Source organism: Neodiprion pinetum, chromosome 2, assembly GCF_021155775.2.
Source record: "Neodiprion pinetum isolate iyNeoPine1 chromosome 2, iyNeoPine1.2, whole genome shotgun sequence".
In the NCBI taxonomy this organism is placed as follows: Eukaryota; Metazoa; Arthropoda; class Insecta; order Hymenoptera; family Diprionidae; genus Neodiprion; species Neodiprion pinetum.
The window spans coordinates 23,157,976-23,281,158 of NC_060233.1; the positions used below are offsets into that span (position 1 = coordinate 23,157,976).

Here is a 123,183-nt window from a genome sequence, read left to right on the forward strand (position 1 = left end):
GTGATAAAGTCCAATACAGAAAATAAAAATGCACCAGAAATTCGTAGTGCTGAATTTAATATCGGTTCAATATCCCCAAATCATAGATCACCATCAATAATTATAGAATCAAAAGATCTCAAACACAAAAATGGAAAATTTTTAGTAGATACAGGATCTCAATTAAATTTGATAAGAATAAGTGAATTGAAAAATCCAGAATCGATCGATGCCTCGATTACATACGAACTTAATGGAGTCTCAAAAGTTGACAAACCAATGACATTAGGAAAAATTAAAATCAGGATTAATAATATTCTCGGAGAATTCAATGTAGTTTCACAAGATTTTCCATTAAATTATACAGGTATTATAGGATCAGAATTTATGCATGACAATGACGGAAAGACCGATTATCGAACAAAGTCCGTGACCCTAAACAAGATCAACATACCGTTCTCAGAAACAAAGCGTACTGCTGCTGGCCAGACAGAAAACCGCGATGTTTATTCGAGTCAAGAACACGGAAATTTTAGAGGGTTACGTACCGCGCTTAGATACGCAGGAAGGTATATACATAGGCGAAACCGTTGTTTCAAATAATAATGGAATAGCTTGTTTGTACGCGATTAACACACTGGATGAAGATGTTGAAATGGAAATTCCCGTAATTCCCTTGTACCCTTTCGATACAAGCGTAGACGAGGATAGTAATAGCATAAAATGTGAAACTTTAGAGCACGCGATAACTCGGACGCGAGGAAACCGCGCTAATGAAGTATTCAATTTATTGCGATTAGACCATTTGAACTCAGAAGAGCGTAAAGCAGTTGCTCTCTTAATCGATGAGTATGCTGACCTTTTTCACATCCCCGGAGAACCCCTGCGAGTTACTAACACATGCATGCACCGTATACTAACCACAGACGAGATACCCGTCAACACCAGACAGTACAGGCATCCTCCTTTTCAAAAGCCAGAAATTGAGAAACAGATTACAGATTTATTAAAAATGAATATCATAGAACCATCAAATTCACCGTATAATTCACCACTATGGATTGTACCAAAGAAAGAAGATTCAAAACGAAATAAACGATGGCGGTTAGTTATCGATTATAGAAAATTAAATGAAAAAACGATTGGAGACGCTTATCCATTACCTTTAATATCAGACATACTCGACCAACTAGGTGGAGCAAAATATTTTTCAATATTTGGCTTAGCCTCAGGATTCCATTAAATTGCTATGCATCCAGACGATAAACATAAGACAGCATTTACAACACCCCACGGACATTACGAGTTTAACCGAATGCCTTTTGGACTGAAAAACGCACCAGCAACCTTTCAACGACTTATGGACTTAGTTTTACGGCGCAAACTTGAAGTTACAATCGGACAAGTGCGAATTTCTTAGAACAGAAGTCAAATATCTAGGGCGTATTATATCAGCTGACGGAGTTAAACCAGACCAAAAAAAAATCGAAGCTGTAAAGAAATTTCCTGTTCCGAAAACCACGAAGAATGTTAAAGAATGTTTAGGACTATCCGGATATTATCGTAGATTTATTAAGAACTTTGCTAAAATCGCTAAGCCTTTGTCAAAATTAACTAGCAAAAATAAAAAATTTGAATGGAATTCTAATACGCAATTAGCTTTCGAAATCTTGCGCGATAAACTTTGTGAAGCACCTATACTACAATACCCTGATTTTTCGTCACAATTTGTAGTTACAACAGACGCATCTGGTTTCGCAGTAGGAGCCATTTTATCGCAAGGAAAGCCAGGCGAAGACGCGCCCGTCGCGTATGCTTCTAGAGTTTTGAACTAGCATGAAAGAAATTATTCGACAACTGAGAAGGAAATGGTGGCAATCGTTTATGCAATTAAAACTTTTAGACCATATCTCTATGGTAGACAATTTACATTGTTAACCGATCACAGACCGTTAGTATGGGTAAATTCTACGAATGACTTGCGCCTAAACTGAACATCGAAGTTATAGAAAAAATTATACCTAACAGTGATGTAAACCGTATGCCAGAACCCCGACGTACGACGAGACAGCATAGACCGACATCTAAATACGCATGTTACAAAGGTTTAGGAGGCCACCAAGGCACCCATGCAAGTAAACCTTCAAAACCCAAAGCTGCGAGAAACAAAACTAGCAGTCCAAAAATCAGAAAACAGGCAGTGGAAATTTCGCAGACTCCCAAGACTCCAATTTCACTTGAGAACGTTAACAAAGAATGAAGACGATTTATCTTGACCTTGGAGATTTGTTGATTAATGTTATTCTTGGATATGAAGGTCACAACTCAAAACACTTTTTTATCGTGTTAACGTTTCGGCCCTGGTGGGGGCCCTCCTCAGAACATTTTATTTAAATATCTGTCACGAACAAAAATAAAATAATGTACAACTAGGTTTTAACAAAATTAGACATAGTGGTATAAATAATATACAAGGATGTTTGAGCAAGTATAAAAGAGGAATTACCTAGTATGAGATGACACTTCCAATTACATAGAATGCGTGTTGGTAATTGATGAATAAATAGAAACAATAAAAACAATAAAAACAAAAACCGAAACACACTGCGTTCGCGACACGTAATTCCCACGAATTCATATTTGTTGTTAGTTTGGTATAATGAAATAAAACACACCGCCGTTATAGGTTGAGTCCAGAGCAACATAAGCACAGGTGGAACGTCCAGTGTGTAGTGGGGGGAGGTCGATCTCGATAGTTATCAGAGCAAACGCAGAGTCAACGGGTTAAAAGGAAACCAAAATTTTTGTTAAGGAGGTAAAATCGAGAGCAAGCTCAGTCGGTAATGGACAATTACAATGGTCGTATCACAGAGGTGTAAATATTACTTAGATGTTCTATGTCTTGTTTACGGTTGACAGAATTGGGATGTGCAACAATATTGCACATTTCTAACAGTAGCCTATTGTAATACAACGGTTCGACGTCAATAATGCTGGCTTGAGAATAATTAAAAGAGTTGTCGAAATCGATGGCATGTCTCGTCAATGCAGTATAATTATCCTCGTGTTCATGGATATTGCGTTTATGCTCGGTTATCCTGGTGTGTAGTTGCCTACTAGTTTGGCCTATGTAAGACATGTTGCAATGGTTGCAAGGTATTTTGTAAACTACACCAGAGCGCATACCTAGGGGTAAGGGGTCCTTACCCGAATCAAACATCGAGGATAGATCATGTGCACATTTACCCACAAATTGAATTTTGTACTTATAGAATGTTCTGTTGAGTGACTCAAACAACCCAGCAATGTATGGGATGGAAATATAGCTTTTTTGATTGGTTTGTGTAGTAGTTACATCGATATTATTGTTAGGGCTGGTCGATGACAAGATGGAATCGTATTTAAACTGTATATGTTTGTTGAGCAGGCGAGGTGGATAGTCGTTTTTACTTAGTACCTGCTGAATCAAGGACAAATTTTTTTTGTGATATTCCATACTTGAGAGTCGGATCGCTCTGTCAAGTAAGCAATTAATCGTTCCAATTTTGTATGATCTGGGATGGTGAGAATGGTAATTTAAATACCTTTGTGACCAAGTAACCTTATGAAACCAATCAGTTTTAATGAGCTGGTTATCATTGATGATCAGGACATCTAAAAAGCTAATTCGGTGATTAGACTCTAATTCAGAGGTAAATTGTAGTCTCGGATGGAAACTGTTGAAGACGGAAAGCATTTCTGCAACTTTACCCGAAGGGACATCTGTAATTATGTCGTCTACATATCTGAAAAAGAATGAAGGCTTGAAGTCCAGTTTGTTGAGACAATATTGTTCAAGATCATCCAAAACCAAATCCGACAAAATTGGAGAGAGCGGTGAGCCCATCGGTAAACCATAAGTCTGAGCATATATGTTATGATTAAATTTAAATATGGCAGCTTTAAAACATATGTGCAATGCTTTTAAGAGTTCGTTAAGTGGGACCGAAATTTTGTCCACTAACTGATGCCAGCGCTGTTTAACAGCGTTGATTGCAAGATCTTGTGGAACATTTGTGAACAATGACACAACATCCAGCGAAACTAAAATATGATCAGGTGGGAGACAAAGGTCCCTAATAGCATTCACCAGAGCAAAACCATCTCTTACACGTGACAAGGGAGGTACGATGTTGTTACCTATACATTGACTGAGGAAACGAGCCAGATTGATAGTCGGGCTATCAGTGAAAGAAACTATAATTCGTACCGGTGTATCCGGTTTGTGAATTTTCGGTCGTCCGTAGGCTCTAGGTGGTAGGCAATCAGTTTTTGCAATATGACGTCTAAGTTGATCAGAGATGAGTTTGCTTTTAGACCAATCCGTTGTTAGTTTTTTGACTTCTTGTTGCAAGGTACAGGTGAGATCGTATCTAACAACTTTGTAAGAGTTGTTGTTAGAGAGTTGTTGCAACATTTTATCCTCGTACATTTGTTTGTTCATCACACAGTCGTGTTTCCCTTGTCCGCCTTCAAGAAAAGTAAGTCCTGGTTGTTATTTTGAAAGATCTTAGTTTCTTTAATTTTGTGAAGGATATTCTTGTCAGCGTGAAGGGGAGAAGGGGTGTTGATGAACTTTTTTATAGTGTTGGTAAAATCTTGGCAGGCCGTATTAATTACGTAATTATTTTTGTTCGTGACAGATATTTAAATAAATTGTTCTGAGGAGAGCCCCCACCAGGGCCGAAACGTTAACACGATAAAAAAGTGTTTTGAGTTGTGACCTTCATATCCAAGAATAACATTAGTTAACAAAGAATCTTCGAAAACATATATAACTCCAGATCCTCAGAGCCAACGAAATCCGATATCGATAAATATTTCAAACGCTTTACCAGATCTAGATGCAATAGTAGAACCTAATGATCCACAGAATTTAGAAGATAAATCGATTGAAATAAGTAACCTAGACAACGTATCAGATATCACAGTATCTGATGATTCGCAAGCCTCAGTAGAATTACCAAGACAAGAATCTACTAATTTGATAGAAACTCGAGACAATTTATAAATGAGAAAAGATAATTATCTATGCTTCATTTCCACTAACGGAATAGCGCTAGGCAAGATAGGTAAATTTTTAGATGAAAAAGGATACTTGAAAAACATTAAACCAGTTACAGAATATCAGATAGGACACGTAATTATATTGGGAACACCAAAGAAACGAATAATCGCATTAGTTACTCAAGAACATGAACAAGACACACCTTTGGAAAATAATTATTACGATGCATTTGTACATTTGAAACAGAATATGGAAGATTTGAATATTAAAACAGCAAGCATATCGCAAGGTAAAAGTGGAATCAACGATCTTGGATGGATTAAAATTAAAAATATCATTAGACAGGTATTCGCCGGAACACAAATTATCATAACGATCTGTAAAGACAAAATTATCATTCCACCTCCAGATATTAGACTCAGAATAATACAAGAAAATCACGAATCTCCGATCGCAGGACATAAAGGTATCACGAAAACGTATAACAGAATTCGACAGAAATATTTTTGGGATAATATGAAAAAGCAAATAGAAGATTTTATAAAGCAATGTGTCAGCTGTCAAAAGAAAAAACTAACGCGCATTAAAACTAAACAACCTATGGTTATAACAGACACATCTGCAGACGTATTTGACAAAGTAGCGCTAGATGTAGTCGGACCCTTCGAAACATCCCCAAATGGTTACAAGTATGTATTGACCATGCAAGACAATCTTTCGAAATTCAGTTTAGCAATACCGTTAGTACATGCAACTGCTGAAGATATTGTAGATGCATTTTTGAAACACTTTATCTGTAAATACGGATGTCCAAAAACAACATTAACAGATCAAGGAGCAGCATTCATTGGTCAAGTAATGAGACGAGTTGCAAAAGCATTCAAAATCACACAATTCAAAACTACGGCATTCCATCCTCAGTCAAATGGTTCTTTAGAAAGAAGCCATCAAGTACTTGTAGATTATCTAAAACATTATTTAACGAAGAGAGACTGGGACGAATGGTTGCCTCACACGACATTTTCTTACAATACATACAAGCAGACACGAAGGGACAAACCACACCCCATTCGAGATAGTTTACGGACGGAACGCCCGTATGCCTTCAGAATTCCCACCCCTCGACGAAGTTTTGACCTATGACGATTTATTATGTAAAGAACCTAATGCTTAAAACTATAGAAATTCGAAGTACAGCACGCGAAAATTTAGAAAAAGTTAAAGCCAGATCGAAACAATATTACGACAGAAAAATAAATCCAGTTGATTTCAAAATAGGACAAAGCATTTATCTAGTGAAAAATCAAAAGACAGGAAAGTTAGATGACAATTACAAGGGACCGTACAGAATCACAGAAGTATTTCCAGAAAAGAATGATATAGAAATAGAATTAGAGAAAAACAAACGTAAAATAATTCATTGTGACAGAGCAAAGATAGCTTATTAATCAAATTCAAATTTCAATTACTCGGATTGCTGATGAAGCATAACAATTTTTCAGATAATCATGGACGCGAGCTTACGCAGGTTGCTATTCATCGGAACACTCTTGATATTTGCCATGCGGCCAGGTAATAGCTTTGTAGCTTACGACTGTGGAGCACCATCGATGAACATTACAACATTATCATTAATCAACATCAAAGAATGTAATATTCCGATTTCGAACCCAGTTGCAATAGATACAAATATACAATTACTTCAAGTAGCCGAATTTTCAAGCGTCAAAGTAATCCAATGCAAGGTAGAAATTCATAGATCAGTATTCCATTGCGGTATGCACTCACATACATCAGCTGTCTCATATGGCGACATCGAATACATAGACGAAATATCCCGTGACGCATGCAGAGACCTACACTACGCACGCTGATACCGAACTCATAGACAACTATTCACACAAATACGACTGAACTCAACGACATCGAGACCTATAGTCCTAGCCGGAGATGTAGATAACTCAGGGAATTGCAAAGGAGAACACTTTTCCGATCAATATGGAAGCTGGAACGATGTCGTAGCTTACGGACAAATTTTTATCACATTACAAGATTATGAAGCTACGGTAAATATACAGAGAAACGAAATAATTCTTAGATCCGGCGTACGATGTGAATATTCATCAGGGAACTGTATTGACGTAGAAGGCGGTAATACGTATTGGGATATAATCCAAGCAGACAGATGTAGTTTCGAAAAATATTCAGTTCTATATCAAGGTGCAGCTCAGAAAATTAAAGATAATACGATTGGGAAATATGGTCAAGAAATTTGTTCAGTAACAACAAACGTGTAACTTTTGCCTTATCAGTTCGCGGAACCTATCCTTTATGCGGATATAGATTAATTAAAACAGAACACCCTAAACTTTTCATATTAGATAAAATGACCGGAAACCTTTTTACGAAAATTAACGGCATAACAGTAAGGAATATGGATATCTTTACATACGTAAATTCTAAACTAATTTATCTTGAAAGACACGTCAGAAATCAAATCATTGCTCTATATAACGACGCCATATTGCAACAGTGCGAATTAGAAAATAAAGTACTACACACCGCACTCTCAACAGCCCCACTAGCACCTGCAGAATTTGCATTCCATCTCATGAAACAACCAGGATATATCGCTTACATCGCAGGAGAAGTAGTACGTGTAGCGAAATGCGTACCAGTGGACGTTAGAACGAGGAAAACTAACGAATGCTATCAAGAACTTCCAATTTGTAGAGGCAACGAAAGTTTATTTATGTTAGCAAGAACTCACATCTTAGTAAAATCAGGAAATCAAATCGAATGTAACGTATTTTTATCACCGATGTTCAACATCGACAATGCTTGGTACAGTACCTCACCTAATTTAATACCTGCAATAGCTCCCGATGAAATGTCTACAAATACAAAGAAATCTTGGAAATACGTTACGCCAGAAAACCTCGCAACAGGCGGAATTTACTCAAACGAAGACATAGAAAAATTACGTGCAAATATAATGTTTCCAGTAGAAAAACCAGCCGTGTTAAATACAATAGCCCGAGAAGCAACAGGTCAAATCTCAGCTGATCACGGATTATCTGTTAATTCACTTATAGATAAAGAAGCAATAAAAAGATCTTTGGAAGAAGCTTGGGGAAAAGTTTACAATTTTTTCAATACAGTCGGAACATTGAGTGCAACCTTACTAGGGGCATGGATAACATTTAGAGAAATTAAGTTTTTAATCGACACTCTAGTTCACGGCTACGCGTTACATTTAGTTTACGGATGGAGCTTGTGGCTCATCGGTGCAATTTGGGATTCTGTCACAAATCTATTACTACACTTGAGCAAAAGATCGGGAGAAGTTAGACGAACACGAGAACGAAATTCAGAATTAGAAATGCAAACAATCGAGATTACGAATAATACAAATATCTTAGAAAATCAAAGTAATATTGATGCACTCTCAGAACAGTCATCAAAATCAGAGCTGAACAAAACTTCGGAACAAACTCTACCGACACCAAGTGGCTCAGACGGACGTCACTATATTTAAAACAAATAATAAAACCGTTACCTTGAACTTACCACAAGACCATGAAGACAGGAGTCAATCAGGAATATTAGAACAAAATTCAATATACCAGGACAGAACTGACGAACAACCTTACACATAATAATTCGTTTTCTCTTAAAACTAAGACCTGAAAATAACCTACGAACTAACTTATAGACTATCAGGAAGGAAAATAAGTTCCAACACAAAACACGAATCAGGTATGATAAAGTTAGAAGACTCTTGATTTATTTTTTTTGGAAAAATTTTTTTTGGAGATTTTATTTTTTTAATCGTGGGCGTAGACGGACCACAGCCCCCTGGGTGAACGCCACGCCGCGTGGAACCAATCGTCGTGGGGACTATCTTGGCCCCACCGGCCCTCCATCATCCACCTGATTCCAAAGTAATCTATATAATAATCGCCGTCCCACGGCGATTCCGCCAATCTCTCTATGTATGCCAACTCGGCCCGCAACGCGGCCCTCCGCAGCCGGCGCCTCTTCATTTCCTCGATTTTGATGTATCCAGAAACCTTAAGCTAAAACAATCAAGATAAACCAAACTTAAAACCACACAGTACATCAAAACATTATTCGTAGACTAAACCTACAACACAAACACAAATTTATGTTCAAATCACGAAATCTAAGATTGGTCTAAAACAAGCAAATAATCTAGATCGAAAAACTCGATAATAACAAAACTAAAACACCAAAAACTCGCCTTCAGATCACCCACCGCGACCGACACCTTCGACATTTCAATTGTTTTTTTTTTGCAAATTCTCTCGACGAAACTCAAATCCAAATTTACGATAAATTCCTCAAGACAGACCCTTATATAAGCTCATAGACTAGATCCGACCAACCCCCCAGACGGAAACTGACCAATAATAAAATTTTAACCTTTTCCTACTCTTCAAACAGTGACTCCACCCACGACAGAACCGAAAACACAGAAATTTATACTAGAATCGGAAATATACAAATCTTCAGAAAATTTACTTATATACAAAATAAATCAATCAATCTTATAGAAACGAACAACCTCAGATTACAAAACATCCGAACTTATAGAATAATTCATAGAATATAACATATATATAATGATGATACCAAAATATTACATAGAACTGTAATAATTCATATAATAGCTTATAAAATTAAAATTTTTTTTAATGAATAATCTTAAGTATATTCACTACATATTTCAAACATTATATAATTCATGCCTTAATCATAGAATAATAATTGGCATTTATATCAATATTACTTGCCTTAATCGTATATACTCTTAGAATAATCATAATATCAGATATCAAGCACTACTATATCCACTCTAAGTACATTCACTTGTATTTAATTAATCAATATTCTGTTCACTATACTTCACTATTATTCAAGTAATCATAATTCATTATTAATTAAATGTAAATTTAAGTGATTCACAATTTTTATGTAATATGTTATATGATTTATCACGTTAACCCTTAGAAGTAATCGAATTATGGAAACTTCACGTCGGTATAACAGCACGCGCTTACTTCGAGCGAGGACGCTCAAATCTTAACAGGGGAGGTGTTACGTGCCAGCCGGTATCCACGGCGGCGCCCTCTCTGCGCCCTACCTGACCAGCGTGCAGTTACCATAAGAGAGCCTTGCGTGCTCTTACCGATAATCGTAGATTAATATCAACACACATAGTTATCATCATAACGTCCAAATTCTTATATCGATAGTTCTCATACGCTAGATTAACCGTTATTTCATCAGTCAAATTCATAACATACATGGTATATATATTTTTTCCCATTCAACCGTAATAACCCAAAATAATAAAAACCTGCAACAGTTAAGATAACCACAAAGACTAAAACACCGGAAATGTGGGAAGAGAAATCACGGATAGCTCACAGAGAAAGAAACCCTTATTCTCAGAATTCGGGATAGTGCCCTCATTTTAATGATAATAAGACCAATCAGCGCTTCGCTGCTTGCTTCTCTAAACCAACCACCTCGCGCTAATCCACCACCGAGATCTCACGCACGAACCAGAAACCTTACCCCCAATTATTCCATCATCCTTAACCAATCATCCGAGACCCGCGAGAAACCGCGACTCCTTTTGAACTCCTCCTACTTTCTCTCTAATCCAACCTTTCCAGAAAACAGAATAGAAGAGAAGAACTTCAGACTTCATAGAGAACAGATAGGAACTCTACCGAAATCCTAGAATCAAATCACATCATAATTCATTCAGAACCTCCGAAACTTATTAACAGTTTGTCACTGCGATAGTGATTAACACCGATCTGTACCACAATTGTAAACCTACCATAGAGAACTAGAAGGAGATTGTTAATAAATGTGTAATTAACCCAAGTGTTGTCATAAATAATTATTTCAATCACGCATAGTGATGGTTGCACGAGCCTTACCTAACAAACTCTCAGAATTGTAGGCGAGTTGAACGAGAAGATCTGAGGAGCTGATCAGCGGATTCCAGAGATTAACATATACCAACTACGTAAGTCAGGAGAACAATTTCAATCACGCGGCGAATCAGAATCGACTCGAAACGTTCCTCTCGGAACGTAACAGAGGGTGTCACCGTTAGTGAGGCACACGGTCTTGTTTCCAATCTATCCGCTAGGGGCGTCATTGGCCCGGGGTATGATAGATATAGATATATACCGATAAGATAACCTGCTCATCGAAGTTTTTGACAGTTCATAACTCAGTGTAAAGTGTGTAAACGATGGATCATCTACACAAGATCTGAAACCGTCTCAAAAGTTGTGAGCCCTCGCTTGATGTTTATGGATTTTATTGACTTAAACATTTGAGAATTCCGTTAAAATAAAACAATTCTCATACCTGCCATGCAATGCTAGTAAACATCTCAATCATTTTTTATTCGCATCTTTCTTCATTTTTGAGTGTTATTCAGGATTGTTGATGCCGAAAAATCAGCTGTTCGGACCTGATTTATGATTGGCTCACCCCGAGGGGACAGCGCTGCAGACGGCGAAGACGAGAACCACGGTTTTGCCTCATTATTTGAGTCATTCCCCACCCTACTAGTTTCCAGACCTGTATGTAAGACCGTGTCCAATAGGGACAAGTTTTATTACAGCAGAGATGAGTAGGGAGATCTCCAACCCTCGGTTTTTTGTGTTACCGGCTAGGTTGGAGCGTTGACGTGACACCTAGGTGGCCACGCACCGAAGGTGGCCCACAATCGTCTGCCAGGCATGAAGTTAGGCACGTTCGCAGAGTATATGTAGATATACTCGGTCGATCGAGCTAGTGGTTGCCAATCGCATCCTTGTCCCCGCTCGCACAGATTTTTCCAAGAATGCAAGAATTGGGATTTTTTTTGTTTCAATTATGAATGTCAACGAATAAAAGTATCTCCAGATTTGATAAATTTTGGATTCAATTAGCGGACGCTGAACCAAAATAATTAACCATTCCCAGCCCGAATACTTTTTTTTTATTTTCAATAAATATTATTTTTTTATTGACATGAAAATATGTGACGCCTGGTGTTCTCGAATATTTGTACACGCAGTCTATGGAAAAATATACGAAGCCAGCTCGATAAGATTTGTGCAAAATGTGCAATGGGCAAGTGGTTGGGGGAAATTTTTTTCGCTCGAACTGAATCTTCCAGAGAACCATCAGCGAATTCGAAGCAAGCTTGGAATATATATATACTCGCTATATATATATACATAAGAGCACGCGAGGATTGATCAGTCGAAACATGATTGCGAGAGAGATAACTGAAATTTTTCTCTTCCGGGTTACCAAATAATGAAACAAAAAAAAGAAAAAAGGAAAAAAAATCTACACACTTGTAGAATTGATTTTTTTCATTCCTTTTTTCCCTTCTCGGTTATCAAAAATACAAAAAAGTAAGCGGGATTAAGTAAAAATATGAAATAAAAAAACGTAAGGAAAAAAAATCGGTCCACTCTCACTTTCATTTATTTTCTTTCTTCTGAGTTACCCGAAATAAGAAAGGGGCGGAGATTAAGTAAAAAAAAATGGGTGCGTGTACTTATGTACGCGCGTGAGAAGTTATACTTCTTTGGCATCATTAAAAAACAATAAAACAAATAACGGATGTCTTACATTATATTTAAAAATGAAACAGATAACGGATGTCTTACATTATATTTAAATAATCTATTAAATTTTTGTCACGAACTTTTTATTAAATGTTTTATTAAATTTATTTCTTTATTTTGTAAATATTAAAAAACCAATAATAAATATTCAACATTGATAATTTAATAATATTTAGTATTAATTATATTAAATAATGATATTTTAATTTATATCAATAAATAATACATACGGATAACTAACCTCAATTATATTGGAGCACTTGAAAAAGTATTTTATCACAATTTTTTCACTAATATTCACAAATTTTTCGAGACTTAATGAATTCGGTTGAGTGGGCAACTTCATCCTGTTAATTTTGTGTTACAGTGATGCGCGCGCATCTTGAAATTTCACTCTCATCAGTTTTTCATAACGCGCCTAAAGAAGTATAACTTCAAAAAAACGGGATTGAATTTAAAAGAAAAAAAAAAGATTGAACTGCGAACGAACCCGTGTCCCGCATCACTCCACCCTCATGTGGTATTCACTCAGCCACACTACAGCTACGTCCATGATTGCGCGTTTGCTCGGTATGTTTATGGAGCTTGCTTGGAATTCGCTGATGGTTCTCTGGAAGATTCAGTTCGAGAGAAAAAAATTTCCCCCAACCACTTGCCCATTGCACATTTTGCATAAATGTTATCGAGCTGGCTTCGTATATTTTTCCATAGACTGCGTGTACAAATATTCGAGAACACCAGGCGTCATATATTTTCATATCAATAAAAAAATAATATTTATTAAAAATAAAAAAAAAGTGTTCGGGCTGGGAATGGTTAATTATTTTGGTTCCGCTTCCGCTAATTGAATCCAAAATTTATCAAATCTGGAGATACTTTTATTCGTTGACATTCATAATTGAAACAAAAAAAATCCCAATTCTTGCATTCCTGGAAACATCTGTGCGAGCGGGGACAAGGATGCGATTGGCAACCACTTGCTCGATCGACCGAGTATATCTACATATACTCTGAGACGCGCCTAACTTCATGCCTGGCACACGATTGTGGGTCACCTTCGGTGCATGGCCGCCTAGGTGTCACGTCGACGCTTCAACCTAGCTGGTATCACGAAAAGCCGAGGGCTGGAGATCTCCCTACCACCTACTCATCTCTGTATGCATGATAGGGGAATTTAGAAGCTGGTGCAAAATCAACATAGATCCTTTTGATACACTTGCAATTTCGTTTCAGCTCGATGATTATTATTGACGCTCGGCAACAACCCAGCGGCATTTCGCGATAACTAAAATGATAGCAAGAGTTACCGGGATACAATTCCTCAACCAACTAATTCTCAAAAATTGAGAATTTAGGCCGCGAAATTCACCCTTATGTGCGATGTAACATACATGTGGATGCGTTAGTGTACAACGCAAAACAAATGACTATATCGTTTACTCTTAACCTAGCCAATGCGAATGACGACGGACCGCAATTGTGAATCGACCGTGACGGAGGCAAACAAGCAATAAGTAAATGCGTTACGTGGATAATAGTTGCGTGGTAAGAAGAGGGAATAGTTCGGATTCAGGGATCAGGGTAAATACCGCGTCGTAGACAGTTCGGTTTTGCGCTGACTACTTAATTGATAGACCTGGACGACGACTCACTGCACGACTTGAGGAAGTTTTCAATTGTTGATCGCGCGCTCACAGCTGATTTGCTTCGCTGAACGTCACATCAACATGTCAACATACCAAGAGAATCAGTGCCATTATGTTCATCGTATTAAGCGAGCTGAAGTTTTCGCCTGAGCCTGTTGTCACAGCGTTAAAGTGCAGCATGTAACGATTGTCGTCATTTCGGAACGTTGACAACGAATTACTGGGTGACCTGTGTATTCTCTGGGATCGAAGCGAACGTCCCCGTCCATCTGCTACAGGATCCAGGTGTATATTATCATCATGGCGACAATGGAACGGCAAAAATCTCGGCAGGTAGGTTAGCCGTTGCACGTTTAATATTGCCATTTTCACTTGTGACGCGACGATTAATCGCATTCTCTATCTACTGTTTCTCGATCTGAATGTACCATAGAAATGTTGATAGCAACAATCGTCTTTGATAACTTCGGTGTCAGATGTCACTTACACCCTTCGTTGTTCAAACATTGTTTGTACTGTGTTCAACCACACTATTATGGCCCTACTAAAGTTACTGTTTAACGAGATTAGAAAAAAAATTCGCATTAGGCAACTCGAAGCCGCCAGAAAGGCAACAAACCATTAGTTGTGGTTTAGTAAAGCTAAGTATAATCACTTTGAAATAGCTACTCCTGCAGGCTAATTCCAAAGTTTTGGATGATCGATTCTCTTTTGCAATTATGTGTTATGTTATCGTACTTCGATCTCACATTTAAGAGTCCACTTTGTATGGACCGCTTGGTCATTGTCTCCAGTTAGGAACATCTGTTACTCTTAATATGTCAGTCAACAAAACCTTGACACTGATGGAAGCAATTCAATATTATATCTAAGATAGTTGAAAAAAGTTTAAATATTAATCCAATTATCCAAATCGATCTGATTTTCTTTACAATCACGTGTATGCCACTTAATTTTTCTATTTCAAGACAATTTTCTATTCTTGGTACTGAAAGCAAATGTTATTCCTTGTAATATTTGGCAATATTTTTTATTTGGTTTGTTGTAACATTGCAATATCACTGGCAATGGAATACAGCTGTTAGCACAGTTTTTATCATAATTATTAATTATTCCTGTGCAGTTCACGGTAAATGATTTTCAGAAGCGGAAGAAAGAGCGAAATCGTATTCCCAATTTGCAAACTGTCGTCCCGGATGCCCCGACCCTGGAAGAATTTGAATGTCTACTTGGGGAATCCCCAACAAATTATCCTCGTGTCGAAGGAGTGGAAGATATGGAAAGTGAACTGCACGCAGCTGCTATCGATACTGAGATTTATGAGGGTGTAAATTCGTGTTCAAGAACTATTGAGTCGGATACTGTAACGGAGCAGTACACCTCAGCTGCTCAGGTAAGAGACTTCAATGCTATTACTGATCGCTAATGCTCTTCGTAGCAAAACATTGTAAAATTTGATAAACTTATTGAGAACCTGGACTTTTACTGATAGGATATAAGATATTACTTATAAACAAAATAGAAATGCTTCAAACCAGTACAGATTAACATGGCGTGTTTTGGCCTCTCCCATTTCAGCTTATTGATATGCTTTTTTACTTATTCTAGGAATCCATAGTTATCGATCCAGTGGATACAGTTGATGGAGATATACCAATTCCATCTGTAGTTGCCAATTCGGTGCATGCACTTGATCGAGATGTAACAATTGCATCGGCACCATTGGAAAATGATGAAGAGCAACAAGTTGAAGAATTAAATTCTGTTGTCTCTGAAATGCAGCTCCTGGATGTATCGCCAACTGCTCCAATTATGGACTCGGTGATACAAGTACTTCCGGCTGAATCCAATGCTTCAACATCTGGCGTAATAGAGATTGGATCAGAGAAGCAAGATGTCAAAAACATTGAAAAAGCCTCTACAGAAACACATGAAGAAGGAACAACTGCCTTGAAAGCGATTAAACCATTCACAGACTTACAGTTGGCGGCACTTTACAACAATAAAGAGTTGGCCTTGGCTGAAACATTTGTTGCAGAATTTGTCGATACTCAGTTACGAAGCTCTGCTATTAGACAGCAGCATCGCCTCCACGAACTGCTTGTCAGTTATTTACGTGTCAGAAATCACCTGATAGTCAATTGTCAGGAACTCAATACCTTGAAAACGGATTGTAAAGAAACGCAAAAACAGTTATGGTGCTTGGACAAAGCTTCCATTACGGAATCTGGTGAATGTCAAGATGGAAATCCAGTTAGCGCAACTCACGAGTATCTTGTTGCTCATTTTAATCAGCAAACATTAGCTGCTTTGTCTCGAAATTTGTCAAGCATCAAAGACTTACTGCACAATACTCAAGCCCTGCATTGCTACGAGGCTGAACTACTCAGGCTGCAATTAGAGAACTATATTCAAAGAGTGTGCACCTTGTGTAAGGATTTTGGAAATCTTCCCCATAATGCGTCAGTGAGCCTCAAGCAAGGCCAAATACCATCACGCATAATACCTCAAATGTGCGAGCTCAGGACATGCATTGGAATATTATTTAACTTTCAACGCAGAGTTTTAAAAGACACGAAATTTATATCTGATACGCGAGACTGGCTGTCCCGCTTAGTAGCTGTTCTTCTGAGGGTCGCTACTTGGCAGGACCACTTATTTTTATTGAACCATATATTGAGATGCCCTGGCGGCATTTCTAATTGGGCAATTGGATTTGTTCAAACACCTGTCCAATACTATCCTGCGGGGCAGAGTACTTCACCCCTGAACGATCCACATATCGAGCACATTGTTACTGTGATTGCTACTATTATGTTGCCAGTTAAGGAACGGGACAAATTTTTGGAGAAGGTAATGGCTTTAACAATTATTATATTGATGATTATGTATATTCACTGAATTATAAAAATTGACGCAATATTATCATCCGAGCATTTCTGAGAGAAAACTTCCAAGAGTATCAATTTTCCAAGTAATTTCGGTTTTTCATTCCATTTAGTATTGTTATTACCATTTGTTGTGCAAAATCATCAAAGGATGATAAATTTTGTCAGTTTACGTATTATTTCAATGGAACAAAAGCCGATGCTAATTAAGGAGATACGTGCAAGTAGAAGGATAAAAAGTAGGTCATTTTTAAGAATTTAAATACCCACAACTAATTACTCAACTCGATTGGGGTTTGTTTCATCCAAAAGTATGTAGATCGATGTTCTATTAAATTTTTTTTTCCAACACAATCAATTATCAGAAAGCATTGTTATTGACAATAATGTCGACCATTTCATTTGGTGATAGTTTTACGATACCCGGGATAAATTAATAACTGCTCAAATTTCCAGCTTTAAATTTATTCATGCTGGAAAAAAAGTAAATAAAGCTCAGTCTATATACTTTGAAATAAAACTAACTTCAATCAAATTGAATAATTGGCTGTTGAGAAATGAATACCCAACATTCGGTCAGTTTTTAGCCGTCTACTCGTATATACCCCCTCAATGATGATTTTTTGATTATGATTACCGATTTTTATATTGCACTATGTCATATTTTCCAGGTTCAAATATCTCTCCAGGATGCAGGAAGTACTGCAGCTGATACTGTGTGGGTAATGTTGGATGAAGAAGGGGAAGAAGATGAAGATATTAGAAATGTCGGAGCAAACCTTGGGGAAAGTGACTTGATTGCTATGCTTCATCAGATTCCTTTTGACAAGCTTTTCAAACTGATTCTATTCATCAATCAGGAGGGCAATAATTACAGTCAAGAAAAAAGTCTTGTCACTGAGCACCATATGCTGCGGATTTTTGCCTTTTCCTCGATACTGGTCAGACTGCTCAGGCAAGGCTTGAAAACCTACGATTCTCCAAGATACAGACAACTTGCTAAGAGATTGAGCGCTCTCATTCGAGATATGGTGCAATATGCTAGTGATCAATGGGAGGCATTTGATAGAACTCAGGTAAGGCGGAAGGCTTGAAATCTATGAAATACAATTTAGATAACAACGTTGCAATGTCCACAGTAATATATGAAAACACAAATCAAGGATGAATGGGACCTGCAATCTGAATCAAAAGTTGGGAAAATAGAAAAATCCATAGAAAGAATCTCCAGTTATTTGCACTAATTATAGTGATTAGGATTGAAACAACATCCCCACTATATAACAGAAATAAATCTGAGCGAGTTTGAGTAAGAAAAGTTGACGTTTTAATCTCTTCAGAAACAGTTCTACAAGAAAATGCTTTGAATGATTAAAATTTGGTGTTTTTGATTCGATTGTAATGTTTTTGGGCTTATTATGTTCACTATAAAGATCGTTAGCGATTGCTCGTCAAAAATTTTATACACATTTTTGTTTAGAGTGGATAAAAATAAATTTGTGAGTACGGTAGAACAGATGTTCATGAAGAATTATATTTTCTTATTAAAACTATATCAACATGTAAAATTTCTTGAATGTTTTCCAAGCTATTTGTGGAGACTTGGTTAGTAAGTAAAATGAGCTTGAAAACCTTGGAATAAGGTTAAAAACACTAGAGTTCAATCATTCGGAACGTTCTAATTATCAAACTTTTTCTTTCATCGTAGTCCATATCTCCAGCTGGAAATTGGTTCCAGGTCGAATTAGCTGGATTTTTTAATATTTCATAATGCATATTCCCCAATCAAAAGTTCTCATGGACACAAGTCCCAAAAATCAGTAGTTACCGTGATATAGGCTTGGGAACAAAGGTGTCCAGATTTTTTGATATCTATGGATCTCGTCATTTTCATGAATTATAAAGCTTCAAGGGACTTGAAATCAAACAAATCACTCAAAAAACTGCATGATTAATTCTCAAATATAGGCAGGATGCTATGATTGATTCCCTCCACAAACTTGCTGGTTTACTGGAAGGAGGTGCAACGTCAGATTTCGCGTGAAGAACGAGACCCTCCGACTCTTGCAATAATTGACTTGTCCTATTTTTAACGCGTCTGCGGAGTTTCTGCGAATCGACTGTGCAGTTTTTGAGTGAAATATTTGATTTCGAGTCCCCTTTGAAGCTTTGTGATTCTTAAAAATCTCTTAATCCAGATATATTAAAAAATCCATACACCCTTCCTCTTAAGCCTATATCTTGGAAAATACTGATTTTTGGGATTTGTGTCCATGAGAACTTTTGATCAGCAGAATATATACTATAACATACTGAAAATCCAGCCAATTTGACCGAGACCCAATGTCCATAAGGATTTTGCGGGCTCCATTGCTCAGATTCATTTTCATTACATAGGGGTCTCTTTTGATTAGTGGTCAATATCATTGGTGCTAATGACATTGCTGGAGATTTCATTGACAGGTTTTTTTTTTCTCTTTTCTTAAGTTTTATGGGTAGTGCTTTGTTTACGTTTAGTCGACACACACCATGTTGGGTCTTGGTCTAATTTTAACCCTCTGTGGCACTGTATCTCATATATGAGACACATTTTTTGAATCGGTTATTCACGATTTACAATCAATTTTTGAGACATGCTGTGATTTTTTTGGCTTAATTGAACTTCTAAGATGTCAATGTTGATGTATTAAAAGGGATTATGATGATTCCATGAATATAGTGATCGCTATAAATAAACAAAGTGTTGAAAATGCCTATTTTTACAGAATAATTGTAATTGTGGGAAGGTTATGGGGTCTAGAAAAGTGGTACTCGGTAATCTTAGATTTTCGGGGTTGCTAAAAACCAACGTAAAAACTTCAAAATTGAAAACGGCGGATCCAATATGGCAAACTTAAAATAAAAAATTCATCCGCTTTGCTTTAAATTTGTTACTACAAAGGTTTTCGGGGTTGCTGAAAACGAATCCCATGTCAAAATTAAACAATTCAAAACTGCTGATCCAATATGGTGAACTGAAAATATAAAAAATGACTGTACTCGCTCATATTAGATCCACAATTTTGAATATTGAAAATTTCTCTGATCTGCCTCCATTTTTTAAATCAGCTACCTTAAGAACCCTTATATACTCAGTTTTAAGAAATTTGACTGCAAGGAAAAATGTATGCTTCAAAAAGTTAAACTTTGTCTGAAACAAAAACCTTGAATGTCAAATTAGACTACAAGAACTTTTCTATGTTACTGTGGATAAAATAACTTACAAACACGTTTCAAGAAATACTTTATAACTGTAGGTGGCTGACCAGTCAATGCTCAGTAGACTGCAAACAGAGTATGACAGTTTCTTTCTAAAAGCAAGTCAATGCATATTTTCATCACGGAGACTGGGTGCATGGCAATACCTGGCTGCAATTCCTTACCACATTGTATCCTCTGCGACATTATGGTATATTTTTTACATGTTACACATCACTGACTCGGCTGCTGCTATTTCACCATCTACAAAAATGAGTGAAAACGGTAAATACAAGTAGCGAATCAAATGTACATTCGAGTAAAGTCGATTCCCCCTCCCCCCTCTTGGTTTAGCGGATTAGAATCGACTTTACTCAGGTGTGCAGCGAATGAAAATTCGTGTAGAAAAAAATTAATGTCTTAATAATAGTACGACGTTTGTTTTCACTCTAGAGTCTAAATGCAATTCAAAAATATCTATGACAGTGGAAAAAGTTTGGAAACCGAAATTTATTATTCATATTCGATTATTTTATTATACCGATTAAAGATATAGATATTCTAAGTTTTTGTTTTCGTTTGCAGCGACATACATACATATCATATTATCATCAAGTATTTGATTTTTTATCGTAGAGTATAACAAAGAAGATTTTTTAAAATAGAGATTATATGAGATTATATGATTATATTATATGAACTCTCATCCCTGAGGAATTTGTTGCGGTGCTATCCTTACCGATTCATCTAATGGGAATCTCACTGTACACTGAACAGTTATTTAAAAACGAAAATGTATTTTTACAATTTTTCATAGAATGGGAAGCCGAATTAAATTCACCAAAACTTAGAAAACAATTCGAGGAGAAGCTCTGCGAAATGCCAGGGGACGAATCCTATTTTTTGCTTACAACTTTTGCCAATATGGCTATGGCCAGACATCATGACGATTATCAGTTTGTTCAAGTTGCTACTATCGATTTATTTCAAGTAAGCAGCCAACGATTAGAATTTTCTCTACTCTTTAGAAACCTAATGTATGCAAGCAAAATTGTACAACTTATCGTATATTTTACTGTATTGTAGATTGGATTCCTCAGTGAAAAAACTCAAGAATCGTGTTCAAAAGATGCTCGGTCGTTGCTGTCAAATTTGACAAGCAAGTATCCTTCGCTTCTTTCCGATCTTCTGAAAAAATTAAAAGACAATTTCGTTTTGATCGGAAAGGTGAGTTTTATTGTATTCATTTTTATTAATTATCATAGCAAGTATATCTGTAACATTGTTGGTGTGATTATTGAATCGTAATGAAGAATTCATGAGGTTTATCTCCAGCTTAGTTTATATCTCTTCATGGAACTACGAATTGGAAGATGGATTCCCGAAGAAGAGGATTTTACTATTCTGTCCTGCTGGTTGCATCAGCATCCCTTAAATTCTACTGAAAATCATCTTGCTCGTTTGATACTTTCTCACCTCAACTGGGGACTTGATAGGTATACATCTTAAATATTTCGAAATGTATTTATAGTTAATATAGTTAGTGCAGATAATGCGGTTGCATTGTAAAAATTCTTATTTTTAGCTTTTATAGGAATGTGGCGATACTTTGAATACGTCACTCATGTTAGTTCAATATGAAAACTGGTAGTTGCACTTCGTTTAGTGTCTTAGAATATTGTTCCATGTTAGTTAAAGGATTCCAAGCAAGCGTGATGTAAAAGCTTAAACATTGGTTCTGCAAATTGTGTTAATAATTAGGTAATGTAAGGATTTCATTGTTTCGCGAATATGGATTAAATTTTCAACATTTTTATTGATGCTTATGTCTTCGTGTCCTTAATTTTCTTTTTTTACTGGTTTTCAAAGCTGGCATTTTCGAAACCCTAATGACCTTTTTAAAATGCAACGTCTGTTTTTACCAACTACACTTATTACATTCTAAAAACAACTGCAGCCAGCGGTTTAGGGTTACGTAGTAAGTGCTAATAAGTATATACTGTTACAGCAAAGGCCAATTATGCCTCGGAATTCATTTACACCGTCGTGTAGCACTTCTTGTAGTTGAACTTACAATGAAGTACGTTCCAGATACTCCTGCACAAACAGCTTCCCTTCTGGCCGAAGGTGTCAAGCAAGTGTGTATCTGTTTGAATTTCAGTACTCGTCCAAAGTAAAGCGATGATTATTACAGACATATGATGCAAATATCTTTTTCAGGTATCATCTATGGTCAGACCGCAGAGTAGTGAACATGCCTTTTCCTTATGGGCATGGGAAATGGTTACAAAATTGAGATTACATCAGCTCGATAGGTCGGAGAGTACAGCCCGGCATACAATATCAAATCCAAGTACTTACCTAGTTCAAGTTCCGGATATTGACGCTGATCCGTCACTGGAGATTCTCGCGATTGGTGTCAGAGAAAAACAACCAATTGCTTGTTATGTGGCTGTGCTAATGACAACCTGGGGTCATTCTATTCCATTGATTTTATTGAAAGGATTTAACCAGCTACAAATACTACAGTGTTACTACAAATATGAACAAGTTCTCATTTCGCTTCATCATATAGTTCCATTATTTCTCGAATGTATCGACTCATTGATCAAAACTGAAAAGTTTTCAAATCTGGTCACATCTTTAATTACTGCGGACAGAACGTACATGAAGATGGCCAAGAACTTGATTGTCTCGGATTTTCCTGGTCCGGTACTGAAGCTATTTGCTAACATGATACAAACCCAATTGGAAGATTATCGCAGGTACTCATCGATTTCACCTCGCACTTTTGTTACTTAATTGAAACTGATATAAAAGTTATCCAAGGGTGCAAATCTGAGAAATTCGAATATCGAAATATACCTAAAAACTCAATATAACGTTTTTGGTGCATTAACAAAACCATAGGAATCGCGCAAAAATCATAATAGGAAAGCTTGTAGAAAATAACACAGTTTACTGTACATGATGTGTGATGATGATAATATTTCTTTATACGCAGGTATTGTTTGGAAAGTCCTCAAGTACTTGTTTACCTCTGGCTGAGAGTGCTAGCATTGATACCAGATTGGAACCGAGATCAGAGTGTCATGTATTTGATGGATATAGTTATTAGAGCTGCATATTTTCATTTGAATGCCAGAGCAGAGACTGAGACCATCTTCCACAATTTTTTCGCAGTAAGTTTATCATTGAAATTGTTGTTTAAATCGCAATATTCTTACAAGTATGCAAATTACCTAACATCAAACATGCCTTTTTATCTCAATCGGCCTCTTTTGTCACTAGCTAGCCATTGAGGGAGGCGCAGAGGTAAGTGCTTAGTACTCGAGAATTTTTTTTTGCAACGCTTCATTCTTGCTTACTTACGATTTACTTTTGCAAATTGGGCTACGAAATCTGGTTTAACGATCAGCTAGCGATAAACTGAAATAATTTTTGTTCTGCTTGTTGTAGGACTAATGAAATTTCTATAAATATAGCTGTGGATCTTCATTGTTTCTACGAACGCATTTAATCATTCGATAATCTTGATCAATGATGTGTTTGTATTATTCATGTGCAGTTTCATTTGAAGTTGATCGGTTGAAATCAGTATTGAATTATCATTAAATGTGTGTAACATTTTGCTTGAAAAATGATAACTCTTTCACCAATGATAGTGTTTCAAATAGCAATGGGCACTAAGCTAAAAATAATCAATGCATTGATTAATCGAATTTAAAAAATAATCGATTATACCCGATTAATCCGGAGTGAATAATCGATTATTCTCGGTCATTCCTAAATTCCAAGGTTTCTTTTGTTTAGTTTTAAATTATTACACAGATTAATTTGAAATTTTAATAAGCCGGCGTCTTTATCATTAGATCAATGAACAACTGGAACAATAACTTTTGAAGTCATCTTATTATTATTATCACCATTATCATTATTTGTTACCCCCAGTCTTTACCCACTTTTTACTTCCAATAATTATTTTCACTTGGAAAAATAAAGATGCAATAGAAAATTTCACATATCATGCATTTTCCACCGATATGATTAGTATATCGGGTATGCTTATAGATTTTGTTGGAAGTACTCACTCGAACTGTATGGAATCTGTGCCTATCTATAGTGTAATACGTTTTGTTGGGATTTCATTTATGCTATCAGGATGCAGTGCTTAAATTTTTCTAAATGCAGTTGTTTGACATTAGAATACAATTTTTTTTTTTATGGTAATTATAATTTTATGTGAGGTATGATTGATGCAATACTTGTAGCATGTCATGTTTTGTATTTCACGTGAATGGGATATTGTATTGACTCTTGATTGAGTATAATGTTTTCCTCCTCTTAACAGAACTTGGCATCAGGAAAGAATTCAGGCTCATTCGGATCATTCCTGAGTTGGGCTACAGGTTCCTCCACATTACCCAGTCTTCTCGGAGGACCTGTACAATCTGTGTGGTTGGCTCACCGAATTCTTACAACGGAACAAGAAGACAGAGAGAGAAAAACTGGCCTCTGGCACGAAGTACTACGGGAATTAGCCATGCAGGGGAAAACATCTGTAGACACTGCTCTTAAGGTATTATACATTTAACGTTATACACGTCGTTATAGAAGTTGGTTTTTCAAATTGAAAATGCCTTTTTAACCGTTCAATTTGCGCTTGCAAGCTCAACGTCCCACCCTTTTTTTTAATGCAGATTTTTATTTATTAATTTACTTTTTTGGTTCCACATGGTCCAACATTTCTACGTCTAAAACAAAAATATAAAAGTTATTTATATATTTATTGAAAAAATAGCACATGTCGACAAATGGTCAAAATTCGTACTTTTTCACGAAAAAAACATTTTCTGCTAATCCACCATGAAAATCCCAGTGCCACTTTGTACACAAACTTAATACATACCAGAAAATTTTACAGAATTTTTTCTACAGTTTTTCTTGTTTTTGTTTATTTGCCATATTAGATCTTCCATTTCGAATTTTCAAATCTCGAGTTCTGATTCGTAATCAGTGATCGCAAAAGCCCATTTATGAAAAATTTAGAGTAAATCGCATGTAAGGAAAAATGTATGAGTGAAAGGGTTAACGATAACACTGGTCTGCAACAAAATCCTCCTTCAAAATCTATGTCATAAATATGACGATTTTGATGCTCTGAATCTGTTCCCGATGGCCGATTTTTTCTATCACGTCTCAATTTTTCGATATGAATTTTTTTCCGAAATATTACAAATTTAGGTTTTTTTTTAATTCGTTTTATGCGTTAACATTATAAACAACGTATATACATACTAAATAGGTTTTAGCTAGTCGTAAGAGAAAGGGGGAAATAAAATAGTCAGCAGCAATGCTTGCTGATTTTTGTTGGTCGATTCTGTGAGAAACTTCGATGGAAACGATGAAAAGAACAAAAACTACAAAATAACTTTATTTATATTACCATAATAAGATGAATATACTGATATTTTTATAACTTGTGACTGTAAAATTAGCATTTTTCGCTGTAAAACTTAGACCGTAGTCTTCTTTCACTTTTTTGTAATTGTTGTTACTTTGATAATATCGCTTTATAATTAAATGAACATTGTATTTAAAATCTATGTGCTGTATTCATTTGCATGTTAAATTCCGTGTTTAGAGCACCAAATATGATGTTATCATGCATGAAAACAATGGGGAAAAAAAAAAATTTTTTGCAGACCAGTGTAATTAATCAAAATTTTTATGTTTTATGAATAAAATATGGATAGTTGTAACAATTTCTTCTCTGATACCTTTTCAGAAAGCCTGTGCCACTGTGAAAATACAACCATTTGGAGCTAGCGGTTTGGCTATATATCGATGGTCCCATCAAGCGCTAGATACTCCTATGGACCACCCACTCTTGGCGCTTCTGTGGCAAAACTTCTTCACCTTGTTTTTAGCCAGAGTTCCTACAGTTACTGGGTTAGCCTACATTCATTATTCATCATTTTTCATTTTATGTTGAAAAATTATCACAATCCAAGTAGCAGCAAAATATCGTTTTTCCAAAGCTTGCAAGCAGATAGTTTTTAGATTCTATTTCGCTTTTACCCTCCATCCGAACTGGAGTCACGATTCATAAAGGTTTATTCATTCTGTACACATATAATCCATGTTCACAAATATACTTTACTCCAAAAATGATACAATCAATATTGTATAGAAACCTCGAATCTATGGAATTTGTTAATTATTTCTAGCACTTTGGACAAAGGCGGTGTTGGTGAGAAATTTTTTGAAGGCATGATCAACTTAAGTTACTTCAAAAAGCTGAAGAAACGCCTTCATGATACAACCGAATACTTTCAAGTGAAAGGGGAAAGTGATTTGGACAACGGGTCTCCAATAACTGAGGAAAGAAGAGTGTTTTATTTCAATGCTGCCAAGTAAATATAAAAATTTGATCTTTGAACGGAAGTTCTTAATAACTGTTTCTTGAATAATTATTTCTTACATTATCATTACTGAAAACTTATTCAATTATTTCAGGTTTTATAAAACACTAAGCTTATGGCTTGAAGAACCACGATTACAAGAATCTGGATTGTATCTTCCTGCATTACCGCTGCAGTATATGTCACAAAAGTTGGCATTGTTATTGCAAGGAAATCAGGTGAGTTTGCTACCTCAAACATAGTTTTATCAGACTGAAAAATATATTTTCTCTTGTTTATATCAGCAGTTCCAAAAAAGATCTGTATCTAAAATTTTAGAGAAACTAATTTTAGCAGCGATATGCGGCAACATTCATCGGATTCTATCGTTTGTTTTTTATCAGAATATTTATTGAATAATAATAGTAGCTTTATAATGAAAAACCGTAAACTGTTTTCCATGTTGAGATAATGAAATATTTTTCACTGGTTTGAATACCAACAGGAACCGTGGTTGGAATATGTCGACTATCAATCTGTCAGAAAAAGTCAATTGAAGGCAGTTGCGGAATGGCAAGCCTGTAGTCTAAGAAACCCAGAAAGTCAGTCGCTAAAGACAAATCAGACACCAACGACACCTTTGGAGCCGTTGGATCCTCTGCAGAGGATATTTCGGAGAATAACCACTTATGAGCAACCAATTCCGCCACCTTCGCTAAGCAAAAACAACGCATTTCTGCCTTACGTATCAAAGGAAAGTCTGTATAAGCCTGACGGCATTTTGAACTTGTTGAAACCGCATCTCAAAGCAATAATAGAATATGCCCAGACATATAATCTCATGCTTGACGAACATACAGCGATAGACTGCAATTTCTTGGAACTAGTTCCAACACTCTACAGAGACGTTGAGAGCCGAGTTACTCTTCACGCTCTGTGTGATCCTTCGCCTTCTGGACAAAGACGTTCTAGATCCGGCACACCGCCTATCGTTCATTGCGCTGGAGCTGCAGTTATTAGAATAAAGGTAACCTGCAGATATTTTTCCTGTGTGTCAACAGATTGTTTAACATGATTACTGAATAGTTGGGTGGTCCTTAAAACAGTCATTATTGAATTTCGGCCGACAGGGGGGCCGAACTCTGTTACGAATAATTAAAAAATAATTCCCTTATGTTTTCAAATTTTTATCTTAACTCTAACCTGTGCCGGCAAGAGGGTGGAATTGCCTATTTAATCTCTTCAGGAGCACATTAAATCGGTCGAACGGATTTCGATAAAATCTTGGGTAAAATTTGGTATACGGGGGTTTCTGGGGTCACTGACTACGCATCTGGACTTAAAATTTAAAAATTTAAGACGTTGGATCTAATATGGTGGACCACAATCCAAAAAGTCACTCGCTTTTGGGTAAAATTCAGTACTCAAGGTCTTTTGAGGTCGCTGATTACGAATCTGAACTCAGAATTACAAAATTGAAAATGACAGATCCAACATGGTGGACCAAAATCCCAAAAGTCACTTGATGTTGCCACATCGGAGCCACCATTTTGAATGATTTAATTTCAAGTTTAGATTCGTAATCAGCGCCCCAAGAAGCCTCCCTATACTAAATTTTATTGAAATCCGTTCGGTGGATTGATTGTACTCCTGAAAGGGTTAAATGAGGAAAACCATCTTACGAGCACGGTCGAGTTGAGATAAAAATCTGAAAACATTCGAAAATTATTTACAAATTAATCGGAACCGATTTGGGAGGTGAGCCGGTCGAAATTCAAATACGACCTTTTGAAGGACCACCTTAATGAATACAGAAGAACATTTCTTTTTTTTGCGGAAACAGGTTACATTTCCAATTGAGCTTTCCTTCGTATTACTCACTTTTCTGCGAAGTTTTTTTCCGTGTTTCTGTGATGTATCCTGCTCAATTCAAAAAATTATTACGTCTAGATTTCAGAAGCTCGAGTCAGCGACGGTGTCGACCACATGATTAGTCAAAATAGAGCTGAGTATGAACAGTTATTGGTTCGAGCCAGTCAACCTCCGCCTGCAAAGGTTTCTCAAGCCTGCGTCTTCGTTGATTACCTGATTATGTAAGATTCATACGTTCATCCTGCTTTGACCTGATTTTATAACTTTTGGACCATATCACAGACCACAGTAGTATTAATTTTAGTTTTACAACACTGAGTATTTGCATGCGAATAACTCTGTGATCTGCCAGATTAATACATGCTTACCTCGTTTCTCGGCCAGAATTCCAATTCGATTTAAAATATGACATAAATTACGAACAGGCTTCTGGAACATGAATTAACTATCAGCCGGACCAGCGAGAACTCGACTATTTTAAGCAATGTACAAGAGACTGGGGTCAAATTATTTTACCATCTGGTTGATTTTTACACAGAAGAGGCTGCTCTTTGCCCACCGACTAAGCAGTTTATCACAACATATCTAGAAAAATTGGGCCAGGTAATATGCAGATAATAATTTGAAAAAATAATGATGAAAAGGAAGCTGAAGTTATTTTATTTTATAAATGTGATTTTCATGATATTACAGTCTAGAACAAATAAAGATGTAATTCTTTGCATCCAAGTAGATATTGTACTTGAATCTCAGTTTTTAGAGTTTTGAAACTTCACAACGTTGTCTGTAAAATCTAAAAACCATCTCAAGTCTTAATCAAATATCGTTATTGGTGTTATGTAGGGAATATTTTCATATTGATATCTGTTTTCCAAGTTATTCATCAGCGGAGAGGAAGCTCAGGGACAACCTTTATTGAAAACGATAATGCAACGACCAGGATTAGGAGGCTTACTGGGGCCCCATTTTACACCAGTAGCTGGAGGCGCGTCAACTTTCTTGCCTATGTATCAAACTGTTGTTGACTTAGCTACTGGGCCAAACGCCGACCTGTGTTTCGTTTTACTCTCCAAGGTAAGGTGGATTAAATAATTGGCTTGATTATCAAATCTTCGATATTTTGTTAAAAACACCACAAGTTGTTGGTATTTTGAACACATCTTGCAGTTTGACGTCGGAAGCTGGCTAAATTATAGACGACCCAGACTCAGCGAGAGATCCACGTTCATTGATCTGGTGTCCAAAGCCCTGTGCAATGCTGGATTAACCCCCGAAGACGAAAAACTTATATTACACGAGGTGATTTTTCAAAATTTTCCTGCTAATAAATTTAATCATCATCGTAATCGTTGTTGCATGTTAGAATGTTCAACATCATTTTGTCACTTATATTTCGAGCATGTGAATAGACCAAAACATAGATATATCAAGATGAAAAATTTCTGTTTTCTTTCCTCGTAATTCAATCAGCTTTTCCGTAATCATCTTCGACTCGTACTCCTCCACGAGTTTCCTGAGCATTATGGCGAGGTTTTAAGTGCAATATTAAGAGGCAGCGAGTCACAGAGCCTATCATTGGATGTTTGGCGAGACTTACTAACTGCCCTTAGTGGAAGATCGAAATCCCAGGCTCCTGTACAACCGATAAAAGTCAGAGATGAAATTCGACGTTATGCTACGGAACAGAGATTGCTCTCGCGACAAGAGGTGATTATTCTTTGTCAGTTGGGCTTTATCGACTATGAATTTTCTGCACCGTATGCATTGCGTCCTCTCAAAAATATTCTAGATGCAGGATACCGCTGTTCTTCTGAGCAAACATTTTATGAAAGAACGATTGCAGTATGGATTGTATGGATTGTATCCCAAATATCGAGTATACAATGAACCAATCGCCACATTTCTTGGTATGGTTGGACATGCTCTCGTCGTGCTGACTCTTCATTCTGACAAAGGAACATTAGCCGATCAATGTGAGTCATTCTAACAGATCAATTGTAACATGGTATTAATAGATATTGTCGTGTTTCCAGCTTTGTTAAGGGGTTATACATGAGTATTCAGCTGAAACAAGTGGGTGAATCTTAGGAATTCATAGTTCGACAATCGAGGTTTGTTTTTTTTTTTTGAAAATATGGAGGTCGAGCTTCATTTACGCAGTTTGCTTTATTAGAACCAGTTAATACAAAGCATTGTCATTGACAATCACGTCGTCCATTTTGCTCGGCGAAATATTTTGCATTAGCTATGATTTACGATTTACTGCAAACTTCAAGATAGTATCAACATTTTGTTTACGGCAGAAAAAAAAATTTATTCGTGGCAAAGAAAATAAACTGCCAAAGAATATTGTCTCCAAAGGGCCTAGCCGGGGTTGCATATGAAATATGTCCCTGAACCGATGTGGATTTACTATACACCACATTTTAGAGCTACCTCAAAAACCTGGATCGCCCAAGTTTAAAACCTCTATCTATATTATTACGCTGAAAACTCAGAATAATGTGGATTTTCGTTTTTTCGCGATTACTACGCCATTTTTACTTTAAAAAATATGAAAAAAATTGGAGATCTGGCGGATATCGATGTACATACTCGAGAATTTTTTCGAATTCTTTCAAACCAAATTCGAGCTGTGAAAAATCTTTTGAGGTTTAAATTGTCGATCTCTTATTAAGTTTGAAGAGTGACTAGCTTCTTTTTTTACAGTATGTTCATTGCGTTATTTTTGATTTTCTGTAATTTTTTCAGATTTTTCGGAAAGGTGCGCCATTGTTAAAAAAATCCAAAACTAATTTTTCAATGGTTTTTTGGGGGAAAAGTAACCCAATGTCAACTCAATCATCGGGAGGACACATTTCCGTGATCTAATGATGAACTAACTTGTAACGGAACCAACAAAATGAATGGGAGTGTCAATTCCAAATGAAATATTCTGTTTCTGATGGAAACATTCATGTTTTGCTCAGAAAATATAACAAAAAACAATTTCGTTGCCGTTCGCGCTAATTAGTATACATTGCGATTGCAACATTTTTATTCTTTAAATCAATCATGTTCCTCCAGAATCTTGTATAAATCGTCGGATCGCAGATTTTCTGAAAGGAATTCCAAAATCATTAGATTTCGGAAATGTGTCCCCCCGATGATTGAGTTGACATTGAGTTACTTTTCCCCCAAAAAACCATTGAAAAATTAGTTTTTGATTTTTTTAACAATGGCGCACCTTTCCGAAAAATCTGAAAAAATTACAGAAAATCAAAAATAACGCAATGAACATACTGTAAAAAAAAAGAAGCTAGTCACTCTTCAAACTTAATAAGAGATCGACAATTTAAACCTCAAAAGATTTTTCACAGCTCGAATTTGGTTTGAAAAAATTCTCGAGTATGTACATCGATATCCGCCAGGTCTCCAATTTTTTTCATATCTTTTAAAGTAAAAATGGCGTAGTAATCGCGAAAAAACGGAAATCCACGTTATTCTGAATTTCCAGTGTAATAATATAGATAGAGGTTTTAATCTTGGGCGAACCAGGTTTTTAAGGTAGTTTTAAAATGTGGCGTATAGTAAAACCACATTGGTTCAGTGACATATTTCATATGTAACCCCGGCGAGGTCCTTTGAAGTAACTCGTTCCAATCGTTTTTGAGATATCGCGAGCGCTACAAAACATGTCACCAAGCCAAATAGGTGACATTATTTTCAATAACAGTGCTTCCTATCAATTCATTCGAGGAAAAAAAGTATGTTGGTAAAGCTTTAAAATGAGACTAACCGCAGTCGAATTAAATAATCGGTTGTCAAGCTATAAATTTACCCAGTTTTTCAACTGTTTACTCATACATTACTTTTATTCTTATTTTCTATTTCAGTATGCGAACGCATATGGCCAGTTTTGGGGGACATGTTTGCACCATGGATTATACCATATTGGACGAGGCATCTGCGCGAGCCAACAGCAGCTTGGATTCAGCAATTGACAGACGACAGATCAGTTTTACTGCCATGGATAATAGCTGATGGACCATATGCAAACAGAACTGTTGCGATGTTTGTCGAGTGTATAAGATTCATCATCGATACTATGCCTGCATCAAGCAAAATTCTCTGTTTTCTATGGCAATTTTATGTGACAAATTTTGCTCATACCTCGGTCAAAGATCATATCTTGAACGTTATTCACGGCAATTTTCTATCACTGCCTTGGGACAGATTCAGTCCTGGTATAGGGGATATCGAATTGATGGTTAAAGTCGTTGATCAGTATTTGCCAGATAGTCACTTGTTCCTGGGAAGTGTGTTCACTAGTGTTAATTGGCAAGTCTGGGCGAATGAAATACTGTCTGTTCAGCCGCTGCCGGTCGCTTCCAGAATGCATATATGCTTGCTAAACCTGCTCGTTAAACTTTCAAATGAACCAAATGTTAGACAGGTAAGCATAGTTCATAATTACTTTCATAAAAATGCTTGGCACAAAGTGTACGGTTCTTACCAAGCTAATCTTTATCTGTTACTAACGTATATGCATATCTTCTAGAATGAAAAAGCTGTACAAATAGTTCTGACTGCAGAAAAGTTTGCCTGGCATTTGGTAGATGCTGCTGCGTATGATCAGGTGATTAATTGGTATGTTATGAGCTGTGATCCCAGAGTAATACTTTGCCTCGATTCCAATCAGATTTATTCGATCGATGGAGCTATCAACAAGTAAGTAAGAGCCGATCTTCTAAACTTAATTCAAAGAAATGAAACTTAAAATACATTCTCTGTCCAATCAGTTTTTGTTTTGTTTTTCGTATTGTTGTTTCCCTAAATACCGATATCTCAAGATATTCAATTATAGATGCTTATCTTATGCTAATATTATGATTTTTCAGTTTGTTGAAAATTGCCGCTGCATACGATCCCAATGTGACTCATTTTCATCCTACGACATTGAAAAAGAGACAAATGTACGTTCGGTCTTCAGTTAAATTATTGGTAAATTGCACAACTCGTCACAAGACACTTCTGACGAGTGATCCCAAAGCATTTACCGATGCATTGTCCAAGATGTTGGATGACATGGAGTCTGTTATTACGAATAGTAAATATTTTTGTACCTTTAACGTAACAAAGTATGGTGTCACTATTGAGAATATGTTGGATTTCAATATCTTTTCTAACTTCACAGCCGTAACGCAACCTCAACAAGCTGCAGAAGCTGGTTTGTTAGTCACCGAATTGCTCCATTCTATAAATCAAAGTGGTCCGCTAGTCGAACAACTGCGCACCAGCTGGGCCTCGTGGCTTTCCAGTAGAACATCCAGTAGCCCAACGCTCATGGGTATTCTGCGAGTAATAGGGATAGCAGTCGCGTCGCCATCCGCTCTTGGAGAACTAATGGAAGCTGCTCTTGATGCTTACTTCAAGCATAATGGTTAACTATTTTATTAACAAATAACGTTGAATATTGCATTTCTTGTAGTTTAATCACGCTTAGTGCAGATTTCACTGAATATTTATGAAAATCAAAATTAGTACGTGAAAGTAGCTATACTCGACAGTTTTACAAGTTACATCCACGAGAAGGGATTATGCAATAGGACCGGCAAATTACAACGTGAATATTTCATTACACTCTTCGGACGAGAAAACGTCCTATATTTCTCAGAATTTTTTCATAACTTTCTGGTAATTTATTTTCAATTATCTCATATTTTCTAAATATTTACACCCAATATAAACAGCTAGATATTCAAAGAAATATTACTGTATAAGATTGCGATCGACATTAGACAGGGTTATCTAGACAGAAGTAATTTTTTATTTTTACTTCGAGCAATGTTACTACGAAATAAAAATTGCGCAATCTGTAGGTGGAATATTATAGCCTGCACTGAAATATTTTTATTCATACAGTTTTGGTCCCTCGAAGTTGACCAATATTTGATGATTTTCTGAAATGGCTGGAAAAAACTAGCATTTGCTTTTTTCGGGATGGATTTTTCTTGCGAGAAACTCTAAATACTACTTTTGAGTCCAAATACGCAATTTCAAGAATTACAGAGTCAATGTGATTTAATATACAGTATAACTATAGCTTATATAAGAAAAAATACTCGGTAATTCTTGAAATTGCGTATTTGGACTCAAAAATAATATTATTTAATATTAAAAAAAAAAAAAAACTTCATCCCAAAGAAAGAAGATGATAGTTTGTCCTATGACACCATTTCAGGAAATGATTGAAAATTCGTCAACTTGAGGGGCTCAAAACTGTATGTATGCGCGAAAAACATAACTTTTTATGATCATAATCGAATTCCTTGACCTCAAAAATACCTAAAACCCATGCTTTCAAAAGTAAATATTCACTTGAGACACCGAAAACATTGAATTACTGTATTCGGGATTTTTGGTACTTAAGTGGTTAATATGACTATTATTATCATGTTTAGATGAATTCTGTTTTTTGTGAAATGATACCAGAATTTGATTTACATCCATGTCAGAGTGTATCTGCGAACTAGGCTAAATTAGAATCAAGTTTTAATGTATTTCGGTAACTTCTTAATGACATTGGTTAGATGAATGATTGAACATTTTTTAGATTTAGTTGCCGACGAGGCGTTACCAACTTGGGGTTGGGTACTGACGGTCTTGCAGCCTGTAATACCGCGTCAACCGCCAGTCGAGGGAGTTTTGGTGGCCGAAGGTCGTATCTTGACACTATATGCGCTTTTACTTAAAAGGCTGCCCTCTTGCAGAAATATCAAAGAGGAAGGGCTGTTACTGGTCAATTTGATCGATTGGATTTCTACCATCAAGCCGACGTAAGTGTATTTTCTTAAACCCTGCCATATGGATGTTTGCAATATAAACTCCTGTTCTATAGTATATCGTGTATCAAATCATTTATATCGAGTGCGAGATTACAAACCTATCTTTTCTAACTTTAATCAAAATCAATAAAGTTTTCCATTTCTCAAATAATTATAGGATTGTACTCCCTACGGTAACTTGTTACCATAATTTTTAATCCAATTTTACTTGCAACATTACTACGTTTTTATTATGCAATAAGTATAACTACTTAATACAGCTGAATAATTAGTCCATATGACTTGTTAATCGCTTGGGGATGAGACGCTAGAAAAACGAGAAAATATCAGTTTCCACTCATTTCTTGCCTGGTGTGAAGAATAATCAATAAAAACAGTTTCTCTAATCGATTTCTACTGTAACCACTTTGAAAGTTTTTAATTTGGTTAAGAAAATAATTGAACTGTCGAGCTCAAACTTTACGGAAGTATTTGGCAAATCGTTGAGAAACAAGTAGAACACTGCTCCAAGCTATGATTTGTTCTTCTTCTTTGTAATATAACTTTCAACTCAGTGTTGGTTCAGATAACTAAATGTCTTTGTTTCGCTGAGAGAATAGCGAAAAATCCATTGTTACTTAATTTGTAGATCAATGAAGCTACTAAATTCATTACAGAGAGTTCATAGAGGAAAAGTTACCGTTATTGTGGGGTAAGGCGCTGGAACTAGCGTATAGACAATGTCAGTATAGTGAAAACACAGTGATTGCTGCCAGAGCATTGAAAGGTTTGGCTCGCGCTTTACTCCTTACTGCAGACGATGTGGGACAAGGTTGGGGAATTCTAGGAGCTATCGGCTTGAGAAAAGGATCTCAGTTATCTATAAGGTAATAAAACTTTACTGCATCTAATTTGTATAGTCAGACGCAAGATTTTCTCTCTGCAATCTTAACTCATAATAAGTTTTTGGAGAATATATGTGCGTATTTTAGGTACATGCTCTTAAATTTCGCTAGAGATTTTATATAAAGTTTGAAAGCAATGGATTCTTTGCGAGAATTTATAACATTATACCTGTAGTGAAGATGAAGTCAAAATTTTTTTTGGAGAACTCTGAAAACTTTATTTTGTGACTTCACAATTTGAAAAACTTCTGAGAATTAACTATCTGAAAACTGTTTGAAACGTAATGATAAAGATGATAATTCAAGTATTTTTCATATTATTTAAATTCATTTTTAGTAACGACTGTCGGATTCTCCAGCTGTGAAATTATTGCACAAAAATTATTCGCTCGTTTTATCCACAGGTGTAAATTTCTAAGCAGAACACTCGGTGTGTACTGTTTGGCGCAACTGCCTGAATCGAAATCGGAGCACCAAATAGTACGCTTTACACCTCACTCTCCGGGAGTTGCACCTTCAAGATCCAGTGATTCTGATTTCCAAGATGTAAAGCCAAATGCTGAGGCCATTAAAGCCATGCAAACGTTAGAGGCTTTAGTTACAAACAAACATTATGCCGAACTCAAAGGTGATGTTGAACAAGTCATCCGACTTATTAGAGACTCGGGAAATTCACTTCACAATGCCGTTGCTGTTGTTGGCACGCTCACTGCAGAGCTTTATAATCAACGATATTTGCACGTTTTAATTGAGTAGATATGACGGTGTTCACGTGAAAATAGTCAAACTTTGAGCAGCTAAGCAATTCTGTATCTATTGTCAACATGGAGATTCAGAGCACAGCTTGAGAATAAGCTACGAATCAACAAATTACAGTATTCATGTAACTTGGAATTATGTTTGGAAAACGGACTTTTATTTGCATCAGGTGATTGATTGTGGAGAACTAACTTATAACGGAACCAACAAAATGAATGGGAGTGTCAATTCCAAATGAAATATTCTGTTTCTGATGGAAATATTCATGGTTCGCTCAGAAAATATAACAAAAAACAACTTCGTTGCCATTCGCGCTAATTAGCATACATTGCGATTGTAATTTTTATTCTTTAAATCAATCATGTTCCTTCAGAATCTTGTATAAATCGTTGGAACGCAGGTTTTTTGAAAGGAATTCCAAAATGAAAGAAACAAATATTTTGAAACACATTTCTCAGCTGTATAAACCCTCTGAAAATCCATGTTTCATGGTTTATATAAGACCTTAAGAGTACTTGAGCACTAAAATACAACTTTTTTTGCTCAAAATTAAGTAAGTAAAGTTCTCTAGTCATCGAATGCCTAAAAAATTAGAGCTCAATTTACAGTACATGCCATGCAAGCGATTACGGATAGTAAAAAGAGTTAGAGTCAAATTGGCACTGTATTTCGTAGGTTTCAAATTTTAGCATCTTCATATTCGACAAATATTGCTCTTACGGAAAATTACTACTGGAGTATTGAAGTACTAGAGTATGCACTAATAATGAAAAATACTTGTGGATACTTCATTTTTCGATTGAATCATTCAATTCTGGTTCGACTATTATCAACAAAGCGCGTTATTAAACTTCACACATAACTCCAAAAATTGATTAATACTGTCGTAAGAAACGATATTACTGAGAATACTTCATATTACTAGATCGGTAGTAATTTTACTTTGACGAAATTTTTATAATAATTTTGTCATTTATGTCTCAAATCTAGTCGTTACAAAATTATAATACTATTCTGATGCAGAGATGGCGTTAGTATGTTAAAATGACTGCGTGTTTGCTATCTCATCAAATGTTGCCCAAAAATGATCCCCGGAAGTTTGAAATATGAGCAAAAAAAAAGTTTCACGTTTAAATGTTGTCATGAAAAAACATAGTTTTGTATTGGGTAAATTAGCCATTATTACTGTAAATAGATAAATTTACTAAATAGATCTATACATTCAAGCATATAGGTGAAATTTCTGCAGCTTGTATTGTGTTACATGAGTCGTCTATAGTGAGCCACATGCAGTGATAACTGAATATTTTAAATTTCGACAGGTGTATAAATTTTATATAATTATATCAAATAGTATAAGTTTTAAATCGTTTCATATATGTTTATATAGGTATTCTATTGTTAAATTTGAAATATCTTAAATATTTGTATTATACTTGTTATCAAATTTAACGATGATTACATTCAAATATGAAGATATGAAATCTGTTTGTATAGTGAATTCATTTGACATCGATACCTCTGTATTGGTGATTTCTTCGAACTTATATTAGTTTATATACAAACCCAAGTAACATTCCTACTTATACATTAATGCCGACATAAGTATTCAAAATTCAGACTTCCTGAAAACCAAGAATATCTCGTGTCAAATTGTATCAAATTTCCAAACATTAGTTTCTGCGATATGAAAAGCCTCCCGAAATGTAGGGTTTTTTAGATTAAGTCTTAGAATTGCCTCACAGCATGTGACGGTTTCCTCTTCAAACACCATGTGAGGAATCCAATTTATTCAAGTTTCTGCTACGAATTTTTAAAACAATTGCAAGTACACCATCATATGAATTATGGATGTAATCGTACAGATGATTAAATTGTGTCTAAAAATTTTCAAGCTTTTTTTACGTTGGAGCAATTAGAATCTAGGCATTAGCAGCATCAGGACTTTCTGTACCTTTTGTTCAAAATGGCAGACTGAAACCGACCTTCTATGGTCTGCACAAGCAAATATGTTATTATTTACATCAAAATGAAGCCAGTCCAACTCTCGAACTATACAAAATTACTCTGAAAAACTCCGGAAACAAACTGGGATGAATATACTTTTTTGTACGTCATTGAAACCTTTGCGGTACAGCGTCTATTATTTGAGACACTCTTTTTGAATCGATTATTTAAGACTTATATTCAATTTTTGAGATATCAGAGTCATTTTTTGTGCATAATTGGGCTTGTACAATGTCAATCTTCATGTTTTAAAAGGGATTACGATGCTTCCGGGAATATCGTGAGCGCCAAAAATAAACAGTGTTGAAAATGCCTGCTTTTACAGAATAAATGTAATTGTGGGAAGATTATGGGGACTAGAAAAGTGGAACTCTGTAATCTTGGGTTCGCTAAAAACGAATCCGACGTTAAAATTTCAAGATTCTAAATAGCGGATCTAGTATGGCGTACTGAAAATATAAAAATTGATCCTGTTCGCTCATATAATATCCACCATTTTGAATATTAAAAATGTCTCGGATCTCATCCCATTTTTCTGACATTGCATCTGATCCCGGAAAAGAGTCACAGGCTTTGACGTACTTCTTACACATGAACCAAAAACTTTATCCTTCTAGAAAGATTTTTAGTTTTACAAAAGCTAACGTCTATACGTGGTTGAAAAAAAAAAACATATTTTTAAGATAAGCTAAACCTACCTGAGTAATGTCTTGCATTTCAAGAAATTATTTTCATACTTTTCTGGATTCAATATTGAAAACAGTTCAAGAGCACTTTATCAAGGTCTTTTAATCCAGCAGTTTGATCACGAAGAAAGATCAGACGGATAGTCACCAACAAAATTTATACAAATTTTTTTTTAGCTATTTTCGCAAGGAGCAAACTCTTATCGCTAATAACTTTAACCCTTTGAATCATAGTGGTAAGTATGCTCACCACCTATTTTATATCCATTTTTGATATATTTAGAGAACTTTTCAACATATTTCTTCTTTTTTTTCTGCTATTTCGGATAGTATACTAATAGGTTTCGGTATAATGGAAATTATTGTTGTTAGAAACAAATTCATTGAAATCGTGATAATTCAAGGAGTAATTCATTTTCGAGAAAGTTACTCCTCTACACATATACATTTTTTACATAAATTGTAAGTTTTTGGGGTCACTGATTGCGAGTCTGAAATCGGATTCAAGAAATTCAAGATAGCGGATTCAATTAGGCGGACGAAAATTTCAGATTCGATCGAATCCGGAGAAAAAACTCTGTCCAGGGGTTTTTGAGGTCGCTGATTATGAATTTGAAATCAGATTTTGAAAACTCAGTACGACGAATCCAATCAGCGACCCCGAAAACATCTGGATAGAGTTTTGTGACCGAATTTGAATAAATTTGAAATTTGCGTCCGCCATATTGGAGTCGCTGTCTTGATTTTTCTCCTCAAGAAAATTTCTAGGAATAGGTATCGATTCAACTTGAATCGAAATTCTGAATGCCTTCTTTTTCTAATAGGTTATCAGAAACTAGCAATCATGTTATAACCAACCTATCCTGACCGAATCAAAGAATGAACAACCAACCTCGTAAGAAATCACTTCAACCCAGGACTGAACAACGATACTATATCATTCTCTATGTGTGTGATACTTTGGGTAATGTGCGGAATTTTCAATTGAAAACAATTTGACAGGTATGAACGAAAAAATAAGTTAATTTTTATACAAAAATACAGATTTTTGTACGAGAGTCTGAGAAATGGTAGATATTTCTAAGTTACTTATAAAGATAATTTGTCCGAAAACCTCTACAATTATGCTTGTTGAAGAAACAGTCTTTCAGAATCCTTATTCAAACATTTTCAGTCAAATGATTTGAATGTTTTCCAACGAAATTATTTCATTAAGATACAATCTACTTCTAATAAATATATACGCTAATAGTGAAAATGCATGAGTAAGTACAGGTCACACAATACACATGTTTACAGGTATATATCAATACAATATATTTACAAATACTTACAAAAACTTAAATACCACCACGAGAACATTAACGGCAGTTTGTTTGGCGATAAACAATAATAGTTGTTTGCTTAATTTTAAACATCGACGTGTTATTTGGTCGCTCGCACTCGTGTAGAAATCACATTTCTCCAGTTTTAGACCTTGCACTCTGCAGACTAGGCTGTCGCTCTCTTTAACCAATTGAGAATTGTTTCGTGATTTCTATCAAGCCATTTGATGTTCGCTTCTGTTTGCTCTACAGTCTGTTGCACCGCTCTTCTTGCTATCGCCAGTTCTGCGCTGTGTTCTGTTTCAAACTCGTACAGCTGTAATTATAACACACATTAGAGAATCAAAAAAAAAAAAAAAATTCTGACAATTCTGCTTAAAAGTACAATATCTTATATCTTTATATTTCTTCATGAGATTGGTAAATAAAAATCGAATAGATCTTGATAATTTTATTACGAAATAGACGCACATGAAGTGTTTATCAAATTAATATACTCGTGAGGCAAAATGTCTTCCCTGAGAATACGAAAATAAAAAATACCGGAATTATAAACGGAAGTTTCGATGTCAATGTTCAATTTTAAATCGCTTCATAAAATGATGAAACATTAACATATTACAAGATTCGTTCGATTTGCGACGGGTCATTTTATTCAACGGATTATTTTCTCCAATCCCTCTGACAGTTTTTATCGTTAAATGTTTAGTTTTACAGTATTGTACCGATAATGATTATGATTAAAAATTGGAATTAAAAGGGCCCTCAAAAAATAAAAAATCTATTACAGTAACTTTCTAGGACATCGCCTTCTCAATAAAGTGAATCATTGTAAATTCAACTCGAATTAATTGCTTTGACCTTGAATCATTTTGAAACGAAGTATCGACATCGGAGCCTTTGTTGGTAATTTAAGCATTTTCGAATTTTCAAGGGAATAAGGTTTCAATAAGTGATTTTCAAATATAAAGAAATTTCTAAGTTAGAGCTCACGAATATCTGAACTTGATGAATACTTAAATCTTGTCATAAAATTAATAATAGTATCTGTTTTTGACTCATCTTCTTAAAGATAGACTCCACTAAAATTTGTTTAAAAAATTACCATAACATAGATTTTCTTACTAAAAAGAGACCAAATTTCACATCTCCAAATCGCAAGAGGGCGGCTTAGATTTATCACTTTTAGTTATGTTGATAATTTTAGTGATAAAATCTATTTTTTTTGGCAATTTTACCGAGTTTCAGTGGAATTCCTATATTAATCAAATGGTAAAAACATCGACAGAAAATAATTAAAAAAAAAAATTAGAATTTAAGGAGAATTCGAGGGATGAATAACCACGAAAACGTCAAACATCTTATTGATAATCCGTAATATCGCTAGTTACATAGTTTGTAGGGTCCGCGGTTTTACCCTCGTGAGGTTAACATAGAGAATAATATGCTACTTTTATCCCGCTTTTCATATCGATGAAGTGGCCATTACAGTTAAGTTGGGAATAAACATCTGTGTTATATTATTTTTTTTTTTTTGTTATTTCCCATTCATTTGAGGGCAAAAATGCAAACTAATAACCACTGTTCAAGTTAATAAAGGGGTCAAGGTTAGATCGGGGATAAAAATTATATATGCAACAACGGGAATAAAGCCGATTATTCTCTTGGGTGATTACTGCTCTCTCTTCGACTATATTCCCTTCTTGCATAATGTACTATTTTTGCAACACATGAGTTTCTATATCACTGATTCAACGAAAATACAATATGCGTTTTGCATGGATTTGTAAAACAGCTAGGAAAATATACTCACTGCCTTCAGTTCATATGCTGTGTTCATCTTCTTCGTCGTTGACTTGATGATATTGTTGATCGTCAGAAGTGAAGTTCCGAAACTATGAATTGATAAGAATATCATTTTAAAGTTGTACAGTCCTTTATACGCGACATTACCTAGTGTAATTATGCAAAATTCCACTTACTATGTCTTTATGCGCTTCCATTGGTTTCTTAAGTAGTTGAAGGCCAACGGTTGACCAATAACGTTGTTGGCAACGGAGCCAAACACTCTACCGGCATCCTGTTTTCTGATACCAGAATTCTCCGTCACAGCCCAATTCAAATACCTGCTCAGGATCCAGGTTTCCCTGGTACATCCAAGGGCGTGAAGCAGCAGATCTTTTTCGGATCCAACGTTTGTTTTCTGATAGCGTTCCCAAGCGAAATCCCATTCGGCTTGGCCGCCAACTCGAATGGCAGTGCAGTAAACGACGCTTTTCAAATTAGGCGATATGCTGCACAATTTTATACAGATTTTTCAGATGTTAGCATCATTATTCAATAAAACGCCTACAAGTAATGATCGTCGATATACGAAAGTTAGCTAATACTCACGGGTTATTATTGTCTGGATTTGGCGTAATCTGCCAATTGTGGAACTGCGTTACCGCGTTTTGTACACAGTCCTTGTGTCCCAAGCTGCAAGCCCAACTCAGGACGTCAATTCGAGTGAAAACGGTCAGTTGTGGATCTCCATGAATATCTTTGAAGCCGGTCTGCTTGTAGATATTATCTAGCAGCTTGAGTGCGAAGATCTGAAAATATTGACTGTATCAATGACAGCAGCCTGCCCGCGATTGCAAAGCAGACATAGAGGTCCATTGGCAAACCGTCCTATAAACTTTACCCTAAATCTGTCATATCCTTCAGTCTTGACAAGCATTCTATCCAGATAACCCATAGCGGTGAAAGCAGCTTTCCATGGAAGGTATTCAGTTTCGTGCGCGAGGTAGGACGTTACGTCCAAAGCTGTCGCATAGTCGAGTCTACCAGCTCGTGCCAGGTTCAGAGCATCGTCTAGTAATTGTGCTCGGTTGATGGTAGATATACTTTTGAAAGAGGCTTTGTTCAACTCTTGGATTATCAGGCGCCAATTTTGCTCATCGTAATTAACTCGGTAATATCCTGAAAAGTTTAAACAACAAATTGTTATATTCCGCCCGTCGATTTGTCAGCTATTTCAGTATAATTCTCATCCGGTAATGCGGGTGCACCCTTTGTTTCTACCGAATACATTAAAGTGTCAACATCGAAAACCTATTACAGGGGGACTCGTGACTGTATTTGTTTCTGACTTGGTAATTTTTTCGTACTCCACGTAACTAATACGTCTGAAGTACGCGTAATGACAGTACACTTATAAGACGGATCAAGCTAAGAAATGCCCTATACTTTAGACGTAACTAGGCTGAACAGCTCAAGTCCCAAGTGGTAACGTTAGATGGAACAGCAACGTGATATGCAATCTGTTAACTTTACGAATTAATTACCAGTTTCTTGGACATTGAAAATCACCCATTCGTTGGCTGCTGTGTTCAAGTTTGACAGAGTAATTGTTGGTTCAGCCTGCATCCAGCGCGATGGTGTTGTTTCATTAAAGTTGAGCACGTTCTGTGAGGTGTAAGTAATAGGTATCCACCATAAAGGTTTGTCATCTGATACTTCTGTTGTACTAGTTTGAAGTAGAAATCGTTCCTGAAAATGGTAATTGGAAACACTGATCACTCTTCAAGTTTATATTCTGTTATCGTTATAACGTGCATAGTTCATGGTACAATCTTGTTATTCGTGGTTAAACAAGGCAGCATAAAAAAATTGTTTATTCCAACATCGGAATTCTGTCTTACTCCCTGAATACAACACCGTAAAAAATCGTATTGAATGAAATGGTGGATGCATTTAGGTAAATCGATCTACAAGTGGCGGTTTTTACACATTACTTCAGTCATCGTTACAGCGATGGGTAATATAATTAGGACTTATGTTGTCGAGTATAGTTTGAAAGGCCCACTTAAAGAGATCCTCGTGGTATGCAGGCGTTAAATGGAACTCTAACAACTCCTTTATCTCGCCATTACCTGCGTTAATGTTGCACTTCCCCTATTGTAATCTCGATTAACTGTGATTACTGGGAAGCCAGTTTGAAGTGTCCACGTGTCCATAATTTCATTGATTGTTATACTTTTATCCAATACTCCATCTTTGTGCGCTTGTTTCGTAAGTGCGTCCCAGAGATCGTTTTGTTCGGCGCTTTGGTAAGCTCTTGAAAAAATCGTGCAACGAACTTATATTAATAATGCATGTATGAAGAAGGTTGAACAAAGAGTAGTAGCAGGTATATTACATACAAACATAATCTCTATACTAATATTGTAAATATCACCGGATGGCTTTCGTCTCTCGCAATTGAATTGCACTCTTTCGGGTATGTACCTCGCGATAGGAACCGAGTGCTATTTGACAACATCCAAATACAAAATGATAATCTGGTGCTTAATGTATTACTTCATATTACGTGTATTATATGTCATCAACTATGTTTTTCGATATATGATTCTTGTATGTTGCTTCTCCGTATCTCACATAGTAAAGCGCGCGCAGCGACAAGATCGAGCCCTTATACTAAAGATAATTCTCGATGTTTATCGTATACGTACAATATTGACTCACCTTTCTCTCAAATAATTACTCAGTCCTCTTTTGAAAACATTAGTAGTGATGAAATGATCCATCATGCGAATTATCGAAGCACCTGAAAGACAGAAAAATTATCAATGTTTGTACATGAAAAAAGTATACGTCTGTCGCTGTATGGAGTCACTGTAACCAACTTACCTTTTCCGTATGAAATTCTGTCAAATATTTCGCTGATCTCATCCGGGTGGCCAACCTCGACAGATATTGGATGCGATGATGCCAGGGCGTCCAATGCGAACACGTTCTGCAGCTCGTGAACCACGAACTGTTCCAGGACTTTCCAGGATGGCTCAACCTTAACGTTGAATATTTGCATACTCGAGTTGTGATAATAATTGTTTAAAGGGGTACCACACGAGCTCAAATCGCGTTGTTAATGCCAAAAGGGCTTATACTTAATTTACACCCTTTTGGCTTTAAAGAGCTATCTAAAGCCAAAAAGGTGCATATTCTTTTTTTCATTGCCAATCGTCCTATAGACTTATTTTTAAGCTGAATATTGAAAATAAAATTTTAAAGCCAAAATGGCGTATATGTCCATTTGGCATCAACACCGCGAAATAATATCCGAGAAATTTACTTTGAGAGATAAAGCAGTAAAATTATGTAAAGTAAGCATAAGTATATGTAGATTTACACTTACGGCATTCATGCCGATGTATTCGACGTAGCTTGCGAAACCTTCGTTTAACCAAAGATCCGTCCACCAACTCGGCGTTACCAAATTGCCGAACCATTGGTGGGCAAGTTCGTGCGCCACGACTGTTGCCACGCGTTGCTTATTACTGTTTGTGGATACGCCTTCTTGGTACAGCATTGCGGTCTCTCTTTAAATTTATTGACAGTTGATATTTATATATATATAATATACCAATTAAGAGTGTGCGGGTACTGAAATTCTCTGGGTCTGGGGGGAATGGATTACTTTCGGGTCAGGTTCCCGAAAATTTCGATTACTCAAAGATTTCGGTATTGCAAAAAAACCCAACCCAATGCAAACCCGACCCGAACCCGAGTTCGAGGACCCGTGCTTTCGGGTACCCGCACACCCCTAATACCTATATATGTATTAGGGTGTAGCAGAAAAAAGATATCTGCGATTTTCCACTGTGGCATCCCCTTAAAAGTTTGTTTACGTAGAATGAAACAGTGTGAAAAGATGAGCGTTTTACGTTACGCAGAAGGTCGCACTCATTTGAATTTTCACCTTTTTTTTTAACGAATTTTTTTTATTGCTTAAATCTATCACAATACCAATTTACGTCACCAAGAACACCCACACATGTAATATTCAGTCTCCAGTTGATATTTTAGGAGCGTATCTGACGACTTTTTCATTATTCATTCAATTTCATGAAATAATTATAATTTATTATGTAGCTTTAATTCAGGAAAATAAGATTCCTGTTCGATATATTGTCATATTATGGATCATGATCTTTGGGTTGAATATAAATTACAGGGAAGAAATAATAATTGAAGTGCTACAACGTGTTTCTTAGTGTGGTCGTTAAAAATTAAAATCTTTGCGGCGCCCGAAAAAATCCTTCCTTCTGATGAGAAACTACGGGGAAAATTTGCTTTTGCGATTTAAACAAAAATAACACGTGCCGACGGCCAATTGAAGTTAATTTTTCGATAAAATTATGGCTTTTTTTTTAATTTGTCTCAGTAGTTAAGTTTGGGTAAAAATCATCAAAAACGGCTTGTAGAAAATTAAATTCTCTACAAAATTTTTTTTTTATCACCATATTTAGAGCTAAAAATTCTGTTTTAGCTGTTTAGCTCTAAATATGGTGATAAAAAAAAAATTTTGTAGAGAATTTAATTTTCTACAAGCCGTTTTTGATGATTTTTACCCAAACTTAACTACTGAGACAAATTAAAAAAAAAAACCATAATTTTATCGAAAAATTAACTTCAATTGGCCGTCGGCACGTGTTATTTTTGTTTAAATCGCAAAAGCAAAATTTTCCCCGTAGTTTCTCATCAGAAGGAAGGATTTTTTCGGGCGCCGCAAAGATTTTAATTTTTAACGACCACACTAGTGTTTCTTCATATATTCCAAAATATTTTAAAAGGTGAAAAATCAAAAAACCGCGTTCTTCCACGTAACGTAGAACGCTCATCTTTAGACAGAATCTTTCTTTTAACCCAAGCAAACTTTTTATAGAGTGCTACGGTGGAAGATCCCAAATTTTTTTTTCCTGAATCACTCTGATTGCATAGATAGATGTGTTTACATGAATGAGGTTGAAGTTAGTAGCGTTAACATAACGAAACATCCGGAAGAAAAATTATTATTTTGATTATGATTTACTGTATTTCAGACATTCCGGCAATTGTTAAATGACGATTTTTCGAAACGTTAATCATTACAATAACGTTACTATCTTCAACCTCATTGACATGAAAACCTGAGGTGATGAAACTTCGTGATTAAGATTTTCATTATACTCTCCATGATGTTTTGTTAAACCGAAAGATGATGACACTCTAAGTTTGAGACTTTGGATAAACTCAATCAAAATGAATATCATTCGCTATCAACAGATAACATAATAATAATAATTACTGCCGGCACCCGCCATATCCGATAGGGTATGAACCCAGAAGTCTTTTTGGCTTATCCAGGGCAAGAGAGGAGATGGATCAGTAAGCATCATTATGCGACCGCGTTTTTTACCTTACGGGTTGCATTTCTCACATCTAGGGGGCAAACCTTAGAAATAGTTGTACTCTCTCACAAGGCCAAATTAGTGTGTAAAAAAAAAAACACGAAGATTAAATTTTTCTTTGTTACTGGGGTTACGGTTGCAAACTGAACATGAGATTCCAAATGATGAAATGAATTATGGATGTCAAGTTATTTTTAAACATTTCTTAATACCAGAGCGGCTTATCGGAATAGTAATAGTAATTTTTGTCCAACGATAATACAAAATTGCATGCAAGATTTCGGGTAGTAGAAAACTGGAACAATGAAAAATCTTTTCCAGTCTGTTGGAAGTTTTCAGCCGAGCAGTAGTATCTATACAGTTTTTACTTACCTGTATGTAATAAGTCCCCAGTTTTCCATCGCACCGGCCGAGAAATCGGGTAAAGCCACCATGTCCATTTTCGGCAGTGGGAAATCAATTGCGAAGTAATTTTCGAAGTATTTTAATATTTGCGGCGCGATTTTCAGACTGTAATTGGCCTGATCAAGGGCCTCGCTACGAACCCAAACGCCGACCTTGCCGTCATCCGATCTTTGGGTCGCGAAATCTGACACAACAAATGCCACTAGATACGTGGACATGGGCACAGATCGTTCATACCGATCCCATTCATACGAGGGTAAGCCGACTCTGTAGAATAATTGAAAAAAAGGCTTGTCTTATGTTGGATTCGGCTATGATTATCAGCATTTGTGATAGAATCAGTTGACGGGCCGTAGGTTTCTTTATTCAAAGTTGTCATTCAATTTTCACCGAGAACGTCACATAATCTGGGATTTACGAAAGTACGGTGACTAGTAGAAACTTAATATCTGGCGGAGAATTGCCAGTTGCCAGTTACGAATATCAAAATACATATCTTCATACAATTTTTGAAAATTCTTATTGGAAAATGCTAGTAATCATGAATACGAAAACAAGTTCAAGTTTACACATATGACTCGGTCTAATTTATAAAAAAATTTTATATAACGCGAGCATGTTAGCAAGCCTGCGAACGCGCATGCGCGGAGTACTGAAAAGACGACTTTCAAGTTCTAGGGGTTAAAAGTGGTCTTTCATGTACTGCGCGCATGCGCAGTCGCGAACAAATCTGATAATACGCGACCCTAACCTCAATTTCGTTGTTTGTGAAAAAGCGCGTAACATATTCTTTTTACGCAAAGAACCGTGTGCAAGAAGGAGGCAACGGTCTTTTCGCCTCACGTATTTGCAATATTCATCTTTGGCTCACCTATGACTCCTATGAGTTTGCTTCCATGTTACAAAATATACTGTAATAGTTCAGAACTGTTTCTCTTGACCATTTCATGCTGTGTAGTTTGATATTTACATACTCCAATATTCGTATGTCGATTACTCACATTGGCGTAGTGTCAACGGTACCATTCATATTGGAGATAGAAGTCATGTTCTTCGGACGAGCAATGTGAATTTCAAACTCTGCCTTCAGCGCGGGCTCATCGAAGCAAGGGAATGCACGTCGAGCATCCGTAGGCTGGAACTGTGTAGTGGCGATCCACCTAAAGTTTTCCAATAATTAAATTTTATTCACCATTTGTGTAGCTACTGCAGTATTAAAAAAAATCGTAGCATTCAGCAATCGGGGTTCACACAATGAAGACACTAAAAAAAAAAATTTCCTGTATCGACAAAATATGTCAGTCAAATATGGCGACAGAAATGTTTTGTCGATTCAAATAAATGTGTATTCACTCAAGAACTGAAATTATTGCTCTGATCCCTTTTTTTTTGTTGAATCCAATAATATGACATTGGATTTTTTCGCCACATTAGATTGCCGTATTTAGTAAATTGAACAAATCCTTCTCGAGAAGGTAACAGCTTTTAACCTCATTTCGATTCGCGTCAAACCACTTTGCAGAAAAATATATTGCACGTAACGTTATTCGAGACTGGCGTATTCTACACGACGTTCTTCTATACTGTAAGACGTTCGAGATATGAGAAGTACTACATGACCTTAACCACAATATTTTGGGAAAAGTATAAAATCTATTTCAACAGAGGTATGTATTTGTCGAACGGCTAAATGCATTCATACTTCAATTTCAAATAGAGAGAAGAAAATGCGTGGTCAAATGTACTTGAAATAAGAAATTCATGTGAAAATGAAACGTTTTCAAATATTATCCAGGCACGCTCACCTGGTTTGATTTCCAACGGTGTAGGAACTCCGATAGAATCCTTGGAGATAGTCGTTGAGGTACCCGACATACTTGATATACACTGTGTATTGTTTGCCAGCTTTCAGCATGCCTGCTGTGTGTATGACGTGGAATTGCCTCAGCGTGTCGTTAGTTTGCTTGTCAATTCCAACGTCCTCCATTCTATTTCGTATCGTTCCATTATTGTCGGGTGGGTGCATCTGCACCGTCGTTGCTGCCTCGTCGATCTTCATGTCAACGGCGTGAAGTGTGATATTCCTCGTGTCCTTGGTCACGTTGACAACGATTTTCACCTACGGTTCGTTAAAGCGCTAAATGAATTATCCATGGCCGTGAACTTGGGACGAGTTACTAGCTGACGCAGTGAATCAAAATTACCAATTTTCAGGGGACGGGGTTGAAATACCGAATTTAAAAAGTTTCGAAAGTCCAGATTCCGAATTTTTTGGTGGGGAAATTTATAGTAAAGAAACCAAACGCTGACGCAACATCAAAATTCGGAATGGTCCGAAACCCGTCGCTTAAAGTTCCCAAAGTGCAAATTTCCAAAAGGCAAAATGGCGAAACGGCAACTTTGACAAGTCAAAGTTCCGAAAGGGTGGAAGTAAGAAAATTAAAAAATTTGAAACACCAAAATTCTGAGCGATAGAAGATTTTCAGTTCTCTGAATTTCTAGCTCTGTGAAATTTCAACGCTTCAATCTTTCTTTTTTTCTTGGATTTTCGATATTTTTACGTTCGGAATCCTGGTCATTTTGATTATCGATTTTGACACCCACTCATTGATTAAACTCGAAGCTGCATGAGTATATTTTATTTTTCCGAATTTTGCTTTATCGGAACTTTGCTCTGCGTGACTTGTATTTTCGGAATCTTTGAGCCGTCGGGGGTTTCCGATCATTCGAAACTTTATTATTTCGTATTTTATTTACTCCAAGTTTCACCGCCAAATAATTCGAAATCTGGAACCTTCGGAACTTTTTAAATTCGGAATTTCAACCAACTCATATTCGGAATTTCGAAAGATCGTTGTGTCCGAAGAGTCAAAAGTCGAATTAATCTAATTTTCGAAATTTTCTAGGGCAAATCGTCTCGAAAGGACCAGTACGATTACTTGCAAAAATCCAATATAGTCACAAATCGATTTATTTCTCAATCGAGTTTTGTTTCCCCACCGATGGCTCAATTCATCCTTCTAATACCTCATATCCTTCGATGATCCATATCTCATCGTCAACAACACTCATGCGAGTAGTTATGATCAGTTGCCTTGATTTTCGAAAAAAAAAACGATGCAGGAATTTGAAATTAACTCGATGGGAAATTTTTCCAATTCCTCACATTCATTCCACGAGCAATGGTTTATCGAAGTACACTCGTACGAGAGTGTCATTTTACGCACTAATAACAGTGCGTAAAATCGAACTTTATGCACAGTGTTGCTAAAAACACTAGTGAAGAAATAGTTTACCATTTCCCAACGCACGCGTCATTCATTGAAAAATGGCGTGTTTTGTTCATTTTCAACAGACGGCCAAAATCGCCTATTCTACGTTTTAGTTGTGAAAACGATTGCTTTCTCACCTCTCCATTGAAGGTGAAATTTCCCTCCCAAATGAAGGGAGTTAGTTCCAATCGGTAGAAAACTGGGACGACGGATCTCGGCAGCCTGACGTCGAGCTTCGTCGACACAGAATTTGCTCCCAGGAATCCTCTGCCAGCGAAGAGTCCAGAGTCGCTTGCGTCGTGTTGCCGCCCTAAAGCGCCATCCGTACACGGTGCAAAATGGTAGACCAAGAGGGCCGTGATTACGAGGGACAGGAGGAATAACGTCCCAAGCAAGAAGGCGCCGCAACGGGAAATCGTGCAGCCGCGTTTACGTCCGAATGTCGTCGTGTGGGCATCCATCATTGCCAGTACCTCGCGAGACTGTGTCATATCATGCGCCTACCTGTCATTTGACAAGGAAGAAGTTTGATTCGTATATTATACAACAATACAAATTAAGGTTATGCAGTACTCGTACGTTTACCGACCTAGCAAACTCAACCTTTTTCATCCTATATTAAAAATAAACAAGCCAAGAAACGTTTGGCTATGCGCCCAGCTGATCGTGAGAGCATTTTTCATTTACGAAATTATCGTGATTTCTTCTTCTCGTCTAGCGAGCTTAATATTGAATGAAAACAGTCTCACGATGGCTCATATTGCTTCTAATTTTTTCTGGAATTGCGCAGTGTCTCAGCTATGCACTTTGTGACTTCTGAAACGCGGTAAATATGGTAATAGTATCTTGTGTGGAAAAACCACACATTTGTTGGACGATCCTCGGGATATGAGTAATTTTCCTGGATTCTACTAGAAATTTGAATTCTTTTCGCTCGTTTGTTTACTTAATATAGGAAGAAAAAGGTGGAGTGCTCGGTCGGTAAGGCTAGGTTGATTTTTTTTCGCTGTTTGGGAATTTGATTAAAATACAATACGGTTAATTTCACATTCTAGAATGTTCAATCCAATGGCTTGAATTTTTTTGAGACATTGTGTTTCCTTGTGGCCAGCGTGTTACAGCCAGAACGTGTGACCATAAAGGGTTACTGCTCGTTTTTATGGCAAGAAATTTTTGAAATTGGTTTTCAATAAAATTAATAATGTGCTATTAGAAATTTTCTCAATTTTAAGGTATTACACTGTAGTTCTAAACATGCTGCGCATTTTTGGTGTATGTTTTTGAAGTGTGCATTTCAACACGAACAATTTCAGTTTCCAAATTAATAGGATTCAATCTGGCGTTCAGAAGTTATATATAATTGAAAATATTCTTTGCAGTAAAAATTGATGAAATGCAAAACTTTGTACCTCAGAAACTGTACGAGATAGAAATTTAAAACAATATGTAGTTTAATGTTTGTCTGTTGATGGAATAAAAAATTAGTCGAAATCAAAAAGTGACGTTTGTCTAGTTGATATGGACTTCCGCACGTATAATATGTATACTGCTGTTTTTATTTGTTTATTTGAGATCGATTTATCGTCCTGATAAAACTTCTTAATGCAATATATGTGGTACTCGTTGTTGATCAACCTCAATAACCTACGTAATTACAATTTTTCAACTTTGACAATGAGACAAAGTGAGATTCATAATATCCTTATTGCGTTCCATTTCATATCACATGAGGTGTGGAGTCATGTGATGTTAAAATATATACTAATTAATCTTTACGTTCTAATCACTTTTTTACGATCCACCATTTCAAATCTATTTGTCCGATTAACTTGAAAAAAAATTTCGGATATTCTCAAACATTCTAAAATCAATACCTGTAGTTTAAATACCTTGTGAGAAATATTAAAAGATCGACAGAAATTCCCGAAAAAATTTAGATACAAAAAAAAAGGAAATTGTGTCAAAAAAAAAAATTGTGTTTTCTTAATTCTTCATATTTTTGGCTAGAAATTTAGTTAGGTATTCTCAAATAGTAAAACTTGAGGACAGGATCTGTCAGAGACCCTACTATAGGTACTCCGAAGGTTAAGATCGACAAAACATCAGCTGCGCAGAAATATATCCGCTGCTTCAATGATAAAGTGTAATTGTTAGCAACTAGTTGGTCAGGACAAATTTTCTTTTCTTGTGATTCAAACGAATATTGCTGCCAACGTTACCGATAGACCCAATACATAGTTAGCTATAGAGAAGGTTCAAATTATTCGGAGGCAAAATTTCATCCATGCGAATAAATGAAATGAAATCCAAAACTAAGATACCCGCGAATTGATATTTATTGCTGCATTCATTTATTATCAAAGTGGACCGAGTGTATTGGCCGAGAGGTTGCATTCATAATCAGTATTATTATTAAAGAATATTTACATTGATATATTTTTCATACCAGCCGCTTGTTCTCAACTTGGAATTTTTTCCAAATCTAATATTTGCAATTTTATGCGAATCGAGGGCTACATACACCGACATTTTAATATTTCACCGAAAAATAATGAAACGATTGTTATTTGACTGAGATCAATATTTGTTGAAGCAGGGTATACCATGAACGAAGTATCTTTGCACAGGTGAGATCGAGTGGAAGAAAGTAAAGACCTGGAAGAAATTCTGAGCCCCTCCACAAACACGCAGGCATATGGAAAATTGGCAAGTTATTGTCACTTTCATTACAAGGATTCGAAAGTGACACGGAAATTCATCACGCGTCTCAACACTCGCTCTAGGATTTGTTGTAGCAATTATTGGTATTTACACAATTTATGACCTGTAACTTCTGGCGCCTGCCTAATTCGTACCGTATAATTTATAAAATCGATTCTAACCTGAGCCGATTATTAACGATGCGCAAAAATCATTATACAAGGCGTGGCCTTTTGGAAAGTTCGCAAGGAAAAGTACCACTACAATATACGTATATTAACAGGTAAGCCGTAGGCGCCTCGGCGTTCTAGAGAGATTTAAACCGTTTATTATTCACAGAGTAAAGCGTCTGCTTAATCAGCATTCAACTCTTCGCCTAGATATTAGTAAAATTCTGAACAACATTAAGCACCTTTCACCCGTTGCGCGTGCCCTGCAGCGTCCGAAGAATAACTATTAGCGATACTCGGAATCACCAAAACACAGCCAACGCGGTTTCACTGCAGTACTTAGACTGGGAGTTTCTTGACCTTGTGCTCGCGATGCGAGTAAACAAACGTGTCCTGTCCTCTGGCTTTGGTATAAGGTACACGTGCCATCTGTGCAGGAGATTAAAGGTGACCCTCAATTATTATAGTCACGTGAGAGAAACAGAATACTATTCAATATAGGATTGACGCTTAAGCATTCGCCGTGATCCATTCGCAATTCTCTTCTCATCCCAGGCGTATATTGTGTCGATACAATGAGGGTTTATCGGGCACGGAATGGATGGACATCAACGACTGAATCGAACAGGTCTTACCAACTAGTTTGCCAACGCCATAGAAAAGAGAAATCTAAACATCGACGCACTGCGCTTCGAAATTCTTAATTTCTCTCTTGCCTTCTGTTTTCAATCTGGGTAACTGTTACATGTTCGATGCGAAAATTTGCACATAACACTGGCTACAAAAAATCACTTTCTGTATGCAACATAAAAAGTTTCAACTGATTATGTTGGGAACAAGGTTTAGTATGATAGAATTGATATTAGAATATTTAGATGCGAATGATTTTATTGTAATATGATTCTTTTAATCTTTTCAAATTACACTTTTTATAAACATATACGAGGTTATATGAATATAGTGTTGAATGTTTTATCGACCTTATTTTGGAAAAATTCTTAGTTCCTCCGAGGAGGGCCCCTCTAGGGCCGCAACGTCAATTTCTGAATTTCTTTCATTTCGACCGTATAATAGTGTTACAGTATTAATATAAATATGACCGTCTGCGAGGGAGAGGTTTTCCTCTCTTTTCTCGTGTTCGTGCTAAACCCGGATGATCCGATAAATGTACTACCATAGTTTTATATAAATACCTCTTGAACTAAAACGACAAGCATGAGCGCTCATTCATAACCATCTCCTACATTTACTAAATAACAAAACTCCCGAAATAAAAAAAGGTAAATAAAAACTACAAACATTCAATTTTACTGGTAGTAGCTGTAGCGCAAAAACTAGATCTGATCGAATAAAAATAAATATCGTTTTATAACGAGGTTAAGGTAAGTGTACCAATTATCGACACGCTTAGACAGAATTATTGACCCTGTCATTTTCCAAAATTATAAATTGACGGTCCAAATTGTGAATTTCTCGATGACTAAAACAAATTGCTAGAGGGTCAGACGCTACAAATTTATTTTTTGGTAATTTTAGAACTAAGGATCAAACAGATACAACCTAAAAACGTGAATAATTTGGACAGGGTCAATAACTGGTACTCTTACTTTAGACAGGTATTTATAAATTGGTTAGCACCTTCCTTATTACGAAATATTGTTTACCAGTGATAATAGCGTGGCTGCGTTGCACTTTGGGTACTTATACAAGTTGACTGAAGTTCTGCGGTTGTTCGTTCAGGCTGTGCGCAATAGCTGCGCCTATGGAAGGCTGGTCGGTTGCAATTTCAACGCGCCACCGAACGAGACACTGACATTAAAAAGTACGCAGTAGCCACCTTACTGTACGGCTACTCGACATCAGCACCAGAACAGGAAGGTCTACTCTCGACCGGCGTCACGACACTACTGCAACGAGCGAAGTGACGAGCCTTGGGTTTCATAGTTATCGGACCCGTATATGCCATACGATCATCGTTCGGCGATCGTGTTGCGCACCAATAGTGATGTAGAAAGGATATACGGGGAAGGTTGCCACTGTTCCTCGAACTTCCGGTGCCAGGAAACAAGTACGAAACTTATGGGGAAAACTCGTCCGAAACCCGGCTGCGGTTGCACAGCTCCTGGAAACATCGAATCCGGTCGGGCTTCTTGGCGAAGGACAAAATTGATCGCACGAGTCGTTAATTCCTTACTTTGGAAAAGCGTTTTGCACTCCCTGTACATTTATAGGGTGGTTTCCCTCTTTAACTTTTCCGAATTTTAACTCGGCCACCTCGCAGATTGGTTTCAAATGAACGAATAAAAATTTCCTTCAAAGCACAGATCTCTATCTCGACTCTAAACCCTTGCGGAAGGGTTGTGAAGTTTGCCAGTGAAAAAATACACACTTTCTTACTATATGAGGTTGAGGTTAGTAACGTTATTGTAACGATCCTTGTTTACGGAAAATTGTTACTTCACACTTTCAGGATTGTCTGAAATTTACTCAACTATTATAAACAAAACATGTTCGTATTTTGAAAAGCCAACTCATTGAAGGTCGTTCTAAAATTGAACAACAATGAAGTTTTCCTTGATGTTTCGTTACAGTAACGTTACTAACTTCAGCATCGTTTTACTATATGTTTCAGTGTATATTTCGCCCCAGGATCAATTGTTTGCAAAAAATCTGTTACCGTGAGAAGTCAGTGAGCCTTAATTTTAACATTCCATATAAACATCAGCATCGTCTATACAGCATTCTATGTCAGCTGTACCCAATTAGAATATGAATTTTTTTGTGAGTTTGATATCAGTAGATAATGTACATAAAATCCTCCATTACCGATGCTGCTATTTTTAACAAGCAGTAGTATCAATGCTGATTTACTTCTTACACTTATAGATCTTTTGAAAATAGTTAGTCCTACGATCAAATATATAAATACTGGAAGTAGAATAAGAATGTGAATATTATAAATCGCAAACTTTTGCTACCTGTGCTTTTGAGGAAATCTCTATTTACTCGCTTGGGACGAAATCGGGGGCGTCTCGGTCAAAGTACATATCTCCCCGATCAAAAGTTCTCACGGACACAAGTCCCAAAAATCAGTAATTTCCGAGATACAGGCTTCGGAAAAAAGGTGTCCAGATTTTTGGATATTTATGGATTTCGTGATTTTCATGAATTATAAACTTTCAAGGGGACATGAAATCAAAGAAATCACTCAAAAAACTTGCGGAGTTTCTGCGAATCCGCTGTGCAGTTTTTAAGTGACATATTTGATTTCAAGTCCTCCCTGAAGCTTTGTAATTCGTAAAAATTGCGTAATCCGTATTTATCAAAAAATCCATACACCCCCCTTCCTAAGCCTATATCTTGGAAACTACTGATTTTTGGGACTTGTGTCCACGAGAACGTTTGATCACGAGGATCTTTACTGTAATATATTGGAAATCCAGTCAATTTTCAAAAAAGATTCTGCGGGGTCCTTTCAAAAAAATTCCATCATAAGATCCACCTTACCGTAGTACACATCACTTCTAACTATGCGCGAAAAGTCGTCAGCTGACCAATCAAAATAGCACAAAAAGACTCGGTTGAACAACAGCTGTCCAATGGTTCAGTGGACCGTTCCGCGTCTTTACGGAGGGCGTTGGCCTTGGCATACGTAACCAGTTCAGGCCATGAGTAAAGGTCTTTCGAAGTTACCGTTGGTCCTTGCACACTCGCGCTCCTCAGACGAAACCAATGAAAGCTTGTCGAATCGGGTCGCCAACAGGCGGACCGTAGGGATTTACAGGTGCCTGCGGACGATGTTACGCAATCGGAATTTGCAGTTATTTTTAACCCTTTTCATACTTCGCCTGTCAGAATATTCATGCCATGAATAACGTGGAAATACTGTGACGCATTGACCTTGACGATTAGTGTTTGTTAATAAAATTATGACCAATTCACATACCGAAGAAGAAAAGTGCGTCAATTATCGTTCGACGAGTCATATTTCATGAATAACAGAACAGATTATAGTCATATGACGCGTCGCAGCTGCTCAAATCTATACACGGTGATGCATCAACTGTTCCTTGAGGACCGATGGAACTCAGAGGTCTTCCGCTTGCTCGATGCCTTTAGGGAGGTTGGTTAGCCAAAAATTGATGTTTCTTATATCGATTTTATTGGTCTAAAATTGAGTACTTATCAAATGTTTATATTCGTAAGCTACAAAGATCTGTCTAAAAATACGAAAATAGAAGTTTAGATATCAGTATTTACTTTTGAATCGCTCCATAGTTTCTCCTTGGTTTTGATTTCACTCTACAATTGCTTATGTTATTTAGAAGAATATTCTTACAGTCACTCAAATAGGTTTCCTTTTTTCCTGGTATTTAATTCAATATAATTACTATTTGTCGATCATAATAATTATCGGTGAAATATTGAAAAATTAAATATTTAACGATGTCTGAAATGAAGTGAAAAAGGTGAGCTAAGTTTTAGAAATCATCTTCTGTATAAAATGAACCGTCGTCGAGTAAGATCGAACCCATCGAGGGGAGGGCGGGGCATGACGGGGACATTAAGCTTTGAGCATAAATGAAACACATTATTTTTACAATTTAAGTATTACAGCAATTAGATATGTGATCTTTGGCAATTAGTCCTACAATTGGGATTCACGTTTATTTCAATTTTCAATAGTAACATTATAAAAATTAAGAAATAGAAAACAGGGCATATGCACCGTCTTGCCTCACTAGTGGGACAAAATGGGAGAATCCATGAACTTTCGTTATTAGTCTGGTTTGCACATTTCACATACCTACGTGCGTTGTATCCGAAGACGAGAGGCGTTAAATTATAGTACAAATCTACAGTATCCCTGTATTTTTGGTCTACGAATATGGGATTGGGCAATATGGGATACCGTTTAAAACTAGAACTATATTATATTGATACAAACATTTTTTGTTATTGTGATTTTTTGAAGACTAGTCATTTTGACTGGTTTTCGTAGAAATAGCATTGATTTAATTTCGGTAGTTCTAGTGTTGAACAGTATTACCACGTCATGCCCCAGTAGTCAATTGAAAATAAATAAAAAAAATTGTGACGAAAATGTAAGCGGTAATTGAGGAATCATGCTCTCACTTGTTGGTGCACTGATTTCTGCTGACATTAACACCTGCATTTAAATTATTGTGTTAAAATATTATATCGACGTGACATAAACTATTTCGATGGAAAAATTATAACAGAAACGACGAATTAACGTTTTTTATGCTGAACGACTAAAGAGTGTCTTTCATCTATAATGCGCGACCCGGGCAATCAGCGGCGGCCGGTGGAAGACACTAATTGTAAACGTCACTTACACTCTCGTGATTGATGCATTGTATCACGTGTTCCCTCCGCCCTCGTATACTTAACTATTAACTATTTTGAAGCGATTTGAAATAGGACGTCGATATCTAAGCTTTCGTTTGACATTTCGGTATTTTCTGTCTTTGCGTGTTTCTGAAAGAAATCTTCGAAGCTTGCAAGTATAATAATTCGAGAAATACCCAATGCGTGACTGTCTCGTAATGCCGTTATTAAAAAGCATCGATTCTTGGCCAATCAACCTCTTTAACCGATGAAGTATAAAACAACCGAGATTTCTGTGTATTATAGGTACGTGGGTAATACGTTTTTCTAGCCGAAGCTACTTCAATACTTCATTACCGCTGAGTCTGAAGCCTTAAAGAAACACGAACAGCGAAACTTTAAATATTTTAGATTTTCACGAAATTAGAATGATTTGTATAATTTCTTAAATCAAGTATTTTCCGGTCTGTTTGCATTGATTGCACTCCGTATACTTTTACATGCTGGTTTAAATACCGTGGAAAATTGGTGTTTGTCAATAAGCTTCTTGCGTCAGACGAAGATTTAACATAAGTCTTTATTTATCTCGGTAACATGGTGAACAAAATTTGTGTTAACTTACTTTGTCCAATTTTTAATTCTATGATTACCAATCGTATATTATGCTATCTATTTGTGACAAGTAGTTGAAATAAAAAACCAATAATAATAATAAATACTCAAAAATTATTGACGTGAAAACTATCTCTGAAATCATATTTTTGCAGATCACATGATGTTTCTCATTGAAAATTTTGTGTGAACATTATCAATCATAGATAGACGCAACTTCGTGGTTAATTTTGCAAATGTCGGTCTCTACATTTCCAAATAATTTTGGAATTATATCTCTTATAACGTTTTACGAGGCAAAAGTGTGACGCCAGAAGCTTTTAGAAGAATACCATTTTTTGGAAGTTGTTTAAAGTTATACATTTACGAAGATGCTGAATACAATCAGTTCAAACAGACAGGATAATACTTATGCTATATAACTCTGTTATTGTTTCCAATTTTATGTTGATCGAAAAAGAATTACAAAAAATAATCGATTATTTTTTCCCGATTAATCAAATATAATCGATTATTTTTAAAACTTGATTAATCGATCGATTCGATTATTTTTCCTCACAATCGATTTTTGTTTTTTACTCCTATGAGCGATTTTATATGATTAAAGTATCAATTATTATCATCGTCTTACTTACCAAGTACCTCTGCGATATAATAAGTGAAAGATAAATGAAACTATAAATTATAAAAAAAACTTTTCCGCCATTAGGACTAACTACTGAAAATCACGAAATTTTGGTTTCATATGCACCGTTTCAAAAAACTTGGAAACAATCGATCAATCGATTAATATTTACCGATTCAATCGACTCCTGTTTGATTATTTTTTTGGACTCGATTAATCGGTGCATCGATTATTTTTAGCTTAGTGGCCATCGCTAAGTTGAACGCTCATAGTTAGTTGTAAGCGTGCAGAATGCAGGTACAGTAGAACCTCGTTTATCCGAGGTAATATGGGGAGAGCATACCTCGGATGAGTGAAATCTCGGATAACACAGAAAACATATACAATCCAAGCCATTACGATGTTCTACCCTTGATTCCAGAATCGGAACTGTCGCGTTTATAGCTTGCAATGTTAAAAATTGCAAGAAACTTTTACAAGTTTATGCGTGTTCAAACAAAGATGCGACGAAAAACATTTCATATACGTAAGGCATAGCGGATTATTCCGTTTTATTCAAGGATGAGATGGGTGTCTCGGATAGTACGGAACCTCGATTAATCGAAGGTCGGATATAAGCGAGGTTTTACTGCAGTAACTTGTGACTTTCCACGCGCTGCTGCGTCACATTCTCGCGTTGTAGCAATACCGGTAAAGCTGCGCTTGTACTGCTTTCGCGCAAACTGGAGTACGATACGTGTCTGTAAAATAAGCGATCACCTTCTCGACGACGAGTTTCTACGATGCTGTTTCACTCGACCGAGTTCTGGCAGGAGTATCAACCCTTTAATTCACGTTAGAACTACTTTTTTCTCAACAACTGCCGAGTTTTTTGGTTCCACATGGTCCGTGAAATATTAATAAGTCTATGAAAAATATGAAATTTATTTATTTATTTAGTGTAAAAATAGCATATACGTAAGCGAATGGTCGAAAATAGTACTTTTCTTAAATAAAATGCATTTTCTGCTAATCTACCATGAAAATCCATAAGCCAATTTCTGCACAAACTTAATACACATGAAAAAATTTTCTCGTTTTTGCTGTCCCCCATATTGGATCCGCCATGTTGAATTTTTTAATTTCAAGTTCAAATTCTTAATCGGTGACCCCAAAAACCGTGTAGCAAAAAGTTTCTCAAAACTTAATAACTTTTTGAATTTACGACCGCCATATTGGATCTACCGTTTTGTATTTTCAAATTTTGAATTCAGACACGTAATCAGCGACCCCCAGAGCCTATTTAAGCTAAATTTCAAGCCAATCGCACATAAGGAAAAATGTATGCATGGAATGGTTAATCATTAATCAGTTTAATGAATTTAATGTAAATTGTGATTCTTGACCTGAGGTTGATGACAGAAGGGTAATTCTTGGATATGCAGGTCAAAAATGAAACAAAGTGAAATTTGTTTACGTTTCGGCCCGAGCTCGGGCCCCCCTCAGAACGAGATATTTATTATCATAATGAATTCAAGTGATACATTAAATCTTGATTGAGTCCATAAACCGAATATGAGGTCAAACAAAAAAAGTAGAAAAAAATCTGGTATATTCGTGATATTTGCTCAATTTCCAGGATACGGATCAGAATTCCAAATGGTCGAAATTCGCATTATATATTATGTTGAATCTTGTCAGTGAGAAGGGATAAAATTTCACATATTTTATTTTCACGATATATAAGAGAAAATGATCTATACCAAAAGTTAGGCTTTCACGGATAAAAGGCCTGATTGGAAATACCATATAAATGTAGCAACGAGATTCTAGTCATGTCAACCTGAAAATATAGTTGGTCTTACTTGAACAGTTTAGTTATTTTAACCGGTGCGTTCGGTTAAGGCGTATAGCACGAATTACCAGACAACTGGTTGCAACCACCTCCTTTGCACACTGCGTACTCTATCCTAACTGCATATCCCGGAAACCTCTTTTTCTTTTCCGCTTCGCTGTATCTCCGGTCATCACACATTTCCAGCCTTTGCAAAGTCCTAAAATTGCTGGCATTTTCCGCAATATTTCTTACAGTAATACGAAAAGCTAATATTTCAATGCTACATTTCACTAGTTGACCAGAACAACAAGTACTAAACTGGTGACAATGATTGCAATCCGCGAGTAGTAAAAATAAGAGTAGTAGAAAGAGGTATTCATCTTATTATAAATGATCCTAAAGAAATAGGAATAAGGAATTAGCGACTTAAAACTTTGTCCCTCAAAATACTGGAAAAGTTCCAATGCCAGACAGGAATTTACAGTGGACGTGATACATCTTGGACTGACTGCATCAAAACATAATGAAAGTTGAGAACTTGTATTAGAAATATTGCCAGTCAGCGTCGCTGAGCTTCGAAAATGCAACGCTTGCAACTCGAAGGGTGCTTTTTGAATTTACGTCCACCATATTTCATCTGCCATTTCGTATTTTCGAATTTCGAGTTCAGATTCGTAGTCCCCGATCCCAAAAGCCTACGCATGCAAAGTTTCAAGTGAATCGCATGTAAGGAAAAATGTATGCATGAAAAGGTCAAATGAGAATAAACATCATGCAAAGAATTTATCGATCAGATAATAACAGAGATCAACAGAGTAGATAAAAAAGGTTAACATAACGTCAGCGGTGATATCTGGGGACCAGGTAGTCTTAAGTCCTAGTGTGTAAAATGTATCATTTCACTTCTGCGCATACGCCAGCGTACCGTTTTGTCTCACTGTTCGGAAAAATGGTACTTTACGCACGCTCCAGTGGCTTTGAAATCGAACTTCGGTAGCAGGTGTTGAAAATATTGTATGTCTCTTTACAGAACACTGCAACTCAACGGTAGAAAATTTTATACAATTTTAAGGTGCGTGAAATAACACGCATTATGGTCATTGTTTACGATACGATAATTTATGCATAAGAATATTCTGTTTGAGTTTGAAGTCAATTTTTATTCAGCTTCGCAAGATATGATATATATATGGTAATTCCAAAATAAATGCGACATTGGTAAAGAAATTTTAAAAAACCAATAGTACTAATAAAAAACAGTGGTATATGTGCATCGCAAATGTAAAACATAATAATGTTTAAAATCAAGTACAACACTAATCCAGCTATAATTCTATTTGTGTTAGTAAGATAATTTTGCAAAAAAAATAAAAATTATCCAAGATGTCATAATATTTTCGTTAATAGGATATAATTTTTATGGAAAAACCCTAATTACCTATTGGAAAATATACGATACGTCCGCGAAATGAGAATATTTTATTCCTTTTTGACCTAAAATTTTTCGAATAGTAATTGTACCAATATTTACAGTTCATTTTAATCGTGAAAGTTGCCACAAATCAGTCATGTTATGGATTCTCGAGGCAAACTTTTTTATGAGTGGGATTCGATTTCCGCAGTCGTCTTTTAATTTTTGTCGTCTAAAAATTCTTTCACGCTTATTTTTATTCAACATGTATATTTCCTGACTGGCTATTATGAATATCTGAAACGACTCACCAAGCTGTTAATAAAAAAGACTCCGTCATGAAAACAGAAATCTAAAATCTGGAAGCTGAGGAGTCACGTTAAAAATGAATCAATCAATAAAAAATCTATGAAGTTGGATCACCCATCAACTTTTATTACGTCAGTCTTTCCGAATTATTCGTTACTTAATGAAAACGACACAAGTACTAAATATCATTAAAAGTACTAAAAAAAATCCGTTAAACATATTAAATACTTCGAAACGTAAAAGACGATATACTTATGATGTGCATAAGACTTTGCATAACAATTACGAGTGAAGTTGTCAAGAATCACAATTTCCGAACATATGCTTTATAACAAACGAATTAAATTGAATTGCTGTATCGAGCAGAGAAAAATGTTGATACAACGATAGAAAGAAAAAATTATTACAGCGGTAATAATAATTTTCTTAGTATAGTAGAACGAGTGGATGAATTCCTCAAGGCCGTTAGTTGTATCAGCAGAATTCTTTCTGATGAAACAAATTTGTCTCGCTACGACTGCAAACTTTTTTGCATTCTCTACGTGACATTTCTCTTGCTGGTCCAGCAAATCTTTTTCTTTCCAAACAGGAATGATTGCGAGACATCTAACGATTACTGTAATTTATTCTAATACTTTTCTCTCGAAGTCAAAACGCAGCATTTGTTATCCCTTTACTATAGTAACTTTTTACCGGAGAAAATCTTTTTGGTGTTTCGTGTATTTTTATGGAACTGAATTGTTCTAACGGGCATTTCTAGGGAATTTGACGAGGTTTTGAATTTTTGTAAGGGCTTGCTCTAATTGTTGTAAGAGATTTCTATGGAAGATCGGTCATATTTTTCATGACATAAAGGGATTATAAAACTTGTAAATTATAAAAAAATTTCCAACGTGTCAGAATGAGGTGATAAGTTTTTACAGAATTCTTGCACGTTTTATAACATTTTGTATAAAAGATATGGTAATTGATTTATTGAATGTTTGTTTTATAGAAATAAGGTAGAAAGTTTAGTGATGAAATTTTATTCACCCTTTAATCAGCAGTGGATTTAGAGTAAAAACGACATTTTATCATTTTTTGTGCACCTATTTAATTGAGCTCTTTGCAATGCATTACATATAGTAACAAACATATTTGTTCAACTGACCGGAACGTTGAACAATACAAAGTCGATATGAAGACTTATTGCAAAACCACGGACACACTGATATACGAAATAATGATGAAATTGTGATTTCACTGTGAAACTACTGTGTAACGAAGGGTCAATACTCGGACCTCGATTCTGAAACTCGTTCGGGACGGAGGTTTCCAAAATCGAGGTCGGAAGACGCCTCCTTTTATCCTGCGATCCACGCACTGCATTCCGTTTGCTGCATTGAACGCGAAATCGACGAGAGAGAAAGAAATAGAAAAGTAGAGAGTAAGAGGAAAAGAGATGCAAAAGCAAACTGCACCTACGCGTGTCTTTCACAAAGTCGATACAGTCGAGCGACGGGTTATTTGCTTGCACAAGCGTATCTACCGGGTGTTTCCAAGTGAACACCGCAGTGCGTCAGGTTGCCTACCACTGACAATGAGTGAAACAAATATCGGTAAGACAGACCTACCGAGTCGTAATCAACGTATTCAAGTCGAGTCATATGATTACTTTAACGTGACTCCGGAACGCGATCATTAAACGCTTCAACATACTCAACAACCAAACAACTACTTGGCCAAATACACACAACTTGGCAATGCGGAAAATTCCAGCTCACTCGCAAGGACTTTGAGGAATTATCCTAGTGTAACGGGTCGAAAAATAGCTGATTTTGATAATTTTTTTTCGCACGGTTAACAAACGCTAATCAGTCTGATTTTTTAATGTCAAATGAACGCACTTGTGAAGAATGGAAAATAAATATCTACGCGTTTGTCTTTTTAATATTTTGTTCAACGGTTTTTTCGAAACCTGGTTTTTCAAAATGGTAAAAACTCTAAAGTAAGAGTTCTTAAACTTTCAGTATCAAATTAGGTCACGACATTCTTCACGCCATTCTTTATATTGTTACAAAACCTTATTTTTTGGAAATCTTCGTACCTCTTTTTAACGATCGACTGTCGAAAAAATGAGCTAAGAAAATAACCTAAATTCGATACTTTTTTCAAGCCACCGCCATTTTGTCAATGTTGATAAAAAAAAAACTTCCATAGCAAGATCGCGGTTTTCATACGGATTAATAATCTTTTTACAAATTCTGTTTCAGATAACATCAACGGCCACCACCGTGTCCACCATGCGACTCCGTTTTTTTCGAAGTCATTTTCAAAATTATTAAATAAATGTAAAAAAAAATTAAAACAAACGATTAAAAATTCATTTCCCGTTATTCACGAGTGCTTTGATTTGACATAAAGTAATCCTACTGATTAGCGTATTTTAACCGTCGAAAAAAAAAAAATCGCGAAAATCAGCTATTTTTCAACCCGTTACATTAGAATGATCCCTTAACCGCGTTACCCGTTGATAACTCGGTAGGTCTATATTACCGATGGTTTTTTCCCTTAGTGGTAAGCAATCCAACAAACTGCGGCGTTCACTTGCAAACACCCGGTATACCGTTGCGCGATATTTGGCACGCTGACCCAAAATTTGTAGTGGACGACCTCGTCCTTTTGAATAAGTAAATTGTTTCAGTGTACCCGTTGCCGGCGCGCTTAGAATTCAGGTGTTGATCAATGTTACGGTGGATTATGCAAACTCGGCTCATGCGTTTATGCCCAACGCGGCGTGGCTTGTATCGAATTAAATGCGCCTTGACTAACAATTCGACTACCTTCGCAGCCTTCGTGGAATCGTTACGTCTTCGATTGTTGTTATCGATGCAAGTGGTCGGCTGCAGAACCCCATATAGAGAATTTTTTCGGTATCTCCTTCCTCGAAATGTATCGGTATGGGAACCTTCTGTCGATACCGATACCGACGTATCGAAATTTCGGTAAATACCGAAGTGCCGAAATTTCCGATAATCTAAATACTATTTACATTATTGGTATTTATTACAGTTCAATACAGATTTTTCTTAGTCTTTTTCCGACGATATTTGCAGATTAAAATCTACCGAAACTTTGGTGCTTCGGTACTTACGGAAATTACGATATTTCGGCTAACCGAAACTACCGAATACGAAACCCGTACCGAAAATCGGTATATAATTTCCAATACCGCGCACTCCTAGTCACCATCATGAAGAGGAATATTTATGAGAGGACGTTGTCCTGATGAAAATCATTTCTACGATATTCTACAAAAACACGGAAAATAAAAAATCGGAGAAAGTTGGTGGTTTTTTTTTTTTTTGTGAGAAAGCATTGCGTTTTTGTAAATGTTTCTTCAGAAACGATGTACTGTTACGATGAATTCCAATCATTTGTAATACCATGAAATAAAAAAAAAAAAATCAAATACTCGGAAAATTGTGATATAACGTTGCGAATATTCGAAAAAATCTATGAACTGCATTGAGGAATTACAATGAATTGATAGTTTTTTATGACATAAATTGAGGAAAATAAAATGAAACATTGAGGGGAATAAAATAAAAACGAAATTCGGTAAAGAATTGTATGCAATCTTACGAAAATGTACATAGTTTATTGAATTGAAAACGGTTATAGCATATAATTGTAAAGAATTGCGATTTCTGACAAGTTTTGAGGTAATCCATAATTGGAAAACAAAGTAGTGATTTTTCATATAATTTAGCAGAAAAATCATAACTTACTAAGACTGATTTTCTATAAGACTATATATGTATGAAATACTGTTCTTGAACCATCGCTAAATGTCGCACCTCTCTGACAAAAAAAAAATTTCTGAAGACAGGTAAAGTAACCAAGCAGATAGAGCGTTCGATTTCCAAGACTCTTCTCATCATTCAAGTACGATCTCACAAAATATCAATATTAATAATTATTTAGAAAAAAATAGCTGTTTGTCGAAACCAGGAATTCTACGATGTTTTAAGAAAATGATGTCAATTTAAACGATCGATGTACAAAAAACGATCGCCACAAAGTTAGCCGTTGCCAAGCTGCGTTCATTTGACATTAAAAAATTCTATAAAAAGTTTCGAAAAATTCTATTAGTCACGTTTCGAATCCGCTACGAAATCGTAGCAACAACGTAACCTCATGTTTTAGCTTAAAAATTACATATCTCTTTGTTCCATTCGGTGCCCTGATGTTTTTGTATTCAACATTTAGAATTCTCATGAATTATACAATGTGATCATTGTTTTTAGCGATATCGACAGTTATTCTGTTCAAATTTAGAAACCTTATGAAATACACAATGTGAGCTTTGTTTTTAGCGATAGCCACGTATCAGAAATATTTATGTTCATTATTCAATGTAAGTCTGTCGTGACTAGTTTTTCCACTGCAGCGTCGGTCAAAATCAGAATTTCAATAACTTTCCTGTCTGTTGTTGAGTCGGCGACTCATTTTTACTCTTAAGTTTCGCATATGGAAAGATACTGTTGATACTTTCAATATATTCGAATGCTCCATTGTCATTGATTTCGTGATAATACTGCCTCAAGTTATGGTCAATAGCATGGCTTCATTGTGGCGTAGTATTCAAGTAATACTGTACATCTTGTTCAAATGCATGTACGTATTACACTGGTTTCAGTTCATTCCGTTATGCATATTATACAGTTATCCGCATACCACCTGGAGTTTCAGGATACCCGAAAAATGCCAAACAGATTTCTGCCACGTGAACCGATGACTAATCCACGAATTAATATTTCTTTGTTGTATAAGCTTCTTGAAAATAAGTGCATTTCTATGAAGAAAATCTGTGATTGGAATGACTAAAAATTTTATTGAACGCACCGTAAAGTGATTGAACATTAGCGTTATTAAACCGCACAAAACGTATTCTTCGAATCATGTCATTTATAATTCTATCGAATCAAAATTTTGTCGGAATTACTCAAGGTTGAATGGGTAAAATCCGAAAACTGATTGTCGTACACTGATAAAGGAGTTTATCCACTGTCAACAAATTTATACTTGGATATGGCTAACTATATGTTTCATTATTATTATCAAACCTAAGTTGAGCCAAGTAATGATCGATAAACATTTGTTGACAGTTAACAGATGATATTTGGCTCAATTAAAATTTCATATTTAAATATACGTTTGTTAACGGTTTTTGTTTACTTGTAGTCAATACTAATTTCGATTACACGGAACTTGGTATTATTATGCTTTCTTGGTTTGCAGTAGGTCTGATGACAAATTTATCTTTCGTCTCCGTATCTGAACTCCTACCCGACTACTCGGTCTTTCAACTCGGTAGCGAGAACATTTACCGCCTAGTGGCCGTTTAAAATACTAGTATACCGATGTTTACCACGAATACATTCTCTACTTGTTTCAAAACATGGGGTGTTTCTTTTACCTCGTGAACAATCTATTGCAACTGATTCAACCAGTTACGCCAAACAAGTTAGATCAACAAAGTATGCCGTTCAATCGATGTAAAGTTTTTGTTGGCTCGATTCATGTACTTATTTTATTTGAAGTACCTAATCGTTTCTGTCAACGAACACGCGACTTAGAGGAACAATACATAAACTTCAAATGAACTGATATTCAGTTGACTCAATTTCGGAAACAGGTTGAAAGATTCACTCGAATCAATAATTCCCTCAATCGTGACAAGAAAGGCTTTTGTAGAATCAAGGCTTGACTAAATCATTTTGACAAACTAACTAAATCAAAATTGTTGAAGTGAAATCATCGTATTTGTAACAAACAAGGGACACTAGATTGAAGCAAATAGACTCCAATGCAATCTGTTTTGTTGGTTCAAGAATTTCTTTCCCTCCGTGTAATGTCAGAAATACAACCAATAAAACTGTACAAAGATAAACTTTGCACACCTCTGCTGGCCTCATCAGCATTATGTTATTCCTCGCCTAAGAATATTATTGCTAGTATTTCTGTTCGTATGAAAACAAAACAATATGTGGAAGGAACATCGAAGAGGTATGCCAAAAGGATTATTATCCTTGTACGAGATTTTCAGGTCACATATGCATTTTGCTCGGTTACTGCAACTCTCTAACCAGTTATACCAGTCTTGAAGTGTCGAGAAGTTTTTCCACCTCCGTCTAAGAGCGAATGTCGTTTATTTTTAGTAAATTTAGTAAGCAGCACCACTGTAATTGTCGTGATAACATTCTCGCAGAACTTGCGAAGAGCAGCCATCTCATGTGGTTGTATATGGAGACGAGTCCGTTAAATATTTATAACCGTTAACCTTAACGGTTTGTTACTCTGCAGACCAGGTTTAGATGCTTCCAAATTTATCTTCACACTACGCGCTAAGAGTTGGGGGAGAGTATATATTATGGTTAGTTGACGCGTTGATTCAATTTTGGCAAGTCAGCCTTGAATTTCAAGAATAATCCAATATTTATTAGGCTTGACACGAGTGAGTTGAATTGCTTTCACGTCTTTCAGAATTGCCTATCTCATCTTAAGTCCGGGTTGGACAATAGTAGGATACTTTTTTGCACACAAGTATTACTAAATTCAAGCCTTGTGCATGATACCCTTCATGGCTCTGATCAGGATTAAAATTTTTACGGACTTACATTTCATTTGTGCGAAATATTGAAAATCAGTCCTAAAGAATTAAATCGTCGTGAAAAGACCGTCGCATTATTGTACGTAACATTAAATGAGGAATCTGATATGCTGGCAGGAAACCGCAATGACAACTTTATAATTATAGCTTGCAGAAACCATAGAGAGTCCGCCAGTGAAGTCATTGTTGCGTCATACTTCCTATCAGTATGGTTACTGTTGCCTATATTTTCTATCTTCAATAACTTATATACGAGTATAAGCTCCAATGTACTTCGATTGTGAATGATCCGTTTTTCTGTTTCAAACTTTTCAGGGACATTATTATGTTTAGTCAACTTTAATAACAAGACAGTATTCTGTGGTTTTTGGGGTCGCTGATGATGAATCTGAAATCGTATTCAAAAATTCAAGATGGCATATTCAGTCTGGTCGACATAAATTTCAAATTTGATCGAATACCGTCAAAAACTCTATGCGTGGGTTTTTGGGGTCGGTTATTGGATTCGCCAGACTGAATTTTCAAAATCTGATTTCAGGATCGTAATCAGCGACCCCAAAAACTTTTAATTTATGTAAAACAAGTATATGTGTTGGAGGGTGACTTTCTCTGAAATGAATTATTCCGTCAATTTTCCCGATTTTTTTCGATCAATTTGTTTCTAACAATGATACTTTATATTACATCGCAATAATTACTCTTGTGTATTGAAAACCTATTAGTATACACAAATCACAAATAACAAAAACCGCGAAGAAATATGTTGAAAAATTCTCTAAATTCACAAAAAATCGATATTAGGGTTAAAGGAATGCTCAAGTCAGGAGCGATGGAGAAGGTTAGCCGTCAGTTGGCAAACCAACTGAATATCTGTCGAACATTGTGAAATGAGCCAGTTAGCGATACTGCAACATTATAACAAGGTATCGATTTCCAAGGGTTGGGATTCTTTTTCTAGGCACCGTTACGATTGACGAAGGCATTAGTTTTAACGAGTTTGTTAACCGAGAAAATGAAAGTAGTAATTAATGCCGAAGGGTCGAATAAAATCACAACCCTAGGTAAGAATTTCAACTCACTCGGTTCTGATGATACAGCTGCCGCGGTACCGCTAGTCTGATTGGCACAATTCGCCGCAATGATTTCTCGTAGGAATGAGATGGTTCCTTCAATCAAAATCACTGCGGTTTATTATGTCTAAAATCTTCTGTGAATTCTGAAGAAATCATAACGATAACTAGAGTTCAGAATTATTTGAAAACTTTTAAAACGTGGTTTTACCATTTTATCCTGTAGTCAAGGTTTTTTTTATGAGCACCTCAAGGATTCGGAATTGGGTATAATTTCTTCGAAATCGGACTTTTCCATCGAATTGTATGAAATCTTCCCACATTTGATGGATTACTCAAGTGACCACTAAAAATGAATCGTATGGGTAACCAATGAGTTTGTCAGTACAGTATTTATAAGGCTTAAGATTACCAATGTACTATGTTGGAGAGCTTACCAAATTTCAATCACCTATCGAGTACTTGTAATTTATACAGGTGAAATATAGCATCGGTAAGAAAAGTAATCTATGAATTTAGGTCCATGGAAGAACCACCTGACAAAAGAGCCACTACTGAAAGTGGTCAATTCGTCGTAACTATCTAATAAAATATCATGAGCCACATTTTCGAGTTTACGTCTGACCAAAGTAGTACACATAGGCTGAGGAAGTGGGTAAATTTTGGGTATGTAACAAATTCGGATAATGAATTTTTCAATCCGATTGGAGTTTGTTATATTTAAAAGTACGAGGATTGATCTACATTTACAGGTTTTTTTTCAAACATTATTAATAGGAAGTATGGTTATTGAGAATAACGTCGGCCATTTTTCTCGGTGATGTGTTTTGCGGTGCCCAGATATCTCGAAAACGTCTCAAACTATCTATTTCGATTTCGAAAATAGTATTCTCGGATACTTCATGGTCCTTGCCATAATACTAAATGTTTTCAACAAAATTACGACCATTTGAAATTAAAAGGCAACTATTTGTTCGGATTTTAGAAAATTTATTTCACAAATAAACATGACAAATAAGTAAAAGCGTCGTGGAAAAAAGAGTTAATTATACAAGAATACTTGGGCACCCCGAAATACATCACCGTGCGAATGATTGATGCTATCGTAACAAACAATTTTTCCTATCAATTGATTCTGAGAGAAAAAATTTGTGAATAAGGGATAAACATACTTTTATACGAAATGAACTGTAATCGAATTAAATAATTAGTTGTGGAATTCTCAAATTTCACTCGCTTTTTCAGCCGCATACTCGCGTGTATCCCCATACGGAAGTTTTATAGTTGACCAAAAACCGATATTCTCTGATAAATTTATTAAGAAATAGAATATACTGAAATTGTAAATACCGTTTAAATACCGACGCTTCATTTCGCATCCCTTCAAAATGGTTAGTAAATCTGATCGTTTTTACTCACAGATGGCTCATTTTATTCACAAAACTATTTTCTATAAATTCACTGAAATACTTTGTTTTAACATGTTGGCGTCGTTAAATATTTAATTTTAACGCATTATACCGATACTAATTGCAATCAACAAATGGGCATTATTCAATTGGTCGCTGATGAAAAAAAATCCGTTTCTGTGATTAATAAAAAAAAAACAGTTTTTTCAATAAAATGAGTCATCGTAGAGTGAAATCGAACAAATCTAACATAGATCTTGAACCAACTATGAAACTATTTGAAATGAAGTACCGATATCGACAGTTTTGTATAAAATTCCAGTATTTTTTATTTTTATATGTTGAATGAGATCATGGTAGCTTTCTACGAATATAATAATTCGAAACGTCGTTGACATTGTAAATAATTATCGATCAGTATTGATTTCTTGGATATGAAAGTCAATTTGCGTAAACAAATTATATTTGTTAACGTTTCGGCCTGAGTGAGAGCCTTCCACAGAACGAAAATTTATTGGAATCTGTTAATAATTGATACAATTTATGTTATAAGCTAAGAAAACGAACCTGGGGTTTACAAAGTCTGTGTAGGTCACAACCTGAATTTACCTTGATTACACCGCATGGCGTGTGTACGAAATTTTTACATTTTTATTTGGATAGTAATTATCATTGACCAACACTGCGACGAATTTTTCTTCATGTCTACCTACCTGGTGATAAATCCTTAACTAAGCTACCATTTAATGATACCACGATACTCGAGCTCCTGGGATTACCATCAATCTTAATAACAGAACCACTTAAGATGATCCTTGTTGATCAGATTAATGAGATACGTTTGCCAAAAGTCGGTGGTTTTTGGTAATTTTATTTGTCCGAGGTAATTATTAATTAACGTTTGTGACTTGAATTTTTTTCAATTTCGTACACCAAACCTCAATGAGAAGAAAATCCTGCTTGTTGGTACATATTTTTATAAAATCACAAGCGTAATTATAAATTTAACTCAACTATACGAAAGGACAAATCTTGTTAACAAACAGATATGTTTATAGTCCATGAAAAACTAATGTCTGGTTAAGCGTTTGTTATTTCTCTTGTAGCCTGAAGATGGCTAGCAAGGCCCGGCCGAAAGGTTGTTTACATATTAAATGATGGCAGCACAAAACTGGATCAGATGAGTTTTTCGCGTGGTCTGCAAAGCAACGCGCTCGAACTTCTATTTCCATTTGGAGGTAACGAGCGCAGGGCGCCGGCAAATACGCAGTAAACGTGAACTAACGAGAACGAGTAAACGAACTTGGCTACATCCTTAGGTAATTAAGCCCCCCGTAGCAGCTCATCCGGCATATCTAAGCGCGCCTTGAGAAGGTATTACACGATTAAATGTTAATCCAGGCGACGATGCGACGCCGCCGTCGCCGTCAAGAAAATGAAACCCGTGTGCATTAAAGTGGTTTTTAAAAAGGTCATTTTTTAATTTCATCCGGTTCACGCCCCAAATGAGCTTAAAATAATTGAAATATGTCACCGGCGCGATGCAGTTGACGCGAGTAAATGGAACGCATTGTCGTATAATAATTCGTATATAATCGAACCCGTATTTTCTGTCGGACCGAAACAAGTTAGTCGGAAGGTTAATAGGCATTTATGCACTTTGCCGAACAACGCGATTTCTCAGATGGGAGTGAGGGAAAAGTGTCGCTTCAGAATTGTACACACTGATGCTCATGCTGAACACCGAATTTTGTTTACGTACAAATTTGGACCTCCTATATGGAGGCGTGATCTTGTTCGCTTCCTCATTGTCAGTCTGCCGGACGAGGAGTTCAACAGAAGGAGACGGTAACAGGATACAAGCAGGATGCGGAGCTACGTGGATAACCCTCTTACTCTGCACGACAGGACATTGGAACAACGACACTTTACGCTGGTGGCAGCGAGGCGTTTTTAGTCTTGGGTTACAGCATTGTGGGATTTTGTTACCGGAACCGGATATCATCTTCCTTCATTGTACTGTATATACTATGCTACCACTGGTTGAGTGCCAATGTGGAAGGAGGCTTTAAATAGACGTTGTTGCAGCCTTTCGAGGCTTCTTATTGAGTATTATCTACCAAAGGTAAGACTGGAAGAACACTGAGAAGAAGGTGAGCAGTATAATTGTTATAAATTTGCAGCACCTTACTTGATTCCGGTAATTTTTCTCGCTGTCTTTCGGTGATCTTCCCGCAAAATTTCACACAACTGTTAGGTTAGGTTCGGCTGCTTTTCCACTTCAAATACGTTGATGTGCAGCCGGCTATTTTCAACCTGATCTTTTACGCGACAGGTTGCGAATTCAGTCATGCCAGCTGCAGAAATGAAAAAAATATTCGAACAATAGGATCTGTGACAATATTTTTGTTTATCCAGGTGTGCCGTCTGGCATCTGCGACCGACTTTTGTCGCGGTTTCTTGGACATCGATAATAATTAAAGCGTCAGCCAATATTTTGAACTCATTTCAATTATTATACTGTTTTTCCTGTTAAGATTTTAATTTTCAGCAGATTAATGATTATATTCAACTGGAGTTGACTGTCAGTAATGTTTTAACCCTTTGCGGCACAGCCTCTCATATATGAAACACCTTTTTTTAATTGATTATTCAAGATTTATATTCAATTATTAAGATATCGCTGACGCATTTTTTATTTTATTTTTTTGCATAATCAGACTTCCAAGATGTCAATGTTGATGTTTTAAGAGGGATTACGATGATTCCGCTAATATAGTGAGTGCTATAAATAAGCAGTGTCGAAAATGCCTATTTTTACAGAATAAATGTAATTGTGAGAAGGTTATGGGAACTAGAAAAGTGGAACTCGGTAATCTCGGGTTTTTGGGGCTGCTGAAAACGAATCTGACGTCATAAATTCAAAATTCAAGATGACGGACCCAATATGGCCGACTGAAAATATAAAAATCGATCTTCTTCGCTTGTATTAGATCCGCCATTTTGAATATTGAAAATTTCTCAGATCTGACCCCATTTTTGAAATCAGCGACCTCGGGAACCCCTATATACGCAGTTTTAAGAAATTTAGGTGCAAGCAAAAATGTACGCTTCGAAGTGTTACTGAAGGATTCTATTTTGAAAACGATGCAGAGATATGTTAATATTATCAACGGAACGTACTGCAGATAAAATCTTGTAGTTATGTATGTACGCTGCTCGTGCAATCAGCCGGTTCATTGTCAGTATCATATAATGCATAATTGAGTTACACTCGATGCACTGTCCGTTGAACAGCTTTAATAGCGCCAGAATAAAATGATGGCCCGCGCTCAGCACGGGCGCATATACCTTATACATTTATTGAGATTTACTGCGCACCCGTTCTCATTCACAAGCAGACGACTCCATGTTTCTACAAATTAAACTCATTCGTAGAATCGACCGCTGGGGGCAGGATTTTGATTTTCAAAATATCAGTCATTAAGATCGAAATTAAGACAACCTTGTGATAGTGATTCTGAGGAAGAACCTAAGAAAGAAACAAAACTTCAAAGAACAAACACTCCTTCCCTCGTGAATGGAATTTGACTTCAGAATGTTGGAATTGCAAATTGTAGATCTAATATGATGCCTATAGAACTGCGCGGTTAATTAGCTCTTTCAATTAATTGTCTTTCCACTAATCGAATAATCGCATAGCTTTTATATGGTGGTGTGGATTAGAATTTCAAAAATTAATGCGAAAACCAAAGACATTGATAGGTCTTGTGAGTTTCTATTTTTAATTACAATCGGAAAATTTCGAAATTCGTATTGGTGAATCGGATTATAATGTGGTTAATGCCACATTTAAAAATTACGTGATTGTCGTGAAATTTAATTTTCTCAAGCTTTTGAGGTCAAAAAATCCATACAAAAGGTATCCTTAGCGCGAAACTTCCGGTTTCACTTTTCCTACAATTCATCAGTTGATTAGTTGCTGGGGCAGCTACCATTTTCATATTGCTTAACCCAGAATCATATTTGGGGCTTCTGAACATTTTTGAGAGCTTAATATCGCGGCTATTTGCATTGTTTTTGTTTTTAGAACTATCAGTTCACCTCATGACGTATATTGCAGCCGGATTTTTTTAATTTCGATGTTCTGCAGTCAAACTTTTCAATAACAAGAGGATCTCATCGAAATGATACTTTATTCACTTAAGGACTTAGCCCGAAATTATCGCGATCATATTTTTTCAAGTGGTTAAAATATCGATAGATAAATCAGTCAATCCGAAACTCTGATTCAGAAAATATAATGAATGAATTGGCATGTTTTTTGCAAGCCAACTGTATTATCTCTTATATTTCTTACGGTTTTGTATTATATCTATCGCTGATAACAAATAGGGAAATAAAATGTTCAAAATATGTCTGTGCTAAAAACAAATAGTGAATTATATTCCTGCATAAAAAAAGTTTTTTTTTTTTTTTTTTTTATGGAAAAGAACTGATGAATTACATTGCTATTATTCAAGCAGTAGCGTTGAAAAACAGGAATCACTCTACGATTTTGCAAAATATAAATTTACACTAAAACGATAAATGTTGTAGTAGAGCAAGTTCAGAAATTCGAATATATTTATCACTTTACCAATAAGTGTATAATCAGCAGCCCAAGTATACGAAGCAAATTGAATATTCAAAGTTAGATCACTAATTAGTTAAAACTAGCGTCTATTTCAATATTTGTCAGCAATTATGGTGATAATTTGAATAGAAATCTTGGGAAGACAAAACATTGATACCCTAATATAGAATGGCATTATGAAAGTAAATTCGAAACATTGCACAGCAGATTTTAGTGCATTCTAATCATTTTGAAAAACTGACAATATAAAATTTTGTAAATCACTTCCAAGTAAGATTGTGATTGACACCGCTATTTTGAATTTTTAAGTTCTTCAAACATGGAAACCCTGATTTTAATCGGCAATCCTTAATTATCTATCGAAGTCAAAAAATCGATTTGTCTGGAATTTTTACTATTTGTAGTGTGAACTCAGATTGAAAAGTTCACCAAGTTTGAACTTTCTAGGACTTACCGTTCGCGAGAAATGACACATCAAAATTTATCATTTTGATTTAATTGAGGTTTAAACGCGAATTGTTTTCGTATCGTTATCGGCATAAAAAAATTATGAAGAAATAGATATCTTATGTGAAAAATTCTCACCTTTCCGAACGTGTCATTCATTTTTGTATAACTTTTCGAGATCAATCTCGAAAACACGTTTTTCGGCGGAGGACCGCTATTTTTCATGCGCCACCAAAATTTATCTTACTTTTGAGGGTTTCGTGTGAAAGCTGAGATTTTTTCAGTAGGGAACTCAAATTTTTAGAGTGGGACGGCCATAGGCTCTCACATGAGCTACGTGGAATTCATAAAGATCTATTGATGATATTCTCTTTTTAGAATTCAAAGAAATATTTTTATTTCTTTCAATTGCGCACTATTAGCGTAAGTTTTAAAAATTAGAAACAAAAATATTACGTCGAATTCCAAAAAGAGAGTACGTATTATTGACAGAACTTTATCAATTAAATATATTTCACGTGCGATCCTATGGCCATCACACTCTGAAAATTTGAGTCCTTCATTGAAAAAATCTCAGCTTTCATATTGAAAATTCAAAAGTAAGATAAATTTTGGTGGCACATGAAAAAAGAGGTTTTCTGCCGAGAAACGTGTTTTTGAGATTGATTTAGAAAAGTTATCCAGAAATGAATGACACATTCGGAAAGGTGAAAATCTTGATAACTTTTCAATCTTAGTACATACTACAAAATGTGAAAGTTTCAAACAAATCGATTTTTTTACGTCCCGTTCATTTGTTAATAATTGGTGGAGCGGCCCAAATATATTAAAAATTATTTGATCATCACGGAGAGGAATTGCATCAGTTATTGCTAATATTTTCATTTTTTAATTTTTGCTGGACGCTTTACTTTCCATGTGACTGGCGATCTGTGGAGTATATTCAGTAGGAACGAAATGAGCCGTGGTTATTCAAAATTGGACAGAAAATACGATTCTGACATTTAAACGACGAATAATATTAAAGTTATTCATAGCTAAACTTTCTTAGTTTGAATGCAGGATTTGAAATTTTACTACTTGTCAAGACTAGATTCTTTTAGTGAAATTTAAAAAAATTACTTTGAGTTTCACTTTTTATGCTATGATTTCATTATTTTTTTTTTATTTCGTTTCATTAACTTTTATATTGATATGCACATCGCACAAAGGTATTTGACTATATGCGCACATCCTTAGTCGCGTATTAAGATAATATTTTCTTGTGATTTGCAATTAGCAATTGTGTAATTTCGTAGATAATAGTCAAGGCAAGGGTAAATGCGGCCTACGAGTGCAATAATAAGTTAGAACAAGAAGAAAAACTGTTAGAAATACCGGATGTACTTCTGAAAGCCGCAAACTGAATTGCGCCATGAAATTTGGGGCACGCATTCTATTTGACTATCTAATTGTAAGAGTCCCCTTAAAACAATTTTTGCCAACTCGCAATATTTTAATATCTTTGTATTTTGAATCGTACGAAAAGCGCGGAAGGTGACTGTCGTAACCTAATTTATATTTTGTATATAAATAGAGCGTGAGACTGCAACAAGAGATATGTAGATATATCAGCGTACTCGAAAAATTCAATATCTCGATAAACGTCGGGAGTCGCCAAAAATCCTTTCAAGGGGATTCTTAGATAGTTAAATGGAATGTGTGTGCCAAATTGTGTAGCGAAATTCGTTTTACGGCGGTCAGAAGTTCATCCGAAAAATCTCTAAAAGTATGCGTCAACGATATTGAGCACGAATTAAGGTCATGTAGTACTCCTACCTTTACTAGTCGAGTGAAAAACGAGCTTTTTTACCCTTTTTTTGAACCCTTTCCGCTCTTTCATTTGTTCAATATAGGAAGAAAAAGGGTGAATTTGGTCAGTCGGTAAAAGTAAGAGTACTAAATGACCTTAAATAACATCCTTGTTATATATTATTCAAATCAATCTAAATATATTGGCAAATTTAATTTGCACAAGCTAAGATATCAACAACAAACAATAAGTGTTTCATAATTACAACATTCAAAATTATTGAAATCCAGTATTTTCAATCCTCTTTTAATATTCTGGACTCACTTTGCACGTGGACTAGATCACCATGCATAGTCTGAAAATCAGTCATGAAATATTTTACGAATCTATTTATGCTCGTATAGTGAAGAGTGGCAACGGTATGGCAGATTCAACCATGCAATGCGATATTTTTCCGAGCAAAGATTATTGCAAGTATTTCTCGGGTAGCTATATGTATGGTTGAAACACTAATACCTAACTCTTACAATAGTAGACCATACTAACTTGACCATATTTGTATGGCTGTATTGTATTATGTGGCAAATAATATTATTCTCACAGGGATAAATTTTTTTTGCATGGACAACATTTCTTCAACTATAACCGTATGCCTCTCAATCCGATATGTTCAGTCTCCGTGCAAAATTGGATCAAAAACACCAGAATTCAGTTATTTTCAAGACTGTAATTATAAAACCCCTCCTCCAATTGTTGGTATTCTAACTTGTGTGAATTTCAATTTGCTCAAATTCATTACTGTGACATACCTATTAGTATAGTTGTTCTACTCACGTTTACCAACGTTCGCGAAAATAATATTACATGACAGTTTTGGACAGTTTTTCCTTTTTCCCTAGATTTCCATACAGACGGTTGGACTCATTAACATATTCTTAATCAGCTGATATTATCACTTCGTTGTATAATTTCACGTGTGGATTTTCGTAACCCGAGAAGATATATGAGTGGGGAATTCGTCGTTAATTGACCTTCCCCGACGAATTCCTTAGTCATGTATAATTTTATCATTATTAAAAGAATTACCAAGCGTAACAGTTTTATTGTCTTGTGATGTAATAATCTTTAAATCTCTGTATCCTCGACCATTTTTCAGGTATCTACTACCATTGAGAAAAAGAACAGTATAATAAATGTGTGAGGAGGCAAATTCGGTCCTGTCGGGTCGAGCGTAAGTTTGCAACATGAGTCGTATGTGAGCCGAAGACGAATATTGCAAATACGCGAGGTGAAAAGACCTCTATGCTGCACACGATTCTTTATATAACAAGAGTATGTGACGCGTTTTTTTACGAAGCACGAAATTGAGGTTAGGGTCGCATAATGTCAAATTTATAAGCGACAGCGCATGCGCGCAGTACAAAAAAAAACTACTTCCAACTTCTAGGACTTAAAAGTGGTCTTTTGAGTACTTCGCGCATGCGCATTTGCAGACTCACTCTAGCGTCGTAGAAACGGATACTTTGCGCACGAAAAACACGTATGGAAAAACGCGTGAAACATGATCGCGTTGTACAATAGTACATTTTGTAACAAATACGAATGAGGCTTTTTGACGAGAAGCGAGGTTTAAGGTACGAACCGAAGACGAGTGCCGTAACACGCGAGTCAAAAAACCCTACCCATACGAGTTTCGATCTGTATTTTTTATCTAGAACTAAGAAATCACGATGAAGTAGTAATTTCGAGGTTAGAGTGCTAAAAAAGAGTTGACAATCGAATACCACGATATTAAACCAGCAAAACGTGAAATTAAATTTTCATCACTTCGATATCGAATTGTCTGGGCTTTGCAGGTGACTCGTCTTACCCCCACCGTCAGATGTAATACTGCCCTCAGCGCGGACCTTAGACTGGCAGGAAGTCTTGAGCTTGAACTGAAATGATCACACAATCAGCGCGTAACGAGATCGTAAGTAGTTCAAACCAATACTGTTCGCCAGGAATATCTTATCCGACAACCGCAGTCCAAGTCAAAGGGTTTGTAACGTCTAACCGGTTACCGGGTAACGGGTTCTCCCCGGCGTTTGTACTACGTTACTAACCTCATTACGATTCAGTTTCAGACTGGGCTTACGACACGAAAGTGGGCGAGGAGAAGTAACGAGTGACAAGTGGATAATAGGGATTTTGATTTCCGAGCTAGATCAGCCAGCTTCAGTTTTACTCACGCATGCTTCCAGCTGGTGATCAGACACTGACCTTATGCTATGGCGTCGCGAAATCTCTTTTTAGGCTTCATACGGTTTGTTAGGGCAGCTCGTCATTCGGATATAGGGTACGAAGGTGGGCGAATCGGGTCAATCGCATGGAAGTGTGCTCGATAGAGTGTTCCACGAAAAAATAATTTGCAAATTTCTAACGTGGCATCCTCTAAAAAGTTTTTTTGGGTTGAAAGAAAGATTTACTCCGAAGTTGAGCGTTCTATGTTACGTCACCTTTTCTAAGAAAAGTCAAAAATCGAATGAGCGCCATCTTAAACCTAACGTACAACGCTCATTTTCCGAGAGCATCCTTCTTTCATTCCGAATATACTTTCCAGAGGGTGCCACGATGGAAATGGAAAGTCTCGTGGGTCCTAATTTGTTAATATTGATACAGCTTGACACGTTAAACTTTTTCCAATTCAGGAAGATGTGACAATATTTACAATTCGATATTTACCGAGATTAGATTAATGTGGATAATGATGGCAAATGTGTACTTAGTACAATTGTTGAGAAAGGTAATAAGCTGAAGCTACGCACATGTGAACCAGACCCGTGATTTCTTACCTTGTTCATTTGTCATTAAAAAAAAAATTTTCTCCATTCTCAGACGCGAATGAGCCGTGCTTTCGCGTTGGAGATAACAGCACGTGGCAAGGATCCGAATACGTACATTTTTAGACATTCATCCCGAATAAAACCAATTCCTATATAAGAAGAAGCATATTCTTTTTTTACATTTTTGAAAATAACTCAACCTTCGTAAGAGGTAAGCAGTGCTTTTCTTCGTTGGTCGAGAATCGGGCCGGTACCGGTAGCGAATGCATCGATTAGCTTTTGATTTTCGTTGATCATCAAATGCAATTTTTATCTGAAAAACAATACTAGCATCGTGATGGCTTGCAATATTGGCAGAGTGATGGTTAAAAATATTAGTCAATTGAGGGTTGGCGGCACTGGCCGAGCTGGTTACCGATAGGTCATATTGGCCCAGTGCTGATCAACGATACTGATCCAGATCTAGACGTCAAGCGTTGGATCTACAGTATCATTCCAGATGATCACCAGCACTGATCCAGCACTGGGACTGACAACTGAGCCACTGTTCGTAACATTGGCAGCGGTAGCAGCGTTGTCAGCCTATCAGACAAACATTTCTTCAAATGACGCCAAAATACTTCTTCTCACTGATGTTTGACGGTATTAAAAATCAGTAAATACAGGAATACATAATATATTTCATTTTTTCGCTTTATAACATGCATGATTTTCCTAGAACTATACAATGATAATTACCAAACGAGGTAACATACACAGATCCATATTCTACAATCTGAATTGTAAGCATAAAGATATTAGGAACTTTTACGCACATAATATTTTTTTTTTTAATATTTAGGACCACCAGCTTGTCAAATGAGTGCGTTTGGTTTTAATTTATTGTTCCGATTTTACGGACTATATTTAGAGATTTCGCTATCTGTTTTGAGATTTCGTCAGAGACCTTCAAACTTTCTTCACATTCCGGTTTAAACGACAGTATTTCTTATTAAATAAACAATTTTTCTTTTTATTCTGAACGGACTGTAATTATTCTAGATCTAAAGAAATTTCTTGAGGGTTGGCAACGCTGAGCAGTAGTGGCGATGTATACCGAGCCCGTGGTAAAACTTTTCACAAGCGGTATCACGGAGATTAGATATAAGGAGAACGATCGTAATGTTCTGGAAACGGTAGACAATTTGAGAAAAGTTCATAGTTCTCACAATGTGCACTAGAATAGCGTTGCTAAGGTCTGGTTTTTCAAATTTACGAGGGGAATGTCGTGATCACGTGATACAAGCAATAACAAGCGCACGTCTCGAACCTATGATCTTTTCCCTCTGTTCTGGCCGCAAGTCAAGCCAAACAGCCTACGTCGATTGTTGTCCTTATATATTAGGCTCCGTGGTTGGTAGCGACACTGGACAGGGGCATAACTAGGCATTTAAGGGTTCCAGGGCAAGGACGCAAATTGAGGCCCCTGGGTAAATAATGAAACATATTCCAGTGGAGCCTCCCCTCTCACGCTTCAGAAATTTATTCCCAATAAAACAGTAAGATGCTCAATTTATGTATTCTATTCACTGTAAACTAGAATTACGATTTTTCCGAAGAAGATATTTTACATTTTTGACTATATAGTCGAGATAACTATTAATACAGTTGCAATATTAAGTTGAAACAAGCATTCGAAATGGAAAATATCAGAACCACAATCTTATACCTATCATTAGGGTGGTCCTCATTGAGGGTGTTGACGTTTTTCTTTCAGGCCACCCCCCAAATAAACGTTAAATAATTCAAAACAATTTCCTAATTTTTTCACATTTTTATCTCAATTCTAACCCGTTCCTCTGTATGACTATAGGTTTTCTCTGTTACGTCCCAGCCGATAATTATGGCGTGACCTTAACTTCTCTGTACCTTAACTTACCGACGTGCAATTACCATAACTTCACATGCTCATACCACAGACTTAAGATCCATATCGATTTAGATACAGTTACTATATTTGCATACAACATACCATTCGTTATTTTGCAATCAAGCTTACATTCGTGTAACGCTATGCAGTATATATATAATAATTATCATTTCTTAACTTTACATCTTCAATTTCAACTTACACATACAGACCGCATGGTCAACAATCGAAATTCATGGAACTCAAATTCATAAACCTCACTGACCGAATTCAAGGAACGTGAGAAAAGAATAGATAAGTAGTTCACAAAGTATCATTCTCAGAACTCAAAAATGCATTCTTGCAAATAACTATCTTGTCAGCACAGTACCAATTGCCCTCTTCAAGACCAACCGTCTTGCACTGACGTAGCAAGAGACCAAACAGAAGTCTTTCCAAGACTCCCACCTTTCAAACCAAACTGATACAGTACAGAATCATGAATATAACAAATTAAGACTTCAGACCATTCAGAACTAATTCAAGCTTCAGACCACAAGGAACCAATCCTGACTTCAGACAATTCAGAATTCTTCGAAATCAAGAACAGATCATTCTAAATCGATGTGTGCTTATATTCAGAACCTCCGAACTTTAGTATAACTAAATAAGTGAGCAACATCATTATGAAACTAAATCTCTAAATAATAATATCTTATTGTTAATAAGTTTGTATTTAAATTAAAATGTTGTGTACGAATGATTATTTAATCACACATAGTGATAGTTAGCACGACTCACAAGATAATTCCGGATTAACAATAAGTCAAATTGAACGAGAAATTTATACGAGCAGATCATCGAATTTCGTGAAGCTGGTCATCACAACGTTTGTGAGTCCAGATTGAGCCGAAAATCACGCAGTAAATCAAAGATTTCTTGTGGCGTTTTTCCCAGAATGTAACAAACCATTTAAAATACACGTGTTTCGGACACATTCTTAGCATATATTGTGACGGGACGCCTGGCTGGCGTACCGACACCTGGGGTTCAGCGCGTGCCCCCTAATATTTTGCTTGGTAAACCCAAGCCAAATCTAACTGTCCACTCGATAACCCCGCCACACACCGGGAACCCAATCAAATCACACGATTTACCGTACCCCTTCTTCAGGGAACGCGACCAATCTCTATCCGCGAAAACGGCGTAACTAGACAATAAGAGTATATAAGACGAGCGTAAACGCAAATCAATCAATCACCTATTGAGCAACCGCCAGGATAGATCATCGCAGACTTCCACGAGAAGACCCATACTTCCCACATCCACGAGGAGCCGGACACCAAGGACCCACGATCAGGAGACGTGGAGTACCCGTTCAAGGAATCCTCAACACCACTTCCCATCAAAGGAGGGCATTCAGCGTACTAATAAATCCTATTTGTTTTCAATAAAATAAACTCCTTAGGTACCAGGGAGCCGTGTCTGAGTGAAGAACAGCATTGCGTCTGACCTCATAGCTCAGATACGGTGATCGTCTCACAATCCCCCGACCCGTAGATAGGACACCTGAACCCGTAGAGAGTCACGGTCATAGCGACTGAAAGTCTTGATACAGGTGAAGGTACATTTGCGTAGAATCCCCTTGCCTTTAACTATCACGCTAGTAATATCCAGTCTTGCCATACGCAAACTGAATCACTATCAAAGTCCTTCTGACTACTGTGCTATCACTCACGTAATATTCTGTTTCAGTACTATCTAAACGAATAATTACAATATCAAAATCAACTGTCAGCGACGATTCCTCATTATCAAATACCGTCCCTCTGACGACCAGGCTATCACATAAATAATATTGAGTCTACCCATAGGTAAACCGAACTACCATCCAAGTCCTTCCGACTACCGTACTAGAACACGAATAATATTCTGTCTTAGTTCCCACTAAACGAATCATTATCCATCACCAAAACCGACTAGTCAACGATCCAGAATAATCAAATACCGTCCCTCTGACCAACACGCTATCATGCAATTAATAGTCAGTCTTGCCGCAGGCAAACTTCATTAATATCAGAGCAAATAAGGAAGAACTGTCCCTTCCTAAATTATCGAAAATCTCTTAGAGATTACCAGAAGAATAAGTTCACAACCTTTCATCCTGTCTCTTATCCCGCCTCACGGGAGCAAAACATTGACGTATAATTGCTATATTTCCTTTCCCGAAATAAATAATTTCGCATCACGAGTCAACCTCTCAGAGCGATCTATCTGTGCGTGCTTCACACTCACAGATCAAGTTTGACCCTCAACCGTTTACACGGCCTATGATGATGGGTCTATTCCACTCGTGCCTGTGCACATGAGGGTGAGAAAACAAATTCTGAGGCTATCTCGAAAAACCAAGTTGGAGTGGTCAAACTATACGGGCTGTTCCCGGAGTTAATCACACAAATTAACAAGCATCCTTCTCCACCTTCCTTCCGTGTCCAGAGACCGAATCCTGCAGCTCTATCCCAGAGACAGGAAACTCTCAAAACAAATATATCATTCGAGTATGCGCTAAATATCACACATAGCGTGTGAAGTTTTGGCGAAACAAAGCCCGCGAATAAACTGTACGTCTCATTGACGAAAGCGTGCAAACTCGAATCGTTTCAATATTTTATTGCAAGAGTAATGATGTTCTAAAAAATTAGTAACTGCCAGGTTTTAGTGAGCATTAGTACTACTATATGAGAAAAAATTCACATCATCTTGCCATGCAATCTCGACGAATTACACACCCTCGAAATCTGGCTTTTTCCATTTAAACGAAGTGCAATTTATCTATATTACCTGGTATGATGATGTCAATTTTTTCTCATGTTACGTCCGTGAATGTGGTTTACTCCCGAGCGGTAGGAATAACCTGATTTGGCTTCGCTTTTACGGACTAAGATAACCGGAATTTGGATTGAGGATTGAGTAACATTAAATTTATTGGTGACATCAAGTATATATTTATTGCAAGAAGTCGAGATAGGGGTAAGATTGAAGTGTGTCGTACGGAGTTATTTAAGAGCTCTAGCTCTGAGGTTCTTGAGAGTTAGTCTACGAATGAAATCCAGAGACGAAGAACGTACGGGTGCAGAAAAGATGTTAAGATGCTGGAGGAAGGGAATAGAATTAGATGAGTAAGCGCGATAGTGAATAGCGTGAGACTAGGTAGACATAAAAGGACAGGACAGAGACCATGATATTCATATAAGAACTGTGGGAGAGTTAGCGAGTAGGAAAAATAGAGAGGTGGTACGCCGGACGTAACACTCTCGTAGTAGCATTAATTTCCACTAAAATTTCACAGTTATATATTTTTTTTTAACATTATAACTCTTACATTAAAATATATACTGAGAATGTGGTCGACATATGTGTATTTTAAATGGGAAAATCCTCCCTCTTACAGGGGCATGGGTTAGAGTTGAGATAAAAATTCGAAAAAATTTGGGGTTTGTTTTTGAATTATTTGTGCACCACCCTAAATAAGTACCTACCTGATGGTCATGGAAATTATAAGGATAACAAAAGACAGAGAAATCCAATATTTATTTTATATAACACCTTTAGCTCCATATAGAAACAATGTAAACATGTAATACTTATGATCATCCAAATGAAATATTACGACTTTATTTTTTACCCCCTGTCTTGGGGGCCCCAGGGCAGTGCCTAGTTGCCTCCCTGACGGTGCCCTAAATCTGCATTGCCAACTATAAAACTTTTTCGAAATTTGAAAATTATGCGTAATCAATATCGAGTATATTTTATAAGGTACGAATAGCAGAGTACAATTTAATTTATTTATGAATATATTAAAACACGAGCCGTCATCTGGTTTAAAATTCATTCGTTCTTCCATTCCACAATTCATTCGCTCCATGTGTATATTGTTAAAATTATAAATAGGTGTAAATAATTGTCTTTCGTCGAGGCACTATATTCTTGGATTTCACAGTGTTTTTTTGTTGTTTTTTCGTTTTAATCGTCTCTCTTATAATTTGACTTGACGTTCGAAATTTATAATAATTAATTTTGAATGTTGTTCTTCGTGGCTTAAATTTACTTTTTTATTATAAGTTCGTCGATTTTCGGTCTGTTAATACTTAATTTCGGAGATGGGAACCTCCCTCCTCCTTCCTCCTAGAGAGAGACGTTGACCAAGCAACTCGTTCTTCTTCAATTTGAAATTTGTGACCAGGTGTCCCACTCCCTGGGTCTAATCTCATCCGCTCGTGTCGTGCTCGTGGCGCGGTTATATTTGAATCATTACACAAAGTAACCGACTTGTCCGAAAAATTAGGTATCTCAGAATCTGTGTCCACATGTATATATACCCGGACTTTTCAGTGGATCTGGCTGCTCAGCCCTCGAAGATAGGTAATGCAAGTTTCATTGGAAGTCTGTTATACTGTCATTTCTGAAAATATTTGAGTCGAAAGGTGATGCGAACTCCATCAGTAAAAGAGGAATACTTTTCAGAAAGGGCAATAGGGCCCTAAAATGTTCATTCAATTGCTTACCTTCAAGCGCTGACGATGAGTAGCGTGATTCGCTGAGAACTCTAGGTATGCAAATTCTGGGCGGTAAATTATACCGCCAACTGGTGTAATTATTATATGCTTAGGTGATTTTGAACAATGTGATCGGAAGATTTCTAGAACTGACAGATAGTGTAATGTCAGATAATTCGTGCTCACGCCTTTATTTGCCTGCGTGCTTACAGCCGCGAAAAATAAGTTGCCTGTCATTAGGCGATCGTTTAGTGATCAGGAATCCTGAAGCAAATACTACCTAAACGTAGCGTTTGATATGAAACGCTTGTGATTTTTATGTATTAGAAGAATATGTAACATCACAGCATCGTGGCTGTTACAATATGATAATAAGATGTTCAGTTTACATCATGGAGGCGTAACTTACGCACGAGCAATTTTTTTTTAATCTTTGATATTATTTATGAGATTTTAGATTGATCGATAGTGAAAATAATGCAATGAGTCGGTGTTTGGTAGAAGGCGTGGTTTTATTCGTACAAAAACATAGACCCCCTTTTTAATGGACACGTGACTTAAAAACTTGAAGTAGATGGAGCACGCAGACATAGTTTGGCGATTCTATATCCCTGGCCCTCTATACGCAATAGTGAGAAGCGTTATGGCTAACTATTTTAACAATTATAGGTATAATAAGAACATATTCAAATGTCACTTTGTACGATACTAGCAAGTTTTTCAAGCTGATTACTATGAAAACAAGAGCAAAACCAGGCTCCTTTCAAGGCTGTCAATCTTCGGCACTCGATATAAGAACCGTATTTAGCATCGTTGCAACAAGTTGTTTGTCGGAGAAAGGCGATGTAAAATACTTTCTCCGTGGATGTTTTTTAGGTAGGAAGTTCGTGCAGTTGTAATGGCAGGGAATTCAAGACAACCGGTTTCTATACCTTCCTTATGCTTACCGTTATTCTTACCGTGCAAACTTAAGAGTTTTTCCCTATCTAACTTTGTTCGGAACCAACGTATATTTACCTACATCGAATACAACAAAAGGCTGTTAATTAATCAAGTGACTATATCGTAATTGATGTTGAGATTTGTGATTCATTGTTTAAATTTTTGTAGTAGCTTAGTTCACACACTACAGTGAATCAGTAAGAGATGGTAACGTTTTCGGCAATATCACGATTCTTACGAACGTCGGCAGAAGAAAGTAAACTGTAGAAACTGATAGAGGTACGGAAAGGAGTTTAAAAAATACCACGGCATCTTGAATATGAACTTAAGAGCTCAAACCTGCCTGCTAGAATACCTAAAATCAGGCCCTCATCAAACTAGATTAGATATAAAAGAGTTTATTTATGGCATGTCTGCAATGCATAATTTGCACGATTTCTGAGCAAAAATCATCTTAGTTGGAAAAAAAAGACCAGTAAAACAACCTAGTCTTACTCTAAATACAGAAATCAAAAAATAAAATATATCTTGTGAATAGATGGCATAGCTTTATCGTAGTGTTAAAAAATCGAAATACTTCATGGCATTTCTCAGGCTATGGAGAAATCAGGAAAGTGTTACGAGATTCAGGGATGGTTTCCAGAATTTTTCTGATTTCTTTCATTAAGGGGATATTATAGTCTGGAACTTTAAAAAAATCGATTTTTTCTTGATAAGCGTATAGTATAAGGTGTGACAAATAGGTGGATGGAAGAATTTTATCAAAATTAGAAATAACTAGCCCGTTATCAGCCAAAAATCTCATCTCTTTTTTCGGGAATGCTGTTTCTACACCGGAATCGACTATTTTCATACTTCGCGTGCCTACAATGACCTTGTGTTGTAAGTCGCTGAATTTGTCTTGAAGTCCGTAATAATATCGTGGAAAAAAAATACATGGTTCCATTTAAAAAAGTGGAGTTGACCTTGACGTAGCTTCAGCGCCTCCACCGAAAAAATAATAGGATGGTTCAGTATGTCGGCCTTTTCAAACAATATAACTTTCATATGAAACTTTTTTTCATCATCATCAACAGTTTGAGTGCTATTGCTCTGTTACACTTTAAATGCCCCACCCTGTATAATGTTTTTATTTTTAATATTTAGGATCACCAAATTGTCAAATAAGTGCGTTTTGAAACTGCAGAAGCCATATAATTGGTGCATATTTTCTCAGAAACTTCACAATTGGTTGATTTTTAGCCTGTTGTTTCGATGTCAAGGCGATTTTTAGAAATTTCGCTACAAGTCATGAGATTTCGTCAGATTCTCAGATTTGCTTTAGATTTCGGTCTAAACGACAATATTTCTTAATATGAAAACTACGTTTTTTTTCTATGAACGAGCTCTAATTTATTTATATCTAAAGAAATTTCTTTTGGGTTGGCAACGCTGTCGCTCACACGCCGCTATGGTAAACCGTCTCGCATTTGAATATCGTTAACGCTAGGATGGTAATGCAAAACACTTATTATTTAGAGTATAAAATTTCCAATTTATCTACCGGCTAAAATTTGCGATTTTGACCTCGAAGTCTTCTGGTCTAGTTAACAGAGGTTTTTGACCTACAAAAGGTGGGAATGTAAAATGAATGAAAAATCCAAGTTTTTGACCTTAGGGCGGGGGGGGGGGGGGGGGGGGGGCACCGTCTGCCACCTTGGGTTAAAAGTACAAAATAATTCCTGAACGGTTGATCCTACGACAAAAAATGTCGAACACAAATTTGAAGAAGACTAAATTCCCTTCATTTTCTGTATAAGCACTTTTATGTAAGTCTGATGTATAACGAGTTACAGTAACGGAAATGTGAATATACTTACAAAAAATCGTGCAACACCTCGCCTTTTTCCATTCAAGAAATCATTCACTACATAATTAGGATGATTTTGCAAATTTAAAGTCAACTCATTTTCACACCACCACGAGGAAGAGCAAAGACCGTGTTTTTCATTGTGTTATCCTCAGTAGGCTTAATCCAATAGATGTTCTTTTTTTTTTGCTCGTATTTCGTAATTTAACCGACGTTGAAGTCTGTAACGTTATCGTAACGAAACATTGGGAAAAAAATTACTATTTTCTTAATTTTACAATGATTTTTAAAGAACGAAGATTTCAAAACACGAGTGTATTTTGTTTTATCACGGTGCGGTGTACTGAATTCCAGACAATTCCAAAAACGCGAAATAACGATCTATACCTGCTCTAGAAAAAGGCTGTTACAAAAACAGTAGACGAATCCTGAAAAATCCATACACTAATATTAATAATACTTTGAATTGTTTCATGCCACAGTGACAGTCAAACAATTTCTACGTAACAAGAAAAATCACTTTAATTTGAAGTAGATTTCGCTATATAACGTTATTGTGATGATAATATTATATACACATTAAAAATTTTACATATAAATGATAATGTTATTAATATTATCATTTTTAGAAAATTTACCGTGAAGAGATCAAGTTGCACGATTTTTTGTAAGAACATTCACGTTTCCGCCGCTGTGATTTGTTACACATCAGACTTACATAAAAAGTACTTATACAAAACCGAAAGGAATTTAGTTTTCTGCAAATTTGCATGAGATATTTTTGTCGTAAGATCAACCGCTCAAGAATTATTTGAAAAAATAGTTTTTTATAAGTTTAATCCTCCCCCCCGAAGGTCGAAAATTTGGGTTTTTCATCGCGGCCCGGAACCAAATAATATATATAGAAATCACTACTACAACACGTTTTTATAGGGCAAAGGCTTTTTTACTCCCTATTGGTTGGACTATCCGTAATATCAGTATTTGCAAAAGCGTGTGATACTGAAGTTCTTTTAAAGAAAGTACAACTTTGATTGCTCATGACTTGGAGCGTTTCTAAGGCACCGAATATGTCGAAAATGCATTTTTTACGTTGTTTTAACGTCTGTAAAGAAGTATTAGGACATTTTTGCGCATTCAATGAGTTTTTTTCATTTTAGTCACACCTGGGGCGGCTCTTTCTTCGAAGGAATCCGCCGCACACGGATTTGTCATGAACTATATTGATCGTAGGAACAACCGTTTTAGACTTACGGCGCAAAAATTGGAAGTTTGCATGATTTCTTCTCTCTGAGGGGTGGAGCGGCGCTAAATTTTCAGTAATTCGAAGAAATTTTTGTTATACATTCCCAAACGAACAATCCTCACCAGCATTCGCTTTGGTATCAATTTATTGTAGGGTAGACTTTCTGTACAGCCTCCAGTGACTGTCATAGAAATTAGCTCACCGTCAGATGCTGAACGGACTGGTGAAAAGTGATATCTAAAGATATAGTGGAAAAATACGTGTTTCTTAACCGTCACAGTGTTATGTTATCAGTCCGGGTACAGACAACACGATTTGATGACTCCGTTATTGTGAAATGAGACAAATATTTTCAGTTACAGACTACAGATAAGAAGGAAGCTAGTAGTTAGCTTGTATTGCTATAAAATCAAACTTACTACCCAAGAAAGAAACGGACTACTCCAGTGTTCGACTCAACGCAGGGAATATTCTAAAAAAACAAGGTTAGCGACTCTATTCGAAAATAGAGAGTGGACTCCTCGGGTGCTGTTAGTGATTTTTCATTTTATCAAACTTAATTATGAAACATAAGTCACTAAGTATTAGGAGGAAACGGCTAGTAGATCTAGCCAGTGAGGAAAAAGGAAGCAATCCCCCTTCTAGGGAAATATTAGAGATAGAACAAAGTTTTCGGAAACCTCCTTCAAGAGTCTTAACCCTAATTGATCACATTTCGGTAGAGTCGCATAACGATCACACAGGGTGAAATTCACCCCGGTTAAAAAAAAAACTAATAGCTTGCTTCAACAATGAGTTCTAAATATTGAAAATAATATCTAGCTGTACTGTTTAAGGATAGCAGAAAAACCTCTCTCAGTTTTCCCAACCAAAATTGATTGTTTAGATATCGTAATACATCAGCGAAATTAAGGTACTAAGGGACTCTGCAAGTAGTTTGAAAAATGTTTGGGGTGGTATTCACCTCGACTGACGAATTAAGGTTAAGCTATAGACGCAATATAATTTTTTGCGACACCTGCATGGAAAGTCCATTTTTATGCACGATTTACAAGCACCGAAAGTAGTCTTTTATACACATGTGCGGGAAAAACTTTCGCGCATTGCTAGGGGTGTGAGAAAAAAACCTTCACACATTTCCGGCGGTATAAGATAAACCTTCGCACATTGCTAGCGGTGTGCGAAAAAGACGATCGCGCTTTTATCCATAGTTGCGCATTTCGCAAACAGCTGCACTAGCGCCACCGATGGAATAGTTTGTCACTTTTTGCCGTGCTCGACATCGTACTGAACAGACATCGTGCCGTGGTTTCGTGTAAAAATAATCGTGTATGTCGGACTTTCCATTACAGGTGTAGCAAAAAATAGAGTTCAATACACGTGCGAAAGTTGACAATGCCTATCTCACGTGAATGCGCCACACGCGCCCTTCAACTCGTCTACGGTTTGTCTCCGGGCTCGTGCTGCGCCTTCACGCTTATGCGGGCATTGCCACCTTCGCGCACTAGTATCGAATAACACTATTATATGACTAGGGTTTCTAGATAGTGCAACTTCACGGTGAAAAACGAAACAGTTCAGGTAGGTTACAAGATATGTCCTTCGGGATATAATAAATTATCATACAAGTATGATTAATGCCAGAGCTCCTGGAGCAAACAATATTAATATCGTTTTCAACAATAATTTGACAGACGTAAACAATTTACAGTCAACACTGGGACACACCAGATTAATTCAAATGGGGCGGGGGGGGCTAATTCATATTTCATCGTGATTCATTATTGTAAATGAATAGATAACATATTTTTCATATTGCTTATTAAATAGCATTAATTAATGTTTTTAGTACTATTATTGCACTTTTATCTCATATCACTTGAATAACTGGCATTTAGGTTGTCTGAGAATGCAATTGAACTTATATCTCAAAATAGTGCCATTTCACCATTTTCACTACTACTTATTGCTTTCATCAGGACGAAAAATCATAAAGATTCTGTTCTGTACGGAAAATTGTAAGAAGATTATTTTCATCGCAAAGAAATTAACGCTAATAAGTTGATTTATTGGATATAAAGGTCAATGGCACGCCAATAATTAGTGGATATTATATTTGGCAAAAATCCTGTTTAATTAAAGACTCAAAAAGACTCGCTACGTAAGAAATAGAGAAAATTTTTTTTGGAGGAGTGTCATGCTCGTCCGATAAGCTATTATTATTAGTGTCAATGGATGGTAAAATCGAGTTATACTTCAGTTGTATCTGTTTAATAAGCAATCAGTGTGAACAATCGTTCAAGCGTAATACATTATAAATCAGAGGTAAGTTCTTATCGTGAAATTCTCGAGTGGACAGTCTAACGGCTGTATCAACTAAGTCAACAATAGTATATATCTTGTATGATCGACGATGGTGTGAAAGCAGATTTAGATAACGTTGAGACAAAGTTTTTTTTTTATGATACCAATCTGTTTTTACGTTAAAGTTGTCATTATTAACCAGGACATCAAGAAAACTGATTTTGCAATTAGGTTCAGTATTACTGGTAAATTGCAAAATAAACTACGCAAAATGTCATGCAAAAATGAGGATGAGATACGTTGTGCAGTATTGTCGTTGGTTTTCATTCGCAATTCATCCGCACAACATTCCTGATTTACATCTGAACACGTGGATATGGAATTCAATAGTGGATAGGATAATATTGCCGCAGTCACAGCTAAAATATTACCGAAATAATGTTTTTTTAAATCTACAGCGATCGTCCATGCTGTATGGGAAGCCTGCAGAAGAGGTACGCGAAGCCTTACTAGATACTACACTGCATGATACTCGTCCACAACCGTAGGTCTCATTTACGACTGGTGTATAGCGTGTGAATAACAATGTATTTGCTAACAGTGAAGTATTTATTTTCTTCGTTCACAGACGAGTAATGTGGGGATCGCAGCAAACATCAACTGTGCAAATAACGGAACATCCGTCATTGAAAATTGTGACATTTACCGACAACCGAAAGTATATCACAGTAATACGGTGCAATATTTATTTACATTCAAATTTTTACTCGATCAGTATTTGTTTGTCGGGATATTCGAATTGTTGCGATAAAAGTATCACTAGCCGAAAAAATTTATTGCAATTCGTATTGTATTTTCAACACCAAGAATGGTCTTGTGCTTATCTATATAATATAGTAAATCACTGAATTGTCATTTCAGTTACACAACCCGAGTCGAAATTTAGCGCCTACTTTAAACCCTACGTTGGAGCTCTTGCGTAGGGTTCAAAGATACTGAAGTAGGTTCTATTTCAATGCAATATCGGACCCTACTTTGACGCTAAAAATGGCAAAAATTTCCCGATTTACCTACTTAAGGCAAATGGAGGGTCTGTTTAGAAGCTCTTTAACCCTCCAGAGGTAGGGTTAAACCTGCTTATTTGAAACCCTCCTTTGATGCTCAAAATCCTACCCGCTAATAAAGGTCCATCGATTCGGATCGATTATGATTAAAATACAAAAAATACGATTAAATCGTATGAAATCAAATTAAAATCCCAATAAGAAGAAATTTCTTTACAAATGCGTTTAATTGTATTTTCGGTATATTCGATCATTAAAAAAGGGTTTTTGTATTCGTAAGAACGGTGATTGAATACAGTTGAAATACAATACTCAATTTTCAAATGTTATTGAAACTTATCAAAATATTGTCGAAATAGCCCTCGGACTATTCATTGTTAACACCTGAATGTCGCTGTAATGGTATATCTATAGAGAAGGAGTTACAAGTCCAATGAAGGAGCTGTAGATTGAATAGTATCGAAATAGGTTTGATCGTCTACTAAGAGCGTCGAAGTAGGGTTTCGTGCTTTAATTTTTAGGAGTTGGAGGTTCAATGTAGGGATGGTTCTTAAATTTTTTGTCGTTAGAGGGTCTTTATAGGATTTCTAGGTTCAGTTTCCTTTAAAGTAGGTTTATATGAATCATGGTAGGGTCAAATGTAGGCGATAATTTCGACTTGGAAAACTTTCAGTCTCAAACTTATTTTAACTTATTACTCACCCAGCATTTCCGAAAAGAAATCCGAACTGCGCGCCGTGCGGTGTATAAGACAATGAAGAAGTAAATTTCCTTTCAATGACAGTGCTTTTGAAATATTGCAACGATGTTACATCTAAAATAAGCTGCTGCAAGAATTCAATGCGATATGAAAATGAGATGTTGCAATATTGTACTGCAGTATTGATGCAGTATGACGTACGTTATATAAATAGGCGATTTATATTTACGCGAACAGGTATTTATCATTTGCATTATTCCGTCGACTGTCGATGAAAGTGAATAAAGTGAAAGGAACTTAATACAGCGAAGAAACATACGTTGAGTTTTAAAGGAGCCGTTGTAACAAAATTCGCTATTAAGCAGTTTTACAGGTCATCTGTACATTATGATTAATAGTTTTCGAAGTATGGCAGCTAATTCCTATCAGAGTCGTCTCGTATTACAGCTTTGGTTATATTAACCAGCAGCCGGTCTCAACTGCCGAACCATAATTTATTACATAGCAGGTTCTGCCCACAATGGAAATGTGCGTAGGAAAGAAATAGACCCGATTATTAGTTCGTTGCCACTCAGGTACCTAATCTACAAATGAACTAAAATGTCATTATTGTAAAGCCGCAATTGAATTGGGACATGTGATTTTCAAAATTGAAAGTTCTGCCAGAACCTGATTTCGATTTTACATGGATTGTTACTTAGCGGAAATTCAACTGGAGAATGCTAAAATAAGCTTTCAATTATAATATACAAGCATCTTTCGAAGTAGCACAATATCAATTCATCGTTTAAAGAATTTTTATTCAACATTCATGGGATTTCAAATGTTTTGAACTTGACTGACAAAGAAAGTATTCTCTTCGATTTGATTTCTTTTGTACTTTGTTATAGTAGACTAAAAACTAAGCGACACGTATTTTTTTTTATCTTCCATTAAACACTTTAACGAGATAAAGCCATTCTCCAAGGTAAGGTATATCAAAGGGCGATTTGGCAGTTGTTTTAATTTTTTTTTTTTTTTTTTATTAAGGAAATAATACTATTCATTTCTCGTTGGGAGAAAACTTTTCCAGTTGGATTGGTTAAAAAAATATTATGTTCTTGTGAGTGAAATTGCTAAATCACTCATTAACATGCTTTATTTTGGAGGGTGGTTTCACCCCCATAGAGATCACAGATCAAATGAAAGATCAAAAAGACACCCGTCGCTAAGTTTTTAGTCTACCATAAAATATTACCAAAGAAATCAAATCGGAGAGATCGACTTTGTCGAAAATACCTTCCCTGTAAGACGAGAGTTTCCTGAGTGTGCATTGTATCAATCCATGTCCCATCTCTACTCTGCGCGTGTTGTGTCGAAATATTCTCATTCAAAATTACAAGAGGGTCGCTTCGTCAGGATAACAAAATATTTTATGACCTCTGCAGAAAACAGTGCACAGCTAATGGTGCTATAGCTGTGGTAATTTCTACTGTAACGAATCCACTATTCTGGACAAGTGAAATTTTCAACGATCACTTTAGTATTGGAGGCAAATTGTACAGTACCAGCAGAATTGCGCGCGATGAAGCTTACCCGAAAACAACAAATCATATTGCATTGTCTTGAAGTTGCGGAGTGACAGGCGAAGGCAGGTTATGGACACTTAATACTCCCCTCCACACGTTATTAAGGTAAGGTTTGGTTCAGAGCGACACCACAACAGTGAGACAAATTATGGAACATAAGATTGTTTTTCGTTGAATTCTTGATTTCAAGTGGCGTCTTCTGGTGCCTTTTTTTAAGACAAAATTATTCACAGATCGAGTAACACGGATCAGAAAATTCGGACGTGTAACCCATAGCATCATTGCTATATTATATCAGCATTTGAGAATGACAATATAAAAGTAATTCATAAATTGTTAAGAGGGGCTTAAGAGGTAAAACTGTTATTAATCGGCAGAGGTTGCCACAAATATTGAATTACCGAATACTTCATTGACAATATAAATCATTCTATAATATCTTTAGTGGAAATCTCATTATGTTGGCTACAGCTTGGTCCAAGCCGACGAATAGTTCTTCCGCGAAATGGTAAAATGCCCACCCCCTGGGCGAAGGCATTCTAATCGGTTTCTCTGCACTCTTTTTTCCCTGAACCGATGACTTTGGATCTTCTTTATCTCAACGTTTCAGGCGCTGAATTCTGGTACGTTCGTTACAATCAACGGATCGGGAATACCTGAGGATGGAAGCAGATTTCAGCACATGAAACGTCAAAATGAAGACAACCCGTAGCAATGGGCCTAGTTCCACTAGCCCCACTAGTCCCAAGAAGCCGGCGAGAAGGAAGGTTAGAGCGGGCCTTCTTGCTTCCCTGCCATTGCCCGGCTTCCAAAAAATACTAATCGAGACACACCATTGGTACGAAAAGACGCGCAGAATCCTTATGGACATTTGCTCCCAGTCAAATTGCCTGGGTTTTCACTATGATATATTACATATCCTGCCGAACAAAAGTTCTCATGGACACAAGTCCCAAAAATCGGTAGTTTCCAAGGTATAGGCTTCGGGACCTTTGAGACAGGAACGAGAATATTTTACAATGTTTGAAATGCATAAATGATAAACTCAATCCTACTGCTACTCATCTCAGTTTTATCATGTAATCTTGTGTGTAGAATTATAATTTTTATTAACAGTCGTAGACGTCATATTACGGTATTGAGGAAACACTGTTTCATTGCAAAATGATGTGGTAAAATGGATCAGTATTCTCCGACGCTGAAATTCTGCTAATCGTAAGATTACAGGAGTAATATTGTGAGGTAATATTTCTACAGAATATCTTGACATTCCACTCCCGAGTAAATTGAAACGGTATTGTGATACGACATTTTTAATACACAACTCTACAATGGTGTTAATCTTTTTTTCCTATTACTTTATGTACCTACTTCATTGCAACTCGCTAATAATGTGTTTGTACAGTTCTTCTTCGCGCAGGTCTAACCAGCGTCTAACCAGGTAGCAAGGTCGTATGAACCCTAGGAATTCTCCAGATGTTCAGTATAGGTGTATACCTCATGTTTAATCAAGTGAAAATTTGAACGAGTACATGTATTCACATTTGTCTCTAAAGCTGTACTTCCAATATGTATTATAAGTTTCCGTAAGTATAAATATATTGAGTTAGGTTTAACAGGCTGCTACGTGTTTTGAAAACATTGCGCTCAATACCGCAAGGCAAGCTGAAACAAATTGTAAAGCGTTTGTCGTTGTTCGCGTAGCATTTGGTCTATATTTATGATTGCAACTAACAGCTTTTGTGGTTGTTATCCAATTTAAACATAAAATGGAAAAAAACACCGATAAATCAGAGTTACGCAAGTGCACTAATAATTAAACAGGCCGAATAATTCAAATTTGAAGTAATGCGGATTCTCATTTAACCCTGTTATGAAACAACGTCGCACAACTTGAACTCTTCAGAGTTAAGGAAATTTTTTCTCAGTCAAACATTTTTCGATAACGTCATTTTTCTCGATCAGCAGGCACAACATTAATTATTTCTCACAGTTAAGTACGAACTTGGTGTTCTTTTACAAATAGGAAATCACAGACAGTTAAAAGTTAGTCCTATAAGGTGTCACTCAATCGGCCGTAAATTCCGTGCAATCCATTGGTTATATGACGAAAAAAACTTTTTTGCAACTTGATTTATTTTTCAATTATCACTGAAGTAATGTATAGACTTTTAGATTTATCAATTAATGAACATGTTTCCGATATTATGATCACTCGTGTTATTCATACTCGCACGCAATGGGTGGGGGTTGAGAAATCCCAAAGTGGAATCCTGAACTCGCATTTCTTGAGAGAAATCACTTTTTAACCCGGTATATCTCTGAAAGCTTTGATTCTTACGATTTTGTCAGTGCGTACATAAAAAATAACTAAAATGTAAACATTTCATTTGGAGTTATGATCGCGAATTGGGATCTTCCGTCAATCTTGCCAATCCGTGAAGAGTGTGAATAATTTTTAAATACATGCATCCACACATAATATTACTGGTGTGAATTTTTGCGTAAGGAATTGGTCGAATGCGGCAACGTCACAGAGATACAAACAGTGGTGTATCAAATTTTACGTATAATACAAAATTGATTTGTAGCTGCGAATAATTTTCAGAAAATCGAAACTTATGATTCTCTATCGTTATTAAAAATTTATCTGTCGAAGGAAGCGAAATAATTTTTATGAAGTTTAAATTGTATACATACAGTTTCATGGTATTAATCTTGTTAGTGCGTATTTTTATAAATCCAAAATGATTTGAGGAAAGTCTGATTTCGGCTTTGACATTATTATTATAATTTTCTCTTCCGTGAGTTGAAAAACGTTTCTATACTGTACGGTAAACAGGAATCGGACCTCTACTATTACACCATATAGGTACTATAAGTAGGAAGAGTTTGGTTTTGATGATAATCTCTAATGTGTCAAGATTTACCGTTCTATCGTACATATTTAGACGGAAAATCGGACGTGACCTAAATATTGAATACCGGGCTAAGCACATTGGTTTAACTGCCAACATCCGCAAGGCATAAACAGACAAACTATCGAACAAACCGAAAACGCATGAAAACATGTATAGAGTTTCCATAATTGATACAGAAAAAGAAACATTGGTTCGGGGGAATCTTGCATTAATCTACGAAAGAACAGTTTATACATTATATTTACCAGTGCAGATAACGCGTCACACAGGTTTGAAATCCGGCAACGCTTTAAAGTAAATTTCCGGCGGGCTATGCGCAATTAGCGACCGACGCATTCCAGCCCACATCATTCGTGATAAGAATACCGGGACCACATGATCGTTCCGATTCTGGATTTCTATAATACAGACCGTCGACTACAGCCAATGGATCGACATCCCGACGCAACTTCTCCGTCTAAACAAACGAAGACATTGACTTATTTTTGTCAATATTTACAAATTCCTCTGTCTCTTAACAGAGGGTGCAAAACTTTGGAACTATCAAACTGCGAATTCGAGTGGTTTAATTGTTTGCCAGTAGTGAGTTGCCACCAGTTGTCAACTTGCGCAACACTTGAACGCATTGAAACGTGTTTGCGGTTTTCACAACCCAAGCGCCGCAGTTAAGCGGTTGGGTATTTTAATCACCACAGAGACGAGCGTCGTATTTCAAACGGTGTGCACCGCGGGACGAATATAAACATTGCGCGATTTCCGTATCAGGGTGTCCGATTCCAGTAAAATATTCCTTATCGTTGACCGACGCACGTCTCGTAATCGCACTGGATTCGCGGACAAGAGCCGAATCAGTTTCTCAAAGGATAGGCGTGACGGCCGGTGAGAATCGTGTGGGCAAAACGCGGAAAAAGGAACAGAACGATAAAATATCGCTGCATGGCTAATAACACAAGACGTTCTCCTTCGGCGTGGCGATCGCTTGTCGCTCGAGGTTAGTAACCCAGTTACCCAGTTCCGCGCCGTTCTCCGGCTGAGCAGCAGCAGCGAATTGCGCGCGTGTGATACAGAGTGTCAGTGTGATTCGATTATACCGGCGGGAAGGCGATTGACATCAGGGAAGACCGACATCTGCACGAAGGGTGGACTCGAAATGGGGCACGACAATGACATTGAGGAGCTGATGTTGCACATGGGAGACTTCGGCCGATACCAAGCATGGCAGTTCTTCCTCCACGTGATCTCCGCACTGACCGCCGGCATACACATGATGAGCCTCGTGATGGTGGCCGCGGTGCCCGATCATCGCTGCGCGATACCCGGCATCGACACCGAGAACTTTACCGCCCCCTGGAACAGCACTGAGGTACACGAGGCCATCCCGAAGAAGTCCGATGGTGTCCTCCACAACTGCCTGATCTTCGAACCTGGCAGAAACCTCACCGTAGAGTGCGACTCCTGGGTCTACGACAGGACCTACTACCAGTCCTCGCGAGCCATTGAGTGGGACCTTGTCTGCTCCCAGCGATGGATGGGAGCTCTGTCCCAGTGCGCGTACATGCTCGGCGTCTTCGCCGGGGCTGTATGCCTCGGCACAATGGCCGACAAGTACGGCAGAAAAATTATTTTTTACGTATCGGCGGTCGCGCAACTCGTTTTCGGCGTGACGGTCGCCCTCATTCCGGAGTACTACACCTTCCTCGTTGTCAGGTTTCTCTACGGTATATTCGGGTCGGCCGGTGCCTACATAACCGGGTTCGTACTGACTATGGAGATCGTCGGTCCCTCGAAACGGACGATATGTGGCGTGGCTTTTCAGGCGATTTTTGCCCTAGGGGTCATGCTCGTCGCGGCCTGGGGATCCTTGATCAAGGACAGGATGTGGCTGCAAATCGTCTACGGTCTCCACAGCGTGCTTCTGATCGGGCACTGGTGGCTCATCGACGAGTCTCCGCGGTGGTTGTGGGCTCAAGGACGGGTGAAGGAGGCCGTCGCGATAATAGAGCGGGGGCTTCGGATGAACGGAAACAACGTGGACATCGACGTGGCGCGCTACGTCTCCCGAGCGAAAGCCTCTCAGAGGACGAAGGAGGAGCGGGAGTGCGGAGTCCTGGACTTGTTCAGGACCCCGAACCTCCGCAAGAAGTCGCTCAACATATGTCTGAACTGGTTCGCCAACTCGATAGCTTACTACGGACTGTCCCTGAGCACCGGGAACCTTCTGGGGAACCCGTTCCTCATGCTGTTTCTCTCGGGTCTCGTCGAGATCCCGAGTTACGTGATGATCGTCAACCTGATGGACCGGACCGGACGGCGAAGTCTGGTCAGCACCTTGATGATCCTTGGTGGTGTTTGCTCGATAGTGGCACCGTACATCCCGCGGGACGTCAACGGCGGTGTGTTTGTCGTGGTCGTCGGGATGCTCGGGAAGTTCCTGATCGCCGGCTCCTTTGCCATCACCTACAACTATTCCGCGGAATTGTTTCCCACGGTCCTAAGGAACACGGCGCTCGGTGTCGGCTCAATGAGCGCTCGTGTGAGTGGCGCCATGACGCCGATGATCATACTTCTCGACAGCCTCGACCCTAGAGTACCGTCGGTCATCTTTGGCTGCCTCGTTCTCGTCTCCGGATTTCTGGCGCTCTATCTCCCGGAGACGCTGGACCAGCCGATGCCTCAGACTTTGGAGGATGGCGAGACCTTCGGGGTCGGCGACACATGCTTCACCACGTGTTTCGGCTCTCGTTCCCGGGACAAGACGACCTATGACGTTGCGCTTCAGGATTCGGACTACAAGGAGAGCAGCAAGGACAACGCTGCCTAATATGGCGAACCGGATTCCGGCGCATAATGTTCGTTGCAACACGCGAAAAATTAACGATGCCCGCGAAAATTTGATCGCATTATTATTGTCAATCTGCAGTTTGGACGCGAAAATCATGGTAATCGGTGTTTATGCTGCTCTGTGTGTCGCCGGGAACGTTACCAGTGAATCTCGTATGCACGGATTACCGACAAAGTAATCTAAAAGAAACCTGCGACAAAGTGACCTGGTAAAAAATAACCGTTACATATATAACCTACAAATAGGAAGAAAATAGTAAATCAGATACGGTAATAATATTTATAGACACCTTCCACGTTTTTCGTACGGGATGGTGTGATGTGATTTCGGTTATGCCCCTGTCATAAGGCCGCCGAGCTTATTCTAAACTGGGATATTTAACTTAGGATATATTATTGCATGTTACTATTTGCACGTTATATCGATCGCATATGCGTATAAACGCATATCTTCATACAATAAATAACCAGTCCATGCACATGTACTGTTTGCGTCCGGAAACGCATTGTGTATATTTCATTATTTTTCAGTAAGTCAGCGAACCAGCGACGAGGTCGGTGTTCTGCAATCTATTTACATATATGTATATACAATCCGATGGACTATAATAAGCAAGTGAAAGAAAGAGCTTCAACAACGACTTTACATCGCGTGATGATTCTAACGATAAAACGCGTTCGATTTCGTACTTTTTCTGAGGTTATGATGTTTGAATAATTATCGTTGCTTTTATAACGGGCGCCTCTTGCGCGTTGTGATCGATATAGAAATATATTTACATATACATACATATTTACACGTGTATCCATTTGCCAATATGATGTATATATATGTATATGTATATATACGGTAAAGGCAATGGACTATGCTAAAGGTGGTTTTATTTTAAGTATAATGGTGCACCACAAACTCATATGAGTGAATACCTTTATTCTGCTAGTTTATTTTTCGTTAGAGTGATCAGTGCCATGCGAAAGTTGATTACTTGATTCGGGTCTTTCATTTATACAGGTCTATTATAATTAACAATTCCACCCACATTCTCATCTGTATACATACCTGGTAATGGATTAGTATAGTCAGAATTGCGCAACTGCCATAATTTTACATAAGTAGGGTTACGGCATGTAAAAAGGAAATAAATTAAAGTTTCACAAGCAATGTGAATTATCTTATTAATCTTTCGTCATACTCCATCTATGTGCATGCCGTTTGTACTCATATTGAACACTGACATTCTCAGTCATACTTTTTGTCGCGTTATCTTGGGTCTTACTTTTACGATTTACATATATCACTGTTTCTGTATCTACGATTGTTACAAAAAAAAAAAATTCATGTTATCTATTGCTGCAGTGATATTGGACATTCAAGAATTATGTAAACAAATAAAGCGTTCGAAATTTCGTTTTCTTCTTTTCATGAAGCTTTTTTACCTTGAATATCTTCCAACGCAGCTCACGGAAAAAATAGTTCATATATCTCATGCTCGCGTTATAAAGTGTTGAGTCAATATCTTCGATAAAACTATTATTTTATGTAATTTTGTAATAGGAAATTGTGTAGATAAATAGCGGTTAGTCGTAAAGGAACATTAAGAATGTCTATTCCCTACCTGTAATGTTTATTTTTACAAAATATCAAATTTCTAACAAATCATAATTGTGTTCTCTATTTTCAAAAGTCAGACAAATTTCAAGCATTTGCCAAGCTAAACAGGTCAAGGATGATTTTCAGTTAAAAATACACAAAAATAACTGCAAACGAAAAGGTTTCGGAGCGTGTCGTCATCGTATCGATATACTTCGATTATATTACCCTACGTTGTATCTATAATTGATCACTGACTGAGAGTTATAGGATTCGAAACCTAAAAATGACATTGAACCTATGTAAAATATTTTGATTGACAGCGAGCCGACCTGTCAAGTTCTCCCCCCCCCCCCCCCCCCCCCCTGCCCTGCCCCTACCTCTACTCCTGTACGTAGGTACAAATTTATGAAATAAATACACGTAACCCTAGAACGAGAAGGGGAAATGATAATATATAGACCGTAACCCGGTTAAAATTGGCTAATCCTATGTGTACAGTGATTCTACGCGCATAACGCGGCACTATAATGTTACCATGCAGAGTAATTTATGTATATTTACTAACGAAATATCACAGACGTCAGTCCGCTGGAAAAATTATTTCACCTATCATGTGATATTTAAGGTAATGTAGTACTCCTACCCTTACAGACCGAGCAAATGTGGGAATAGGAACTCGTGTCAAAAAGCCACGCATTATTGGTCATTTTTAAGATGAGTAACTTTCCTGAATTCCCTTACGATAGACCGACGCAACTTTGAAATTTAAACCCTTTCCGATCGTTTGTTCATTTAACATAAGAGAAAAAGGGTGTGTTTGCTCGGTCGTAAATTATTACGGTCGTATAATTGGCGCGTCGATAAATTATAGACTCCGGGCAACTCTATAGTTTTAGTTTTTGATCATTTTGGGTCTCATTATCTTTCCAGTATCTTTTTTTATAACATATAGTATGTAGGTCCATACTTTGTTGATACTACATTTTTCACAACGTTTACTTTGTTACCTTCAAATGTGGTATCAAGAAGTGAATTTCCTTTTGCCGATTTGCTGCTTTCTATGCGTATATGCGGGGCACTGTTTAACAAAAAGTCGTATAAAAACGAGTATTATTTGTGACCAACTACAGCTAAAAAGAATTCATTACCACTTTCACTTATACTCGGGGCTTTCAGTATCCTCCGAGACCTCCTGTATAAAATCTATTTGTAGTGTGCGCTTATAGATTAGACATAGATAATTCATAATCACTTTCACTTATACTCGGGACTTTCAATTTTCTCCAAGATCACGTGTATAAAATATATGTATAGTGTGCGGTTATAGATTACACATAGATAAACACAAAAAACTTTAACGACCCGTATTATTCAAAATTCTAATACCCCTGTAAGTCAATGCAATAAACTATTTTGCAATAGACGTCAGAATTAAACAAATGCATGAGTTTTCAGTGGTTTTACATATGATGCGATAGGATATGTAGGTTTCTGTAAACAATTACAGTTGAAATTTGGCGTTGAAGTGCGTTGACTTGTTTTTTCGTAAGCATGGTAGTTTGGTATACGAAAAGTGTGAACAACCCAGACGTTGACATAACTTGGAAAAACAGTTTCAGTGAAAAATAATCGGACAGCTGCATGCGGTGATAAATATGTAGAGGTGATACATGTAGATTATACATCATCTGTATTTGTTTAGGCAAGTAAAACTTTGTACTGTAAACAAAAAAATATTTACGGTAGTTAAAAAGATATTGCGTTTAATGAAATTGGCTTTTATTCGTATCCGGATGAAATGTTGGAGCAAAGATAATTCAAGTCTAGTTAGTCGTAATGAAACAACTGTTATTAGAAAATTATTCCAAGATAATCTTGCTCTTCGGAGTTTATGAAATTTTGAATAGATTGAAAAAAATTACTCTATTTGCGAAGAATGAATTCGTAAGCAAGTAATAAAAATCATCTGAAAAACGACGAACAGCAATAGCTAGGTAAGTTTGTTTTGACTAGATAGATATAACAATATTCATTTGACAAAACCACACTGAAAGAAATTTTATTGTAATATTTGCTTTTCCCCATACATAAAAGTACAATAAAATATAGCATTTTAGGAACAATCGCGGTACAGTCGTGAAAAGTACAATATTGAGTAACGAAATGCACAACATTTATAACAATGTTTCAAAGATCACATAGTAATTCTTGCTTGTCAAGATAATATTAATATATATAGAAATATTATAATGTCCTATTATTCTAGGAATGTTTATGATTGTACCTCGTTTGTCCCTGAAATGCTATGCGGAAACCAAATATTGCAATAAAATTTATTTCAGTGTAGTTGGATTTCAAAATATCATTTTTCAAAAATCTGGAGCATAATTTTTTAATTTACAAAATTTTGGATTGTTCTAATTTCATAAAAAATCATCGAAGCGAGAAAATTAAAAAATGACCGATGTTTTCTAACTACAGAATTGTAAGAAGCCTTATGTTTGGGAATAATTAATTTTGATCCAGAGACGTGGATGACATTGGAATTCTGCTAAAAAGTAAGTTCTGTTTCTCTCAAAAGACTTTAATTTTGATCTGGTTGTTTTGCCGTCTCACCTCTGCTTTTCGATATATTTTAATGACTTGTACGAAATGGCACACCTTGTATAATGTTGTACTTCAACTCATCGCTGAGTAAAAACCTGAAATAATGTTTTGAAATAGTTTTTATTGTCTGACTAATTGCAATAATATATAGGGCATTCCGTGTCAATTTGACCAATGATTTTCTCTCACATTTTTGATTTGCTTTAGGATTTTTTACACGATTCTTCAATAGCAAAAAAGCATTACTGATATTCTTCACATTCTTTCTTACCGTTAAATTTTTATGATTTTCAAATCCATATAAAAATAGGCATTGTTTTTAAATCTTAAAAATCTTAGTTTTTATTACGATCATTCTGACATCGACCCGTGACGGGGTGATTTTTTGTTGATTTTTTTTTAGCACTTTAAAAATCTTGAAGAAACAAAACACCATATTTCTACGTTCCTGGTATTCTAAAAAAATACCAAAAATTCTGTTTTGAACTCTGAATCGCTTGACCCAAGGACGCAGAATTTTCGGTAATTTTTAGAGAATTTTCTGAACATTGAAGCATGGTGTTTCGTTTGTTTAGTATATTTAAAGTGTTAGGAAATATCCAAAGAAATCATTCCTTCACGGGCAGATGTCAGAATGATCGAGATGAAACTCAAGATTTTTGCGAATTGTTTGAAATTTTTAACAAATTCTAATTTTCAGGTAGGTTTAAATCATCATAAAAAATTAACAGTTGCAGGAAAGAATCTGAAAAAATTCACGAGTGTTTTTTGTGATCAGAGAATCGTACGAAGAATCCTGAACCAAATGAAAAATGGTGAAGGAAAATCATTGGTCAAGTTTACATGGAGTGCCTCATACGTAATGCTATCTCAGTCGTATGATCCTTCAGATTGTCTAAAGAACACGAATTTTGAAACTGATGAATAAAGTCAATGATACGAGTGATAATTCTGCCTTTACGAAACTCACTTCAATTCATTAACCATCCTGTAATTGATGATACTTATGAAGATGAGACAAATGACTTTCATGGTATTAATTTGAATCTGAACATGACGATAAGTAAATGAAAATACGTCAATTTCTTCCACAAAAATTGGCACCATTGGAACTATTGGAAAATCTCCTCATAACGTCGAGACTTGGTTGTCAGTACCATTTTATCAACACATAACCCAAGTTGTTAATTTTAATGGAAACAAATCGTAATTTTTGAGGTTTAGAATTACTCAAGTCGTATAAATTAATGAAATCTTATCGATAATATACCTGTTCTACCATCTACATATAAGCGAAACGATCAACGCTCGACTGTCAGCCTGATTGCATTAGTTTGATTTTTTTCCACCTGATGACGCATTGCATAGTGACAATTCCAATATTACAACGATAATTTCAAAGACACGTAAATTCTCACATCGAAGCAAGGTCAGGCGGCAGCATATGTATATTGGTATAAATAATACCAACATGCAGAAACTTAAACTGGTGACACTGGAGTTAACAGGTAGGCATGACTTACAAGAGATTATCAGAATATCGTCAAGTGGTATTTAGTGAGGTATTTCACGGAATGTATTTGACTATTTATTATTTATCACTACTTTTTCATTAGCGTGTCGCTTTTTTCAGCATTTTCTATAATTAGATCGAATGTAGCGAATTTTAGACATCATGGGTGTCTAAAATATCAGTGATTATTAACCCTTTCACGCATACATTTTCCTTTACATACGATTCAGTTATACATACAGTATGCTGTGTATAAATTTTGGCCGAATCGATTAGGGAACTTCTGTATTACAAACGATTCACATCGATTTACGGCAAAAACTACATTGTAAAAGCGAAGGAATTATTCCTAAAATTATCGTTGAAAAATCTATGGAAAACGGTAAAACTTTTGTATTACAATTTTTTCCGTGAGTCAGATTTGAAGCTACGTGGATATAAAAAATCGTTGAATTGCTTGATTTTTGGACGGTTGTCACAAGGAAACGCTTAATCCACAAAAATCTAAAAGAAATCAAGGTTCATCTTTTCAATACGTACGTAAAGAATGCGGCGTAGTAAAAAATCGCAAAAACTCGTGAGGGGCTAGGGAATAAAGTTCAGAAATATGTCTTATGTTGTAAAGTGTAAGGATCTATGTCAGATTGTAAGAGTGCTTTTTTAGTGTTGTTTCCTGATCGCCTGGGATCGTATAATTTGTATTATTTTTAAAGTTTTGGATGTATCCAGCAATCTACTATTGTTGTTACTCGGTCAAAATAGTAACGACTTTGAAAATGCAAAGCAGGAGGTGCCATTAAAGCAATCGATAGTAATAAATTTGATCTTCATACAACATTTCTTGTATATGAAAAATTGCGTAACAGCAGTTTTCATGTATGATAATGTCCAGTTATTAACAATTTTAGAGAGAGATTATGCAGTATTTCACCGTCTTTTTGATGCCCAACGTGTATCCTTTGTTCAATTTTTACTAACTAGCTCATTATGTCTGGACAGGAGTTCTCTATAAATTATCTGAGACCATTTTTTCTTTAGTCGTTTGCAATTAATAATACAGCAATGGCACTCTCCGTAGTGGGCAAATCATTATTATTATTTAGAATACGTTTCAGGCGCTTTATGAAAATCTCATGTAAGAATAGAATGAGAATTTTATCCGTAGAACTTGGCTAAAACGATACACCTAACTCTATGTTTACAAAACGGTGAATAATGTGATTTCTTTGAAGCGGTTATAATAATTGCGGGCTGTAACAATTGAATTTTGGAAGTTTTCAATTTTCATCTATTCAAGAGTCTTTATTTAATTAAACGTAGCATGACCTTACCTGCAACTTTCGAATGATAATCATTAACTCCTGATGATTATCAGTGTCACACCAGGGTGGTCTTTATTTAGGGTGATGTCGATTTATTTCAGGCCACGCTCAAAATCAATTTTATATTATTCAAAAACAAGTCCCTAATTTTTTCAGATTTTTATCTCAGTTGTAACCCGTGCCTGTAAGAGGGTGGGTTTTTTCATTCAAAATACACGTGCTTCGAACACATTCTTAGCATATGTTTTATTGTAACAGTAATAATATTCTGAAAAATCAGGAAATCCTCTCTTTTACACGCACGGGTTAGAGTTGAGATAAAATGTGAATAAATTTTGAAATTTTTTTTAAATATAATTTAAATTTCATTTGTAGTACGGACTAAATAAGGACCACACTAGTGTCACACATATGGTGAAAAAAAGTTACATTACATCGGGAATTTCCTGTGAAGGGTCCCGATACAAACCATGTTTCGCCCGCAGATAGGCAACTAAAGTTACATCTGAGATACTGCGTGTAAGATGTAACTATGGTTGCCTTTCTGCCGGTGAAACGTCATTCCTATCGAGATCTTTCACCGGAAATTCCCAGTGTATAGGCATCTCGAAAACGCATTTATAATGTAACGATTTGGTCGTCCTTGGACTAGTATTCAACGGGCTTTCAAGTCACGACATCCGAATTTGGAAATGATATTATTAATATATGAAATGATGAATCCAAAATGGCGGGCTGGAATCCGAGAAGATATTGCATGCACCATTTTGAATTTTGAAAATTTGACTCCCAATTTAAATTCAGCAACATCAAAAACATTAACACCAGAGTCCTCGCGTGAAATCTAGAAACTTTTATTCAGCGTGACTCGAACGAAGAACTCATTTTCCCCGGACTAACGATGAGCTGAACGCTACCTCTTCAAAATAAATACTACTCCATTTTATTCTGTTTTGACTAGAAGAAACTTTCCTGTTCAAGAATAACACGTTATATCAGAGATTGAAAATTTGAAATTTGAAAAACTGAAATTAAATTCGAAACCGACTGTTTTGAAGTTTTATTTACATATTTCGACTGGTATTTAATTAACTCAAACAGAATTCTACCTAGTGATTGGGCAATTGAAGCCAATCAGTGGGAAAGTTAAGGGCTTGTGCAAATTGATAATTTGATATACGAATTCACCTGCGGGGAAAAAAAAAAATAATTTGTCAGTGAGTAAAGCCATCAATTCTGCACAAACTCGTCTGGCTGTAGTCACACGGAAAACTTCATATCCACTTTGTGTCAAACCTGCTGCCTGGCCTAGTTTGGTAGGCTAGGCCATGTGACAGGACGTCGAGAGGAAAACGATCTTCAATCTAATCATTTTTGATCGTCGGCGTACTTTGACACGTATCGAATTTAAAAATTTTATGTCAAAGTATAAGTAATACTGTACACATTAGTCTTTAGCTGGCACCTTTATCTGGTGTAAGATTGCTGGCGCCTTGAGTTCGTTGATGACCCCAACCGAAAATTGCTTGCCATAATGAAGCAATTTAATATCGTGACTTAATTTTTTTTGGGGGTATTCACTCAAGTGTTTTTTGTAAGATAAAAGAAGTTGCAACAATATTTATTAATTTTAGGGTAGTAAAAAATTTGAAAAATGCAAAAAGTGAAAAAATGACGATTTTTTATAAAAAAATTAACAAGTCTTTCAATTTCTGACATTGATAGCTAAAACATTAGCTCGATACAGTCAAGCACTCTTGTTATGTTTTGTTAAGGGCGTTGCCTAGCTAGAAAGCGCGGGCTACTCCGCTTCCCGCGTTAACCGTGGCGAGAGAGAGAGTAAGAAACAAGTGAGACGGAGCAACCGAGCTGTCGCCGGAGTGGGGCGGGTGACGCGGCTAGCCTCTTCCACCCCTCACGGGCATTCGGATTCAAATACTTTTAAACAGCCCAGTGTGCCGCGCTCGGCACGACGCAGTACCTGATGAATAATAGAAAAAAAAGAGACTCCTTTCAGATTACACTTGAAAAATTTACTAGTAATACAGAATTTAATAAGGAACCCAAAACCATTTTTTTTATAATTCAAAAACTTATCATTAATGAGGTAAAAATCGTCGAACATTTGAATTGTTTATAAAAATTGGGATTTGCAATAATGTTCAACATAACATTTTTTTTATGAAAGCTTATTCGTTCACCTTCCGAATGCACTGTAAATGATGTCTTTACGTCGAATAGAACCGGATATATGCGCGCTCCTTTTGCATCAAAATTGAATGATTGTCTGGTAACTTTCGAAAACAAACATAATTCGGACGAACACCAAAATGCGTATCGATTCTTTTTATCTTTATTTCATGTGAAAAGAAGTATGAATAGATTGAAAAAATACGAGGTCATTTTTTGATTGACGTGACGTAGAATTCCCCGTACGTATGATGATATAGATATACATTCTTAATATTTCAACAAAAATTATATTCACCGGCATCCGTATTTCTACGCAATGCGATCACGGGACTGGTAATAATCTAATAGCCGGTATTCATAGTCAGGTTCGATTTGTCGGACTGTCTTGAGTCAGCTCAAAGCATAAGCTTGATCGGCTGAGAGCTGTTCCTAATACAGTTTCGAAAATAATACGGAACTATTTATGAATACCGACCAGACGTCGTCACAGGTAATTTTAAATTGAAAATTGCAACGAATAGCTGTTAGCAAATTCATGATATAACAACGAATATATCATCAATCTCCCAGGTCTCACCACGTGGAGGTCGCTATCAAACAGAGACCCACCTAACCCGTCCCTACCTCCCAACCATGATCGGGTTTGCACCAAACAAATAAAAAATGATAAAAAATAATATAAAATGATGAAAGTGAAATTAAACTCGTTTAAACTTAATGAACATAATCACGAAATCTTTATGAAAAGTATCTCATAGAAATTAAATTGAAACAGTATAAGTGAAACATGACAGTAATCTCGATCGAGAAAATTGATATCATAACAAGGCATCGAGCATTGTATACATTATATGGCTAAATAAATTCTATAGAAAGCGCAACCTATGGAAAGTAGTACGTCACGAGTGCAGGTCACAGATAGTAATGAAAAAATAAGCTACAGAATATTTACATAATATATAGGTATATACGCAGTTTGGTCAGATTGCAAAAAGTATTCCTAGAATGAATAATCAGATATATAATTATAACGATATGACTAGCAAATTTTTGGCACAGTAATACACATAACTAACTAAACATAAATCACAGAAATATTGCACGTAAGGTATATACAAAGCTATTATATTTATGAACATATGTACATATATTTATATCACAGTTTTTTATCGTCTGTCGGTCGGGAATTTACTTTTTCTTACGCGCGGCCTTCTGGGCTTCGATGATTTGAGGGGGTTCGCGGATTGAGAGTTGTCGGGCGCGTCTAGAATCTACGATCTCGGGTAATAAACAAAAGTGAAAGAAATCTGCTAATTTATTCTCCATTTTTTCGGTCCAGAATTTATCGTCACGTTTTATTTTATCAAAAATCAATCCCTTTGGCGTCCAAACTATAAAATAGCACCACTTCCTATTTGTAATGTGTAGAAGACCTTGGACCTGATACATGTAATTATGAGAAAGATCTAACTTTGGTTTTCCATAGATTATTTTCATGAATTTAATTTTCTTTGACTCTATGCCCTCCATTGGAGTCAACTCTTTTGCCGATGCTGGACACTTGACTTCTACGACCGCGTCTTTACCTATAAGCCCATCCGGCGATGCCGCAAGGAAGGGTAACGCCTTGTCCACCACTAGACCACTGCTATCAACAGTAACAGAATGTTCGGCAGCGAACTGACCTATTGCTATGGGCTCTTTTTCTGTGCCCCACCTTGTATTTGAATTTCCATGGAAATCGCCGTAGCGGATGCGTTCTACTAATTTAGCACAAGATGTTCGTGGCCTTCGCTTACAAATTTCACCGAAAATTGAGGCAGTCAAACGCTTTCTTCTCTGTTCGTACCATGCGATTGACGAACTCTGCCCCATTGTTTGTCGCTCGATTTCCAATAGGTCCTCCGAATACAAGCTCTGCACGAATGTCCTTTGAGCAGACGCCAATTCATCCACCGACATGTCTGATTGCCGTGGACAAGCAGCATCTGGGCCATAGTCGGCGTCAGCGATCTGGGTCACGAAAGTTTTTTTGCTACCCTTAAAACCCTTTTTTCTAATTTTTATTGACCCCGTCTTATTTTCGCAATATTTTTTCGTGAATTTACCCACCCTTCCTGTCAATTTTTCCTGCACTAATACATGAAATTGTCCACCGGCATTCATTCTCATTACGGCAGAATCGCACCGAGCTCCATATGAATCGCGCAGGGCAAAGTTGACTCTTTTGCCACCTATAGCCTTGGCAACGTGTGAGTTGTATAACTCAGCTACGTTGTTATCCACGTCCCATATGAGGCTCGATGCATGCTCAATGAGTCGATACATTGCCGATTGAATCTCTTGGAAGACACCAGTCAATTTCATATCCTCGACCAGGTTAACTTCCCCTGGTTTGGGGTTACCGTCACAGAAGTAACCTCTCTCCGCACATGATCCATGTTCCCCGAAAACATGGTTCGGACTGTTTTTAATATCTTTGCGCAAATCCTCGACTCGAACGTAAAGTGGCTGATCAACTTGCCCTTTCCTGTAGCGAATTGCGGAAGTTACGGCATATCGTAGTCGCCTCAAGTTTTTGCGCAAATTATTACGTAGGATCACAGTACCAACCTTACGGTTGGTACAGAGATCCCGAAGTCGAGTTCCATAGACGCGGAGAACATGGTTGCGGCATTCAATTTTTTTGACAAGTGCTTCCGGTCCATACGGAAGCGCATCGATAAGTTTTCGGTGAACACTACTATCCCCATCCCCAATTAATTTATCGTATTTAATACCGTGCATTTCTACGCTACACTTAAAACCCTCGACGATAATGTCTGACTCCATCGCGGTACTAGAACCCGTCCAATTTTTCACACATTTATGTTCGCCTACAGATGCCTCGGTATCACCCCGCTTCCTATCACACGTTGAACAATATTTATTTCTTACCCCAATGAATAAAACTTTTCTGGTTTTGAATCCCACTATTACTGCTACACCTGATAGAGAGTCATATTTTGTCCTATACGATCTTTTTGCCCAAGACCCATCGGCGACAACCGCTATGCAAGGGTACCCGTCCTCGTCAACGTCACCCGCCTCACGGGCCAACCTAGCTTCTTCCCTACCTGCCTCCAGCATTTGCTCCCGTGAAATGTCGTGATACGTATCGCTAACTATCCTATGAAATTTTTTCCAAGTCTCTTTAGCCATACATGGCATATCTACCGATGCACTAATCTCTGCGAGTTGAGAAAAACCACCACCTGTGGACACTACACCGGATACTATAGCTGCATTGACGCTTGAGGAACCTGAACTAGAATTCTCTGACGTTATTGATTTGACTAAATTACACATACTACATTTGAAGGTGATGGTGGTAATGAATCCTGTCCGGCTTTCGGATATTGGACACATGTCTGCAAAAGTACAATCAAAAGGGGAGTGACGACCAATTTTTGTAATGCTATCTAAAAAATGCCTAATGTCTACTATTCTTCTCCCAGTCAACTCCAATGGGGGACTTGGTTCGGCCTTGGCATTACCGACTACAAGCAAATTTGAATTCATGTCTTCGACAACATTACTTTCGGTCGCAGGCTGGATACTCACGAAATCCTCCGCGGTGTTGCACTCAGTCGTCTCGTCGTCGTTTCTCGCGTACTGTATCGGAGATTCAGGCATTGTCTCCGAGCAAAACAAATCGGTATCCTGAAATTCGTCGGCAAGTACGACCTCATTAAACGGAGCAACATCTTCTGTTACCTCTTCCGCTGAAGTCATTACTTCGCGAACCATTTCTCCGTCGTTTTGTTGGCTCGCAGCAATTCTACACGTAAAAAAATTTGGCAATGCATGGACGCGAGAAAAAAATTTTAGCAATAAATTATAATGACCACAAATATAATCAGTAACCAAAATGACCAGGTCCCAGGAGACGGTGGATCGAAGAATGCCCAAATTTGCCGCGCAACGATAATTAGGGAATAGCAGATCAGGAATACTTTCACAGTATCACTGTTATATAATATATATATAGTAAATCTTATCGTCTTGTCATTTTTTTTTTTTTTTCATTTAGTGGCACTTGTCGGGTCTTTTTAAAACAAGCACAAGAAAATACAAGTCGAGCCATATCAATGTTGTAATGGCAATATCGAAATGGGCCCGCCAAGTATCACGCACTGCAATTTTTTTTTTCTTCTCAATTTCAATTTTGGTTTCAATTTTTTTTTTTTGTCATCATCAGTTATAGTATATCAAAATCATCATTGGTGTCTAAATAAATTATACTTGGCAGTAGTATCTGATTTGATAACAGTTTTGTGGGGTGGCTGTTTTGTAGGTAATGTATGCATGTATAATTACCCCAGAAGTACGTCAAGTTTATTTCTAAAAACAAAACGCGCGTATTTTAGTGGCCTAATACGTACGCGCCGTATTTACTTTGTATGGAAAATTCTGCCAGATACATTGTAATTTTACATCTCTAGATACCAGGTTCGATTCCTGGCTCTGTCGTTAATTTTTCGAAATCACCAGTTTTTCAAATTCATATCTCCCAACAATGAATTTTCTCGTAACTAATGATACTGCACATCCGCATATCATTTATTTAACCGCTTTGACCGTCTTGCGTGTGCTTCCCATCGGAAGCGTAAGATTCCAACATGTAAACATTAGACGGGGCCAAAAAAATTGACTATTTTTTTTTTTGAAAAATATATTGAGAATATCATTCAGTATGGCAAAAAAAAAATTTCATGAAATTTTAAGCCCTTAATATTAACTTTAAGAGGTCTATCATCGCTATTTTTGATTTTTAGTAATAATTTGATGTTTTACGTCAGAACTGTCGAAATATTGAAGTGAAAAAATGTATGTTCACTTATCCCTTTATAAAATTAAATTCCCTACAAAAAAGGTCTGATTATAGATTTTTGTCAGACAAGCCGTTTCCGAGTAATTAAGCTTAATAAATTGATATAATTTCTCGATTTGACTTTTTTAATTTGGAATTTCGTGACTAACGAATCAATGAATGTATAAAAAAGATCATGACAGATTCTTAAAGGAAATTGATTGTTCTACAAAAAAGATCTCTTAATATTTTTGCCTCAATTTAATTTTTCAAAAGTTATTCTCAATTAAAGTTAATATTAAGGGCTTAAAATTTCATGAAATTTTTTTTTTGCCATACTGAATGATATTCTCAATATATTTTTCAAAAAAAAAAAAATAGTTAATTTTTTTGGCCCAGTCTAGTAAACATTCATCTTCATACATTCTTAGATCGGGTGCTCAAGAAACGAAAACTTTCTATTTATTGTAATTTTACCTTGGATACTTGGGTAGTCACAATAAGTGATCAGAATATTCCTTATGATCGACAAAGTGTAAACACTAATGCAAATAGCCGAATAGTGATTTCGATCATTTAACCTGAACACGTAACAAATTGATGACACATTTTAGCGACTAATGCAAACCGGGCTAGTACCACACGTCACAACGCATTCTAGTTTATGTTTTCATACGTATAAAAAAACTTGAGAATGAATTTGTACTGCTATTATGAACAGCAATATCGGCTCTTGAAAGTACTTTCTTAGATCAAAGCCCTGCGATTGTTCGTACTCATGTGATTGAATCTCGAAGTCAGAGAGGGTGCGACATCAATCATATAAATAATTCAATTTACCTCATTTTTTCCCGAAATTTAGCCAAACTCTTTATGCCGGGTACTTTCTTCTTCTTCACAGACAGATTCCTTCTCTTCTTAGCCATCGCGGGAATAAATACTGACTCGAAATAATAAAAAACACGGTAGAAAAACACAAGCAAAAATAAAAGCGCGGAACACTATCCACGTGCCGAGCGATGAGGATTCGAACGAGGGGAATTGTAGTGGGGGGGTTTGAGTCTACTCTCTTCGCCTGTAATTCGCATGGTCGCCGGCCAACGCGGTCGTGGCGCTAGCAGCCGCCCGCCTTTGGCGCGAAAAATTTGCTGTTTTATGCTTCGTGATTTTCCTTCTCATTTCTTCATTTTTGAAGATAATTAGGTTCTTAGGGAGTCATTTTGAAGATAAAGAATGGATCTGTGTCGCCGTTTTCGCCGAATTTCGAAAAAAAATTCACTGTCCGCTGTGTCTCACTTCAAAGATAACGTACTTTCAAGTACGTTTTTCGCAAATCTGAGAGCGAAATCGAAAATTCGGCAAAAACGGCGACACAGATCTATTCTTTATCTTCAAAATGACCCCCTAAGAACCTAATTATCTTCAAAAATGAGGAAATGAGAAGGAAAATCGTGAGTCTCTGTTCGCGCGCGCTCGTCGAGGCATAGGCAACGCCCTTAATCTAGATTCACAAACCTTGTGATGTCCAGCTTCATTAGCTTCGATGATCTGCTCGTATAAATTTCTCGTTCAGTTTGACTTAATTAATCCGGAATTATGTTGTGGGTCGTGCTAACTATTACTATGTGTGATTGAAATAATTATTCGTACACAACATTTTGATTTAAATACAAATTTATTATCAATAAGATATTCTTGTAATCCATTTGGAGATTTGGTTTCACAATGATGTTGTTCACTTACTTGGTTATACTAAAGTTCGGAGGTTCTGAATATAAGCATTCAGTGATTTAGAATGATCTGATGATGTTCAATTTAGTTCTATATTTTCTGGTGTTTGAAGATGATTCTATGTTGCATCACTTTGGTTTCAAAAGTGAGAATTTTAGAAAGACTTCTGATTGGTCTCTTGCTACGTCAGTGCAAGACGATTGGTCTTGAAGAGGCCAATCGGTGCAGTGCTGACAATATAGTTAGTTGCAAGAATGCTTTTTATAGGAATGCAATTTTTTGGAAAAAATTCATGAATCGTGTGAACTAAACGAACGTTTATGTACGCTCCTCTGGTTACATTACACTCGACATGCAGGGCGTTGACTTTCAGTATAGCCACCGGTAATTCAAATTTATTAGTAATGTTACTCGCCATCTGCACTGCTTTAAATCCCAATAATCGTCCAATGGAATCCCTCGGAATTAAAGTCCACCATTTAATTGCATGTAAGTTCACTATTCAACTTGTTGGCTTGCAGAGTGAGCATAATGTCTTTCGGCAGTGCCTTACACAGAAAACTTTCAATATCTCCAATTTCATAGCTTTCCGTGGATATTGTGACGACTTCCCGGTCAGCATTCGACCGCGTTATGTGAAATTCATCGCAGCCCGCTTCAGTATTGGGCATCGAATTGAATGTTAGCAATTCAATGAGTTCAAGAACATAGTTTTTCGTTGATGACAACTCGATTGGGGGGAAATGTTGCGCCTCCAGCAGGGAGGATGCGCCTGATAACGTTAACGTAAAAGAATCAGCCGTGGCTAATGCTTTGATCACGCGGCGTCACCCTTTTCATAGTCGTCCACTGAGGAATTTGAGACATAAGTGACCACGCAAATCACAGTATTATATTCCTGATATGTCTTATGATTGTATTGTACACTAAAAACACCGAGATCTTTCATTAAATCTTCGGGTGGTTTTAAATCACCAAAACTGTCGAAATAAACGACCTGCTCACCATTTTTCTTGTCTGCAACCCAATGTGTTCCAGGGCCACTCATATCATCAAGATTAATCATTTCCGACTCATGCTTTTTCGGCCCCGATTTTAGTCGATCGGTTTCGCATGTAAACGCCGCCAAAAAGGTAAAATTTTCATGTCTGGCGTATTTGTGTAAATCAACATCGACAAGAGCTTGGTATGACAGGTTTATTAGTTCTTTGCAGGTCGTAAGTATAAACCCATGCATTTTAGGTAGGGTTTCAGGTATAATCCTTTATCCAAAGCAATCGTCTCCATTGTACTCATTAAGAGCTTCAGTTACACCTGCATCGCCACTAGCTAGAGCCCCCGTAGTCATTAGACTGGTCAGAATTGGAATGAGGAAGGGTAGGACACTGCTGACTTTATCAGGTAGCAGTATAATGCAAGGTACGCGTATTTTCTTTTGAGCAAGTTTGGCCGTTGAACGGGTGCCTGACAGCGCTGTCACAACAGCTTTACAATCAGGCTGCATTGTTTCCTTCCCAGCCTTAAGAACGAAATCG

At 36.7% G+C, this 123,183-nt stretch overlaps 4 protein-coding genes and 1 long non-coding RNA gene across 12 annotated transcripts; 3 read left to right on the top strand and 2 right to left on the bottom strand.

Annotated features, from left to right (window-relative positions):
* Positions 1-2,830: 2,830 nt before the first annotated feature.
* On the bottom strand, positions 2,831-4,462 carry LOC124212272 (uncharacterized). Its single transcript, XM_069133176.1, has one exon. The coding sequence runs from the start codon at positions 4,460-4,462 to the stop codon at positions 2,831-2,833; it is 1,632 nt and encodes a 543-aa protein (XP_068989277.1).
* Positions 4,463-13,938: 9,476 nt separating this feature from the next.
* Positions 13,939-39,504, top strand: Epg5 (ectopic P-granules autophagy protein 5). Of its 4 annotated transcripts, none has more exons than XM_046614185.2 (30): positions 13,945-14,681; positions 15,472-15,741; positions 15,957-17,201; positions 17,908-18,312; positions 20,533-20,758; positions 21,291-21,463; positions 21,560-21,700; positions 21,809-21,969; positions 22,482-22,611; positions 22,694-23,238; positions 23,478-23,655; positions 23,765-23,788; positions 24,825-25,052; positions 26,262-26,425; positions 26,704-26,889; positions 26,993-27,116; positions 27,383-27,904; positions 28,828-28,970; positions 29,175-29,352; positions 29,626-29,823; positions 29,917-30,048; positions 30,220-30,456; positions 30,539-30,722; positions 32,625-33,184; positions 33,290-33,459; positions 33,630-33,838; positions 33,926-34,171; positions 35,345-35,567; positions 36,233-36,442; positions 36,865-39,504. In XM_046614185.2, exons 1-30 carry the CDS (start codon positions 14,649-14,651, stop codon positions 37,214-37,216), a joined length of 7,797 nt encoding a protein of 2,598 aa, XP_046470141.1. In that variant the 5' UTR covers positions 13,945-14,648; the 3' UTR covers positions 37,217-39,504. The 4 variants fall into 4 exon arrangements, with proteins under 4 accessions (XP_046470144.1, XP_046470141.1, XP_046470142.1 ...); XM_046614186.2 differs by having other exon boundaries at positions 13,946-14,681; positions 15,493-15,741; XM_046614188.2 differs by lacking the exon at positions 36,865-39,504 and having other exon boundaries at positions 13,939-14,681; positions 36,205-36,405.
* On the bottom strand, positions 38,026-83,212 carry LOC124213181 (Suppressor of ER stress-induced death). 5 transcript variants are annotated; one of them, XM_046614193.2, is made up of 15 exons: positions 83,003-83,212; positions 52,266-52,632; positions 50,662-50,975; positions 49,858-50,016; positions 48,824-49,123; positions 46,417-46,600; positions 45,912-46,068; positions 45,747-45,828; positions 45,155-45,338; positions 44,567-44,771; positions 43,924-44,201; positions 43,632-43,831; positions 43,220-43,531; positions 43,051-43,132; positions 38,026-41,553 (listed from the first exon to the last, which is right to left on the bottom strand). In XM_046614193.2, the coding sequence occupies exons 2-15, from the start codon at positions 52,617-52,619 to the stop codon at positions 41,404-41,406; spliced, it is 2,961 nt and encodes a 986-aa protein (XP_046470149.1). In that variant the 5' UTR covers positions 52,620-52,632; positions 83,003-83,212; the 3' UTR covers positions 38,026-41,403. The 5 variants fall into 5 exon arrangements, with proteins under 5 accessions (XP_046470149.1, XP_046470151.1, XP_046470150.1 ...); XM_046614195.2 differs by lacking the exon at positions 83,003-83,212 and adding an exon at positions 76,444-76,565; XM_046614194.2 differs by lacking the exon at positions 83,003-83,212 and adding an exon at positions 76,449-76,559.
* On the top strand, positions 76,344-86,502 carry LOC124213182 (uncharacterized). The gene is made up of 3 exons (XR_006881826.2): positions 76,344-76,410; positions 82,989-83,104; positions 83,253-86,502. It is a non-coding gene; the product is annotated as an uncharacterized lncRNA (long non-coding RNA).
* Positions 86,503-103,533: 17,031 nt separating this feature from the next.
* On the top strand, positions 103,534-107,446 carry LOC124212019 (organic cation transporter protein). The gene has a single exon (XM_046611690.2). It carries the CDS (start codon positions 104,146-104,148, stop codon positions 105,814-105,816), a length of 1,671 nt encoding a protein of 556 aa, XP_046467646.1. The 5' UTR covers positions 103,534-104,145; the 3' UTR covers positions 105,817-107,446.
* Positions 107,447-123,183: the final 15,737 nt, after the last annotated feature.

Bases quoted from the DNA above. Each gene is read 5' to 3' on its own strand.
- LOC124212272 (XM_069133176.1), bottom strand. From the start codon at position 4,462: ATGAACAAACAAATGTACGAGGATAAAATGTTGCAACAACTCTCTAAC.
- LOC124213181 (XM_046614193.2), bottom strand. From the start codon at position 52,619: ATGACACAGTCTCGCGAGGTACTGGCAATGATGGATGCCCACACGACG. The intron at 46,069-46,416 runs GTAAGTGTAAAT...TTCAACGTTAAG, and splicing joins AATACATCGGCATGAATGCC to GTTGAGCCATCCTGGAAAGT. The intron at 41,554-43,050 runs GTGAGTATATTT...TTATAATTACAG, and splicing joins CAGCATATGAACTGAAGGCA to CTGTACGAGTTTGAAACAGA.
- LOC124212019 (XM_046611690.2), top strand. From the start codon at position 104,146: ATGGGGCACGACAATGACATTGAGGAGCTGATGTTGCACATGGGAGAC.
- Epg5 (XM_046614185.2), top strand. From the start codon at position 14,649: ATGGCGACAATGGAACGGCAAAAATCTCGGCAG. The intron at 33,460-33,629 runs GTAAGTAAGAGC...ATGATTTTTCAG, and splicing joins ATCGATGGAGCTATCAACAA to TTTGTTGAAAATTGCCGCTG. The intron at 33,839-33,925 runs GTAAATATTTTT...CTAACTTCACAG, and splicing joins GGAGTCTGTTATTACGAATA to CCGTAACGCAACCTCAACAA.